Here is a 144,179-nt window from a genome sequence, read left to right as displayed (position 1 = left end):
CATTTTATAGTTCAATTAATTAATTCAGAAATAAATATTAACAATATGTGCTAATAAAACAATCACAGCATAGCTTCAAATATTCGACTCAATCGGTACTTTTCTATCCGTCTGTATTTTCTACGATAATTGTCACAAAATTTATCCAATTTTTATGAAACTTGATATGTTTCTTTCGCAACTTGTAGAAATAATCCTTTTGTTTGGGGCTGCTACTTATCAAGTATAGATGTGTAATAAAACCCACACTATGTTGCAAGTTTGCACATATAAATTCAAAACAATTTTGCAGTTCACTTTGTTAAAATTAATCGATTATGAGATGCACACGTTACAGCTTTTTTGCTGCGTTGCTATCATTCCTACAGGTTAGTTAAACTGTCCACGTAGCAAAATGATAAAGCTATTTTTCCCTTAATTAAAAATAATCATTGATAGTTTTCTTAAGAAAAAGGCAAATTTATCTCCTTCTGATTTTAACTAGAACTTTAACACTAAGCTTAAATATATATATTTGACTTTGCCACAATATGTTGTATACTCCTATTAAGGATTTAACAGTCTCTCCACTGCTTGAAATGAAGTCAGATCATAATGCATTTTAAATTTGCATCTAAATTTGACTCTCTCTCTCTCTCTCTCTCTCTCTCTCTATATATATATATATATATATATATATATATATATATATATATATACTGTATATATATATATATATATATATATATATATATATATATATATATATATATATATATATATATATATATATACTGTATATGTATGTGTATGTGAGTGTGTGTTCCACGATTATTTTAATATAGTAAGTTACTGAATATTGATTGGATACATTTTTCAGAGGATTACTAATATTTCTGACGCAAAGTTAGATGAATCTGTAGTATCAGTTGAGTATCATTGATATGGGCTGAAATCAATTGAATATGAACAACCTAACAACTTTGATTGCTATAATTTTGTTAGTTCAGCAAGTGAAGTATATTATGTTAAATTAAATTAGCTGTGGAAGGGTACTAAATTCAACAAAGAAAAAAAAGGGAAAGTAATGAATATAGAAATATATATATAATATAAATAATGAATAATGAATTAAAATAATGAAATACTTTCATGAATCTAAATAATATATCCTGCACATTCAAGATAAACTTGCACTCGCAAGTTGTGGTCTATATATCACTTCGGCTTTAATTCATCTTAATATAATCCCTGAATTTGAATATACTAGACTTTCGGAAAAATAAATGAAATATTCATTTCTAATACCTCACAACTATTCAATTTAGGCTAAGAGAGACGCATGATTAAGGTAAGTAAATGATGATGAAATAATCGGAGGAATTATAATGTGGGAGGAAATGGAAGTAACCCGATAAAACTCACGGACATGGTGTTGTACACAACATAGTACTTGTCAGGAATTGAACAAGTGACCCCACATACCAGAGGTAAGCGCTATACCACTGAACCACCAAGCTCCCATAATTAACATTTTCCGGCGGATTATAAATACGGAGGTCACTTATAAAAATTACTTCATTTAATCGTTCTTGCTTTCAATAATACCTTAATGTATTCTAGAAGTTTGTTTTCTTGTCACACGAACAAATAATTGGTAATATATTGTAGAAAAGTGCAGATTGGTAATGCGCCATAAAAATGATTATTCAGGTGAAAATCATGCGGTCATTATAACAACTGATGCATATGTTCCTGCTCATGGCAAGTTACATATCGTGTGTACTCGCGATAGCGCGGTAGTGTATACGTAGGGAGTAGGCACGATTGCAACAGTGAGTGCGGAAAACTAGAAATGTCCTTACAGTCACAATTCATATTTGAATTTACCAAACATTTATTATTTCTCACTCGTATTCACATTGCGACATACGTGATAAATGCATGCAGAACGTCACTATCAGAAATTAATGCGATTTATTTGCAACACTTATTGTATCTAATACGTTCTTTTAGTAGGTTACATTCATAAAAATGTACATGGAATTATTATCTGAACTTAGAAATGTCTACCAAAAGTTATTTACCACCCCGAAATCTGGTAACTGTAATTTACGATTAAGCATCATTATGGAAACTTATTAATCATTATGCTAATATTTATTATTTTAATGATTTTCTACGATCTTCTTTTGATAGAACATGCTGTATTTTGTTGGATTGTAGATGCACTCCTATTGCTTGAGAATTAAATTAGTGCGATGAAAGAGGGACCAGACTTCAACAACAACTAGCATCGTTGGTAAGAATAGTTCGCTCAACAGTATTCATTTCTGAGGTTATAGGTATTTGATAGCTTCAAGCATAATGCATTACTCATACACGCTGACAAAACTAATAAATTACTTAAACATATTCATGTTTGCTGGCTGTGATTAACAAAACACAAGCTCCAAAAATGGAGATTCAAGAATCAAACCTATCGTAATTTGAAAATAAACCTACTCTTGAGGAAAAAAAAAAAAAATTGTGAGTGGACTTAGTAAAAAAGAAAATCTTAATTAGCTTACATCCTAAATTGTTGAGCTAAACCTCTAATTTATGAGTATCTCTATTTTAACATCACATGCAGACCATACTTATATTCATATGGAATATAGAACCTTGGATATCGTTCATATAAAGTACATGTTTGATCTCATTTGATTAATTGTACTTTGTCACACTTGTTTAATCTTCAAGACTTCATGGCTGCATAACTGATGTTCGGTCGTTTAGAGGAGCTGATTGCGATACTGTTCACTACCTGGTAGCAGAGATGGTAAGAGAGAGATTATCGTTGAATAAAGGAAATATTCAATGTCTGAAAACGAAGAGAATTAATTTAAATAACTTACAAGAGAGTCAGGCAAGAGAGAAATACCAGATTGAAGTTTCTAATAGATTCTGGTTTAGAAGATTCGGAGTGCACTAGTGTTGAATATACTTGGATTGAAATTAGAGATAGCATTAACATTTCAGCAAAAGAAAAATTGGGACACGCGGAAATAAGTAGGAACAAAGTATGGATCGACCAGATATGCACTAAACTAGCAGAGAAGAAAAAACAGGCAAAAATATGCTGGCTACAAAATCCGAATGAAATGATCACACAAAATTTCGTACACATCAGGCGGAAACTTCCAAAACTTTTAGAACAAAGAAACGTGATTGAAAGCTAAAATTAAGGAACTTAAAGATAATAGTTTAAACGAAAGCATTCGGGACATGCATAAGGGAATTAACAAATTTAAGAAAGGCTATCAACCTCATGCTTATATATAAAGGAAAGCTGACAGAGCAGTTCTCACTGATACAAATAGCATCTTAAGTAAATGGAAATATTCCTTTGAAGAATTGATTAACACGCAGCCAAAAACTAATGTGCGTGGAGAAAGGGAAATAAACACAGCAGAAACGTATATTCTAGAACCAAATATAATAGAAGTAGAAATTGCTATAAAGAAATTAAAGAAACACAAATCTCCGGGTGTAGACGAAATTCCAGCTGAGTTAATTTTAGTTGGGAGCGAAAAAATGTAGAACGAGAAACACAAACTCATTTTCCTTATTTATAACAATGAAGAATTGCCACAAGAGTGGAAAGAATCACTCATTGTTTCAATTCACAGGAAAGGTGACAAACTGACTGTAATAATTATTGAGGCATTGCTCTTCTGTCAACAGCCTACAAAATTATTTCAAACATTCTGTTAGCAAGATTGACCTGCTATGAAAATGAAATTATTGGAGATTATCAGTGCGTATTTAAACGAAAGCGATCAACTATCTACCAAATGATTACTATTCGACAAATACTCGAAAAGAAGTGTGAATACAATATCCCGGTACATCAAATGTTTATTGATTTTAGAAAGGATTACGACTCGGTTAGAAGAGAAACTTTGTACAACATTCTTACATAATTTGAAATACCGAAACAGCTAAGTAGATTAATTAAGGTATGTTTAAATGAATCCCAAAGTTAAGTCCGGGTAGGAGCATTTCTGTCCATGAGCTTTCACGTCAAGAATAGCACGAGACAAGAAGATGAGTTGCCGTCATTATTTTTCAACTTGGTGCTGGAATATGCTATAAAAAAAACCTCAAAGACAGCAACCTGAGCCTAGAGTTAAATGGTATACACCAGGTTATGGCGTATGCTGATGATGTAAATTTAATAGGGGATGATAGCAGAACAATAAAAAGAAATGCAGAGGTCTTGTTAAATGCCTGCAGGGAGATAGGCTTAATGCAGAGAAAACTAAATACATAGAAGGGCGTCGGAATCGTAATACGGGAAATTATGGATGCGTTAGCGTATCAAATAATACTTTTGATAAAGTGGATACTTTCAAATATTTAGGATCAATATTAACAAACGAAAACCATATTCAGGAAGAAATTAAATGTCGACTAAAAGCAGGGAATTAGTGTTTTTTTCTCAGTTCGAAATCTCTTGTCGTCGCAAATTCTGTCGAGGAATTTGAAGATTAAAATTTATAAAGCGATAATTATGTGTGTTGCTCTGAAGGGTTGAGAAACATCGTCGCCTACTCTGAGGGAAGAACACAGACTTAAAGTATTTGAGAACATGATCCTGAGACGAATATTCGGACCCAAGAGAAACGGTAATGGGGAATGGCGGAAACTTCTATAACGAAGAAACTACATAGTTTATACGGTCTATCAAACATTGTTAGGGTCATGAAGTCGAGGAGGCTCAGGTGGGCAGGTCATGTAGCCAGAATGGAAGAAATTAGGAATGTTTTCAAAGTCTTAACTGGAAGACCATTTGGAAAACGACCATTAGGAAGATTTATATGCAGATGAGAGGACAATATTAAGATGGATCTCGCTGAAATAGGAATACATAATAAAAACTGGATCCAGTTGGCTAAGGATAAAAATCAGTGGAGAGCTTCTGTGAACACGGCATTGAACATTCGTGTTCCATAGGCCATAGAGATAGTTAGTTAGTTTTTAGACTTGATGAGTCGATACAACCGGCGAGATGCACCTCGGTATAAAATGTCTACGAAAAATTTTACCTTCTTCATTAAATAATTCGTGTTTTCTTTGAAATTACTTGCTACCTAGTCATTTTGTACCGGGATATTTCTTGTAGGATATACTTCTTCCTGGTTATTCAGGGACTAGTTTTTAAAACGATATCCGAACCACTGCTGGGAATGTTACACTAGTCTGTATTATATCAGCAGAAGGGGATGAACTTCTAACAACACGAGTAGAATACACGTGACTTAGCTACTTTGCCATAAAGAGATCCGTAATTATGCATCTACGTAAATCATTATAACTTGAATCGCTTTTTTGTTTGTTTGTTTGTTTTACACTATCTGAGTACCTCAACAGTTTTATTTAATGCCAAAATATTTGTTTCTCCCTTAGGTTGATATATATTCAAACTGTAATAAAATGATCAAATCCTGTAGAGCAAGCAAACAAAGAACATATCAAATCAAGAGATTAGATACTTCTTTTTTATTATTGTAGGAGGAAATTTCTAGAAAGGAAATCAACCAAATCAGCCATAAAGAAAAAAAAACTAGCAACATGCCAAGTATTTTATAATACGCCAGTAAAAGATTCACTAAACCATAAAGCATTCAAATTATGGCTCAGTAGAAACGCATTAGAGGTATTCACCATCTTCTGTACAATATCGAATAATCAATACAGGCACCCGTTGCTATTAGAGAAGGAAAAAAAACACACAAGAGAACAAGATACGTTATGCTCCAGCGTCCACGATCATCAGGTAAACTGAATGATTTGCAGCATCGTACAAAGCCCCATGATTCTCCTAAATATATCTATTCATATTTGCAGTACCACTGGTAATTACAGTACTTTTTAACTAATTTATTGTCAGTGGTATTTCTTGCGATATATATATATATATATTTAAATATTTGTTGAATTATTCTTTTGTTTTGCTTTTAACACTAACATGAAAAATGTAATAGACAAACAGTCTGATTAATTGCATCGAAAACATAAAATGCAAATCCGATTATGTTTTTTCAACGCTATTCAATAAATACTTTATGATGTTTTAATGGTGATGACTTATTAATTTACACATTTGCCTTACGTATTAAAATCTTTACTAACTGTATGTATATTGTAATTCCCGAGCCAAACATTTTGATCTTGCATAAAATGTTGCACTGGCATTTTATGTTTACGTTCTTTAGCGTCCACCATAGTGGACTTTATGTGAACATTTTTACCTAAGGTTACTGTGGAGGTGATGGCAAATATGTTGCTAATTTGTTCATTCAAATAAATCTATATCTATATATATATATACCTATATCTATCTATCTATCTATCTATCTATATACACTGGAAATCAAACTATGCTGATATTGGAAAAAAGCTATCATTTCTTATATATCCAACCTCCACTTTCTAATGTTAGTGGCTGTACATAGAGGAAAGGGGAATGCATATGAATCGCTTTGTTGAAATGAAAATGAAATGAAATCTTTAAATTTTACATCCCATTGTTATGCCGGCTAGGATAAAGGAGACGGTGGGGATGATAAATGAATGAAATGGTGGAATAAAGAAAATGGGATGAAATGCGAGAACCCCGAAAAGTCTCATACACACGGTATTTGTCCACCACAAAGTCCAATTTTGTGAGTTGCGATCGAACTACTGATCCCATGCACCATAAGTGATCGCTCTACCACTGAGCCACCGCGGCCCCGAATCAATTTGTTGTGTGGAGCTTTGCTTACCTTGTGGCGTCATACTCATTCAGTAAAGTTGGCCTGTATCTAGATCTTTGTTTGACGTTCCTGTTTTGATGTTTCTGGTTTTGACCGTTATGTCCATGTTTGTGGGCGTTGTGACTCTGTTTTTGGTCAATTGACTATTGAAATTTGGCGTTCTGACCATCTGGAAATGTGTAACCTACTGCAGTTTTCATTATTACTAAGTTTCAAACTCAATACACCGAAGTTATTACGTGTTCACAAAATGAAATTATCAATGCAAAACAGTTAATGAAGAATTATGTTACTGTAATATCCTCCACACAATTTGTGATTGTTTGTCCAATATAATGCTATGAATACTGGCCGAAAAATGCGGGGATGTATGGTAGTGCAGAATATTCTACATGCATTTCTCTACCTTATAATTTGTGCACACTGAAAGGGGAAATAGTATTACTTCACCTCCACATTTACACTGGGCAGAATGAAAATCAATGATACTTGGTCGTAGTTCAGAATGGATGTCACGTATTGCGTAAGTCGCACTGGGTCCATACTGTACATTTTAAAACTCAATTCAAGACTTACGTATAATTACTATCATTTTCGTCGTAAATACAATTTCAGCAATTCTTGGTAACTCGTCATGCGTAGTTTACCGCTGTTATGAACATTTTTTTAATTATATACTAACATATATTACCCGCTTCGTCGGGTTGAAATGAAAATTTAAATGCACAACTCCGTATCTCGTGTGTTTAGTACCCTTGAAATATTCTGTTTACATTTTTAATGGCATGAATTTAAACAGCATCGGAAAGACCATTGACCATCGCGGTGACCCCTAAAACCGTGGGTTCGACACAAATATTGGCAATTTTCGATCATATATATATATATATATATATATATATATATATATATATATATATATATAAGGTAAACGTGCCTGAATTCGACAGGCACCCGAATTCGACATACCTGTGCTTAAATGTTGTGAAATAAGCGTAAGATGTCATCCCTGCGATCGTGAATAGATGTGGCAACATTATGGGAGTGTCTTTTCTCGTGTCAAAAGTGCGGTTACAATAGATGAGTCATACGCATGGAGAAAAGAAGTATATTGGTGTGTGTGTGATACACTCTTCGAGAAAAAACACATAGTCTTAAGAAAATCATAAGACGGCAGGTTATTTTCGTAGGACTTTTATTAAAGTTAGGTTTGCTTCAAGCAAATAGTGGTACTTTAATGTTGTAAAGGAGTTTCAATCAGTGCGTTTTGTTTTCTTCTGTGAGGACAAAGGTTGTGATGTAACATGAACGGGGGATTGTCGAAAACACGAGCCTTTATTTGTAACGTGAACCGGATTTCGACAAGGTTGTCGAATTCATGCTCAGTAGTGCAAATATAATTTTAACTTAATATCTAAACGTACAAGTTTGTTCAAAGTCTTTCATAAAGCTATTTGTTGCATAATTCTCCGATAGTTGTAACCTCAGTTCGATATGGAAGGTCGAAATCAGGTTCCTGCATGTCGAATTGAGGATAATCGAAGTAACTACTCAGTTCAGAAAATTTAAGTTGTGTTATTTTGCCAGTCTGATAATTTCTGCATAATAATAAAACAATATTTGAAACTGAGAAGAGATTACTACTACTAATAATGCCGACTTAATGTTTTACATGGATATAATTGAAGGTGTCGAATTCAGATACCGCAACTGTCGAAACCAGGTGAAGTGTGTCGAATTCGGGTTCCATTGGCGAGTTCCAGTTTCATAAAAAAAAATTAACATTAGCATTTGAGCCTTGAAGTGACTTTCAGTATTACTAGAGACTGTACATTTCAAGGAAAAAAATGGGCCAACACCGACCAATATTATGGCCACAATAGGCAATTGATTTTGAAAAACTTCCTTAACCTGTCGAAATCCGGTGCGTTTACTATATATATATATATATATATATATATATATATATATATATATATATATATATATATATATATATATATATATATATATATATATATATATATATAATATACATTTCCCCCTCCCCATGTTGAGGCCATGGCATTGAAAGTGACACTGTTCATCTAAGCTACACACACACACACACACACAAAAAACTACAAATTCGACACTGAAAGTGGCCATTTTCGATCATTTTTATATATTTCTGTCTCCCCTTCTCCCGTGTGGCGGACTGATTTTGGACTTAAACCGGATCGGAAATATCACTGTTCAGCTGAATGATCCAGAAAACTATGGATTACACATTAATATTGGTCATTTTCGATTATTATACTGTATATAGCTCACCCTCGTCCGTGCTGCGTCACACGGCTTCAAAATTGTTAATTTTAATCTCAGCTACTTCTAAAACTATGGATTCGACACTAATATAAGTCACTTTTGATTATTTTAAATGTTTATTCCACTCCCCTAGGTTGTACCCTCTCCTTCCCCAACTATCAGGGCTGAACTTGGATTAAAACAGCATCAGAAGTGTCACGGTTTATCTCATCGACCCCGAAACCTATGGATTCAATACTAATATCGGTCGTTTTTTTTATAGTTTTAAATTTATCTCCCCTCCCCTCCCCTCCCTTGGCTTGTCAAAGTGAAACGATAAAAAACACCCAAGGCCAGGCTCTCATATATGTTGAAAATTTGATCGAGATTGGTTGGGTGGTTCAAAGGTTATTAGGTTTTAATAGTTTTTATTTATACGTTCCCCTTTCCGCCCCTCACCAAGGATTTACCGTTAAAGTGAAATTACAAGAATGTTTCCAGATCCAAACCTCACTCATCTTGAAAATTTAGTTGAGATCGGTCGGATAGTTGAAGAGTTATTAAGCTACAAAAATAGTAACTTTCAATCTTATATAAATTGATTTTATATATCTCCCCCTCCTTTTCCTCCCCTACGTTGTTCAGTCAAATGTAAATCAAAAACAATCCCAGGCCTCATCCGTGTTGAAAACTCGATCAAGATCGGTCAAGTGGTTCAGAAGTTATTAAGTTTTATTTATTTTTGTACTCATCCCCCTCCCCTAAGTTCTACTATCAAAGTGATTAGCCTAAAACCAGCCCAGCCTCGAACCTCATCCATGTTACAAATTCGATTGAGATCAGTGGGGCGGTTCAAGAGATTTGGAGTCAGAAACATAGTGATTTTCAATTTTTTGTATATAAATTATTACAAATGTAAATTAAAACATGATCTCGTTACGCAAATAAAGAAGTTCACGCGAATATTGGTATGAATAATAATAATAATAATAATAATAATAATAATAATAATAATAATAATAATAATAATAATAATAATAATAATAATAATAATAATAATAGTAGTAGTAGTAGTAGTAGTAATAATAATAATAAGCTACATATCTTGTTTGAAATGTATAAGTAAGTTTACAAAATCTGTCAAATTCACTTAACATTGGGTCATGAAAACACGTTACTTTGAATGGAATTTTAATGAAATATGAAAATCTCTCGAATTCACTTCAGACATAGTGTAATATTTTATTTTCAGTGATAATTTTCATGCGCACATCAATACGTAATCAATCAACCATACGTTCCTAAACTAACGCAATAAAACTTTGCAGTGTGGGTGGTGTATGTGCAGTTGATTTAAATCAATTTGGTTTTAATTTCTAATTAGTAAGCCGATTCCAATTCAATTTTCCTTAATGCATGCCCTCGAATCTTAGCCTTGTTGTAAAATCATCACGACTTGATTTATAAAATATATTAATAGGACTGGAGGAAAATATATTAACATAATAAAAACTTCTTTTATGTTCAGGTAGGTTATGATTTCGAAAATACTCATTTAAAGAACGATGTTGAAGACACAAGTATCAAAATATGTAGGGATGCGCATAAGTCCAGTCGAGTCGAGATTTAAGCCTGTCTCGACTCGTCTCGAGAAAACGTCTTATTGATTCTCGTCTCGATTTGAAAATATGTTTCTATCTCGACTCGACTGGAATTCAAGACGAGGCGTCTCGAAGTTCGAGTCGAGACAAAATATACGAGTTAAAATATATGCAAACATCAGCCAGAACATTATGACTACCTAGTTGTCAGTATGTCTACCTTTCGCACGGATAACAACGACGACGTGTCTTTGCATGGACGCAATGATTCTTTGTAGGTCGCTGGAGAGAATTTGCATCACGTGTGCACACTGGTCATCTAATTCCCGTAAATTCCGGGGAGGGAGGCGATGCGATCTGACGTCACGTTCAATCGCATCCCAGATGAGTTCAATTGGGTTCAAATCCGGCGAGTTTACATTATATACTAGGCGCTCGTGGAAGGAGGATGGCAAGGTCACTACGATATATTCAAACCCCATTAAAATCATAGCAGCAGGTATGAATGTAGTTCTAAAAAAATCACATTTTCAAAAATGAAACACGTAAAAATTATAGATAGTCAAGCAACCATTTCACAAGTTGTATCACAGAGCAAGAACTGGAGTACCTGTCCCTCAACTAAGTGAGCTCTTATGCAAACATACATTGCAATATAACACAATAGATTGTGGGATATAGTTGTATCCTTTTTGCAACTATTTTAGCTACAGGTCGTGAAACACCTTTCTTACTAAATGATAACCACATGTATCAGTATTGTTTCCAAATGACACAAATTTGTATTAGTACGATACAACTGTTAGCCGCTAACGTGATGCTTTTATATTCCTTAGTAAATGTATATAGTAATATTTGTTAACTTGAAAATCACCCGTTGCCTTTATGTTATTGTAAACCATTATTAATATTTGGCACAAAGTAAAAAAAAAAAAAAAAAAAAAAAAAAAAAAAAAAAAAAACTTCAAGCACAAATAGTGATCTCCTAGAAAAAAAAAATCCAACTCTTCAATGTGACTGATGAATGTTTGTATTTTGTACAGGTAAGTGTGCGTTATCTGCTTACACACATCCTTTTTAAGGTCACTATAACGTATAGGTCTCTTTCTATAGATTTCAGAAAATTTTTCAATAATTGAAGACTTTGGGACAAAACCCCGTCAGGTCCTAAAAGTGAAAGTGTAAATGAGATAGCTTCACAATGGTTTATCGTCATCCGATTTTCTTCAAACTTGGCACATATATACTAGACTGAAAATGAATCGACACGTATTTTTTGTTGTTTTTGTTTCTTTCGGAAAATAGGTTTAAGGGGCAAAGTGCCCCTTTTCAGAAAATGGTTCTCGTGATTAAAAGGCCACTTTAAACAAATGAAAATCTTCCGCTGCAAAGATGACTTCAAAATAAAAAAAATATACGGGTTTTGTCGCTTTTGCGAGAAAAGGGTTGCAGAGGCAATGCCCCATTCGAAATGACAAAGGGCCTCGCACAATCCTTACGGAAATTGGATTTCAATGGTATTGCTTCAAACCGTGATATGTTGTAGATATGATGTTCCTAAGAAAAAGTCTCAACGTGCACAACCACAAATCACTGACCGTTGGGCCACTACAGGACACATTTTTTGAAAACACCCGAAGATAACGACACTCTGGATTTCGGTAAAAGTGACAGAAACGTTGATATGTTGTAGATATTGTGAGCCCGAGAAAAAGTTTCAGTAAGCACGACCACCAATCATTGACCGTTTGGCCACTACAGGGCCACATTTTTGAAAACAGCAGAAGGCAACGTTATTCTGGATTTCGGTGGAATTGCTTGAAACCGTGATATGTTTTAGATATTGCGATCCTGAGAAAAAGTATCATGGTCACAACCACCTATCAGTGACCATTTGGCAATTACGGAGCCACATTAAAAAAAAAAAAAAAAACAGCAGAAGGTGAGGATACTCTGGAATTTTGGTAGAATTGTATGAAACCCTGAAAATTCACATCCCACAACCCGGAAAGGGATGGGAAGGGTAACGGTGAGCATCATTTAAGCATAGCCCATATTCACATGCTCATCTCACGGGATAAAACAAAGCCCTGGAAAGCCCTAGATCATTTTTCTCAGGATCACGACATCTGCAACATATCACACTTTCACTCATTTATATCGAGATAAAAAAAAATCGTTATACCCGGCTGTTTTTTTTTAATGAACCTGTAGTGGCCAAATAGGGTTGCCAACTGGCCGGTTTTTGACCAACCTGGCCGGGAATATTGCTGTTATTTTGACTAAAGCCGGTGATTGGTACACTCCGCATCAAAAAAATTGCGACAGCTAACGCCCTGCAGTTAGGCCACCCAATACACACATTTTATCCCATAATCATGTCAGGTAAAGATACCCCCTCTCTCTCCTCCTTTCTTCTCTCCTATATTAAAATTAGCTAACAATATGAGCGCAGATCTTATTTCAAAATACAAATGAAATCTTTAAATTTTACGTCCCACGGTTATGTGAGCTACATACGTCCCAAGGTTATGTGAGGAGCTACATACTTTTGATTACATGGTGTATATAAGTGTTAACTCAATCATTACTAGCGTGAGTTGCAGCATTGAGTGCGTCTTCACGAATTGATTTACTCCTGAGCTTTACTTGGCGAAGGTAGATTGTATGTACCTCCTCTGCAGAGCTGTACATATTTTTTTTTATTATCAAAATTATTTATACTATAATCACGTTTTCGGGATTAAACAACAATAGAAAATAAAATGTCAGATTTGGTTTCAGAACGTCCACGAATATACATTTTTTTAAAAGCCACTCTACATTTGATTTCCCATGTCACAGCCTCCTCTCAGACATCACTATCAGTGTGTATATTTCAGTGATCAGATCAGCCGTTTTGTAATTAACTGACTTCAAGTTCGCCCAATATTTGTCCACATAGTCTTTGAATGATAGTGTAGAGGTTTCAAATTGCATCAAATTCGAGGAGTGTTTGTATTCGCATTAATGTGAACTGCATTTAAGCGCACACTTGTGCTTCAAGCTAATACTCTAATACCTCAGCTCACTTTCCCTAGATGTTCTTGTGTAAACACTTGAGAGGTGCATGTTGATAATAGAAACAAATAAGTTTATATAAACAAAACTTCTATAATTATAGCTTTGTAATTTAGTTGAATTCATAGTGTTATGCCGCGCAAGGTTCAATAACACTCAGTGAGGCCATTTGTGTTTGTATTGATAGATAATGCACATGCTACTTTGTTGTTGGATGTACATATGACGAAAATAAATAATTTGTTAAATTAAATCAGTCAGTGAATCTATACAATGAACCTAAATATGTATTAGTAACTATACATATTGGAAATTCACTTCCGTAAGTTGTATATATCTGTATTGATGTGGCATGCTCCCTTCAAACATTTTATTGGAATAAAAAAAAAACCTGCGGTTTTGAATTATTATTGGAATTCGATTCCGCGAAAACCATTGTGATTCTTTTCAGAGCAAACCCACGAAACCATATTCCACAAAAAATATTGTATCACGTAATCATTGCTGTTAGTCATGTGCGACACAAAACTCTTCATACTTTGGTGTTCCACTCAATTTTGATTTGAAGAGTTTTTTTTTTATTATTATTATTTTTGCTTTTTTTCTATTTTTACATGTATTTATTTCTAGTTTCTAATCTGTTTGTTTTCTCTGTTCAACGTGCATATAAACATATGAGTATTGATACTTGTTGTGGACAGTATATTACATGACGTTTGTTTTCTCGATGTTCTGACATTTCTTCCTATAATGTGTCATCATTCTGCATTAACATCTGTCTCATTCAGTCCAATAGAATAACAGTGTTATCCAAAAAAAATAGAAAACAAATGATTTCTTATTTCACAAAGAAGTAAATGATAACACTTCTTCAGAATATTGTCTCCTATTCAAGCTGATCTAATCTCAATTCTCACAAGTGACTATTGCTTATTCAAACTAAATACACTGACGGAAATGGAAACCCAACATCAAGAAGGAGTTATGCTAGGTGAATGAAACTTACACGGACTAATCATGCATATGTGTTGTTACATTGATTCAAGTTTTACGTACAGAACTTACAGAATGCAGGTGCACCGCCAGACGAAGGTGAACGATATTCGTCTTTAGTATCCAGTGTAGTTACCGCCTCGTTATATGCAGGCATCCACACGAGGAGACAATCGATTGTAGAGGTGTCGGATATCATCTTGTGGGATAGCATTGCACGCCTGATGCACCTGTAAGGCCAGATCGGCGATGGTCGTTGCTGGTTGAGGATGGGTTTGGAAACGTCGTCGCATACGTCCCACGCATGTTCTATTAAATACAAATGTGAAGATCTTGCCTGCCAAGATAGCACGTTAACATCTTGAAGAGCACGTAGAGTTGCAGCTGTGGTATGGGAATGTGCGTTATCTTGTTGAAACATACCACCTTCCACATCGTTCATGAACAGGTTCGATCATCAGTGTAATGTAGACGTGCGCTGTCACGGTGTTAGGAATAATCACTAGTGGGGTTATATGGTCATACGAAATCCCTCCCCATGCCATAATGCCCGGAGTCGGGTCGGTATGACGACGACTAATGCAACTTGTCAACAAACGTTCATCAGGCCACCTCCTGGCTGGTGTACGTCCATCACTCGTACCGAGGCAGAAACAGCTCTCGTCCGTGAATACCACAGAGTTACATTCTTCCCTCCAATGGACTCTCTCGCTACACCATTGTCGACGCTTTTGACGGTGGGTAGGAGTAAGCGGCAGACACTCCACAGGACATCAAGAGAAGAGAGCACACTGCACTAGACAATTCACAACAGTTCTTGTACTGACGCCAGGTGTCGCTGCAGTTCGAATTTCGGCTGTAGATGCCCTCCGATCCGCCAGGATCATCCTGCGAGTACGTCGATCCTCTCTTTCTCCAGTGGACCGGGAAGGCCAGGAACCCGGTCTTCTGGAAGTAGTGCCTTCCCGAGACAAATGTTGCCAACCGTGGAAACGTCTCGACCGATTCTTGCTGCAATGTCACGAAATGAAAATCCAACCTTTCGCAGCCCTACCACGCGGCCCCGTTCGAACTACGTTAACTGCCGATACAGTTCGTTGTTGTTCTTCGACGCGTTCTGTATACTCGTAGCACGCGTTAACGTAGACTAGCACAATGACACTACTGCTTCTCACCAGCGCGGCATGTGTCTAATGGCTCCACTCATTCCGCGTTTACATGGCAGTACAAGCGCGTCCTTGGAGTTGTAACCTTGTGACTTCTATCACTGAAATAAAACATGCAGGTGAATATTCTGGATAAATTTGATTCATGTAGTTTAAATATATCTTGGTGTTGGGATTTTAATTTTCGTCAGTGGACACATACATAATTAATGCATACAATATTGCAATTTACAAATTAATACATAAAAGATGATTAAATTGTGTACGACAGTGCAAACACAGGGAAATTGTTTGGCACACACTGTAATACCGTCATATTAGAAGTGTTACCAATTCAAACTAAAATTGAATTTTAATAGTTCTTTCTCAGATGACTTAGAAAATATTTCAATTTCACTTCCTACAATGTCCATAATATTTAATTTGTTACTCAGTGCTACAAACTAAGGACTATAATATTGCAAACATTACAGTCTTGGGGGCCTCTACAATACCAATAATGCAAATAAGACGGATGCATAGGACGGATGGCAATAATGTGCATTCACTTTACATTGTCGAATACTATGATCATTATTAACCCAGTAAAATAAACCTGAAGGTGTAAATTTGGAATAACAAGGCTGAAAGTTTCAGCATCAATTATACTGTCTTTGCACATAAACATACTAAAAGATCCAAGGAATTCAGTTTAACGAAACGGAAACATGAAGTTATAAAGATGGCTGCCAGCCGAACTCGTTTCTCAAATTTCAAATTATTATAAGTCATTTTAAGATAAGAACTTTGCTTTGCGCCACCTATGATACATTGGGTATTGTTTTCTAAGACAAAATGCTTTTATTTGTTGCCACCGTTTCGAAATATCAACCATGAAGTGAAAAACTGAATGGCTCACTCCATATTCTGATTTTTTTATGTTTAAGATCAAATATCTTCGTAACCGATAAGAATACGAAAAAAAATGAACCTAAAACAATCGTTATTGTGTACTTCAAGAGCTTTCCAAATAGTATCATTGATGCCTTTTTATGTAAAACAACGTAGCTAATATATGTTATATATTGGTGTATGTAATCCATAATTTTCCATGACAAAAGCATCAGATTTAATAATTTACGAATTCGAGGAATTTGCAGCAAAATTCTGAATATGTTCTATAATATAGTTATAATTATGAGAATATTTTATGGTTACAGCTTCGTTGCAGTAAAAATGACAGGTTAACCCATATAAACCCAGGGGTCGAAAACAGCCACTTACCTATTTTGTTATTGCTAAAGCTTATATATTTGCCCCCCGGGTCGTTTTCGACACAGTACCATTATTAGCCAATGGGAGATCTGCAAAAGAAATGACACTAAATTCACCAAGAGTAAATCGGAAATTGTTTAGTTTCCAAAATAAATCAAAATACAAAACAAAAAAGATAAGGGCATATATGGGTTAATTACAACTGTAATGCAGTAATGAAAGCCTCCACCTTCAGAAGACACTGTAGTTTAACCATCCATTACTAGACAGGTGAAAATTCGCTCAGAGTTTGCTTTAGTAGCGTGCTACTATCGGGTATCATCACCTAGTTTCTTGTAACCCCTGGTATTCTCCTTTCTTTCCTTGCAGTATGTGGCCAAGTGTTGAGAATAGTGTTTTGACATTTAATTCAGTGTCAGATAGAGGCGAGAGGGTGATTTTTCACCCAGTCTAGTAGCATAAATACAAGGGTGTGTCCAAAAGTTCCAGGACTGAATTTGTAAAATGAAAGTTTTTTTCCTTTGAAGTTAAATTCCTCAATCACCTTCAGAGTACTCACATTTTGCATTAATGCAGCTGCCCAGCGTTTCTGCCATGGGTGGAAGCATTTGTGGAAGCATTTTTTTTTTTGAATAGTGTCAAGTATCTGCTGCGGTTCTTCTTAAATTTCTGAAATGGTGTCGAATCTTCGCCCCTTTACCCGAAGCTTCAGCTTGGGGAAAAGAAAAAAAGTCACAGGGGGCAAGGTCAGGTGGGTATGGTGTATGGGGAACCACTGTCATATTGTTCTTAGCCAGAAACTGTGCTACTTTAGAGGAACGGTGTGCAGGTACATTGTCGTGGTAGAGAATGAGGTTACCTTTATGCCATTTCTGTGGCCTTTTGAAAAGCACATTTTCGTGCAACTTTCTTAGGACATTACAGTAGAAGTTTGCATTGGCAGTGCTTCCTTGTGGGGCAAATTGCCGGTGTGCGATCCCCTCTTGGTCAAAGAAACAAGTAAGCATCGTCTTCAATTTGCTTCTTTCCATGCGTGCTTTGTTGGGTCTTGGAGACCAATGAAACTTCCACTGAGAAGACTGCAGTTTAGTTTATGGGTCCTAAGCATAAACGATGCTCTCGTCGCCTGTAATGACGTTGACAAGAAGCGTCGGATCGTTTTTCACAGCTTCATCAGTTCCTCACTTATCTGTACTCGACAGTCTTCTTGATCCTGGGTCAACACACTCGGCACGAACTTCGCTTCAATGCGATGCATGTTCAACTGTTCAGTGAGAATTCACTGACAAGTTCCATATCCCATTCCAACCTCTGCACAAATATCGTGTACGGTACGTCGACGATCCTTGTTCACAGCAGCCCTCACTTCTTCAACTTTTAAGGGTTTTTTTTTTTTGCCGTGCACGGTCTACCCGATCGATCATCATCAGCAGTCGATGTTCTGCCTTTCTTGAAACGTCCAAGCCACTCAAATGCTCGGCTACGGCACATGCACGAATCACCAAAAGCGTGTTCCAACATTTCATAAGTTTCGCTTCCCATTTTATCCAATGGCACACAGAGGTTGATGCACACCCTTTGTTCTTCAACTTCCGCCATACCGCAGAGATAAGAAAAAAGCGCAGACGGCTAATGCAACAAACACACTAAAACACGTGCAACAGTCAAACGCTTCTACTTCAAACCACGCTACTCGGCACACTGGCTCACAAAACACCACCGCATCACATCGTAGCGGGAAACTCGTGAACTGCAAGCGGTTTGCATGTTATGAGCACTGTCCTGGAATTTTGTATACACCCTTGTACACTCCTCATCAAAAAATAGGGACATTAACGCCGTGCAGCTAGGCCACCCAATATACATCTTATTATCCCATAATCGTGTCTGGTAAAGAGACTCACTCGCTCTCCTCTTTTCTTCTCTCCATAACTAAAATTAGCTAACAACATGAACGCAATTCAAATTTCAAACTACGCATGCATTAGTATCGATGAAATGAAATAACAAAACCGAGACGAAACAAGATTCATAAGTTGATTTAGGGAGAAACTGAAACACACACTGAAAAAATGAAACCAATAGATGTATATTACACAGAGGTTCAGAAATGAGCCAGAAAGAGAGAGAGAGAGAGAGGGGGGGGGGAAGGCGAGAGAAGAAGAAAAATAAATGGAGAACAAATAAAAATGTGGAGTTCTAAACTTTGTAAGAAAATAACCTAACATTATAAAGTTCCGTTACCAGAAATCCAACAGTAATATAGAAATAACGTTTGTTTTTATATTTTTTTCAGGAAATAATGTTTGTTTTTCGTAAGAATCGTACAGAGTAGATTTCACAGCAGTTCGAATCTTGAGACAAACTATTTCAGTTCAATGTCTTCTGATTATGCTTTCTAGGCTGAGATAAAGAGGTGGTTAAGGTAAGCGAATGGTGATGGAATAACTGGTGGAATGAGAATGTGGGAAGAAACAGGAGTGTCCGTGAAAACCGGTTGACACATTGTTGACTACCACAAGCTTACAGTGGGCGGAATTGCACGAGATCTAAACACTCTAGCACAGAACCACCATATCCCCTCCACACAAACGTTCGAATATCAAATTCATTATTTACTAAAAAACTTGTTCATTCTTTTCGATGATTCACCTTTCAAAACACAGCATAAAACTGAAATCACTGAATTACATGCTATGACTGTCTGAGTAAGAAAATAAATACGAGGAGCACGGGAAAAGGCGTAACCTGTTTTCATGTACAATAAATTAAAAGCTGAAGATGCACGTCTCATATAACCTTGCTGCTTAGAGAATCGCTTAACTAAAATCCACCACCACAACTAATATTCGCCGTCCCAGATATTCTCTCTTAACATGAATGCGTCTTCTCACACATGCAAATTCCACTCCCTCGAGCAGATAATAATTAGTGATCTCTGTACGTGACTAGATCTAACAAGGATTTACCTGTGTACAAAGTTTACTAGCTTTAGGTCACTCCTTCTTATGAGAAAATATAATGACAATCACACGTATGTACAGAAACACACATTGTTTTATATATGTGTAGATAATTTCAGCTGTATAAAACCAGAGTGAACTGACTACATCTTCGCTTATATCTGAGTATAAGCATGCCATAATTTGATTTATAGGTGCTCCACAAAAAAAAAAAAAAAAAAAAAAAAAACTATGCCACAATAAAGTAAGAAAATGACACAACAGTCACTTTAAGTCCATTTCCCAGTGGTAGCTGTTCGAAAAAAAAATATCACTGTTTCTCTGAAAGCTAATTTCCCACAACACGAAAACGTGGTTAGTTCACTCTGGTTTCAGACAACACACTTGAATGTGACATTCCCAATGTTGTAAAGCCTTCAACGTTGGTACTTTTTATGCAGAAAGTTACCGTACGTATTCTTGTAAAGAATCGGACAATGCTCGTAGACCAATTTCATGCAACATAAATAAATGTGACTCAGACTCAGGTTCTTTCTGCAATCATCGTTTCATATATATTCGCTTTCATGAACTTATTACGATAAATACAGAACCTGAAAGAGGGAAGAGAACATTTTTGTATCGCTGGATGAAGAGACACGATACTTGGTATATAGGGACAATTGACATATTGGATACGATCACACAATTGACTTGCATAAATTCCACCAGTAAAATGCTAAGAGAATTGAGATAAACTTTACAAATATTACTTTTATTTTTTATCTGAAATATGCGGAACGAAATCACTAAACTTACATGCATTTTATTTATTTATTTATTTATTTTTTTTTAATGTACGTATTATTTGAAAATGCGCCTCAAGACGGGGAATAAAGTTCTTACAATGAAAATGTTAGTCGAAGAGAGGCAAGTATGTCCCTTAGACAGAAGAGAGTGGGATTGGGAGAGTTCTTGAGAATCATTGAGTTTTCCGAGACATATGTTTGAAAATGTTTCATTATGTCCCTTCATCTTCTGTGTTACGAGGCTACTAACATGTACTTCAATTAATCTGCACTAAGGTACAAGGGTTTTCGTTACACTAAACTCTCATCATTAACTCTTAACGTTCTGTTCACACTCGCATGACTCAGAACATGTTTTATTATTATTATTTTGTGCATGCTGGACTGCACTTAAGAATATCATAACGAAGTAGTCAGTTCATTAAATCTTCAACACTTTTTAGATACTTTTTTAAATATTTTTTTGTAAAGTCCGTTTGCGGACACTATTTGCAAGTTTGTTTGCTTTTGAGAATGAGTGCACTCGTATGTTCCTGGCATACCTTCTGTACATTTACCATATCAGTCTGTACGGTTCGTTGTGTGAGGTTAATATATATATATATATATATATATATATATATATATATATATATAAAGAACATCTTTACGACCAGATATGGTAACAAAAAATGTGTAGGGTTCGAAAATTAATCAGATTGTTCAGAGATGACAGATAAAGCATCCAAAATGTGTAGATTACCCTTTTTTTCTTCTTGGCTGGGAGGAATTAGATCTTCTATCACACAGTGCAATGCAGACCTTACACTTAGGGACACTTAGGGTCTTAAATGTTTTTCGCCACCTGAAGACATCCTGGCTATTCCTGGGCGGCAACCGCTTAGGCGCAGAAGAAGTGAAAACGACAAAGAATAACTAGTTGTCATCACAGGTGGCTGAATTCAATGATGAGAATATTCCAAAAAGGCTTGTTCATTACAATAAATATTTGAAACCACAACGGATTAATACTATCACAATCCGCCTTGTAATAAAAAGATCATCGGTTCGATTCATAGGGTTTACAACAGCTTCAAAGCCAACGGTAGGTCATGACCTTATTCGTAGTGGTATCAAAACTGAGAAAGGTAATAAGACTATAACAGAATGAGTGTAGTAAGAAATCTACCTCTATCTAGGGCAGGGTCAAAAACGGTTAAAAAATGCAACAAGCTTTATTTCGAACACGACAAACCGCAGATCTGGCTGTCTATAACCATATACATAGAAGAATTCATGCATAGGCCTAAGTTATAAAATGCATCTGTCAGTAATGTGCGGCCAGTGTGCAAGCGATTCCGTAGAAGGCGTAAGAGGTATTCCCAGTCATTCTCGGACGTAATCGTTTGTCCTAAGTATGCAAAATCTCAATAAAATACGTTAATGAGAAGGCGATCTAGAGGCCAGATGGGGCTTAATGTGTCAACTGTATAATAATAATGTATAACAATAGTAATATACTGTGTAACAATAAAACAACAAACAACAGTAATGAAATGAGGATATCCTGCATATGTAAGTGATAAAATTATGTGCACCTCTAAAGAAGTTGTTCAAAACGCCGCGGCCTTCCCTCGACGTCAATATAGACATTACAACGGTGACGCAGCGAGTCACCAATACGTTAATGTATGTAGTGCCTCTCTAATGCTATGGCTAGGGGCAACAATTATTGCAACTAGCTCATTTTCAGACCGCACAGGTGTTTAGTATACCAGGAATTTAATAGCCTCTTAGAAAAAAGTTTAATGGATTTAGATCCGGTGAATAAGGGGGCCATCTCACGGGACCGCCTCTAACTATCCATTTCTCAGAATCCATCCCCGTCCTATCAATGCACATAATCCAGGTACTCCCGCACGTGATGTAAGAAATGTGACGGCGCTTCTTCATGTTGGAACCAAATGCGCTGCCGATGTTCTAGAGGAATCTCCTTCAAGAGTTCTGGTAAAACGTTTGCCAAGAAATAACGATAAAACTGTCCATTTAATCGAACTGATAAAATATATGAACCAATGTGGTAGTCTCCCAAAATAAAACCAACAATCACTGTAAGTGTGCATGGTGGCCAATATGTATTACGGCGTGTGGATTTCCCTCGTCTAAACCATGACTATTCGGACTATTCAACACAATATATTTTGTAAAGGGCATTTCATCACTAAAGAGTGCCTGCGTTGGGAATATTGGATTATGCTCCCGATTTCCGTATGTTGGTTGCTGCACTTGTTATGGTTTTATAACATTTCTCAGTACCGAATCCACTACAAATAAGGCCATGACCTACCGTTGGCTTCGAGCCCTAGCAACCGAATCTTCTTCATTCTGTTCAAAATATCAATGGTCTGTCAACAGCTTTGTATTACTTGCTACTAATCATTTGTCATGAATTGAATTTGTATTCCAAACGAAAAACCCGGGACCACCACTTCCTGTGAGCACTCTCATGCGCCGCCGTTGAAAAATTCAGTATTTTGCATTTTTGATAGATCAGATTACAAGTCTAAGACAATAACATGCCGCTTCAGATAAGTACCTACTACCTACTACTACTACTTTTAGTAACTCACCTCCAAAATTTATTTTCCTACGGATTTAGATAGCCCTAGCTTTGAAACTATGCACTCCTGACCAAGCTCTGAAGGTTCATATGAACTTTCTTCCTTATCTTAGTGCGAGGAATAACTTGCTTTAGTTTTTTTGGTCGTGAAGCACACGGGTTCGATCTCCGGTGGGAGCTCATGTGGTACTGATTCAATGTTAATCAGTGGGTCCGTCTCATATAGCCTCGCTGCTCAAAGGCACGTTACACTCAAAATCAACTATATATATATCTATATATATATCTATATATATATATATATATATGTATATTTATTTATTTATTTATTTATATATATATTCGATACTTGTTGTCAAACTATTATTGTTGCTATATAATTCTTACAGACATATACAATAGAAGTGATAAGCAACAATAATATGAAGAAAAATGTGTATTACAAACCAGAAATTACCTGCAGGATTATATTTTAAGAGGGTGTGATAAGAGGAATTTGCCATTATATGAAATATTTTGAGAATGTCTGGTTTAGAGAATCGCTGATTTGGTAGTCATACTATGCGAATCAAAGGTGAGTAGCCTCAAAACAACAGTAACCGCATTGCTTGAACAAGTTCAGGGTTCTAGTGGCGTAGGAATGTGTATTTCACCATTATTCAGTACTCTGTTAATGTAAATTGATTCAGTATTTTAAAATGTGTTACAGAAATATGTGATGATGTTAGATAACGTTTTCTAGCAAGAAGCGCGAGAAAGAACGTAATTTTCTTACTTATTTGTAATTACTGAATTATTCACCATGTAAATTCTCATCTTAGCGCATCTGTTATCTTTTCCATCTGGAGTGGCATCTCTCCTTCTATTGACATGGTTTGAAACCTGGTCCACCACCTGACGGCCGTTCTTTTACCAGGTGACGCCAACAGTGTTCACTTCGTATTGATGTTACCATGGACAATGCGGCGCCTGGTCCAGATGGATAAGTCCTCCCGATTATGGAAACAGCTGAAGCAAGGAAGAGTTTTGAACAAGGCTTAGAACGACGAAAATAGAGACGCCTCTTCCCACTACGCGAAAACCCTTCTTCTTATTGGTAGAAAAGCTTTCTAGATATTGGGAATTGGAGTCTCAACCACTCACCTTCCCCTTCTTGCCTCTCATTCATCTCAAGGGCCTCCAGGTCGATTGCCGCATGGAATCATCTGTCAAAGCAGCAGCACAGCGATTCTCTGTGATGACACTGAAGAGGGAAGATGAACTAGATGCCAACCTTCAAAATTATGAAATGGCAAGAAAAGAACGCGAGGATTCCTACGGAGAAGATAAAAAATATATATATTTGTCGAAGATAGAAGTCTTAGAAACTTCACACAAGATTTGAAATGAAACTGGATTTCCTTAATGCGATTTCTGACACAAGATTTTCGCCTCATATGCAGAGAGGACTAACTCATCGCAGATTTATAAAAGTTGTTCAGCTCCATTTAAGTTTTATAGAAATGAAATTCAAGGTTTTCTTCTATGGTTCTTTGCTGTTTGATTCGTCGTAAATACGAAGTAACAAATTGTCCGATTATTCAATATTACTATATTGGTTAGTAATGTATTAAGTATAAACGCAGTCGAAGAGGTAAAAAAAAAAAAAAAAACACACACATACACATACGTATATATATATATATATATATATATATATATATATATATATATATATATATATATATATATATATATATATATATATATATATATATATATATATAATGCTATTACACAGAATAAAATATTAAAATGACAATTCATCATAAACAAGCTTGCAACTAACCTCAGCTCAACTAATAGAGTCTTTAAAATGCATGCGGTCTGGATCCAATTGCACCTAGAGTATGTTGGTGTTATAATTCAGATCTTATTTTTTTATTTATTTATTTTTACTTCTGATCGCTGGAAGGGATCATTGAACTTCAAACCATATTTTTTGGGGGGGAGATTTTTCCTCAAAGTAGCATAGCAAAGAATATTAACTTATTATTTTTTTAGCACATTCGAATTATTTAAATACGTTGCGCCTGTGCGTTTAAAATGAGGTAAATATAATAGTATACCGCACTTATGTGTTAAAAGTTATTTTTAAAAAAATCCATTGGTGGTTGTTTTCGTATCACTTGTGAAAATTATTTTAATAATGTGTCGCCATGTAAACTCAATAAAACTTTTCCCTACTCTAACTAATAAATATAATCGTGTGCTAATAGGCGCAATATGTTGCGTTACCTTCAATTAGTATCGTTCGTATATTGCACTATAGCTTGAATGATTTTGCCATGCTGTAAGCTTTTAATGCAATATTTCTTTAATAAAGCTGAACAAAATTGCGTGAGTTGTTTTTGAGAAAATTGTTCTTGAAAATTCTTGTCCAAGAGTAATCTACCTCTTGTAACTGTTTTCTTTATGAACAATAATTTATTTTGTAATGTAGGTCTGTTCATTTACTTAATATGAAGAAAATTATCTGTCATTTCTGAGAAAATCCCGAAAAAAACTCACTCAGTAGAATAAACTATCCTGTGAATTCTCCAATGAAAATTGTTTATGCCATGTAGTAAGTTTTTTAACAGATGTATTTATGAAATATAATCATAAGTGCTGAGTCTTTTTTTTATTTATTATTATTATTATTATTATTATTATTATTATTATTATTATTATTATTATTATTATTATTATTATTATTATTATTATTATTATTATTATTATTATTTTGAGAAAATCGTTCGGGAAACTCAGGTCAAGAGTAAGCTACCATTATGATTTTTTCCATAAAAAAATAATTTGTAGGTGTACTAGCGGAATATGAAAAAAAAATGCCTTTTTTTAATGGTCCGAAAGAAGCTCGCCTCAAGAGTAAACTATCCTTCCTGATTTTTTTTTCCATGGAAATTACTGATACAATAATATAGAGTTCTTAATGAAATATTGACTTATGGAAAATGAACAAAACATTAGAATCGTTCTCGAGAAATTATTATTATTATTATTATTATTATTATTATTATTATTATTATTATTATTATTATTATTATTATTATTATTATTATTATTATTATTATTATGCCATTCAGTATTTTTTCTGGGGAAGGAAAAAATTTAGAAACCACGTGGAGAATCGTAAATTTCGATCTCGATATTCTGAACAGATTGACCTTTAGGCGAATGTACACTCATGTCCAAAATGATTATCTCACATCTATACCTGTCTTTTTGCAATAATATAATTTGATAATGATTTAGCAGGGTACTTTTAATACTGATACTATGTGTATAATCGGGAAATATATATTTGTGGTAAATTGCATAGTAAAAGAATTATAAATTCGAAAATTAGAATGAGTAAAACAAAATGTTGCTAAATGGACAAGAAAGTTTTGTTTTCGTTTGATTGTTCTTATTTACTGATCTTTTAATATAAAATTTACCACATACATGTCTTTGTCGATTACACACATACTAACATTGTAAGAAATCGGGAACGAACTCGTTATCAAATTATATTCCGACAACAACATATTTATAGACATGCAGCAATAATTTTGGACATGAGTGCACATCAGAACAAAACGGACGGTTAGACATAGAAAAAAAAAACAATTTGTTGGCATGTAGGGAATACGAAACGTCTAAACCCTTTAAGATCTTAAACCCATTTTTTTTCATAATCCCCACATTTTTTTTTCTTTCTTATCGCCGCTCGAAAATAATAATAAGATACTTGCGGCAAATGAGGTCCACCTAAGAAAAATTGCTTCCTTACGAAAATCCTTATAATGTAATAGACATAAATTAACATGTATTCTATTTGTCAATGTTTTATCTATCTTATGGTATATTTACTTTAACTTAAACATTGAACTAACTATATGAAAAACGTATTCAACGAGAAACATACAATTGAGCCTTATTACCCGCACGGTAGGTAAATATTCGAAAAGTAAAATTTTACTATCTAAGAGACCACTGGAACTCGGTTAACACCTAATATTTTACAGCACTTTAAATACTAATAATAGAAGGATATTTAGTAACAATATGGATATGAAGTAATAAGGATATAGGTAATCTTTCATGAGTTATGCAGTCGTTAGTTAAGTCGTGGCAACTAACTGAATAAGCTTGGACATATAATAAACAAGTCACCATTGGAAACAAATTTCACACTAACTTTCAAGAATGCTTACACTTCATAGCACTTGCAGCAAATGAATTCCTAATCATCGGCGTCGACCAAGGCAATGCATTCGTCATATACCCATACACCGCACCATTTACAGTTTTGCATATCATCCATCCATTTTGAAAATGAAATGAAATTTTTGAGGTTTACGTCCCACGGTTATGCCGGTTAGGCTAAAGGAGACGGTGATGATGAGTAATGAATGAAAATGGTGGAATGAAGAAAGTGGGAGGAAACGGGAGAACGCCGAGAAAACCCACGCACACGGTGTTTGTCCACCACAAAGTTCACTTGGCGGGGGCTTGGATCGAACCCGGAACCCCAAGCACCAGAGGTGAACGCTCTACCACTGAGCCACCGCGGCCCGCATCCATCCATTTTTTGGCGTATAATGAACGATACTACGGTACCTCGAATGCTCAGAACCATACGAATATGTGCCTAGAATGTACTCGAAAACAGATGTATGAGCCATTCGCATGCATTATAATTAGAGATTTACATTATGACAGACACCAATGTAGAACACGAACCTGCAAACAACTGTGAACAACTAGGCCCAAACATGATAGACTGTCCTACTACAGAGGCTGGAATTGACCAAGAAAGAATAATAAACTAACGCACATTGAAGTTGCCAGTTTATAAATATTTAACAAAGTATACGTGTTTTGTAGGGTAATAAGGGCCAGAAGATTTTTGATATGCCTTATTTATCGACCATGTACTCGCCATTCTATAAATCATTATTTACAAACACGTTTCGGACTAAAACAAAGTAACTACTATCCCAAATACTAAATACTATGATCATCACAAGCATACAAAATATTTCGCGTTAGCTTTATTCTACACAGAAAGATGAATTTATTTTGCCTCCGTATATTACATCAACACATGAAAACTGACCTCTAGATGATTCAATACTGCAAGCGTTTTGTCTAAGTAGGGAGAGGAAGACGAGCTCTCGCAAGCAGGCATTGTCTGAGTAATCGCTACTTGCAACATTGTCAGATTTCGTTTGCAGTGCTTCTAACATAGGACAAGTTGTACTGGGCCTTATTTCCATCTGGGTCTTATTTGCCTCAGGTATCTTAAAATAAACTGTAATATGTAACTAGCTGCAAACGTCTTCTTTTTTTCGAATCGATTCATCATCTTAATAAGATACACTATATCTATCTGTGACACTCTACTGAATGTGGAAGTGGTAAGCATGTAATAATACTTCTGGTTTAAATATAAAGGTAATCAATCAAATTTGGTCGCTTTTTCACCTACCATCTTAGAACATCGATATATCACCGAAGACGTACCTGGAAGATCAAAATAGTCCCCATCAGCATCGACAAACTTCTACGAACGTTCTGGAAGTCCAAGGATTCCATCATGGTAGAATATGGTGCTCCGTGAAGCGAAGACAGTATCAAGTGCATTTTGAACCTCTACTGGGGATTTGAACTGGCGACCTCTATGGTGATTGTCAAAGGAATAGAACAGGTGAAAATCGGATGGTCCAATGTCCAGGGAGTGCGGCGGATCCAATAGTGTTTCCCTTCCAAAATGTAGAATGGTGTCCCGGGACCATAGCCACGTGGGGCTCAGCGTCGCCTTGCAACAGGAGGATTCCTTTGCGATTCAGAAGTTCTGGCTCCAGAATTTTCAGTGTTCCTTGAACACGTGTCAACTGCTGACAGTACACACTCGCATTGATGTTCTGACCAGCTGGTAGCAGTTCATGATGTACGATGCCTCGAACAGTCCATCAAGCACATAGGAGGATCTTCTTCTAGAGCAGTGCTGGCTTTCGGCTGTTTTGGAACCGGTTTGTGGGATGCTAACCTATGATAACAGTACCGTGGAGCTTCGAGCAGGACCCACTTCTCATCACATGTCAACACCCTGTTTAGAAATGACTCCTTCCTCAGACGAAACAGCAAAGAAACACAGTTGTCTACTCGCCTTCCGTTCTGGCCCGGAGTCAAAACATGTGGGCCCGTCGACCCAAGTTGTATTGCTTCCCAAGTTGATGGAGGTGCTGCCGATTAGTTTCTTCACTCATACTGAATTGTAATCCCAGTTCCTCAGATGTCTGGTCACTGTTCGCTTGAATTGCTGCCTGAAGATATTCATTGTGTACATGTGTTGGTCTTCTGGCACATGGTGCGTCTTCGAGTGGTTTGTCACCGTCTTTAAACTTGTTAAACCACGGCTGCACTGTCCTCGTAATCGCCACATCGTAACCAAAGGCCTGGCATATCTCCTCACCCGCTGCAGTGATGTATGACCCCAGTTTGACTCATATTGCATAGACGCCTTTATGACACTCTGTAGATGTCCTATGTTCACTCTGTCCTTACGTAAGTTCACGGTGTAACTGAACTGCCACAACGAGGTAGTATGTTGGATATATCCACAACAACAACTGATCTTCGCCTGATCTCTATTCGTATTCAACTCACGCTGTGAGGGACAGTTGAACACTGACCTCCACAAAAAGCAGCATAACTTTCTTGGTTACCTTTATGTTTATACTCATAGAGCAAAAAACTGTAAACTGTACCAAGAAGTTGTTTCTCGGGATAATTATGCCGTCCAAAGAATAAATTCCATCTGCTCCTTTAAGAATCCTGTTCTAACAGAAAGTGGTAGAAATAAATAATTTACTATTATCAACACTAACCACACAATTGAAGAAAAACGACAATATATAGTGACAAACATTTTTCTTTAATAGATTCAGCGTTTTAAGAAATGATTTCATTTGCTCATGTATGAAGACCAAAAAACTGGTGGACATTTCCACCATTTCCGATGTAAATGTTCAACTTCACAAGGCAAATACGGTATGATATAATGAAGGATCGATATTTTGGAATTAATTAAGTGTTCCAAGCAAAAAACAATCATTTCAAACTTTATACTGTATGTCAATCAACATACATAAACAAACAAACACACACACACACACACACACACACACACACACACACACACACACATATATATATATATATATATATATATATATATATATATATATATATATATATATATATATATATATATATATATATATAGGGTACTATTCTACAGGTCAAAATAAAGCGAACATGTTATAGGATGGAATGCCCACCAGGACCTCCTTCACTCGCTAAGGGGAACCAAAATTTCACAATGTGGCAACATCGCATATTAACTTGAAACCATTAGCATCGCTTTATAAATCCATCAAACAGTTACATCGATTGCTAAGGTAATAAGTGGTGCTACTGTCAACGTCTGTTGACTTTAACTGTCATCTGGCAAAAATCGATGTAATTATTTGATGAGTTAGTAGATCTAATTGATTGTTCTTTATCTGCTATATTCCCACATATTGCAATTCGCGTCTCCGGACGTGGATCCGAAAGGTGGGTTTTCTAAAAATGACGCATATCGAGGAAGGCTTTCTGAAGTGGGAAATCTTTCTGGTTTCGGTAGTGTTAACTAATTGCAGTGATAAACGGTAATATATACCGAGAAGCAGATTTCGGAAAGGGATTACGTAACATAATAATAATTTCCATTTCCGACTTTTCTCCTTTATTCTAATCAGAAACAGTAGAAATCTACTATTGTTTCCTGTTCTTATATTGATTTCCATAGAGAGAAAACGGTAAACGGAGGGAACAAACAAGTTTCATATGGACTTAGTATCCTAGGAATGTATTTAATATCAGATTTATTCTTCTATTGAAACTGGAAATAGTAAGAAATAACATAACTTTCGTTTCCAAAAGCTATTGATTCATATAGAGTAATAATTGAAAATATAGCGAAAAACGCTTTTTGCTATGAATTTAACGTCAGATTGAATAGATTATGTGTTTCATATCATCCCTCAATTGCAGCCAGGAGTTTCAATATTGTAGATCCCTCTGTCAAAATGGAATTTGCATAGCTTGCAAGTCTACCATAGTTCTGCAGATGTGAAAATGGAACTTATTATTATCATTATTGAAATGAAATATTTCAGTTTAACGACTAACGATTACGGACTTTAGACTGAGAGAGAATATGATTAAAACAACTGAATGACTATGGAAGAATTTGGAGAATGCGAAAGTGGGAGGAAACGGAAGTATCCCGAGAAACCCACGGACATGATGTTTCCACCAGAAACTTACTTGGTCGGAAATTGAACGAAAGACTCCGGACATCAGACGTAAACACTCTATCATTGAGCCACAGTGATTATTATTATTATTATTATTATTATTATTATTATTATTAGTAGTAGTAGTAGTAGTAGTAGTAGTAGTAGTAGTAGTAGTAGTAGTAGTAGTAGTAGTAGTAGTAGTAGTAGTAGAAGTAGTAGTAGTAGCATTGCATTTCTTTTTTTTCCTCTTGAATATTATACTAGATAATTGCGTAGTAAATATTTTCAGAAAAGAATATCTTGGATAATGCATCAACTATTGGAGAGTCTCAGAAACGAATTACGCACCTGGGAAATCCAACATACCCCGCAATCGATCCCGAGATTTTCCCATCCCAGGATAGTAGTTTCATGGTATTGCATATTTATGGCAGTTTGAAAAAGAATGAGAGCGTCATTATTTGCCAATAAATACAAATTTTATGCGCAGTTACGTTCATAGGTAAGCTTTATTGTATGAGTAGAGAGAAAGGAATGTAAATCATATATGCAGTTATGTGAACGGAACATTATGAGATCGAATGTGTTTTAAAGGGATCTTAACGAAAATAGGTCAACCAAAATGGATTGAACGAACAGTGTTTTATTATAACCCAAATCAGTGATGTGCATGTTTAGATTACGGGATTTCCGATCAATTTGTACATCTTGCCATTAACTTCTAAAAGAATGCATGTTTTAAAAGAACATTTTCTAAAAATTGAGGTATAAACTGACAAAATAAGTAAGATAGGAACATTTTATGTGGAGTGATGCATACGAGGTTTATTCGGTAAATCTTCTCACTTCTAGTTTCTCCAAAAGTAGTTTCGGTTTCTAGCCATATCCATTCACAGCGTCACCAGAGAGAAATTACTAAGACCGTTTCGTGTCAGCATTGATGAAATTTATCTAATTGCATTACACTAGAGTGTTTGTTGAGATAATCGTAAGGAAATGATAAATTTCCATGTTCTAAGATATTGTAGATTAATAATTAGTTTTCTTTTCTACTTCAATCTGTAAAATTAAAAACGTAACCAGACGTAAAATATATGATTAACAATAGTAATCTGTATATATAAAATTGAAAATCACTATGTATGTGACTCTAAATCTCCTGAAACATCGACCGATCTCGTTCAAATTTGTAACATGTATATTGTTGCAGGCTGGGGTGGTTTTAGACTATTCACTTTGATGGTAGAACTGACGGATTGGGGAGGGGGTATAAAAATAAATAAAACTCAATAACTCCTGAGCCACTCGACCGATCTTGATCAAATTTTCATCGTAGATGAGGTTCAGGATTGGGATCGTTTTTGTGATTTAATTTCGATGGAGTACGGGAGGAAAAGGAGGTGGAGATATATAAAATCAATTTATTTAAAACTGAAAATGACTGTTTTCAGGCACGTAGCCAGGGGGGTCCGGGGGGTCCGGACCTCCCCCCCTTCGAGACCAGAAATGAAAAAAAAGTAGGGAAGTATTAAAAAAATAGGGAAGGATGAAATGAGAAAAAAGAAGGATAGCGTTAAAAAATAAAAAAAAATCAGGAAGCTTTTGGTTACTCTTTCTTATGAGGAAATTTGTATTACTTGCAATACATGGTTGCGAGGTGAGCGATATATCCTGGAAGAGTCAGGGAATTTGAAATTTCCAGAAAAGTTGCGGAATTCTCAGAATTTCTGCTACTAGTCAGGGAGATTTCAAGCTTCCGAAAGCATAGTGCCGTTCTGTAACAGTAGATTTTTTTTTTTTATCATAATTTTTCGTCATCGCATCCTTGCAATATGAAACATGTTATTTCAAAAGCAATTTTCTACTGCTCCTTTAACCTGTCATTTGAAACAGACAGTAGTTGACGGAATAATAAAAACAAAAATATATGTGGAAAGAAAGTTCTGTTAACATTTGATTCAACAGGAAAAGGAACGCAGATATTGCAAAATGTTTTACAAGACATTATTGAATATGTACTTTTTCTAATAATGAATATGTACTTTTTACAATAGTTGAGATCATAATGAAAGGAAAATTGTTATATTTGAATAAACAGAGGAAGGATGTAATCATTGTATAATCTTTTTCAATACTTTTTATTTTATTTTACTCGAGATTTATTTATAATTTATTAAAATACTTACCAACATATCCTCAAGTTGTAGTTTGTAAACCAATATATGTTGATCGTCAAGTAGTTTAGATTGATCGAGCTCCTGGGCCTTAAGAATTTTATGTCACGCTTCCTCCCCCCCCCCGTTACGAAATCCTGGCTAAGTGAACCAATATATGTTCCAGTAAAATTGTTTAGAATGATCGAGCCCCTGGTGTGATGACCACAGTATTTCATGTCACGGACCCCCCACCCCCTTCACGAAATCCTGGCTACGTGCCTGCTGTTTTTGTAACTTAATAACACTCGAACTAGTTGACCAATCTCAATCAAATTTCCAAGTCACATGAGGTTCGAATCTGGAAAAAGGTTTGTAATTTCACTTTAACGGTAGATCCTAGGGGAGGAGAACGTATAAATAATAATAATAATAAAAAAAAACAATAAAACCTAATAACTTTTGAACCACCCAACCAATCTCGATCAAATTTTCAACATATATGAGGGTTGGGCCTTGGATGTGTTTTTGTCGTTTCACTTTGACGAGCCAGCGCAGGGGAGAGGGAGATATATGTAAAAAAAAAATAATAAAAATGACTGCCTTTGTGACTTCATAACTTTTGAACCACTCGACCGATCTCAATCAAATTTTCAGCATGCATGAGTTTAGGGGCAGAGTTTACTTTAGACTATTCACTTTGACGATGCAACATAGAGGGGGGGATAGGGAGGGAAATTTAAAAGTGATCAAAAATGACCGATATTAGTGTTGAATCCATAATTTTCGGGTTCGATGAGAGAAACAGTGACACTTCTGATGATGTTTCAATCCAAGTTCAGTCTTGATCCCTAACAGCACAAGATGTGCTAGGTGTGTGCCATTTAGGTGTCCCAGCTACTTTTTAGGTACCCGCAACTTGCCACACATGATATTCATGTGCTAAGTATGAACTTCAGCTACCTACACTTTTAGGTACTTATTACACCTAATTGATATTTGTATATATGCACCACAAATATAGCATTTATATAACTGGCTCAGTTTCGCAATCTAACAGTCATTTGTTTTTATGTAGTCACTTGGGAAATATATATGTCATGTTCTAGGTACGTCCTTTAGGTGCATACTGTTTTAGATACCCTAAGAGCACGTGATGTGCTAGGCATGTGCCATTTAGGTGTTCTAAATTCATGTCCCACATTTGATGCATTTGTTGTTTTTTTTAAGCGATAGTGTACTAGAAGCAATAAAGGCTTCAACTTTATTAGATGACAATTGTCGCCGATCATTTGAAAGTGAATATGGAAGAACCACGAAATGAAGTAAATAGACATTCGTCATTTTGTTATAAAATTACATGGCGAGCAGATTTTATCTTTATCCCAAACGGTTATCGTCGAATATACGCAGTTAAATGAGCACTCTGATTAGCCAAATTCAAAAGACCTCAACAATTTATCCTTCTACAAGGGACGTTCTCTTCATCGCCTCCGGGGCCAAATGGGAAGAGCACGCGGATAGTGATCCAAAAGTTGATGGTTCGCACCCACCATGAGGTGCATTTTTTTCTTACTTGTTTAAAGTGTTTTCAGTCTCACCTTAATGTAAGTATATTACGCATATAGGCGATTTAACATATTTTGGGGGAGTAATTTAGTGGTTCATTGGCGCTTACGGCATGGGGAACATAACTAGAACATACTAGGCACGTTCCCCAAGTACATGTTAGGCATGTGCCTAGGGGCGTACATGGACTATGACTATCACTTGCCATCCATGTGATTTATCTCCCGGAGGTACGTAAGGCACATACTGGATAAATTCTCAAGTACCTGAGGGAACATGATAGGCATATGCCTGCTATGTAATTGTGTTACAGGGATAGTTGGGGAGGATACAACGTAGGAGAGGAGGGTAACATTTTAAAATGATCAATATTATTGTTGAATCCAGTTTTAGGAGTAGCTGATATTCACAGTGACAATTATGATGCCGTATACCGCAGAAAGGAAAATGGGGAGCTATATATGATTTAAAATGACCAATATTATTGTCTAATCCATAGTTTTCGGGATTATTCAGATGAACAGTGATATTTCTGATTGGGTTTAAATCCAAAATCAGCCCAGCTACTTGGGGAGGGGGAGAAAAATATATACACAAATATCGAAAATGACCACTATCAGTGTCGAATTTATAGTTTTTTGGGGGATCACTTAGATGAACGGCGATACTTTAGATCCCGTTTAAATAAAAATTCAAACCCACAACTTGGGAGAGGGAGGAAGATATATTTAAAAATCATCGAAAATGACCGATATTACTGCTGAGTCCACACTTTTTGGAGTCGCTGAGATGAACGGTGACACTTCCGATGCCATGCCCCGCAACATGGGGAGGGTAATATATATAAAACTACATGAGCTGACATAAATTATTGAGCACTTCCTGTAGGACTACAATGATAAAATTTGGCATAATTGTAGCTTTCCGGAACTAACCGACAGGAAAATTGCCATAAACGAATATTTTTTATTTTTTATTTTTAGGGAGTCTAAAGAGGGGATGAAGATTTTCCCCGTGTTATTTAAATGGGCCTTTTTTGGACCTATAATCTCTTGTTTTAGGTACTTCAAATTGGAATAAAAACTTGAAATTCTGTATGCTGGTACGATTTCGTTAGCTTTACCTAAGTAAATAATCAGAAATATAACTTTTCAACCGTAGAATGGCTTTATAGGAAACTGAAAAAAAAAATCTTCCCCATGTTATTTATATGGGACATGCTCTACACTCCGAAATGTTTAGGCACTTCCGGCAGTGTTAGAATGATGAAATTTGGCATGATTGGAGCCTTCCAGAATTAGTCGACAGAAAAATTGCCAAAAGTGAATATTTTAATTTTTGTAGGGGTCTAAAGGGGGATGAAGAAATTCCCATGCTATTTAAATGGACGTTTTCTTGGGATACAAAATCTTATCCTTTAGGTAGTTGCAATAAGAAACGATAAAATTATGGGTTCAAAAGGTGAGAGGCCGTAGGCCGAGCAAAGACAGTGTGTGGAGGCGAAGCTCCCGGATGGGCAAATTCAGGAAATATGAAGAGCAAGTTCGCAAAATTCACTGTTGATGCGAAAGACGATAAAAAGTGCGAGGCCGTAGGCCGAGCAGACACGGGGCTCTGGGGGCGGAGTCCCCAGCTAGCCGAAGGCTAGCACAATCACGAAAGAAAGTATTCTTCAGTTGACAAAATTTATTTTTCTAATAACTGAACAATAAATTAACCTATTAGAGTATCGACTTTGGCAAGTTGTCAAGTTATAACTATTTTAAGGGTAACAACAAAAAGATCCAAATTAATTCATTTGTTCCCGAGTTATTGGCAAAAGAAAATTTGTCAACTGTCAAATACTATTTTTTTTGTGTGTGTGTGTGTGTACCATTATAAACATGATCAATTAAATTTTACCAATGTGATTTGGTACAAACTGAAAAGTGCAAACTATGAACAAACGTTTTCAAGCGCATACTATCCAACAGATCTCAGCAGAGTAGTATCGAAACAACAGGACTGGAATCAGTGGAGTGTTGCCTATCACTACAAGAGCATGTTCTCTCTAATACGAGAAGCTAAACAGAAAAACGGTTTGTTACTTATACAATGAACCACAATTTAGTCACAAAATTACTCGATTATTAGTTTAATATACTTACTTTCATCACAATTTGTTATTCATAGTTACTATGTCTGAAATATTTACATTGAATATTTCAAATAAACGTGGAAAAAGTTCATCTGAGTCAGCACCAAATAAACAGATATAATGTTTCATAAAAATCCTGCAATTTCCAGGAAACACAGTTAAACGATTTATATCTATACAATTTGTCTATCCTCTTTCCTTGCTTGACTCAACCATGATCTCAACCATGAAGCATCAAAGGAAATAATACAGTGTGTTGGGTGCTACAAAATCGATGTTTTAATTAATCATTGGAAACTTGTTTAGCTACCACATTAGGTACATATGGAAACACATAAGTTGCGTTGAATTTATCCCCTTATTCTTGACCTATTTTCATTCCAGCCAATAATTTCCCTAAACCTAAAAAAATCACATAACATTTCATTAAATTCGTGAATTCTACACCACAAGTTACTGTAGAACGTGTTACTAACCGAAAACTATGTAAGTGCATGTCCAATTGGCTGATGGACCATTTGGCCATAGAAGCTAACTAATGCTTGCTCAATGTGTGTGTTCTAAAAGTATTTAAAAGAGAGTAATATTGAACAAAATATAATACATACTGTCAAGTAGTCAAATGATTAGCGCACATGAGTTTAATTCATATAGTCGGTGCCAGGATCGATTCAAAATAAAACAGAATTTTCCCGGTTAGAAGGTCAAATAATTTGATCTAAAGGCGTACTAAAATTAATATGCATTAAACTTGGAAAATCACCAGCTTGGAAAATCTCATCAATAAAGAATATACAAGGATTAAGTGATATACTGGTATATTCTATATATTTAACAACTTGAGTACTCTGTAATTTATCGAGGACAACTATAATATTCCTGAATCAGAACGACAGAGCTTTCTGTTGAAGCACACTTATTTTCGTAGTTACGCGGAGAGGAAATTTTAAGTATTAATTTGAAAAAAAAATAATGGATAGATAATTACAATTTTAAAATATGAACACATTTCAGTGTAAAGTAAAATATTAAAAAAAAATCAAACCTTTAGGCTTATTATTCAGCAGTCCTGTGAACACGTGTACATTTCCCAAATATGGGGAGATGATTCGGAGGTACTGAACCACTGTCGTATGTGTGTTCCTGCTAACGAAGCATACAATGTATAATAGTTCTTTGAAATAACTTAAACTTACAAGGGGGTATCAAAAAGTTCATGCATCACCTGGAAGAAATACACTGGAGAAGTCTGACACCATGTTAGTGTTAATCCTCTATGCAGTCACCGTGCCTCGCGACACGTTTTTGTCAGCGGTTCTTCACTTTCCGTAAGCCCGTTTTGTAAGTCTGCAGTCTGGCTTTGAAACCACAGTTCAACCTCAGAAATGGCGTCATCTCTACTGTCAACAAATTAAAACAAACTAAATGAAATTAACAGTAACACTTATAATGCCATTTAAATCCAAATTGAGCCCCACAAAAGTTGTGGGAGGGGAGGGGTATATATATATCAAAATTACTAATAGTGTCGAATTCATACTTTTCGCGGTCGCTGAGATGAATAATGACACTTCTGATGCCATGGCCCGCAACACGGGGAGGAGAGGGGATATACAAAAATAATCGAAAATGACCAATGTTAAGGGGCGCTTTAGTAATAGTAAACAGTGACTGACTAACGAAACATATTACATTTTTTTTCTTAATTTAACCCAGCAAGCAGGTAATTGATACTAGTATTTACGTAAAACATAGAATTGTTTATATATATATATATATAGATGTGTGTGGGTGTGTAGTGGCAGTATGTTGCAACGTCGTAGATGAAGAGCTACTGTGTAGATCAGTGGTTCTCAAACTTGTCATTACTGCGACCCACATTAAATAATAAAATGTATTTGTGGCCCACTTACTTTTATTCAAATTCAGATTGACATTTTAGGAAATGGTGGCGTATTTTAAAGCAGTTAAATTTTGCAAATGATATCTCTAATTCAGTAGGTAAGGAGGGAATCCATATACCATTTTTCTAATTGAACTCATGAAGGGGTATGACGTGGGTAATTGAAATCATGAAGGGGTATGACGTATGTAATTAAACTCATGAAAGAGTATGACGTGTGTAATTGAAATTATGATTGCGTACGGTGTATGTAATTGAAGTAATTAGTTTTTTGTAATTGAAGTTGTGAAAAGAGTATGACGTATGTAATTGAAGTGATAACGCGTGGCAGATGGTGCCGCTGGCGCCATTACTGTCTGACCGTAATGCGAGTTCCCTTTATACTTTTTCCGCCCGTCTACTTTGTATATTACCGACTGCCGCACTGTATTGAATGTTAGCTTTTCGCTGGCGCCATTATCGTCGCGAGTTTTTTGCCCGCCCGCTTTGTATATATGCCGCTCGGTAGCCACGTACGCTAATGGTATTTTTATTTATAGATACCGGCACAGTTTGTATATTTATTTATTATTGTGACTTAAGTAAGAAGAGAAAGTTTACGTACCTTTGATGACACGGCCGCTATTTTGTTGGCTATTTCCTGGTTGTTTGTTGTTGCAGTTGTATATAATTTATGTCCATATTGCAGTGTTGTCTGTAATGAGAATAATTACAGTGATTTTTTTTCCCCCCTAAATAATTACATTTTCCTTTCTTTAGGGATTTCTTTTTGTAATGTTGCAGCGAAAAAGGGTAACTAGATTTTCGATAATTTGTATGTAAGCTATTGAGTGTTTTCTTTTATGTACAGTGATTAGACTACGTATAGTTACCTATATTTTTTACGTAATGAGACCAAACCCTAATTATGAATTATACTTTTACTTTCTATTAGATTAATTATGAATTTACCTTGCACTTTTTTATTTATATAATTGAAAATGGTCAATATTAATTAACCTATAATACTTACCATATGTATATACTTACGTATGAAGAATTGAGCTTTACCACTTGTGGTTTTTGATGGACGGATTTGGTTTTCCAATATGGCGGCGTTGCGTGATCGTTGAATAGAGGTTTCTCCATAGTAGGAGTGTGAAATGCGAATACGCGCGTTTTGCTTGCATTTCCGTATAGATTGATGCTAATTAAATTTGTGACGAATTTGGATGGGCGAAGTTGCATAGTTTATTACATTATTACAATATATGTTTAATTTATATTAAATTTTGTTTTATCGTGTGTTTAATTATTATAAAATTGAAATAATAATAATAGATAACGATACATTTTGATAAAGAAAGCGGAACCCCACAGTACTACGATATGTACAACTGTGCTGCCATCTATTGGCAATAATTACAACTTTATTTAACAGGCATGTTATATGGGAGACTGATACAGAATGAAGGGGGAGATTTAAGGTGAACTACATGAGATTTAGATGTACAAGGAAGAGAACAGAATAAAATAAATAGAGAAAATATTATTGTTTATTGAATTGAAGCAACATTTAAGCGTAATATAGTAGTTTGCAATGAGGTTATTAAATTAGGTTTAACTGGATACGTATGCACTTTGTAGGGTTGTTTATTATTTATTTAGGATTTTTTTATTTAATAATATGGTTTGTAGAAGTATATTGAGTTACTATAAAATAGAACAAACTTATATTTTATTTGTATAGATGCACCTATGTTTATACAAGGGTGCAGTTTTAGTATTGGTTTGCGTTAGTGTATTTGAATGTGCGGAACGGCACATGATGGATTTGGAGCGGGCGGTGTATTACAACATTGTATCTGTTGGAGGATTTTGGTACTACGGTTTTGCATTGATGAATATATATATGTCGCATAGATTGACGAAATGCTGAAGATTGTTTTTTATGCTAATTGGCACTACGATTTCCATTTGAAAGAATTAGATAAATAATAGCTTGAAAATATTTAAAATGGATTACGGTATGAAGCATAATATTTAAGTATATTGTATTTGCTATGATTGAGAACCGGAAAATATATATGTAATTGCTACTATGGAATTAACAAGTATCAGAGATAAATACATTAGCTACCATTTATTGTGTGCTGGATTATAAGAATATACTACTTATAATGTTTGGTTTAAGTGCTGAGAAGTGTTATATGCTGATTGATTTTTTTGTGGGGAATTGATTTAATTTGAAGCAACAACAAATACATTTGACAAATATTTGATGTATTTGCAAGCATTGAAATGGGTATAAAATGTTTTATGTATGTAAAATATTTTTGTAAAATAGAATTGTTATACATGAATGTAGGCACCATAGCGTCTTATTACAGACCCTGCGATTTTTAGAAAAAATTAACGATAACACAAAGACGTTACGGAATACATGCTTTATGTTACATATGGAAACACGATAAGGACTATTTGATAAATTTTGCTATTTAGGAAATAATATTTTACAGAAGAAGGTGTTTTGGATATATTCTACAAGAGAAACAACCAATGTGCTGTAATTGTATGACAGAATAGGACAATATGAGTACCAGTTTGAATATTATGTGCATTTAATTGGTATGGAATTAGTTACAGTATTTTTTTTATTGAACCTAGGGTGATAATATAGAGCTAAAATCTTAGAGGTATGGTTGCGTGTCTTATTAGGATATATTTTTATAACTGTGCGTGTACTATACTTGTTTATTACAAAATTTGATACATTTTACTGAATTAAAATCGTGCCGCATTTTTAGCAGGTATAAGGTTTCTTACCATGGTGTTGATGAAGATAATGGAAAGATTGTATTTTTTCGTATTTTTTGGAATAATATTGTATACAAGAAGATGCTATTGGATATATTGTACAAGGAAAACAAATATTGTGCTGTAATTGTATGACAAAATAGGACAATGTGCCTTCCACTTTGAATATTATGCGCATTTAAATGGTATGGAATTAGTTGCAGTAATTTTTTTATTGAACTTAGGCGATAATATAGAGCTAAAATCTTGCAGGTAAGGTTTGGGCGTTTTACTAGGATATATTTTTTATAACTGTGCATATACTATACTTGTTTATTACAAATCTTTAATACATTTTACTGAATTAAAATTGTGCCGCATTTTCAGCAGGTATAAGGTTTCTTACCACGGTGCTGATTAAGATATTGGAAAGCTTGCATTTTTTCGTATTTTTTGGAATAATATTGTATACAAGAAGATGCTATGGGATATATTCTACAAGGAAAACAAATAATGTGCTGTAATTGTATGACAGAATAGGACAATATGCGTACCAGTTTGAATATTATGTGCATTTAAGCGGTATGGAATTAGTTGCAGTATTTTTTTATTGAACCTAGAGTGATAATATAGAGCTAAAATCTTACAGGTATGGCCGCGTGTCTTATTAGGATATATTTTTATAACTGTGCGTGTACTATACTTGTTTATTACAAAATTTGATACATTTTACTGAATTAAAATTGTGCCGCATTTTTAGCAGGTATAAGGTTTCTTACCATGGTGTTGATTAAGATAATGGAAAGATTGTATTTTTTCGTATTTTTTGGAATAATATTGTATACAAGAAGATGCTATTGGATATATCGTACAAGGAAAACAAATAATGTGATATAATTGTATGACAGAATACGACAATGTGCGTACCACTTTGAATATTATGTGTATTTAAGTGGTATGGAATTAGTTGCAGTAATTTTTATTGAGCTTAGGGTAATAATATAATATAGAGCTAAAATTTTACAGGTAAGGTTTGTATGGGTTATTAGGATATATTTTTTATGGTTGTACATGTACTATACTTGATTATTACAAATCTTTGATACATTTTACTGAATTAAAAAATTGTGCCGCATTTTGGCAGATATAAGGTTTTTTTTTACCATTTGTACGGTTTAAACAAGAGAATACATAGAGACTTTAGTATTTATAATTTATGTAATACGTTACTATATATTAATTATAGATATTATGTATGAAGTGTAATGATGAAGAGGTCTACAACGAAATAATATCAGGATTAGAACTTGTTGAACTGGTGAATAGAAAATGGTCAGATATATCTATGTATATATTACATGTATTATACTTATTTGGAAACACATACCGAATTGATTTAAATAATGCTGGCGCGTGTATTACAACGTGAAAGTATATAAGATTTACATCCTTTTATTAGGATATATGTGTACATATTTTAGTTTAATAATAATAATACAAACTGAATTATTTTTAGTTTTTATATGGCAAAGAGAAGAACCTTACGCATGCTTTAGTTGTGGAAAAACAGAAATGCACGATCGTAGGAAAACTTGCATCAGTATTTTGAACGGATTTACACAATATAGATTTTAATGTTGGACATACTTGGAGATACTTAAAATATGAGATCTATGAGAACGTACCGCGAAAAAATATTGTAGACAGAACTATTTTTTACTTATTTAAAATTGCTGTATAGTTACAAGAGAGAATTTCTGATACTATTTTTTTATTTTGCTTATGAATTACTAGATATAATATTTTAATTATTTGTGGTGAAACGATAGTAATAACGATTTTTTTATGTAAATATATGGAGCTATTTATTGTACAATATGAAATACATGGTTTGCAATATAGATACAATGCTTATTTTACTTACTTACAGAGAATATACATATGTATTTGGTTATAGTATTATGTTTATATAGAAATACTTTACACTAGAAATAAGCATTTAATTGAACCACCACATTTTTTATTTGGATTTAAATGAACATCGAATGTCTATATAGGTGTACAGAATGTAAGAATTTCGCATTGATTTTTTTTTACAGACATTTGGTTTTAGCCATATTATTTTATATAAAAACTATGAGTTACTCATTATTTCTATTATATATTAAACTAAACTAAATTAACGGATATATATAATTACGGATCACAATTATGCTATAAGAATTTGCGAAATTTATAAGATTTCGATAATAGCTGAAAATATTACAACTACTGGTGACAGTATTTTGTTTAATACACAATTATATATAGTGTACATGTAGCTGGCACACAATAACCGTAATATCTATGGATAATGAACTCTGGATATTTACAATGATATGATTTAGGCGATATTTTTTATTAACAACTATAAAATAATTGTTTAGATTTCAAAGCATCACATATTTTAGGCACATATATTTATGAAACTATAATTATGCCTTTAATTTGACTAGTAATATAATGAAGAAACCTTGAAATTATTTGAAGATGTCTATTAAACTAATATAACTTATTATATATAGAAATTTTATTTACTCAAAGTTTTATTTGATTAGACATATTGAAGATTTAATACTGACGTGTTACTTGGGTAACATTGCTCATTATTTGAAACCACACTTAACATTAATAACTATGAACATGATGCAAACATTGATTTTACTGTGAAATTGTGTATATATATTATTTTCTGGGAAGCCTATTACAGTACAACAGGTGATTTTACAATAGTTATTATTTTATGAACAGACTAACCCCTATTTATACATTTTCTGTTTTGTTAATATTACCTAAGCACTTTGACTTGTAAATACTTTGAGTACTGCCATGGGTTGTTTTTTGACACTTTTATACCTAGTTATGAGACATTGATAGCCAGTACCCACTACTGTTTGCATTATATTTTAGTTTACTAAGTAGGGTAAATTTTGGAATCACATTAATTTGATTATGGTAGGTAGTGGAGAGTTTTCCTGAATGATGTTATGAACCTTTGAGGATTTATACCACATAGAATTGACTAGTTAAACTTATTTTACCCACATTTTACATAAAAAAAAATGTATTGAGATATATTTTACCAACATACAATAAACAGAACTAATGAAGGTTGATTATGACTACGAACAAATACCCTTTAGTAACATGACAGTGTATTTCAGTACTTTTTGGTAAGGGCATTAAGTAAGAAATTAGACACAATAGCTCCTAATTGAAGAATGGAACACATGTTTGAATAGCGTCTTGCAGCGCAAGACATACTTCGGATACACTGTTTCAACAGTATATATTGTGGTGGTATAGAACATATTATGGATACACTGTTTAAACAATTTATACCTTGGGTGGTACAGGACATATTATGGATATACTGTTTAAGCAAATTATAGCGTTTGCAGCACAGAGCGTATTATTGATTTGATGTTTTATTACATTGCATATACCTGTTGATACTTCTATTATATAGCCATGTTACAAACTAAAAACAACCAATTTTGTGCAACATGATATAGGGAAAGTATACTTAGTTAGACAAGAGATGCATTTAGACAGTACATGAATTTACTTTATATAGGAAATTGGGAACTGCCATGGTTGGTGGATATGGATATAGAGTTATGACTCATTTTAGTAATAAAGATTTGTTATATTTAATGTTGAATATAGTATTTGGTAGTACAGATGCATATATTGCTAAAGCACACAGAACTTTTTTATTGAATATATATATATATACATACATAGTTTGATCATATTTTAATTATTAAACTATATTTACAACAGAGAATGCATTACAGAATGTGCGATAGATATATGAACACAACTTTAATTTATTATGATTAACAATAGTTTAAATTTATTTATTTTGGTTGCATGAAATTAACATTAACAAATTTTTTATCGACAAACGTATATAGATGCACCTTTGAAAAACTAATTTCGTTTATTTATTTATTTTGGTTGTATGAAATTAACATTAACAAATTTCTTATCGACAAACCTATATAGATGTACCTTTGAAAAACTAATTTCGTTTATTTATATAGGGAAATTTTATATATTTATGACTATTTGAAAACTTTGATACTATACAGAGCAGAATAATTGATTATTGTAGGACAGTTATTGTTTGATATCTGAATAGTATACCAGCACAGAAGGAATAAATCACTTTTACAAAAATATTTACTTGCAGATAGCTTCGTTAAGAATTAAAGATTGAATTTAATGTATCAGTACTAGAGTTGATCAATTAATAAAATTATTGAGTTCAGCGTTACAGGAACATGTTTAGGCGAAACGGAGGTGAATGATGATGGAATAAGTGTTGAAATGAAAAAAAAAATAAATAATCATAATATTGTCAGCTTCAAATTAACTTCGGAACTAACATTGAATTAGGGACCACATATGCAGCCGAATCGAGTGCTTACCAGCCAATTATAAGTAAGAATAGAGAGTTCCAACTGCTGAAAAGAATTTAGTGAGAAACTAGTGATAATAGTATTTATCATTTTTATTTGGATGGATATAAACTACATTGACGGTAATTTTAGATATTTCCCTCAAGATTTTGTTATTGTAATCAAAATGTTTTGACTATGGTGCATTTTTGACGATACAAATTGTTTAAATATTATGAAAATAAGAAACTTTATGAAATACTACTAAACACAAAATGCAGTAGTATTAGTACAACCAGTGTTACTATTTACGGAATGTCATATTGCGAATATGTATACATGGAACCAGACATTGGAGAGAACACAGTAAGCTTGTACCATAACATGTACTTTGAACATTTTTTTTTTTTTTGACAAACAAGCATTTTTTTTTATACATTGTTTTTCCTAGAAAAATCCAAGAACATAGCTTCCTGGCAATGGTAAAGTTTTCATTTAGATACTGCTAAGTCATTTTATAAACTCTGTTGACGGCATAATTTCCTTGGTTACTACCCATTAACTCTAACTTGTGAAAGAACTAATTGAACTGTCATTGAATGAAGTATAATTTCAATAACATAGGACATTTTAATAACTCAGCGTTTTGTATTATGATATTTGAACACTTTGTAGTTACCAGCATGCCTGTTCCCTGAAAACCTTTATTATACGTTTGAAGATTAGGTATGTGACGCATACAGTCCGAACTACTTTTGCAGGAAACAAGATATTGCAAATTCCTTTAGAACGATGTTTTATGAAGTGTCATTCTTTAACAGGAACTTTTCATGGAAGATACACATGTCTATAAATATGAGATATTTATACTATTTTATGACATCACAATTGTTTTACAATTTATCATTTCATTGATACTGTATATGATGGAAACCTTATGTGTTTTCACTTATTAATGTGATATTGAACAGAATCAGTCATTTATAATTACTGTTACTAAATTTATTAGGCAGTGTAATTGTATAGCGGAAACTTATCCACTTTATATGATAGACTGAGCTGTGGAATTAATTATAATAATTGGACTTTAAACTTAGAATGATTACGGTAGTATGATTATTATTTTAGACATATATATTAGCCATTGAATTTATAGAAAGGTTTGTGGTTATAGCTTATTGAGGATGACAACATTGCCACAATTACGAATTAATATATCAAGGATATTTAAACATCTTCATAAGTATGACAAGATTTATTAGTTTTACGATTATTAGCTGTGCACATTACTTGAATATTTATTCTTATTATACTTACCAGTATTGTATTACATATGCTTGAGTACTTTTATAATCATTTAAAACGATTTACCAGAATAACAACAGGTAAAATTGTATTTTGTTTGAAACAGTTATGATATTTGCTGCGATTATTGGAAATGGTATGCCATATGTTTGCTTGCATTGACACAAATCATAAGGGTTAATACTAAAGAGATTATAATTATGTTAGATAACTCATGCGTTTAGTTGAAATGAAGACAAAGATTGACATAGTAGGAAACATTATATAACAATTACCAGATTGAAGTAGTTTATTTATATATTTAAAGATTGGGTAATATAACATTTATAAACATATTATTTAGATTTGTGTGGGGGGGAGGCATTACACCTAATTATTGTTAGGTACTAAGTTTGCGAATGGTACTTTGATACATTTTGACAGTTAAACTTAGGACTTGACATCACGAAAGATATAGTAGAGAATTTTATTATTGATAGATGCAGCACATTATAATTAACAATAAACATTGATATTTTATGAAATATGGAAAGTTAATTGACATGCTAATGTGTTTGGGTTATAATAAGAATTATTTGATTTATAATACTACAGAACAATATATGATTGATATATTAGTGTTATTTATTTTGCAATAGATATAGCATATCATAGCTAGTATCAATAAATATATTATTTGAAATATGACAAGTACACATTATAATTACTAATTTAACTTCTATAATAAGATATGGTTTATGAATTCTTACAGATTAATATTTGATTACTACAGTACAATTATGTATTAACATTAATTATGAAGCATCACAACAAATGACAAATATTATCATATTCGAATTTTTAATTGTATGATTGGCAGATTGAAATGTTTAGCTACATAAAAGTTATTTGTATTACATATTAAATAAGAAGTAAACAATATTATACAAACTTAACACAAAAAAATGTAAAAACTGAAAATGAAAAAGTGCAAACTAAAATTAAAACTGCAACTTGAAAACAAAAAAAAATGTAGAACTGAAATAAAAATGCAGAAACAAAATTTAAAGTACAAGTAAAAAAAAAACAAAAAAAAGTGTAAAGTGAAAATGAAAAAGTGCAGAAGTAAAATTAAAAAAGTGCAACTTGAAACCAAAAAATGTAATACTGAAAATGAAAAGTGCAGAAGTAGAATTAAAAAAGTGCAACTTGAAACAAAGAAAAATGTAAAATTGAAAATGAAAAAAACACAAACTAAAATTTAAAGTGCAACTGGAAATACAAAAAATGTAAACTGAAAATGAAAAAACACAAACTAAAATTAAAAGTGCAACTTGAAAACAAAAAAAACTTCAACTTGAAAATGAAAAACTGCAAACGAATATTTAAAAGTGCAGCGTGAAACAAAAAAAAACAAAAAAAAATGTAAAACTCAAAATGAGAAACGCAAACTAAAATTACAAGTGCAACTTGAAAAAACAAAAATGTAGAATTGAAAATTAAAAAAATGCAGAAATAAATTAAAACTTTGAAAATCAAAAATGTAAAATCGGAAATAAAAAACTGAAACAATATTCAAAATGCACGTCTTGCAATATTGAATAATGATTCAATTTTTATTTTCGATTTTACATTTTTGATTTTCAAAGTTTTAATTTATTTCTGCATTTTTTTAATTTTCAATTCTACATTTTTGTTTTTTCAAGTTGCACTTGTAATTTTAGTTTGCGTTTCTCATTTTGAGTTTTACATTTTTTTTTTGTTTTTTTTGTTTCACGCTGCACTTTTAAATATTCGTTTGCAGTTTTTCATTTTCAAGTTGACGTTTTTTTTGTTTTCAAGTTGCACTTTTAATTTTAGTTTGTGTTTTTTCATTTTCAGTTTACATTTTTTGTATTTCCAGTTGCACTTTAAATTTTAGTTTGTGTTTTTTCATTTTCAATTTTACATTTTTCTTTGTTTCAAGTTGCACTTTTTTAATTCTACTTCTGCACTTTTCATTTTCAGTATTACATTTTTTGGTTTCAAGTTGCACTTTTTTAATTTTACTTCTGCACTTTTTCATTTTCACTTTACACTTTTTTTTGTTTTTTTTTACTTGTACTTTAAATTTTGTTTCTGCATTTTTATTTCAGTTCTACATTTTTTTTTGTTTTCAAGTTGCAGTTTTAATTTTAGTTTGCACTTTTTCATTTTCAGTTTTTACATTTTTTTTGTGTTAAGTTTGTATAATATTGTTTACTTCTTATTTAATATGTAATACAAATAACTTTTATGTAGCTAAACATTTCAATCTGCCAATCATACAATTAAAAATTCGAATATGATAATATTTGTCATTTGTTGTGATGCTTCATAATTAATGTTAATACATAATTGTACTGTAGTAATCAAATATTAATCTGTAAGAATTCATAAACCATATCTTATTATAGAAGTTAAATTAGTAATTATAATGTGTACTTGTCATATTTCAAATAATATATTTGTTGATACTAGCTATGATATGCTATATCTATTGCAAAATAAATAACACTAATATATCAATCATATATTGTTCTGTAGTATTATAAATCAAATAATTCTTATTATAACCCAAACACATTAGCATGTCAATTAACTTTCCATATTTCATAAAATATCAATGTTTATTGTTAATTATAATGTGCTGCATCTATCAATAATAAAATTCTCTACTATATCTTTCGTGATGTCAAGTCCTAAGTTTAACTGTCAAAATGTATCAAAGTACCATTCGCAAACTTAGTACCTAACAATAATTAGGTGTAATGCCTCCCCCCCACACAAATCTAAATAATATGTTTATAAATGTTATATTACCCAATCTTTAAATATATAAATAAACTACTTCAATCTGGTAATTGTTATATAATGTTTCCTACTATGTCAATCTTTGTCTTCATTTCAACTAAACGCATGAGTTATCTAACATAATTATAATCTCTTTAGTATTAACCCTTATGATTTGTGTCAATGCAAGCAAACATATGGCATACCATTTCCAATAATCGCAGCAAATATCATAACTGTTTCAAACAAAATACAATTTTACCTGTTGTTATTCTGGTAAATCGTTTTAAATGATTATAAAAGTACTCAAGCATATGTAATACAATACTGGTAAGTATAATAAGAATAAATATTCAAGTAATGTGCACAGCTAATAATCGTAAAACTAATAAATCTTGTCATACTTATGAAGATGTTTAAATATCCTTGATATATTAATTCGTAATTGTGGCAATGTTGTCATCCTCAATAAGCTATAACCACAAACCTTTCTATAAATTCAATGGCTAATATATATGTCTAAAATAATAATCATACTACCGTAATCATTCTAAGTTTAAAGTCCAATTATTATAATTAATTCCACAGCTCAGTCTATCATATAAAGTGGATAAGTTTCCGCTATACAATTACACTGCCTAATAAATTTAGTAACAGTAATTATAAATGACTGATTCTGTTCAATATCACATTAATAAGTGAAAACACATAAGGTTTCCATCATATACAGTATCAATGAAATGATAAATTGTAAAACAATTGTGATGTCATAAAATAGTATAAATATCTCATATTTATAGACATGTGTATCTTCCATGAAAAGTTCCTGTTAAAGAATGACACTTCATAAAACATCGTTCTAAAGGAATTTGCAATATCTTGTTTCCTGCAAAAGTAGTTCGGACTGTATGCGTCACATACCTAATCTTCAAACGTATAATAAAGGTTTTCAGGGAACAGGCATGCTGGTAACTACAAAGTGTTCAAATATCATAATACAAAACGCTGAGTTATTAAAATGTCCTATGTTATTGAAATTATACTTCATTCAATGACAGTTCAATTAGTTCTTTCACAAGTTAGAGTTAATGGGTAGTAACCAAGGAAATTATGCCGTCAACAGAGTTTATAAAATGACTTAGCAGTATCTAAATGAAAACTTTACCATTGCCAGGAAGCTATGTTCTTGGATTTTTCTAGGAAAAACAATGTATAAAAAAAAATAATGCTTGTTTGTCAAAAAAAAAATGTTCAAAGTACATGTTATGGTACAAGCTTACTGTGTTCTCTCCAATGTCTGGTTCCATGTATACATATTCGCAATATGACATTCCGTAAATAGTAACACTGGTTGTACTAATACTACTGCATTTTGTGTTTAGTAGTATTTCATAAAGTTTCTTATTTTCATAATATTTAAACAATTTGTATCGTCAAAAATGCACCATAGTCAAAACATTTTGATTACAATAACAAAATCTTGAGGGAAATATCTAAAATTACCGTCAATGTAGTTTATATCCATCCAAATAAAAATGATAAATACTATTATCACTAGTTTCTCACTAAATTCTTTTCAGCAGTTGGAACTCTCTATTCTTACTTATAATTGGCTGGTAAGCACTCGATTCGGCTGCATATGTGGTCCCTAATTCAATGTTAGTTCCGAAGTTAATTTGAAGCTGACAATATTATGATTATTTATTTTTTTTTTCATTTCAACACTTATTCCATCATCATTCACCTCCGTTTCGCCTAAACATGTTCCTGTAACGCTGAACTCAATAATTTTATTAATTGATCAACTCTAGTACTGATACATTAAATTCAATCTTTAATTCTTAACGAAGCTATCTGCAAGTAAATATTTTTGTAAAAGTGATTTATTCCTTCTGTGCTGGTATACTATTCAGATATCAAACAATAACTGTCCTACAATAATCAATTATTCTGCTCTGTATAGTATCAAAGTTTTCAAATAGTCATAAATATATAAAATTTCCCTATATAAATAAACGAAATTAGTTTTTCAAAGGTACATCTATATAGGTTTGTCGATAAGAAATTTGTTAATGTTAATTTCATACAACCAAAATAAATAAATAAACGAAATTAGTTTTTCAAAGGTGCATCTATATACGTTTGTCGATAAAAAATTTGTTAATGTTAATTTCATGCAACCAAAATAAATAAATTTAAACTATTGTTAATCATAATAAATTAAAGTTGTGTTCATATATCTATCGCACATTCTGTAATGCATTCTCTGTTGTAAATATAGTTTAATAATTAAAATATGATCAAACTATGTATGTATATATATATATATTCAATAAAAAAGTTCTGTGTGCTTTAGCAATATATGCATCTGTACTACCAAATACTATATTCAACATTAAATATAACAAATCTTTATTACTAAAATGAGTCATAACTCTATATCCATATCCACCAACCATGGCAGTTCCCAATTTCCTATATAAAGTAAATTCATGTACTGTCTAAATGCATCTCTTGTCTAACTAAGTATACTTTCCCTATATCATGTTGCACAAAATTGGTTGTTTTTAGTTTGTAACATGGCTATATAATAGAAGTATCAACAGGTATATGCAATGTAATAAAACATCAAATCAATAATACGCTCTGTGCTGCAAACGCTATAATTTGCTTAAACAGTATATCCATAATATGTCCTGTACCACCCAAGGTATAAATTGTTTAAACAGTGTATCCATAATATGTTCTATACCACCACAATATATACTGTTGAAACAGTGTATCCGAAGTATGTCTTGCGCTGCAAGACGCTATTCAAACATGTGTTCCATTCTTCAATTAGGAGCTATTGTGTCTAATTTCTTACTTAATGCCCTTACCAAAAAGTACTGAAATACACTGTCATGTTACTAAAGGGTATTTGTTCGTAGTCATAATCAACCTTCATTAGTTCTGTTTATTGTATGTTGGTAAAATATATCTCAATACATTTTTTTTTATGTAAAATGTGGGTAAAATAAGTTTAACTAGTCAATTCTATGTGGTATAAATCCTCAAAGGTTCATAACATCATTCAGGAAAACTCTCCACTACCTACCATAATCAAATTAATGTGATTCCAAAATTTACCCTACTTAGTAAACTAAAATATAATGCAAACAGTAGTGGGTACTGGCTATCAATGTCTCATAACTAGGTATAAAAGTGTCAAAAAACAACCCATGGCAGTACTCAAAGTATTTACAAGTCAAAGTGCTTAGGTAATATTAACAAAACAGAAAATGTATAAATAGGGGTTAGTCTGTTCATAAAATAATAACTATTGTAAAATCACCTGTTGTACTGTAATAGGCCTCCCAGAAAATAATATATATACACAATTTCACAGTAAAATCAATGTTTGCATCATGTTCATAGTTATTAATGTTAAGTGTGGTTTCAAATAATGAGCAATGTTACCCAAGTAACACGTCAGTATTAAATCTTCAATATGTCTAATCAAATAAAACTTTGAGTAAATAAAATTTCTATATATAATAAGTTATATTAGTTTAATAGACATCTTCAAATAATTTCAAGGTTTCTTCATTATATTACTAGTCAAATTAAAGGCATAATTATAGTTTCATAAATATATGTGCCTAAAATATGTGATGCTTTGAAATCTAAACAATTATTTTATAGTTGTTAATAAAAAATATCGCCTAAATCATATCATTGTAAATATCCAGAGTTCATTATCCATAGATATTACGGTTATTGTGTGCCAGCTACATGTACACTATATATAATTGTGTATTAAACAAAATACTGTCACCAGTAGTTGTAATATTTTCAGCTATTATCGAAATCTTATAAATTTCGCAAATTCTTATAGCATAATTGTGATCCGTAATTATATATATCCGTTAATTTAGTTTAGTTTAATATATAATAGAAATAATGAGTAACTCATAGTTTTTATATAAAATAATATGGCTAAAACCAAATGTCTGTAAAAAAAATCAATGCGAAATTCTTACATTCTGTACACCTATATAGACATTCGATGTTCATTTAAATCCAAATAAAAAATGTGGTGGTTCAATTAAATGCTTATTTCTAGTGTAAAGTATTTCTATATAAACATAATACTATAACCAAATACATATGTATATTCTCTGTAAGTAAGTAAAATAAGCATTGTATCTATATTGCAAACCATGTATTTCATATTGTACAATAAATAGCTCCATATATTTACATAAAAAATCGTTATTACTATCGTTTCACCACAAATAATTAAAATATTATATCTAGTAATTCATAAGCAAAATAAAAAAATAGTATCAGAAATTCTCTCTTGTAACTATACAGCAATTTTAAATAAGTAAAAAATAGTTCTGTCTACAATATTTTTTCGCGGTACGTTCTCATAGATCTCATATTTTAAGTATCTCCAAGTATGTCCAACATTAAAATCTATATTGTGTAAATCCGTTCAAAATACTGATGCAAGTTTTCCTACGATCGTGCATTTCTGTTTTTCCACAACTAAAGCATGCGTAAGGTTCTTCTCTTTGCCATATAAAAACTAAAAATAATTCAGTTTGTATTATTATTATTAAACTAAAATATGTACACATATATCCTAATAAAAGGATGTAAATCTTATATACTTTCACGTTGTAATACACGCGCCAGCATTATTTAAATCAATTCGGTATGTGTTTCCAAATAAGTATAATACATGTAATATATACATAGATATATCTGACCATTTTCTATTCACCAGTTCAACAAGTTCTAATCCTGATATTATTTCGTTGTAGACCTCTTCATCATTACACTTCATACATAATATCTATAATTAATATATAGTAACGTATTACATAAATTATAAATACTAAAGTCTCTATGTATTCTCTTGTTTAAACCGTACAAATGGTAAAAAAAAACCTTATATCTGCCAAAATGCGGCACAATTTTTTAATTCAGTAAAATGTATCAAAGATTTGTAATAATCAAGTATAGTACATGTACAACCATAAAAAATATATCCTAATAACCCATACAAACCTTACCTGTAAAATTTTAGCTCTATATTATATTATTACCCTAAGCTCAATAAAAATTACTGCAACTAATTCCATACCACTTAAATACACATAATATTCAAAGTGGTACGCACATTGTCGTATTCTGTCATACAATTATATCACATTATTTGTTTTCCTTGTACGATATATCCAATAGCATCTTCTTGTATACAATATTATTCCAAAAAAATACGAAAAAATACAATCTTTCCATTATCTTAATCAACACCATGGTAAGAAACCTTATACCTGCTAAAAATGCGGCACAATTTTAATTCAGTAAAATGTATCAAATTTTGTAATAAACAAGTATAGTACACGCACAGTTATAAAAATATATCCTAATAAGACACGCGGCCATACCTGTAAGATTTTAGCTCTATATTATCACTCTAGGTTCAATAAAAAAATACTGCAACTAATTCCATACCGCTTAAATGCACATAATATTCAAACTGGTACGCATATTGTCCTATTCTGTCATACAATTACAGCACATTATTTGTTTTCCTTGTAGAATATATCCCATAGCATCTTCTTGTATACAATATTATTCCAAAAAATACGAAAAAATGCAAGCTTTCCAATATCTTAATCAGCACCGTGGTAAGAAACCTTATACCTGCTGAAAATGCGGCACAATTTTAATTCAGTAAAATGTATTAAAGATTTGTAATAAACAAGTATAGTATATGCACAGTTATAAAAAATATATCCTAGTAAAACGCCCAAACCTTACCTGCAAGATTTTAGCTCTATATTATCGCCTAAGTTCAATAAAAAAATTACTGCAACTAATTCCATACCATTTAAATGCGCATAATATTCAAAGTGGAAGGCACATTGTCCTATTTTGTCATACAATTACAGCACAATATTTGTTTTCCTTGTACAATATATCCAATAGCATCTTCTTGTATACAATATTATTCCAAAAAATACGAAAAAATACAATCTTTCCATTATCTTCATCAACACCATGGTAAGAAACCTTATACCTGCTAAAAATGCGGCACGATTTTAATTCAGTAAAATGTATCAAATTTTGTAATAAACAAGTATAGTACACGCACAGTTATAAAAATATATCCTAATAAGACACGCAACCATACCTCTAAGATTTTAGCTCTATATTATCACCCTAGGTTCAATAAAAAAAATACTGTAACTAATTCCATACCAATTAAATGCACATAATATTCAAACTGGTACTCATATTGTCCTATTCTGTCATACAATTACAGCACATTGGTTGTTTCTCTTGTAGAATATATCCAAAACACCTTCTTCTGTAAAATATTATTTCCTAAATAGCAAAATTTATCAAATAGTCCTTATCGTGTTTCCATATGTAACATAAAGCATGTATTCCGTAACGTCTTTGTGTTATCGTTAATTTTTTCTAAAAATCGCAGGGTCTGTAATAAGACGCTATGGTGCCTACATTCATGTATAACAATTCTATTTTACAAAAATATTTTACATACATAAAACATTTTATACCCATTTCAATGCTTGCAAATACATCAAATATTTGTCAAATGTATTTGTTGTTGCTTCAAATTAAATCAATTCCCCACAAAAAAATCAATCAGCATATAACACTTCTCAGCACTTAAACCAAACATTATAAGTAGTATATTCTTATAATCCAGCACACAATAAATGGTAGCTAATGTATTTATCTCTGATACTTGTTAATTCCATAGTAGCAATTACATATATATTTTCCGGTTCTCAATCATAGCAAATACAATATACTTAAATATTATGCTTCATACCGTAATCCATTTTAAATATTTTCAAGCTATTATTTATCTAATTCTTTCAAATGGAAATCGTAGTGCCAATTAGCATAAAAAACAATCTTCAGCATTTCGTCAATCTATGCGACATATATATATTCATCAATGCAAAACCGTAGTACCAAAATCCTCCAACAGATACAATGTTGTAATACACCGCCCGCTCCAAATCCATCATGTGCCGTTCCGCACATTCAAATACACTAACGCAAACCAATACTAAAACTGCACCCTTGTATAAACATAGGTGCATCTATACAAATAAAATATAAGTTTGTTCTATTTTATAGTAACTCAATATACTTCTACAAACCATATTATTAAATAAAAAAATCCTAAATAAATAATAAACAACCCTACAAAGTGCATACGTATCCAGTTAAACCTAATTTAATAACCTCATTGCAAACTACTATATTACGCTTAAATGTTGCTTCAATTCAATAAACAATAATATTTTCTCTATTTATTTTATTCTGTTCTCTTCCTTGTACATCTAAATCTCATGTAGTTCACCTTAAATCTCCCCCTTCATTCTGTATCAGTCTCCCATATAACATGCCTGTTAAATAAAGTTGTAATTATTGCCAATAGATGGCAGCACAGTTGTACATATCGTAGTACTGTGGGGTTCCGCTTTCTTTATCAAAATGTATCGTTATCTATTATTATTATTTCAATTTTATAATAATTAAACACACGATAAAACAAAATTTAATATAAATTAAACATATATTGTAATAATGTAATAAACTATGCAACTTCGCCCATCCAAATTCGTCACAAATTTAATTAGCATCAATCTATACGGAAATGCAAGCAAAACGCGCGTATTCGCATTTCACACTCCTACTATGGAGAAACCTCTATTCAACGATCACGCAACGCCGCCATATTGGAAAACCAAATCCGTCCATCAAAAACCACAAGTGGTAAAGCTCAATTCTTCATACGTAAGTATATACATATGGTAAGTATTATAGGTTAATTAATATTGACCATTTTCAATTATATAAATAAAAAAAGTGCAAGGTAAATTCATAATTAATCTAATAGAAAGTAAAAGTATAATTCATAATTAGGGTTTGGTCTCATTACGTAAAAAATATAGGTAACTATACGTAGTCTAATCACTGTACATAAAAGAAAACACTCAATAGCTTACATACAAATTATCGAAAATCTAGTTACCCTTTTTCGCTGCAACATTACAAAAAGAAATCCCTAAAGAAAGGAAAATGTAATTATTTAGGGGGGAAAAAAAATCACTGTAATTATTCTCATTACAGACAACACTGCAATATGGACATAAATTATATACAACTGCAACAACAAACAACCAGGAAATAGCCAACAAAATAGCGGCCGTGTCATCAAAGGTACGTAAACTTTCTCTTCTTACTTAAGTCACAATAATAAATAAATATACAAACTGTGCCGGTATCTATAAATAAAAATACCATTAGCGTACGTGGCTACCGAGCGGCATATATACAAAGCGGGCGGGCAAAAAACTCGCGACGATAATGGCGCCAGCGAAAAGCTAACATTCAATACAGTGCGGCAGTCGGTAATATACAAAGTAGACGGGCGGAAAAAGTATAAAGGGAACTCGCATTACGGTCAGACAGTAATGGCGCCAGCGGCACCATCTGCCACGCGTTATCACTTCAATTACATACGTCATACTCTTTTCACAACTTCAATTACAAAAAACTAATTACTTCAATTACATACACCGTACGCAATCATAATTTCAATTACACACGTCATACTCTTTCATGAGTTTAATTACATACGTCATACCCCTTCATGATTTCAATTACCCACGTCATACCCCTTCATGAGTTCAATTAGAAAAATGGTATATGGATTCCCTCCTTACCTACTTAATTCCACTTCGTTCAATAACAGTCCGTAAGAGTGATTAACATGAAATCTCACCCCGAGCGACCACGAATGTTACAAAGTACAGATCGATGTTTAAATTTTAATAAATCCAAATTTATTTGGTTTCCTTTTTTATGTCTATTGTAAATAACTTGCTTTCAAAATAAATTGTAATGTAAATTTATGAATGTAGTGGTCCAGTCATTTAGAGCAGTGCTATTCAAACCCTTTCTTTTTTCGCGTACCCGTAGATAGTGATGGGCAGTGGGAATATTCCCGGTGGGAAGGAAAATATAAATTGGGAATATTTCCGTGTTTATTCCCTGAAATATAAATTCCCGGGAAGGAATTCATTTTCATTTATTTACTTTATTTTCTAAATTATAAGAACTGTATCACTAATTACTTTATTTTCATTTATTTTCGTTTACTGCTAGGATTTAAATAATTTGGAGGTTAAAATATTGAAATTCGTTGACTCTACTTCGTATAATAGTTAACAATATGATTTTTAAATTTTCATTTCCATTTGTACTAGAAAGTAGAAAAATACTAATTTTAAATGAAAAGCAACAAGTCAGTAAAGTAATCTAGAAATACTGTAGAGATAGTGGTTAAGTACTATCAATACACCCAGAATCATCGTTAGTAATATACGTTGTCTGTCTAATGTCTCTGATTCAGAGCTTCTGAATAGGTACTCAGTTTCCTTCTTGCATGTGAATCAACGCATGAAATTTCGAGATAGGGTTGGAAGAAAGGTCGTGTGGGGCAATGTTAAATGAAAGATTCTAAAGATAATTTAATATCTTGCAAATATTGTTGACGTAAATATGTATGCGCAAATGTTGATAAAATTTTGAGACATGTGTTTTCTGACAGTTAGCCAACTTAATTTGTTTATAACATTTAAAAATTTAATATATGTATAATATCAGTAGCAGGGTCAAGTTTACAAAGTACACTTACGTATAATTTTAAACTGTTTAGCGGTGTAAAAGTATGTGGGCTTTCTATACCAAATTATTTTCAACATGTTTACTCGGACAAAACATATTGTAAATAAATATGCATTTATGTGTATTATCTAGCTAAAAAAATAACATAATACCCTTCAGAATATACATTTTAAATAATACTTTGGAGACAACCGTAATAAATATACTGTGAGAAAAAATAATTTTATTTTTAAATTAATATATTAATAGAATGTAATTTTCTTTCGTTTGCACATAAATTCTCGGAATATTCCCATTTTGGGGAATCTTCCCGGAAATTTTCCCTGGAAATATCCCCGAAAAATATTTCCCGGGAATTTACCCATCACTACCCGTAGACACAGGTATCCATTTAATTGTGTACCCCTGAAGCTGTTTAAAAAAAAATAATAAATCGAAATGAACTTATTAAAATTAATACTCAGATTTTGTTGATTAAAAATAGGGACAAATAGGGACCGAATAAAAGGACAATCAGCATGCCAATCAAAAGGCTATTTAAGGGGGATAAACTGCACATCCGAAAAAAAATGGAAATTTCAAAATTATCTTCAACTACGATCATTCAATAAAAGTTGGAAATATGCTTATTTTAGGATTACGTACTTCCTTTGAATAGCACTAGTTTAGATAATATCAATCGGTGCCTATCGAGCAAATGTAATGCAAATTTCTTTTACAATAAGTATATCATATGAAACTACGCATGCGCAAAGAGGGTTAAGGTGTTTCCATACAAAGTTAACACAAAGATAATACTACTTCCGACGCAATGACCTGACAGTTTTTGGCTCACCCACTATCTTCCCATCCTATCCCAGCAACTCTACTGATTGTTTAACAGGTCAGTGCTCTGTGTGACCCCCCACTTTTCGCCTAATTAGCAAGCACTTACAATTTTAATTTTCTGAATAGTACTTCACAACATATGCTTCTACATAAAAAATCATAATTGAAAGGAAAACTTCCCGCGACACGCCTACAAACAGTCCGTGACCCACACTTTGAGAAACACTGGTGTAGATCTATCAATGTGTCAATAGTTACGTCGATTCTTTCCAGATTGCAGTTAAAGTCGGTATATATTGTACTAGCATAAAAATCGATGCAGCTGCTTGATTGATTCGTCAGCCAATGCTAGTGGTTCGATATTAATCCTTTAATTGGCAAGCATTGATAGCATTACCATTAAAATATTTAGTTTGTTTTAATAATTGAACTATGCCTTCTTGATCATAATGTCGTAATTTTTAAAGTATTTTTGTACTTTGATTGCAAAGTACAAGATGTTTATTTCAAAGCAACATTGCATTTATGCCTTGCTACTGAGCAGCATTGCCCTATTATGGTCAAATATCATAAGAATATTTTCAGTAATTAGCAGCAGTTTCATTGAAATATCTTCATACAGAGAAATAAACCACAAATAAAAATAAAACAATAAAAAGAACTTTCGCGGAGCGTAGGAGTAAAACATCTACAATACCAAATTTGACTGTCCCCTATTGACAAATATTAGAAATATCTAAACAAGTGACCTACAAATCATGTATTTGAATATTCTAGAAAGCAATAATGCTAATTAAATGATCACTGAAATTATAATTCGTGCGGATAACGCAATAGAATGCGATGTTGCTTGTAAGCAACAATGCCAAATAAAGGGATAATGCATGAGTTGCCAAATATTGAAATTTTTGATTGCTCATAGCGTCTAAAGAAGATCTCGGAGATCATACCATTATATGGTATTTTCCCTTTGCTATCAATCTTTTGTCCGTGGAAGCCATTTTTAGGAAACCCAATATAGACCTATAAAGGTAACCAAAAAAAAAAGTTAATTTTTCACCCACCATCTTCCAACATCGATATGGCACCTAAGATTTACCTGGAAGATCAAAAATAGCCCCAATGAGCATCGACGACCTGCAAACGTTCTGGAAGGCCATGGATTCTCTCGCGGTAGAACTTAATGGTCCGTGAAGCGAATAAGGTATCAAGTGCATTTTTCACATCTACCAGGGATTTGAACTGGCATCCTCTGAGGTGATTGTCCAAGGAATTGAAAAGGTGATAATTGGACTGTGCAATATCCGGGGAGTATGGCAGATGCCAGAGATGGCGTGGGTCTATGAAAACTTGACTCACGATCAGCCGTGGTCCACTCTGACCCATGACCCAGCATGACCTACCACTCCCGTGACCCACTTTGACCCACTTACCCACCATGAAACACTTTCACCCACTATAACCTACGCTGACCCACTAAAATTCATCGTCATCAACTCTGACACATGATTCACGGCCTCTACTGACTAAAGAGCTCACACTTGTAATAAAACCAGGCTGTGGAATTCTAACTAATCGGAGTTTGAATTTCTACGATCGATTGCTCAAGCACCGTTCTGTTACAATAATGGTGGATCTGACCTTTACGATATAAAATGGTGAAGTGTTTGTCATGGGCCAAATTACTATGAATTTCAATTAAATTATCATGGTGTGATTATTTCCTTGTTGATTTATCGATATTTTTCAGTGGAAAAAAAATAATATGAAATCTGAAAGTCTGAAAAGCTATAAGTAGACCAAAGCAAAGGAAAGAAAAAGGGTAAAATTTTCCATATAATTGTGCGTGCAGTCCAAACTTAAAATGCCCATGTAATTAATCTTACAGTACAAATTTTATGTCAATTTTCCTCAGAATTTTATGGGTTAGTTGTTCTATGCTCTAAGCGTCCCGCATAATAAACGTAAGCTTCAGCAATTATTATAGTAGAAAGCAGTGGTTATATGAAGCGAAACACTGTATTTTTGTTTCATAATTAATAATTGTTTCTGATTTCTTTTTCTCAACTAATATCGATTGTTTTCGATTATTTTAAGAAAATAAACCACTACCAATTTGTCATACATATAAAATACACCCATCCAAAAAGGAGAATTAAACAAAATGCTAGGACACACACTGTTTATTTTTAGTAAAGAGTTAATATACTGAATTTCAACTCCGTAATTTTAAAGGCTTGCGTGATACTCATTTTTTCTTCACAAAAACTCGGTTCCCCACTGCTCCTTTTAGGGTGTGTATTATAATGAATGTGATACGATAACATTCCAGCTTGGATTGAGGCCTAACTATATACCAAAAGTCATCTCATTTGACTTTGCAATTTGACCATGATGATCAGGTACAAACAGTTACATTCATTTATTTATATATTTAATACTTTACGTATTGCAGTCATTCACAAATGTGTTTTCTAGTAGTTAACACCTCTAAAAGCTTACACACTGTCAGCCTCGAAAGCCAAGTAAAGTATAAGTTCTATCTATTATTACAGTTACAAATATCAATATCCAAAAGTGCCGGAAGTTCTTTTATTTTTAGATATACTCACCTCAGGTAAGTATACAAAAAAGAAGAATGAGAATAAGAAAAGATGGGAAATGGAGGCCTTGGAAGTAAAACGTAGACAAATTTACTAGTGTTCAGAAGATGCTGTCTACAATGCAGTGAGCAGAGTGAGTCGGTGGGTCATAGTGGGTTGTAGCGGGTCACGGTGAGTGGTGAGTCGTATTGGGTCACGTAGGTTGACATACGACCCACTGATCCACTTTTAAAATTTTACCCAATGACTCACCGACATACTGACCAACTCCACCTCTGGCGGATGCAATAAAATTGTGGATCCAATACGTAGAATAGTGTCCTAGATCATCCTAGCCACGTGAGGCTTATCGTTGTTCTATAACAGGAGTGCTGGCCCCAGAGTTTCGAGTCTTTCTTAAACAAGGCTCAACTGTTAACAGTACACAGTCGCATTGATGCTCTACCAGCTGGTAGCATTTTCCAATGCATTATGCCGCGAACAGTCCTCCAAACACACAGAATGACCTTCTTCTGGTGCAGATGACCTTCTTCTGGTGCAGATGACCTTCTTCTGGCTTCCGCCTGTTTTTGGAACCGGTTTGTGGGATGCTAACCAATGATGACGGCCCCGCACAGTGATCGGAAACTTGAAAAAAAAAAACAAAAAAAAACGTCAAAAATAGCTTATTCTAATACAATGGAACTCGACGGACGTCTGTCTGTCGTTTTATACGCATGTTTTCCTTTCTAATTCGATTGAAATTACTGCGAAAGTGATGCGAAGAACCCCTGCTGCAATACGTGCAGTTATATATACAGGGTGGTCCAAAAGTGTGGAACCCCCTCTCATAAATGTCAAATACTGCAAATATAACCAGAGGAATAATGTAGGGGAGTAATACAAGTGAGGAGAGATTGGGGATGATACAGAACAATGAAAGCCACCATCTTGAAATCAACTATCGTGAATCAAACATACAGTTTATAAATTAGAAACATAACATGTTGACCCCTTATGCAAATTGGACATCGCTAGCTAGTACTAAGTTATGACAGGTATTAATATACATCAAAGAAGCGGTTACAGGTTCAATGTGTTCTGCCTCTAATTGTACGTGCATCTAATAAAAAAAAAACTTCTATTGTTTGCTTCATATTTTACTGAATTTTCGGCATTTTTATTTGTTCATGTTTACAGGCATTTTATGGACAGTGAAAATATTCCTATGCCATGAAACTCTGGGTTTGGAAGCAGGAGAGATAGTTATAATCAAATATCAACACCGATTTCATAGGTGGCGAAGTTGACACAATCGATTTTGACTGTTTTTTTTTTTTTTTTTTTTTTTTAGTTTCCGACCACTGTGTGCCGTGGAGCTTCGTACAGAACCCACTTCTCATCACATGTCAACACCCTGTCCAGAAATGGCGCCTTATTCAGACGAAACTGCAAAGAAACACAGGTGTCTCCTCGCGTGCCTTCTGGCCAGCTGTCAAATAATATGGGGATCATCGACTCAACTTGTCGCGCTTCCCAAGCCAATACAGGTGACGCCGAATGTTTTTTTCCGATCACACTGAGTTGTAGCCGAATATTCATAACGAATATTGTGGTATTAGAATTTTCATGTAACAGAATAATATATATATATATATATATATATATATATATATATATATATATATATATATATATATATATATATATAATTTTAGGAACATTAGCGTGGAGAAAGACCTGTTTGTATTTATTGATTAAATCATATACATTTTATACAATTACTAAAGTTTTAAATTGTGGGTTTGCATGATTATTCTTGTTCATTTATTCGTAATCATTTTGTTGCGTTTCGAGTTAATTTCGCTTTGTTACTTGTAACTCATCATATTAAATGGGAAGCCTGTTGTAATTATTTTTTTTTTCATTTATTTTCAGGTAAGTTATCAATTCAAGAAGTATGCACATCATTTTTTTTTTCTTGGGATGAAACATTTCCGAAGTAGTAAGTAAAAATATTTTAGATATTGATTCCTTATATAATAATAATAATAATAATAATAATAATAATAATAATAATAATAATAATAATAATAATAATAATAATAATAATAATAATAATAATACACAGTTTAGTGTATTGTACTGTTACTTGTATTAAGCTAAATCTTTGCTGCCACTCAAGATAGTATACTCGAAAAACAAATTTCTACATTTTCATCATTCGACTCTAATGCAGCGTATGCAGAATGCAGATGCATTACATTTTAATCTTGAAAATGTACAATTCCAAGCATTTTCAATTCACACGATTGACTCGTATGAATGCCTTTTTCCTTAAAATAGTTATAGAGTGAGGCAAATGTCTGAATAAACCCCTATAAAATTCAATAGTGTGATAAATCATAATGTCGTTTGGTATGAGATGCCTGTAGATGGAAGCGCAACTTACAGGAACAATGGCAACAGCGGAGGCCATCTTGAAATCTGCCATCTTGGATTTGAAGTACTTTAAAAAAAATGAATCGGGTCACGCCGCATACAATTTTACACTGCCTTTTTCTGAAGAATATTCCTGTGCAATCCGTTTTGCGATATATTTATTTATGTAGGAGTTATGACCTGTTTCTGATACTTGTCAAAGTCTCTACTTTTGATTCACCCTGTAAAATAATTGTATTTCCAATTTAGATTTCATGACCTTGTTTTTAGCCGCATTTGTTGACATTCCAGTTTCAATTAGTATACATTGTTTAAAGCAAATTTAATTCAAGGAAGGAATATGTAATTAATATAGCATGAAAGGTATCGAGTGATTGTGCTGCTGAATAAGGTATGTACAATGTACATCAACACCTCGAAACTGCTTAACTTTATGACGTATTTCAGTCTAATTTCAGTTTATTTTTCTTTCTTTTTTTTTTTCAAACTATCTCGAATAACGTGTAAGCTACTGTGAAATAGCCGAAGAGTGCTTCAAACCAAATAAACGAGCGAGTGCCCAAAACATTGGTTACAGCTGACAGCTGTCAAAGGTCTAAGCGAAAGTGCAGTAATTGTTTTTCAAGAACTGTCATTTGTTAGCGTATTGTCTTTCTCGGAAATACTTTCTCGTAATTTACGTATTTTTTTTTCTCTCTCTCTCTGAACTAGAAACTATTTTCTTTTTTTTAATCTTAAAAATATAACAAAAAGCACGAATTTTTAGGATAAACAGAAGATAGTGTAAATTATGTTTGGTTTATTTTCGGGAAATAAAGAGTTTCCTTTAATACTTTCTTACCTTTTCCATTCGCAGAACAAGTGATTTATGTTATGTGTGAAATCGAAAATGAAGATAAGACTGCCAGTCCAATTTTGAAATAAATTTGCTATTTAAACTAACATATCAATACATTGCATTATTATTATTATTATTATTATTATTATTATTATTATTATTATTATTATTATTATTATTATTATTATTATTATTATTATTATTATTATTATTTTTAGTGATATGATTTGTCTGGTGCTTTTCTCTCTTCTGTGTATATAAACGGTGAAAACTTACAAATGGAAAGAGTGACGTCACATTTTAGTCAATTTTGATCAGCTTACAAGTCGAACCTAAGCCTAAAATAAAAACATAATAAATCAATGAATACATATACGAAAATAGAATTAACTTTAGACAAATATATACATTTTCAATTTTATTTCCCTCTATTTTAACTGGTTGTTTTGGGTTTTATGTACTCGTAGATAGAGCAAATATGTTTCTAATTGTTGTTTTTTTCTAATTTTAATTACTATCAAGTTTCTAATTGTTATATTCTCTTTCCGGGATTTCTATGTTCAATTTCTCTTCAACTCACACAACTGTGAACTCGTTTTCATTGTCTACAATTGTATACGACTTCTAGAAAAGAGAGCAAAAGTATAGTATAATGATAGCAAACTAAAACAAAAGAAAAACAGTATATGTGATTTATATACATCTTGTTTCTGGTTTTCTTGTTAGCTCATAACTTCTCCTCTACGTAACATAGAATAACTCAAACTATTCCTTCTTCTTCAAGGAGTGATCTTTGCTAGGCGACAGTCACTGAAACACGGACGTTGCCAGAAATTTCTGCATGGGAGTTTTACTTGTTCTGTCATAATTTATTTCCTACGCAACACAATAATACAATACATGTATCAAATTGTTTGCATACTTCCAACGAATGTCTCAAAGTAAGTGTTAGTCAATAAGACAAGGACTTTGCCAGAAACTTTTGAAGAAGTGTTACTTACTTGCAGAGGTGGTTCGTGGATAAATAAATAGGTGAAGCACAGAAGAACGGGTCGTAATGTTCAGTGACTATGAATCTGGCTCTCTCTCCCCCTCTTGGAGGATTTCCGCCCGACTTTCAGGCTTCTAGTAATCTATGAAACCAATCTCTTGGGGGGGATAACATCAATATCTGCCGCGTTGTAGATGTGTTATTGGCGTCACTGGTAATGTTATATCTGTAGAAGACGAAGTGATATATTTTCTGATATTTTGTTACAAAAATAACATTACTTTTAAGATAACGACCATCGGGATAGACTTTATTTTCTTCCAACGTTGAATCACTCTTGCTCCCTTCCTTACCTACAAAAAAATCTAAATCCTATACGAAAAATAGAGGAAACATGTATACTAAACACATGTATACGCCAGTTTCTTTTTTTTTAAAGGTTCCGGGGAACGCACTTGTATTCAGAGGGGCACTTCTGGTACTATTTATTATTATATTACCAACGTATTATTTTGGTCTCCTCCGGGAGACACTCCCAGAGCTCCGTGGGACAGTGCCCCCAAAAACGTCTGGAAAACACACTGTGTATACAAACTATAATACTACCGCATAGTACCAAGATTTCTTAAAAGTTCTATCCTTCTTACCATCTCCCAGAATCAATGATAAATCAGGGGTCCATTGTTATGAATAGCCCTTTGAGCCACTTCACTTCGCCTAGAAAATTGTTTAATAACGAAAGGATGATATTACACGAACTAATGTCATCCATCGTGTATACATTAATTCGCCACAAGACCAACGTTCTAACCCCAGATCAACATTGTCGTATCACACTGTCACAAACTCACAAAAATACTCCGCACATAAATATTCTACAAACGCACAATATTGCTTGAAAACAACTCACAAAAAATACCACACAGTTAGTATCTTACCACGCACAATATAGCTTGAAAACAAAATTAAACATGCATCCGTAGATTTTCGCACTCTTACTACAGAAATGTGTTTCACAACATTGCCATAACTGTTATTTTTTTTTCGACGTTTTTAACATATTTACTAGAAATTAATATATTTTGAAACAGTATATTAAAAATTCCCTTCAAAGGATATATTATACTACCTATGTAAAACGTTCTAAACGTTTAAATGTTGTTAATAGGAAGGAAGTAGCATATAATCAACGTTTACCCTTAAATCTATTCAATTTGCTGTACCTAATGTCCTTGTATGGGGAACAGCAAAGAGTATGACAAGCATCACTCTCTGGTTCAAGCATGCGCAGTGCGCGTAGGCAGGCCTATTTTCAACTGGCATCCCTTGAAACACAGAACAGTGGAGTAATTCCTAAGCCAAGACTATTGGTCTTTGGTTATTCTTTCACCCCTTTCAGAGTACAAGAGGGATGTTCGTTGTCAACAGTGCTTTGTTGATGAGGAGGCCATGTCTGTTTCAGGCCTCAATACAGGATTGGATTTTTTTTACAATTGAAATTATCATGCCAAAGAATATAAATTTTCTTTTTTTTCTTCTTGTTTAAATTACTATTAAATTCTGTAATATTTTACACACATTTTCTATACTTGAGTAAATGAATTTTAAGAATTCTGTTTTGTATTATACATTAAATAAGTTTTATTTCAAAAGTTGCACAGAAATGTTGACTTAATTTGAAATTTATTGCAAAAGTCCATTTAGTTTTACTCAAAAACATAGGTGAGGCCAGGTCTCACCTGCCTCACCTGACGAACCGCTAATGCTTACTTGTTGTTTTCTAACTTCTGTTCCACGCACACAAAAATGACCGGTGACAAATTGTTCAATAATTTTACAGAGTTCTTAACTAGATAATATAGTGTACGTGACATGATTAGGCAGATAATTTTGCAAACGCATTACTTAGTTATTTATTTTCATTTACGTTTTAATCTACGAAATTCACAAACAATTTGAAATTTAAAGTAAGAGATGCAAAAGTATTTTACGGGTAGTTATCAAAATAATTGACAGTATTGAAAAAAAAATACACCTCTCCTGCTTAATACTGCATGGAGCTTCCGTTAGTCTGCAGAGTAGCTCTAATTTCTTCCGTAGAATAGAAGATCATAATTCCTGAATTGCTTATAGAGGAATATTGTACTATTGCTCATGCAATTCAGCGCTCAACTTCATCAACAGGGACAATATTTGTTCTAGAGTCTGAGCTCCAAAACTGACCTCGGAGTTCAAACATGTTAAGGTCTTATGGTTGGAGTTACATTTTATTGCAATTTTCTTCAAATAGATATTAACAAATCCAGCAATGTGAATTGACCGGATGCATTATCATCTTTGAAAGTTAGGTCATTGACTAGAAATACCGGAATAATGGAATGCACGTGATCACCCAAAAGGTTTAACTATTTACTAACACTAATATTATTTACTCTTGAGACGAATATTCGGAAACAAGAGGAAAGGGAACGGGGAATGTCGGAAACTTCATAACGAGGAATTGCATAATTTATACGGTTTACCAAACATTGTTAGGGTTATCAAGTCTAGGAGCCTCAGGTGGACACGTCATGTAGTCAGGATGGAAGAAATTAGGAATACTTTCAAAGTCTTAACTTGAAGACCAATCGAAAAACGACCATGAAGAAGACCTAGGCGCAGATCGGAAGACAATATTAAGATGGATAGGAATACAAAATAGAAACTGGATCCAGTTGGCTAAGGATATAAGTCAGTGGAGATGCTTTGTGAACGTGGCATTGAACCTCCGGGTTCCATAGGCCATAGTGCAGTTAGTTAGTTAGATAACACTATTTTGTAACACATGATTCACAGAATACCATAAATTGCAGTCCACAGCTCCACAGAGCCTTCGCCATGTTTTATTGTAATGAGAGTTTCCTGTATGTTATGAGCACAAGCTTTGTTGAGCGTCCGAAATCAAACATACCTGTTGTTGGAAAGAAAGTTAAATCATGCTACGGTTATTAATCACCAACAGCTTACTTTGCACATTCTTGGCATAATTTTCTTTGCAATAAACCGTTGGTGGTTGTGATCAAATGTTTGAAAATTGTAACTTGATCGTACATAATCAAAGTATGCAGTTCATGATTGCATAATTATTATTACGGAAATAGGCTCTTCCAGGTTCTGATTTCAAATAAAATTATTATTATTATTATTATTATTATTATTATTATTATTATTATTATTATTATTATTATTATTATTATTATTATTATTATTATTATTATTATTATTTTATCTCACAATTATCTTCCTTAGAATAAAGAAACTGATGATTAATCAAAATGAATTATCGTCAAGTTAATTTTTTGGTCTGCCATCGGGCAGGAAAGAGAGAGAGATAGCAAATGAAGTTACTAATGATGGGCGGTATTTAAAAAGAAAGTCGTACGTGAAGATGAAGAGGTAAGCGGAAGACCGTGCAACATGTAAACTTCTCAACTGCGGCAGGTGAACTGCCAATAATGGCAATATACCTATGATCATGACGATGATATTGACCAGAAAACAAGCTCGAGGTCAGGTACACTATAGCCATGGTGATGATTTAATCTTCAGGTTTGCACCATTCGTTCTACGGCCTTTGGCGACGATTTTACTCGACGTTCAGTAATCTTTATAACAGAGGTTTCTTTTCCGTCCACTATTAGTCTACAGTGATGCGGTTTTGTTAAGAATTATGTAGGCTGTCATCACATTAGACACTGTCTCTCACGGTACAGCTAACACTGGCCACCTTAGACACACTGACGCCAAGTTACCGTGTACCAATCATTTGGCCTCCTCGAGACTCATGAAGTTCTTCGATTTTACGTCATTACATTCTGTCCGTTTTGTCCGTCCTTATCTGACGTACTACAGGCTGATAGCCTTATAGTAATCACCTAGAGCAGCAGCAAGCGCATCGAGGCATTACACAAACATCATCTTTTGTAGCACCTGATATAAGTTACATGATGTAAACTACTAGTGTTTCCCTTAGTTTGATAGCCATTTGTATTTCGAAATATATTTCTTGGGTATTTACGTTAGTCAACTGAGACATACGGTTTTTTGGACTTGCCGTTTTTAATCTGAGTTAACAGAAAGTTCCAGAAATGTGCTGAACTCATAATCGCACATAGTGGTAGTTTAAATAAAGAGGAGGGCTGTCCTCTCAATTGGTCTAACCTATGCTGAAAGTAAGTTGCAAGGCTAATGATGTAGGCGGAAATTCTATATCATTAGAGAAGAAACCTTTTTCGCAACAATTTTGATATTCTGTAGCATTAATTACACTGCCCAACAAATAAAAACTTTTTGTATATATCTCCGCGATCAATATAGGCGATTCTTAATGAAACGGTCACGCTGATTTCAAAAATCATCATAAGAATACCCTGTCACGTCTGGTTCAAAAGATATCAACAGGTTTATTATCCGAATGATATACAATACAACCTCGATTACACAGAGAAAAATGCATAATCCAGTCGGCATGTAAATGCTGTTTTTACCAGGTTACGTGCGTCACCACATTAAGTAATGCTGTTTCATCTGTAGTACGTTCTACACCACCGTCCAGCGAAAATTTTGTATTGTAGGACCACCATTTCAAATCTAGAATTAACGCCATATCCATTCCAATGGTGGTAACTTACATATATAATATTGTTATCACCCTTCTACGAATGTCCCCTCCTTTTTTTTTCTAAATCTGTGACTCCCTACTTTACGAAAGTAAAAGTTTTTAACACGAAATCAATCATGTGAATAAAATTATCCAATCACAGCGAGTCTAGTTCGACGCCGAAATCCAGACTTAACAAGGTGTTCCCACCTGCTCTACTTTTATACATGAAATTACATTACTTAAGGAGCGCACCCGCGTAAATACGATGTATCCACACGGAAATTCTAGTCCTATTTTTCTCAGTGTATCCGACACAGTTTTTGGGATATTTCTCAGCCCCTATTAAACCGATTTCCAGCAAAGTTGGAGGGTAATCTTGGTATGTCCCTCAAAATTTGAGACACATTGGTTGAACAGGGACTGAGAAATAGCCTGGAAACTGTGTCTGATAATCGTGGTCTTACTGTATTATACGTACATTAAAATGTTTCGGTACAAATTGTTACATGGTCCCACCTATGAGGTTTTAACATATGCAACTCTATTTTTGAATCAGCTTACTGATGTAAATTGATATGCATCCAATCATGCGTAACAATGGCGTAGAGAAGAATTGAAAAACTTTGGGGTTCCAAAGATATTTATAAAAGGCCTTTGAAATGTCTATCCAAACTTTTGGTGATGATTTCATCATTAAGCGTTCTCCTTTGTCAGGCTGTAAGCCTATCTACACCATTGATACCTTACATCGCAACGGAATATGCCTCTTGCCTTTCTTTCAAACGCTTGTGTTTGTGTATTTTATTCCAACACCATTGAACACCGGAACCGATGACATAGTATTACCATTATGGAGCAATACGGCTTTCAAACTAAATTTTGAGGAACCGATAAACAATCATCACTCATCTGGATTGATAAAATACCTATTTTATCCATCAAACCAGTACAGAAACACATATTCTATTCCATAGCAAAATATTGTGCAAAGGGTTGGTGTCTGTGTCGAAACTCAGGAATTTTTGTACCAGGAGCAAGTAATTTTTAATGCTGTAGTCTGGAACCTAAAAGTTCCGATGCAACATTCAACAATTTTTTGTCCCGTGCTAAATCATTTAGTGCTGTTGTACTAAATGTATATCACTGTCAGTATGTATTGGTATATAGTCCGGATCTTTTGCCGTAGAAACCACTGGCTCTGGTGAAATGCCAGGTTAATTCCAGCCATCTTCTTCCATTGTCCATGTGCCAGGGGGTGCATGCATTGGTAAATTGTCAGTGTGATGCATATGCTTTAAAGGCACTTAAACGATACACGTGCGAGGAGATCTTGTCAACAACACACTGCCACGCGTTAGAGATAGTAATGCTCACGTGTCGAGACATGTCTCGAATTTCGACTCGAATTCGAGTCGAAACACACTTTGTCAAGACGAGTCGAGGCAAACATATTTCTCGACTCGAATTTTCGAGTCGAGACACGAGTCGAGTCGCAACTGCTAGTGAAAATATCTACTCGACTCGAATGTCTCGAATATATTTCTATAATTTTTTATATTAATTTGAAACGAGTATTGACTTAGAAACAGGGTTGAACCCAATTCCAGCATATATTACTTTAGAAATTTACAGAACGCATAAACTTAATAGTTAATCTTTCGAGATCAAGATTTCATTTTCAGCTCAATTCAGTTAATTAAAACTAACAATTAATGTCGTGATATTTGATTGTACTTCAAATATAATAATAATAATAATAATAATAATAATAATAATAATAATAATAATAATAATAATAATAATAATAATAATAATAATAATTGATTATCTAGTTTGTATAAAATTATTGCGATAAAGTGAACTTCATAAATTCTCTGAATGAGCAATTGGCAGTCTACAGCAATTTAGCTTAGTTATAATTATTGTGTTTTCGTTTCCATAAACGCAATAGGGCTACATAACTTCTGAATTATTCGCTTACCCAAATATTTTGAGGCTTTAATGTATTGCAGCATATCACGAGTTACGAATGATATATAATGTAGCATTTGTTTTACATCACATATTACGATACGAGGTTATTTTACATAGTATATTACAAAATAAATGGATTGATTGGATGCCAAAAACTCATACAGATAGATACCTTTCACTTCTATAGATAGGTATTATTTAAAAGGATTTGTGTAAACACTAAATTATAAAACAATAAACTACATACATTAGTTATGGTTTTGGTTCCCAACATAAAATAAATATGAATTGCTCATGATATATTGAACTTCAACTTTCACTCCTGGAAAATTTTGTTTTTGAGTTAGGCTAATTGGTATCGAAGCAGTTCACTGTAAGATCAATACACTTCTCACTTTACTCTAGTAACATAGTTGTTCAGGAGCCTGGGATTTCCATCCTCTCAAATGAAAGCTGAACGATTGCTTGATACATGCTGAGTATATAGGAGTAATAGTGTATTAAGTTTTCAAGCTTTGGTGCGTATCCGTATTTACACACTGACTTAACTTTATTAACTTAACTTTTAATATGAACTTTTGTATCCTTATTAACTTTTAATATGAATTTATTTAGTTTCCTTTTCTTAGTGATTTAACACCGATTTCTCCCTGTTATCATGGAGGCGTTCATTCACTAGACATTAATTAAATTGAAGGCTTATTCTTTTAGGATGTGAAACATATTGACACCCATGGCCATAATCAGGTTTGAAGATTTGGTCGGACAGACATCATTTTGGGTCAGACTCTTAAGTATTATTTTAATAAACAATACTGAACAAACTACACAATTGTGTTTAGGATTACAGAAAACGATCGCGAATTATATTCACACACAATAATTATTATATTATATTTATTTATCTGGCTATTGAATCTTTAAATTGCAGTATTAAACAAAAATAATAATTGTTTGTATAATATTCAAGAGTTTTCTCGTCATGATTAGTTTTGTAAATAATTTAATTACACTTATTTGGTGTTTATTTTTAAATAATAAGTCCTAATACAATTTCGTAAAGTTGTAGTTCTTCCTTAGTTTGTATCACTTTACGCCATGACAATCCAAAAGGTGTAGTATCAGTGCAGTATCGGTGCAGTACCAGTTTCTCACGTTTTTCAAAATTTTCCAAAAGCCAAAGAATAATCTTTAATTTCCGACATTTTAGTCGTGACAAATTACTATTTCATAATGTAGTCAATGATTATAATTACTGGGCAGTTGGGCGTCTAAACTAATGGCATCATAATGAAGTCGAAACCATAATTTTAGTGGACAATAAGAAATATTTAACCAGTGCTTTTACAATAAATATTTTTTTATAAGTATTGAAGAATAGTGGTAAGAGTTTTAATAATTGCTCTTTCATTTATGAGATGTGAGTATTTTGAAAAGAAAAAGAATAGGTTGGCGGAACCACGAAAGACTCGTAAAATAAACTTTCTTATAAATACATATGTACCGTTCTCACCTTTTATAATGCTTATGCTTACGTTCTCCATAAAAAAAATCTAGGTTAGTGATATATTACATAATATCATGAAGTGGATTCCAATTTAATTAAACGCAAAATATAATACAATAATCTACAATGTTGCCTCAAGTGAGTCGAAGGATTTCTAAGCATTAATGCGAAACCGGACTCTGCCGTCACGGTCGATTTGCAGAGCTTGAGACGAAAGCAAATTGCGGATCCAATGAAGTAAATGAGAATTACATATGCAAGATGAATAAATTAGTCTGTGCCAACTTTGTCTTTTTTATATATTATATCAATGATAATGATATAGTCTTGTGAGTGCAGTCCATGATATCAATAGTATATAATAGTAAAAATCACTTGCATAATCTTCATGTCTAAATATTTTGAATTTCAAGAATGAATTATAAATGATAAAATTATTACTTTCCCAAGAACCTAACTCTTTCGTTTTGCCGCAGGATCTGGTGCTCACTATTTCTAGATAACTAGCGAGTGCAAGCCTCACTGAGGATCGAGCCCAAGCCCTTAGTAAGCTCTACTCCAGTGATGTTAATGAGCGCAAGATCCAGCTAAAGAGAATTTCACGGTGAATCTTAAGCTCAAGCTCGAACTAGTGCGAACCTTGACTAGTATCATCATCATTGAGATTAGCGAACGCGAGCTTCATTCAAGATAGAGAGCATGAACCCTAGTGAGTCCCGGTTGCAAAATGGCAATTTTTGCTTCTTTCTTTCTTTATTTCTTTGTTTTTCTCCTACTCGAATGCGTAAAGTTTATGAAGTGCACAAGTGCTTTGCAGAAAGACCTTAATCAGCATGTGCTTGAATTATCCACATGAATTGCTTAGATATTTAATGACTTACGTTTGCATTTTAACAATTCAGGTTGTAATTAATACTGGGCAGATGAGCACGCATATTTTTTGGGGGGAGGGCGCATTTCTGATACGAAATTAATTCTTCGTAAACAAGTACAACTTACAGTGTCTGAAGCAGCTTGAGTTGGATTGAATGAAAAAGTGAACATGTATTCAAACTGTGTAATGTATTGTTAATTATCAAAACTGGAAAAAATAGGGAAAAAAATGGAAGAACGACTGATGAACACCAAACATCAAAATTTCACAGGGCATAAAATATTTGTTGACGTCAAAGCCGCACACCTCTAAAACAAAAAAAAAAAAAATGACTCATCAACTATCCGTTGTCTTTTCGAAGTATGTTGCGTCTTGTCATAACTTGTGAAATTTCATGCAAGTTAATCAGAATGTTGAAAATTTCCTACATTTTAAATGTCTGTATTATACACCGATCAGCCAGAACAGTATGGCCACCTACCTACTATCGATATAAACTCGTCCAAGCGATATCAACGTCACCTGCTCAGGAATGCCTGCTAGTCAGACATACGTACGGTACATGTAGTATCAGTGAGAGTGCTGGCCGTGTGTAGAATGGGGAAGGCGCGCGATCTATCTACGTTTGACCGAGGGCAGGTTGTAATAGTCCGGAGACACGACACGAGAATTTCGAAAACTGCAGAACTTGTCGGGTGTTCGAGAAGTGATATAGTGAGTGTCTTCAACAAGTGGTAAAACCAAAAGGAAACGACTTCCAAACGTCGAGGAGTTGGGCGGCCTCCACCTCATTACAGATTCGGACGTCGTAGGCTGGGCAGACTGGTAAAACAAGACGGGTAGCGAACTGCGGAGGAACTAACATCAGACTTTAATTCTGGGCAAAGTACAATTGTGTCTGAACACACAGTGAACCGAACATTCCTAACGATGGGCCTCCGCAGCCGACGACCCATCCATGTGCGAATGTTAACATCACGACATCGACAGCTACGACTGAAATGAACACGACCATCGCTTCTGGACCTTGGCACAGTAGCAAATCGTTGCATTGTCAGATGAATCCCGATACCTTCTTCATCATGACGATGAGAGGGTACAAATCTATCGTGTTCCAAGCGAACAGCTCCTTGATACCTGTACTGCAGGACGAAGACAAGCTGGCGGCGGCTTAATTATACTCTAGGGAACATTCACGTGAGCATCCATGTGTCTAGTCGAGCTCGAACAAGGCACCATGACGGCCGAGGCGTATTGCACACTGCTTGCAGACTACGTACACCTCTTCATGACGACCATGTCTCCCTACGGTAGTGGCATGTTTCGACAAGATAATGCACCATGCCACAAGGCCAGGAGTGTGATGGAGTGGTTGAAAAAATACAGGGGTGAGTTCCAAGTGACGTGCTGGCTCCTCAACTCGCCGGATCTGAACCCAATCGAACGCATATGAGATGTGATTGAACGTGACGTTAGAACGCATCGCTCCCCTCCCCGGAATTTAGGGGAATTAGGTAACCTCTGTGTGTACATGTAGAGCCAACTCTCCCCAGTGACCTACCAAGGATCATTGCGTCCATGCCAAGACGCGGTGCCATTGTTACCCGTGCCAGAGGTGGACGTACCGACAATAAAGTAGGAAGTCATAATGTTCTGAGTGATGTGTGCACATACGTTAACCCGTACATTTTGTCTCGACTCGAATTTCGAGACATCTCGTCTCGAATTCGAGTCGAGTCGAGACAGAAACTGTCGAGTCTCAGACAAAACATATTTTTGGATAGAGACACGAGTCGAGACAACATTTTCTCGAGACGAGTCGAGAAAGGCCTAAATCTCGACTCGACTCGACTCGTGCGCATCCCTAGTTAGAGAGACCTTCTCAACAACTCTGAATTTTGACATCGCACACAGGTATCTATTTTTCTTTGTAAGAGAATAAGAACGCAATAAGACGATGGGACGTAGGTTTTCTCACTTTCAATTTTCGGTGGCTATAAGCACGAAAATGCATACTGATATGCTCCACCAGTGACCAAATAAATTGATTTTTTTATACTTAAAGGATTTACGATTAATGTTTCCAATTTATGGATTTGGTCGCTAAATCTACCAATTTGATTATATATTTTAAAAACAAGATTTGTTTCGATTACCGTTGTTAAACTATTGATTTAGTGACTTTCGAAATGTCTTACAGCGAATGAACTAGCATTATTTCTATTATGATTAAGGTTTCTAGAGACTTTTCGCAGTACGTTTAGCTACATTATTGTTAACGTTGTTGGCAACACTGCTTGTAATTGTTATCTATTTGAAAAAGAAAGATATAAGAGGTCTTTGGGAGGCACAATGTCCTTATGGCAAAGTATTTTAAACTTCCACTTTTCTTCGATTCTTGACGGTTAACTGGGCTTACTTTGCTTCCTTCATTTCAATAAATTACATGTATGAGCGAAATATATATTATGCTATATCTCAGAACTGTGACGTGATGTGCAAAAGTTGTTATCGTTTTTGTTTTCTACGCACCAGAAGCATTCAGAATCACCTATTATTTTCCCAGAGGTAAAAATTATGTTGGGCAGTGTTATCACAATTTTCATATTTATGTCAGATTTATTTTTTTTAACGTAGTACAAGTATTTGTTTTAATTATGGAGCCTGTAAACAGTATATTTTTGATAGTAAGGTGTATATCTAATACAAAATTTATGATATACCTTGATTAGGTGCACATTCCAAGTAATATATTCACAGAAATATATACATTAATGCAACATTTTAAACACTTCCTCTAATGCCATCCTTTGGTTAAAGGATAACACGCAGCAAGACATAGCCTATTCTTCTTTTAAGTTTGTTATCCTCTCAGTAGTAGTCATATTATACTTGGAAAATAATCTCTCGGTAACAACACTCGAGACTCGCAACGATATTGAACGTAACGAGCTAACAGCAAAAGATCTGTGGTTAACTTTTAAACTGTTTAACAATGATACAATGCCAACTTCCTTATCCTCACTGTTGAGAACTTCAGTAACCTTACTTTTAAATTCATGGTAACCAACCAACAGATCATGAACACTTTTACCACAAAACACAGTCAAAGATTTAAAGACAAAGCTCAGTTTTGTTTATGTCTGCTTTTTTCGACGTGAAACAGATTCTGGCTCAAATAACTCGCAGAGCTTTTTTTGTAAATACAATGTTTTTTTTTCTTTTTTTTTTAAGTTCCGCCTATTGAAAATGAGCTTTTTTTCTTTTTAGTTATTTATAGCAATAATTAACAATAATTTCACTTTTCGTTTTTTATTCGCATTTATTGCAAGTAATGCCGAATTTCACAAAAAAAAAAGAAAGGAAAAAAAAGCGATAATATAAACGTGATTCTGGCTCTAAAACGATAAGTTTGAGGTTTCCTTAAACGTATACGCACTTGTGTTACGTTTTGCCCATATCGAATTAACGAAAAAGTTTCGTTTCTATATATCAAAGTGAATATTTCACCAAATTTTGCCTCTTTAAGTCAGTGATAGCGATAACCTACTACGAGAACAGTTTCTGATATTAACAGTAATAATAAATAAATAAATATTATTATATATGACGTTTCGTTACCTCTAAATATTTCGAATCACAAGAATGAATTAGAAATAGCTAGGTATGCAATAATTGCAAATTTGGAGGAAAGCGACCCACCTTTATTGATTATTCATAGTGCACTAGTCCTTTTCGGGAACGAACACGACATGCAGATAGTTGAATTTGGAATGCCAGCGAAATGCATAATGGTTAAAAAAAATGTGTTCGTAGAACAAAACGAAAAGGGTTCGTCCTATTTTCAATGAACTTTTTTAAAAAAGTTCGTTACTGAATTATCCATGCTTGTGTGTCTGTCTGTCTGTCTGTTATTTGCGATACTTTCAATTTTGAACCCTGTATTCGATACAGTATCATAAAGTATATGAGAAAGCGGTTCCATTTTTCGCGTCACTCTTACCACTCTCGAGATAATGGCCAAAAAATGGCAGATTTTCAGAGATTTAAGAAGCCATATCTCGGGAATTGTAAGCCATAGAGAGATGATATTGATGTTAATCAATACCTAAGAAAATGGTAAATATTTTGGTACGAAATAGTAACCGGTGGCCACTGTCTAGCTGACCTCTGTTTTGATCAGTGTCCAGTTGGCTAGGGGCCACCAATTAATATCGGTACCAAAATGTTTACTATCCTTTTAGGTATTGATTAACACCATTATTATCTCCCAATGACTTACCGTTCCCATTATACTGGCCAAAAAGTAGTTCCGATTTCGGGAGATTCGCGAACCATATCTCGCGAATCGTAAGTCACAGATAGATCATATTGGTGTTGATCAATACCTAATACGGTGGTAAATATTATGATACCAAATGACAACCATTGGCAATTGATCAACTGGCTACTGGCCAACTGGCCATCGTTCTACAGATATTGGCCAAAGAGTTCGAATTTCGGGAGATTTAAGTACCCATACACTGAGAAAAAATGTAGGTGGCGTACTTAAAAAGATAGGTTGCATGCGTAATTCATGTAGTTTTACAGACGTATAACTGTACAGCAGACGTATAACTGAAAAGCATGTTTTATAACACTTTCAGTATAAGTGTTCCATCTTTACATATTTTCCATATGAAACAATGTAGGCGGTAAGGATCTCATATACAAATGGACGTACATAACATATAGCTGACGAAGGTAACATAAGTATATGCGTGTGATATACGGAAAACTGTTAGATATCAGACATCCTGCAACTGCATGATGTAACATCAAAAGGCAGTGTCTATTTAGCATACGAATAATGAATGCTCCGTACTGATTTCTATAATAAGGAAGAGGATACTGTATACTTGTACAATATACCGCTGTCCGGAGAACGGATTTTTCTCTGTGTATGTCGGGAACTGTAAGTCATAGAGATATGATAATTTGCGATTTTTTGTGAGAAGCAGCGTAAGGTGAGGATAAAAAGTTACTTTTACATGTAGAAACAATCACAGTTATCCTTCCCGCTCCATCTTTCCATTCATTTTTTAAGTTCATTCTGTCAATGCTCTTGCAGCATGTTCAACTGGTTAATACTGAAAATTCTATTTTCCATTGTTAGAATGAGAGCTACCAAAGCTTTTCCAAGGTTAAGTCTATACTTATTGTGCCCACGATTATACCCTTTAGGCTAAAGAAGACGATGATTAAGGCAAGTAACAATGATGAAAGAAGTGGTGGAATGCGAGTGTGGGAGGGAACGGATGTAATCCCGAGAAAACCCACGGACACGAAGTTGTCCACCACATACTTACTTCTTCGGGGGTCAAACCAGAAACTCCGCCCACCAGAGCTAAATGCTCTACCACTGAGCCACCGTGCCCCCATCATGGTTAAAGCCTCTAATCGGTTCAATTTAACTTTTCTATTAGTTTGCCCATAACTTCGGTTATACAAATATTAATACTTATCTGGACACAATTACATTATTTTTTTTGAACAAAATAAATAATGATAAACGTCAAAGCGCATTCATGTTCACTATCTTCATTATTTATTTTCAAATAATTAAGTTGTAACAATAAGTATAAATAGCAAACAAGTCACCACAATATTACTGTGAAATACGTAAATATTAATGTTCAAATCTAAATATTATGCAATAATTAACTTTAATGGAAGCATTTTAGTTATTAATTTGCAATTAAATCTTCACAATAATTATGAGCTTTCAAATAGCCTGAACGCTAGTGATATTTATTTGCCTCAAGAAGTCACGAAGACAGCAGCTGACTATTTACTATTATTATTTATTTTGACGCACTGATATGTTTGTCTTTTATAAATAGGATGCTAGAAAGAAAACAATGTCATATTATTATCTTCATATTTTCGTAAGTTTAAAGTATAATTGCTTTTGTATTGACGTTTTTTTCCTCAGTTTTTCGCCTAAAGGACAAAGAACAAACACTAGCAAAATGTATCGTGAGAGGCAAAATACACTTCGACAAAATATTATTGAGTTGAGTTTTATATGTCTTAAAAACTACGGTGAATAAGTAATAGAGCGTCCACCTCTGGTACGTGGTTTCTCTTGTTCGATTTCAACTTGTATCAAGTAGTCTTGTTGGAAAAAAAATCCGTGTGCGTGGATTTTCCTGGCGTTCTCCCGTTTCCTCTCATTTTTTTCATTCATTCTATCACTTTATTAATAATCATTGTCATCGTCTGCTTTAGTCTACACAGTGTAAGCGTAAAACCTAAAACTGAAAGAGTATATATATATATATATATATATATATATATATATATATATATATATATATATATGTGTGTGTGTGTGTGTGTGTGTGTGTGTGTATTTACGTCTCTCTTCAGTACATACGATAAATAACCACAAATTTTGTTTGCATCGAGGGAAGTACAACCAGAAATCGAACGCGGAGTCGCGCAGCAATCATGTCAAAGGAACGACAAGTACACTGCATTTCGGAGTGGTTACGGAGGTCAGACTTAGATGAATTGCTTTTAAAGTTTGCAAATTGGAAGAAATCAGTTTCAACATAGCATATATATCTATTATAACAAATGACTAAACAAATAGCATATGCATATATAACAATAACTAACAAACCGATTCTTTTAAGTAATTGTTCAATTTAACCAAGGTTTAAATGTCGAAAGCTGAAAGCACATTGATTTGATAATTTAGAGCACTTCTCATTGATTTGATAATTTAGAGTAAATTTAAATTTCAAATTTTGACTGAAAAGGTTAATCCGAATTATATTACAATGCCAAATATTACAAATAACATCTAATTTAAATGTAGTACAGGGTCATATTCCGTGTGGGCGACCAATACTCACCAAGATGATTAATCCTAAACCACACAAAAACAATAAAGGGTTTACATATAAAGAGTGAATATTAATCACAGACTAGGATGTAATCCTGGTTCCTAATCCAAACCCACTCAAATTATAGTTTTCACTATTTCATCTTCACGACACAAACCTGAAACAATTTCAATCACACAACCACAATATATGTTAACTGTTCAAAATTACCTTGTCGAATTACAAGGTTCGATTGGTAAATCCAATCAACATAAGTTCATAGGTTGCAGCACTTTAGGTTGTATAAGCAATGCTCATCATCAATGTTTCCATTTATATCTGAATCGCAACTACTTTTTTTAAAGTATACTGCAGCGCGTATAAAAAAAATGCACATCTCAGCTTCTTGGCCACGAATTTGCACACTAAGCTTTAACATAAGCATTCCAAAAATTAAATAAAGTGAAATCTTTCAATATAACTACTTTAACGTCTCACGATTACCGTGGCCAGATGTCCTACTTTTGGCCGGACAATCCGGCTTCTGGAGGTCCTGTCCCATGTCCTTCTTAGCAGTCGAGTCGGACGCCCATTTGTCCTGTTTTTCTGTTGTCTCATTACAAATGTTTAACTTCCCACCATTCTGATACCCAGTTGGCTCCACTCTCAGACATTTCACAATTTCCAAATTATTAATAGTACATGTCTGTAAGATGTAAAATAAGAAAAGTTCAGAGTTCCTAAATTTGGCAGGAACACTTTCAGATTGGCAACACTGGCCAGGTCATATCAATTATAAATATGTATCTGCTTCGTAAGCTTTCAATTGTTTTAGAGAAGAGGTGTGACCGCGTCATATGCGCCTTGGTCCGCGTATGGATTAACAGCAAAAGATCTGCAGAAAGTGAGAAAGAGTTATGTCTGTGTGTTGTTCGTGGTTTTATTAAGGATATGCCGAAGCGAAAATCAGTATTTTCTTGTGCGTGGAAGGAAGAATTCAGTGCGTGAAAAAGTACAAAATGTTTGAATTACACATTTTGTACGTATTGCAGAAGTGATATGAATGTGTCGAACCGCGAGAAAGGTGGCATTAACAAACACATGGAAACAAATAAACATAAAGCTAATGCGAGAGATGTGGCTTTATGTTCAAATTTGGATTTTTTTCCTAGTAGTTTGTGGTCTCCTCATAATGATAATGTGATTGCATCGGAGTTGACTTTGGTTTATCATTCTGTGAAATATTATCACTTTTATAGAATAATTGATTGTACTGTTACACTTAACCGTGTTCTTTTCAGCGATTTGGAAATTGTTAATGATGTTACATGCGGTAAAATTTAAAAACAAAGAAAGAAGAAAAGAAAAAAAGTCACTTCGTGATAATATATGAGCACCTCTTTCAATACCAGTGCATACGGATTATTCGAAAGAAAAGTACAATAATTTTTCTATCAGCACAGACACTTCAAACTACGAATCAGTGAAGTGTTCTTCACTAGTTTTGCGATATTTTTATTTTGAAAAAGGAATCGAATATTATCTGCTACACTTTTATGAAGATTCGCATAACACGTCTGCCGCGATTGCAGCAAACATTATAGACAGAGTAACTAGTTCAGGCTTAAACGTTGATAATGTGTCTACGTACACGGGTGATAATGCTAATGTAAACTATATAATCCGAAACAGTGTTCACGAAAAAAAAATAAATAAATAAAATAAATCCACACAGAGTGGTAAATAATCGTTATTCTCACGTTTCGCATAATTATGTTCGTTTTGCAACGTTAAAACTCAATGTTGGCGTGGAAACGGTTGTTCTGAAAGTTTATGCTTATTTTAGCATTCATGCTGTAAGAGTAGAAAAGTTAAATAAATATGTGACTTTGCAAATGTGAGTACCAAAACATTTTGCGTCGTACAGTCACACGTTGGTGAGTCACGATTATATCGTTAAGCCAAAAGAAAAGATTGATTAAGGCAAGTGGATGATGATGGAAGAATTGCTGGAACGAAATTGTGGAAGAAAACGGGAGAAAAACAACGGAAACGAAATTATCCACTACAAACTTACTTGTGATCGAACAGGGGACAACACACACCAGAGGTAGGCACTCTACCACTGAGCCTATGTCTTTCTATAAACATTTCAATAATATTCTAAGTTTTTTCTTATATAAAACATGTTCCTTGGTTTTAATATTATTTATTATCCACGCAGACACAGATAAATGAATATGGGATGATCGTTTTCTATTTAGCTTAATGTATATTTTAGCTTATGTCTTGCGGTTCTTAGTTGTAGTTGTTTCAGCCGAGGGCGAGAAACACCATAATGATGAACGGAACTTAGGAAGAAGGGGAGAATGAAATGTAGAATAACTAGGAGGGGAAAAAATCCCAAGTACGAATATTCGAGTCGTTTCTCTTGCTAGTCGCCGAGGCGCCTGGATGGAACCATGCATTGAAATGTGAGCCACAGAACGCCCGAGAGAGAGAAAGAAATAAATTGAGCTTTTCAATGCAATAACTGTCAGCGCTTGTTCAGTGAGGAGAGGATGCGCATTACACGAGGCGTGGAACGGGACGTGTCCACACATACACTGATATGCCCAAGGGAATCTGCCTCAACTCAGTGAAAACATAAGGGGAGGGAAGCAAGAAAAAGACAAAAAAGGAACAGAAGCTCACTCCGAATGAAAAGGGATGAGAAAACAGCGCATACCAAAAGATTAGACTAATGCAAGCCAAAACCATAGAACGTAAATTGCAAATTCGACGATGTATTCAAGATTCACGAAGCTGGCTATGGATTGATAGAACATTAATTTATTCCTTCTATTTATTATTTTTTATTTTTTTTCCGACTTGTTTTATCTTCTGTTTACCATTATCAATTATGAAGACTGTAGGATTTAATGAAATGCTGCTTGCGAAGGAAGTAGAAAATGGGTTTAAAAATTAATTTTAAAAAAAAATGGTCTATTAAAAAACGTATCTCGTTTCCAAATCATGTTCATCTCAAATATTTGAATTAAAAAAAGAAATGACAATAAAGAATTCACTTGTTGAATTAAACATTCGTTATAGCGTTATGGTATTTGAAAAAGCGACCAGAATTTCACAAGAGTTGTTAATTTATTCCTTACTAGATTACCTCAATGGGAAATGGTGAAATTATTATTAGAACAAAAAACTGATATTACAATGTACATAGTTGGATGATGTTATCAAAGTATATAGTGTTGCTGCTAACGTGATAAAAGAAACCCTTATATGAACTATACTTTACTTCCGAAATGTTCTGTAATGTGTGCAACGCTCTTTTACGTACCGTCTCAAAGATCTAATGCTCTGTTGTGGAAACATTGTTGCATGGTAGCAGATGACATTCATTCTATTTCGTCTTTGTCCCTGTTTATAAAAAAGGAAACTGCTTCTTGATCGGAAATAGGTGGTTTATCATTTGAAATGGTAACTCGGCGTCTGAGCAAAATGTGTTAGCACGGGAGACGTTTTATGTGACCATTTCCAGATTCTAAGTTAGTTACTACTTTGCAATGCCTTTCACAGCAGCTAAACACAGTAGAAAAAGTAATAATAAAACATAGGCTACTAACATTGATACAAGCATTCCATCATTTAACACGTATACACTACTGTCAATCTACACTGTTTCTGTTAGAAAACAATTATAGTTAATAATAATAATAATAATAATAATAATAATAATAATAATAATAATAATAATAATAATAATAATAAGAAGAAGAAGAAGAAGAAGAAGAAGAAGAAGAAGAAGAAAGAAAAGGTCCCAAAATCTGTTGAAACCTTTATTTTCCATCCGTAAACTTAATATTGGAATGCGAGTGTCCATATTGTTAGTTCGATATTAAAAAAAAAAGTAACTGGAAACAACCTACGCCGCCTTCTGAGTGAATTATGATCTTCTTGCATAGTATTTACTTCCAGCGGGGGCCGGCGAGGACAGCGTATATGCTTAGCAGAATAGTATACATATATTAAGAATTATTTTTGAAACAAATTGCTATTTGAAAACTAGTGTCTCAGTGAACTTACAAATATAACACACACAACAAATAAAAAGAGCAAAAACTCTAATAGTAATAGGCAGAATCATTGAAACGAAGTAGTGTGTTTGTGAGTATGGGTGTACACGGCAAGCCAGTACAATGTAATCAACTTTCCCTTTTATTGTAATATATAATTTCAGTGACTTCCGTTTGAAATAACTATGAGAAGACCATGATTTGCAATTATGTATCAAAGAAGCCAACTAACACTTAATATTCAAACCAACGAAACATGCTGTTGCATGACTAAAGGGTAAGGGTGCTGCTGCATATATATATATACAGGGTGGTAAGAAACTATTTAAACACAATTCTTGAGCTGATTCCTGACACCGAAACAAGCAAAAAAAAAAAAGAAAAAAAAAGTACTCTGGAACTCTGATCAGTGAGGGATAGTTTCTGTGATATAAGGTGCCGAAAGCGTGGGTAAAATGAAATTTAGAGGGCTGTATTTCAAAATCAACGCAACGTAGAAAGTACGGTTTAGAACAAGACACTCGAAGTCATACCTGCTCGCTTGAAAAATGTATGCTTCAAACCTCCGCAAGATGTGTGTGAGGGATTCTCCAAAGGTGCGTAGAGATTACTTGCCAGGTTATAGAGGATCCCTCACTGACCAAAGTTCCACAGGACATATTTTGCTTGTTTCGGTGTCAGCAATCAGCTCCCGAAGTTTGTTGAAAAAGCTTCTTATCACTATGTATATATAGTCCCGCAACGGCCAATGCTAATTATGGTTGTACACTGAAGTGCCAAAAGTAATGTGGTATGTATGGAATAGTGTGTGGGACATCCTTGCGCATGAGGAAGTTGACGCGACAAGTCGCTGGTAGTCAACTGGAGGAATGTGCAGCCACGTAGCCTTGATTGGCATCCACAATTCGGTGGTTGTTGCATGAGGATGATACTAGGATGCGTTTGATGGTGACCCGTATGCGCTAGATAAGGTTAATATCCGGAGATCTAAGGGACAAATCATGTATCGTAAGTAGATAGAATGTTCATCAAACCAGTTGCGCACCATTGCAGTCAGGTGACATCTTTCATTGTCATCCTGGATTTGTTTTAGCAGAATATTATCAGTTAATAATGAGCTAGATGGTCATCAAACAGTTGAACATAGCGATGACCGGTCATGCCTGGCTCTAGTTGACCATATGAACCAGACCATTCCAAATAAACACGCTAGAAGCCAATACAGAGCCACCAGCAGTTTGGAGAGTGCTTGTTCACAGTTTTGGTCCCTGATATTGCGGGGTCTGCTCCATACTCAGACCCTACAATCCGTGTGTCCCATTTGGAAACGTGACTCGTTTGTCCACCTTACATGTTGCTAGTCATCTAAGACCCAATCCAGGTATACCTGTGTCATCATGAGTCGCTACTGTTAATTATTAGTGGTTACTAGCGACACTTGTGTTGGTTTGCAGCTGTGATAACCTATGAATATAAATGGCGCTGCACTCATCACTGAAACATGTTGTAGGGATGTTCTTCATTGATTGATGCTATTAGCTGACGCACTCTTGCTTGCTTGTTTATCCGGATAAGTCTACCCAGACGTCACAGGTTGTGACAATTCAACACACGTGAACAGCATTTGCATATTTCTTGATAGGTCTTAATGCATATATTAATTAATTCACTGTCTATTTTTGACACTGATACACCAAGAAAAGTTTAATGTCCGGACGACTTTCGAAATTGCATACCTCATTCGTCTAGCCCCACTATTATGTCATGCTTAAACTCCGAAAATTTCCCTCAGGTTGTCATCACTACAGTACATGACGTCTAATTGCACTCGCAAAAGTCCAAGTGACAACGCTGAAACCGCTTCATGCCGTTCCGCCGGTTTAACGCGATTTTCTTGCGCCGTCAAAAAGTTTGATACTGGTATCTCATGACTAGACTTCGGATTTTTGCATATTTACAAGTTTTTTTTTTTTTTCGACGTGATATTGGTATGCTCTTTAAACAGAAATTAGTTTCAGGCGTGTTGGGGTAAAAGAGCAGTTTTATAGTGCGCATATTTGCATATTTCGAAGGTTAGTGCATGTTTATGTCATTACTGCATATAAACGCATATTTAAACAAATGATCAACTTGATATATATATATATATATATATATATATATATATATATATATATATATATATATATATATATATATTACCGTCCAACAACTTTCCTAGTAAATGGAATTTCAAGTTTCTAATATAAATAGACTGAAGATCTTTAAATGGTTCATTGTTGTCGGTTTAGAATATCTTCCAAAGTCAAGTGAAAGGAGAATAACAAAAGGGTGAGTGGTTCACTCTCCCGGCAATGATGCATGACTGTCACCTTTTTGGAAGAAGATACAAATAACTGTTTCATATCACCTACAACAAAATTTCCACGTCACCCATCTCGGAAGTTAGAGTGGCTACTGTTGTGTGTATGTGTGCATGTGGATTTGGAATTGTGTGGTCCTGTGGCAGTATAAGAATACGAAAAGAAAAATCTGAGTCCATTTAGTTGCAGCGCGACATCTTCAAATTTGAATTTTAACTGGCTCAAAATTTTGTCATTTTTTCCCATTTTTGTTCACCCAAGAACAAATCATACAATTCAAATTAAAAAGGAGGGTCATTCCAAAAGTTTGGCCACTTCGATAACCTGTAGTGCAACATCTTCAAATTCGAATTTTAACTGACTCAGAATTTTGTCCAATGTTTGTCCATGTTTGTCGACCCAAGAAAAATATTGGTACCATTCAAATTAACAAAGGAGGGCCATTTGAAAATTTGGCGATATCGATCACCTGTACTGCGACACCTTTAGACCTTCAAACTTGAATTTTAACTAGCTCAGAATCTTATCCGACTTTTGTCCACCTACGAAAAAATATATCATTCAAATAAACTAGGGAGAGCCATTTCAAAATTTCGGCCACTTCTATCACCTGTAGAATTGTGTCGAATTTTTTAACATTTTTGTACCACAAAGAATAAATTCTGTATCATTGAAATGAACCAGGGACGCTCATTTAAAAATTTGGCCACTTCGATCTCCTGTAACGAGACATTTTCAAATTCGAATTTCAACTATCTTGTTGGTGCAAAAATCTACAGACAGTAGGGAAAATTCTAAGCTATTTAGAATTCGAATTTAAAGGTGTCACACTACTGGTGAGCGAAGGGGCCAAAATTTTGAAATGGCCGTCTTTTGTTAATTTGAAAAGTACAAATTATGTAATGGCACAAAAATGTGCGGAAATTGAACAAAATTCTCAGCTAATTAAAATTCGAATTTGAAGATGTCTCACTACAGGTAATCAAAGTGGCCAATGTTTGAAATGACCCTCCCTCGCTTATTTTAATGGTACATGTTTTTCTTGGGTGGAGAAAAATGAACAAAAATTGGACAAAATTCTGAGCTAGTTAAAATTCGAATTTGAAGATGTCGCACTACAGGTGATCAAAATGGCCCTCCCTCATTTATTTGAATGGTGCATTTTTTTCTTGAGTGGAGAAAAAAATGGACAAAATTCTGAGCTATTTAAATTCGAATTTGAAGATGTCGCACTACTGGTGATTGAAGTGGCCGAAATTTTGAAATGGTTTCTTCCCTCCCTTGTTTATTTGAATGGTACGTTCTTTTCTTGGGTTTTAAAAAGTGGACACAAATTGGACAATATTCTGACTATGTTCAAATTCGAATTTGAAGATGTCGCACTACAAGTGATCGAAATGGCCCTCCCTCGTTTGTTTGAATGGTACGATTTTTTTTATTGGGTGGTTCAAAGTGGACAGACAAAATTCTGAACTGGTTAAAATTCGAATTTGAAGATATCGCACTACAGGTGACCGAAATAGTCCTCTTTCGTTTATTTGAATAATACAATTTTTTCTTGGGTGAAGAAAAGTGGACATAATTCTGAGCTAGTTAAAGTTCGAATTTGAAGATGACGCAATACAGGTGACCGAAGTGTCCAAATTTTAAAATTATCCTCTCTTGTTTATTTGAATGGTACAAAATTTGTTCTTGAGTGGACAAAAATTGACACAAATTGGACAAAATTCTGAGCTAGTTAAAATTCAAATTTGAAGATGTCCCACTATAGGTGATTGAAGTGGCCGAAATTTTGTTAATTTGGATGGTACAATTGTTTTTCGTTGGACAAAAATTGGACAAAGATATCGCACTACAATTAAATGGGCTCGACAAATTTTCTAGAACTTGTCTTCTGAAACATTGGATTGAAGTTGAGAGACGTTAACAATTCAAAAGAAAATATAATTTGCAAACTGTGTGCTAAACAAGTAATATTTTCAAAGTAAGTAAGCTTGTTTTCAGAAGAGGACATTTCTATTTTGTTCGACAGTAAAAGCTCAAGCTTTATCAGTGCTCCATTTTTTATGCTTTCTTATATTTCCATAGCAGTTTCAAGCTGGCAATTAGTTTATACAACTATGAAACAACTAAGAAGTGGCTTTTTTGCATACTCGACAGAGTTTATCCCAAAGAAACCGTTTAAAAATTTATTTCGGGATGAAATGAACAACCCTTTTGAAAATGAGCTCTAAATTAATTAAAATATTTGCTTTACAAAATATAAAACTTGTCACAGCTCTTCTTTCTAAGATAAGGAGATAAGTTCCCAAGTTTTCCTTTAAAGAGTTCACGAGAGTATTTAAATAAAAGGTTGTATTGCTTTGATACGCACCTCGGTCTCTCGAAACGTAACTTTCCTACTAAGCATTTTGTTATGTTTTCGATTACGTTACCTTCTTCTCATTCATGCTCCATGTCTCGCTCAAATCACTTTATTCCATTTAAAGTATAGATATTATACATTGAAAATTATTGTTGTTTGAAACGGACAATGTTACACTAGAAGAAAATATTCTAGGATTTACGCATAATTGGATACAAAAAGTAATTTTAAGTGGATTCATTTTCTTTTGAACAAGAATATAAGGTTGTGAATACAGTAAAAACTGCCTTCAACAGGCCCCTGATTAAACGGAGTTTATTTTAAACGGAAATATTTCACGGCACCATAGGCCCGCAACTAGAGGGGGGCTAGGGCTAAACTTTTCGTGGCCCCTCCAGACCTCAATACAAAATGTTATCATTTATACAAAACAAAAAAATAGATATTTGTAAGAGATGTTTAATGATTTGATCCCCCTAACTTATTCATGGCCCTACCAAACGTCTGTGGCTGGTTTTGGGCCTTGCCCCATGAATTTAAAGGTAAAAAGGATGGTTAACTTCTCTTGATTAGGTGAAACCTGTGTTGAGAACAACGAATGTTAAAATATACTTTTTAACGGAAATTTTCAAGTTCCGGAATGCAGCGTTTAGAACATTTTTAAACATTCTGTGAGAGGTTAGGTATATGAACTACGTTGTCTGTAAAGGTCTTCGTTTACTTGTTACTCTACGTTTTTAACCTTTAGGATGGTTAACCTGTAAGGCTCTAGATACCGTGCGATTTTTTTGAACGAAGTGCAATTTACATAGTAATTTCTAAATACCAATAACTCGTTTTCTAGTTGGTCTAGAGACATGGAACAAGGAGCATAATATATAAAATAGATCAAAAGGGAGCCAAAAGTAAAGGTAGGGGCGCTGAAAAGGGCCTAGCATCTACTTTTTGTCTTGGCCTTTGAAACCGTATGTGTGCTTTTTTGGTCCACTGTAAGTTTTATGTGTTAATTCTTAACATATATAAATACTGTAATTGAATACGGTAGACCTATGCACAACATTTTACTTTATTTCACTATATCCATTATATGTATGTACCTCGTTTATTTTTTTCATAGATCTATCTAAGTTAACTTTAAACCTTTAACGGAGATTTTCGTTTACTTTCATTATTCAGGTTTTAATATATGTTTATGCCAGACAAGTTTTCTCTAAGTATATTTATTCTTTATTTACAGAAAATTGGCGCATTATCTTTTATTTGAAAATTAATATATACAAGTAAATGCATTTTTTATTTCACATACTGACTGTGAGCTGTTTGAACTCGAAGAAACCAAATGTATTCAAGAAGCCTTGTACGCCTTCGGAGCTAAAAACATTAAAAGCGACCTTGCGTTTATCAATACTCATTTCAGTTCAATTTCAAAGTTCATAACGAGAGTACAAGAGCGATGATTAGGACTTTGTAGCTCATTTGGGCTGTTTGATTCAATGACGAAACCAACGCCACCAAGACCAATCGGACAAGTATTTCTTCGAAACACAATCACTAGACGCGAAAAATCCAGGCATAAAATTCCTGTCTAATGTAAATAATGTGTTCCTGGGGACAACGACGCACGAATTTCAGATTTATTGGCAAGTAACATTGATTCTTTGAAGTACTGTCCCTTAACGGCCCCTGACACGGAAGGAACATTTTCGATGCACAGTAATGTTCTGACTGATAAATGAAGGTTTTGCCAGAAAACACCGAAAACTACATAGTTGTGTATTGTAGCATCAATGCACCATAGTTATACCAGGGGCGGATCCAGGACCGAATTCGGGGTACCGGTGGGTTCTCATACTGCTACTTTTAAGGGCTCCAAACTTTGGGATGATTTTTATTTATATGTATACAATAGGAAAGTTTCCTCTTCTGGAGGGGCGATCGCCCGCCCTGGATCCGTTTCTGAGTTATACACCAAGTATATGTAATTCAAGTAATGCAACTTGCTTTCTCTAAATATAATAAAATTCCACACTTAACTTTAGCTTTTGATTGGTCCATATGCACAATTTTTAGTGCATATTTACATATTTTCAGTGCATATTTTCGTGATTTTTAACGCATATTTGCATGCATATTTTGCCGTTTTTAGCGCATATCGATCCGAATTCTACTCATGATTTTCTGCACTTCTGCCACTATTGCAGAGTATACGTGAAGTTAAGAAAGGTGTCTAAAATTAAGCCTTTCTATTATGCAGTGCATCATATTTCAATGTTGATGTTTTTTCATGGTCGAACAATCATTAACATTCCAGAAAATATTATTATTTTAAAGCATCGATTTGCTGTCATTATTATAAATTAACTACGTGTGTTATGATCATTGATCTCTTATCCTAATGAGCAATATCATATATAAAGTTATTCGTTACTTGTTCATTGCTACATAAAATGTCATGATTTAAAAATATTATTCAGTACAAATGGTCAGATAGAGTGTAGTCAGCATATTGAGTTATCACTGATATTTGAGCTGCTTTTGGCAAGTTAGATATAGGTGGCTCTTCGTAGCCATGTACATATGTAATGAGAACGTTTTCTTTACACTCGGTTCCGATATTGACTGTTTTATTATTATTATTATTATTATTATTATTATTATTATTATTATTATTATTATTATTATTATTATTTGATTGGGACACAACCCCAATTTGGGTTCCGATCCCACTTCCAGCGTAATGTCATATATTGTACAGCCTCAGTTTTCAAAAAGGAAGTTACATAGGAATGAAAATAGAAGGTTTGGGATTGCTCCAGGAAACAGTGTTGTTGTCTGTGTGAGCATGCAAACGGATTTAGGAAACAGTTGTCTAGTTCTTTGAGCCGCACGCGTACTGTACTCAGTTCTATTCAACATTTTTCACACGTTACATGGCAGCATATCTCTCAACGGTTATGTCAAATTTAGTTGGACTCGAACCATCTAACTAACGAACATTGATTTGACAAAATTAAACGTCTCTGTGATTCTACTACGCAATATCGTAGTATTTATTCGTGCTAGAAGTACAGTTATATTACTCTCCCGTATCTTGGGGTTTTGCTGATTAAACAAATCATTTGTTCTGACTTGAGATCAGATATCTGCATAGCTCAACTTTATGCCAATTAAGGTTATATTTCATTGCATATTTCTTGTTGGTTTCTTTATTATGCTGAAATTATCTGCACAATAAGTAGACGTACTTGTTTGTGCGTCTAGCATTCTTACATCAAGGAGTGTAGATAATGAGTTGGGTTGTATTGATTTTGAGTTTAACTTCCCTTACAGCAGCGAGGCCACATGAGACGTGGACCTACTGATTAACGTGGAATCCCAACCACGAGCTCCTGCCTGGAATCGAACCCGAGTCTCCCACGCCAAAGGCGCGTACGCTAACCGCGTAACCACGAAGGAGCTCCGTAAATAATACGATAATTAAATTTGACCAAAAGTGTAGTTTTCTGGACAGAGACAATGAGACTCAAGAATGCATTACATAATAGGGCAGAAGTTGTAAATATGCATAATGCATAGTGTACATAAGAGACGGAAGCGTAAGAGGAATACGAAAGAGTCTATAAAACAAAGAAAAACTATCATAGAAAATACAAAGTGGGATTACAGAAGTCGATTGCAGTTAAACAACAATGATAACGTATTTAAGACGAAATTATCGTGGTCTAACAGCAAAGATAGTTGACTACTACTCTGAAGGTATATTATTTGAATTCACTCTAAGATTTTTTTTTTTAATTCACAAGGCCAAACGTGTTATTATTTTACTCTAAAGTAAAGTAGAAATGCGATTGTTGTTGACGATATAAGCTTGCCAATGAAAACTAGGTTTCTATGATCGTAGAAACAGAACCATCTATTTAGGGTAGGAATGAGGAACCTGCATCTTTATGAGCCTGTTGTGAAAAATTTCTAATTATGTAAAGCATATGAAATATACTAAAAATATACGTCCGGAAAATAAATGAATGGTATATTTTGTTACTTTTCTTAATGTTTTAATAAAAACAGTGCTATACATTTTAACGTAAATTTAACGCTAATAACTGTAAACCAACTGCAGCAATTATGTGTGCTTAAAATTATAATATGCGATTTTCTTGGAAAATGAACATTACTAGTATGAACTTCAATAACCATAATAATAATAATAATAATAATAATAATAATAATAATAATAATAATAATAATAATAATAATAATAATAATAATAATAATAAATATGTTTCCATCTCTGATTTAGGGAATAACCAGTTAAGAATGCTTCAAGAGCATTGCCAGAACGAACTTAGAAATAATGTAGAGATGGAGCGGGGAGGATTATTGTCATTGTTCTTAGATATAAAAGTAAATTGCTTACAGTTCTCGAGATATGGCCGCTTAAATATCTAGAAATTCGATTTTTTTTGGCCAATATCACGGGAACGGTAAGTCATAGAAAGATGATATTAACGTTAATCAATCCCTAATAGAATGTAAAACATTTTCTTACCGATATTAATTCATGGCCACTATTTCATACCAAAATATTTTCCATCCTCTTAAGTATTGATCAACATCAATACAATCTCTCTACAACTTATGGTTACCGAGATATGGCTCCTTAAATATCTAGAAACTGGCCACTTTTAGCCAATATCATGGAGACGGTAAGTTATAGAGAGATGATATTGGTGTTAATCAATACTTAAGATTGTGGTAAACATTTTTGGTACCGATATTAATTGGTGGCCACTGGCCAAGTGGCCATTGGCCAAAACAGTGACCAGTTGGACAGTGGTCATCCGTTATTATTTGGTATCAAAATATTTACCATCCTTTTGGATATTGATCGACACCAATACAATATCTCTATGACTTACGCTTCCCGAGATATGGCCCCTTAAATCTCTGGAAATCGACCATTTTGGCCAATATCGGGAACAGTAATAGTGACGCGAAGAATTTAATAACTTTCTCCGATAGTTTTTGATGGTTTATCGAATGAAGGGTTCAAAGTTGAAAATAAATCGCAAATAGCAGACGGACAGACAGACATACACATATACAGATAATTCAGTAACAAACTTTTTTAAGTTCGTTGAAAATAACGTAGATTTCATATTTATTGCCGTATTTTTACTAATCTCGGTTAACACTTTACGAATGCAGGGGTGCCCACAGAGGGGGGTATGACGCAAACTGCGTCATTGAAATATTTCGGAGGGTTAAAAATCTATATAAATATGTTTGAGGGGTTGTAAAAATTAATCGAAAAGAAGATTTTTTCATGGAAGAACACCTACGGTTAGACAATTGGGGGGTGCGTCATGGACATAAGGGGGGTGAGCACCACTGACGAATGTATACCATTACTAGATTGTTAGGTGAAAACGTTTACTTACGTGTGAAAGTAAAGCTATAAAACAAAACCCATCTTGGGATCAAACTTTGAATAATGACAGAACTTTATTTAAAGTTTGATCCCAAGATGGGTTTTGTGCCTCCTATAAAAGCCTATGATTGTTAGTCAGGCTTAGAAACGTTAAAATTTTGTCATATAGTAAGGAAAAACATAAACCCATATCTGTGTGAATGGTCCGATCGGGATCAAATTTCGCGTGATGGTAGATCTTAAACTGCTGTGTAAGCGTATTAAATATGTTGTGTATGCTTATGATTCCTGAGTTGTAAGAGGTAGAATTCTACTGCATAATTTCGAAAGCAAAAATCCTTATATCAAATTCATCCGATCGGAAACAAACTTGGCATGGCGGTAGAACTTCGCTTACTGTATGAGCATAAGCGTGCAAAATAGTATGTTGAGCACGCTTACCGTTCCGAGTTGTGGGCTGTCAAATCTTGCGTCATATTTTCAAAAACAAAAGCTCGTATATATGTTAATAATCCTATCGAGATTAAATTTCGCATGATGATAGACCTTGGCCTGATCAGTCTAGGGAAGTAACGTAACGCAAGTAACGCGTTACATTTTTTTTCCAAAATGACTGTAACGGTAACGCGTTACAAATTTTTAAGTAACGTACCTAGTTTGCGTTACTTTTTTCACGTTACATTTCGGATGAGTAACTACAATATATGTATATTTTTTTTCGGCAACAAATGTTTATTTCCTGCAACTGAATTTCTCAGAATGAAACAATCGATAGGGGCAAGAGTTTTTCGCAGTTTGAAATTAAACATTTCGCATTTGAAATTAAAACTTTCGTATTTTGTCGCATTTTGAATATATATAAAATTTCTTATTTTGTCGCTAAGTAAATTATTTTACAAGCTCTAATATACAAACTCTAATATAAATTATACAAACTTCAATATAAGTTATTCAAACTCTAATATAGGCTCAATATAAGTAATAAACAATAATACTACTTAGGACTTAATGTTGCACTTCAGCTTTTCTATGGGTATATTGCAAAAGGAAAACGTTGCTTGGAAAACTGTACTTTTTATTTTATACTTTAACAACTGAAATTGACGTTTTAAAAAATTCGCAATTAGTCGCGTTTTGTGGCATTTTTCGCTCACAATATCAGTTATCGCATTTTGTCGCGACTTCAAAATACCTATTCCTTTACTCAATCTGATGTATTTCGCTGAAAAGCCAACTCTCGGCTTTGTTGGAAAACTTTCGCGATTTCGCAACTTGCGAAAAACTCCTGCACCTAACAATCGAGCATGAACTAGGTATGTCAGTGACCCACAGTCACCAACACACAGAGAAACAGATAAGTTCGTAGTGCCATTTGCTGTTTTTGGAAGATGAGGACAGCCTTAGGGAAATCACGTGTACTGATTGCAAGCACCTGGAAGATTTTGTCGTAGATTTTGACAGCTCCAAATCAATACATTCAGTGAGTGAACTAGGAGTGCAGTGATACCGGTACTCTATTTTACTTTGATTGGTGTTGTTTGTATAAAGATGGAGAACGAAAATATTTTACCGTTCGAACATTTGAAATAATATTTTTTTCTTAAGAGCTGAGAATGATTGTACATAATTTAAAAGTAGTGTCTGAAGTGCCCCGACGGAAAATATTTATCATCAACTAAGGTACCATAATTAACGATATACAGTAAGGGGTGAACATGAATAAACTGTGTTCTGATGAGCAGGCCTACTTTATTACTAGAAAATAGTTTGCTGATGGTATGTAATATTGGAGTTCTTTCAGATCAGTTTGCTTATCCTAAAGTCCCGTTGATTTTAGAGTTTGAAACTAGCTTTAAAAAGCATGTATCAATTTTAGAATTACTGGCAAGTTTTGATTAACCCCCAGTTCATGTGTTCTCATTTTGTTAGTGTAGTGTAAAGTTTCTCTATAGTCTGTATTTTTAATTTTACATAACAACATTGTTATTATATAATTAGTTTAGCAGAATAATAATAAGCAACCATTTTTTCTAACCCAAGCTAAAACTCGACTCGACTCGAATTCAAGTCAAGTTTTGAGTCAAGTCAATGGTAATATTGTCTAGTCGAGTTCCGAGTCGATTCAGTTTTTCGCGTCAAGTTTCAAGCCCAGTCGAGTTTGGTAAATGACTCGTTCGTTTTAACTCGTCTTGAAATCATGGCCTGATTACATTGGAAAGCGAAAGCCATTAGAAATGTAAGATAAACAGTAATATGGAATACTTTTAGTGTTGCTCACGAGAGGGGACACTGCTCGCATCTCACCTCGTCTCGATAGCGAAACCACAAGAGATTTTTTAGTAACAAGCTCAGCTCGTCTCGGCTCAGCTGAGAAGATGACTCGAGCCGGCTCGATTGGGGTGAAACATTGGCTCGAACTAGCTTGGTAGGGATGAGCCATTTGCTCGGTTCTCGGTTCGGGTCGATAGTGAATGAGCTGTGAGCCGAGCTGCTCGAGTCGTTGACAATTCTAAACCCGGGCCGAGCAGTTTTGAAGATATTTGGCCAGTGCCCTATAACTTTTAACAGTGTTTGGCTCGAGCCCGAATACTCAATCTAGACCCTCAACCCAAATTCAGAAGCTCGTTAACAATCCTTGATTCCTAGACTTCACGACTACCGAGGTTGGCAATCAACTAGTTCTTTAGTATTCAAATACAAACCGCCTATCTTTCGTGTTTATATAGTGTTGTTATAATTGATAATAATAAGTTGTAGTGGTAGTAGTGTCATTGATAATAATTGTATTTTCTATGTAATATACTCGAAGAATGTATTCGAAACTACACACCGGATTTGGCTCGAATTAGCTGGGTTCGATTCGAAACTCGACCCCAATTCGAGTCGAGTTGGAGGAAATTTTTCCAGCCGAGTTCTCGGGTTGAGCACAAAGATGTATGTTTCTAGTCGAATCGAGTTTCAAAGAAGCTCGCTTGAACTCGCTTGTGCCCATCCCTACGAGTAACGCAGTATGGCATTTTATGAATGTTACATTATATGAACATGTTCATATATCAAGTAAAAATGTTTCCTTGAATTTACATAAAGCGATTCAGAACGTGCAATAATAATAATAATAATAATAATAATAATAATAATAATAATAATAATAATAATAATAATAATAATAATAATAATAATAATAATAATAGCGGTAGTAATAGTAGTACGGAGAATTGAAGTTATATTTTTTTCACATATTTAAAGTTTCAGACCTAACGCGTTACTTTCGAAGTAAAGTAACAGTTACTTTTTGGGGGGGGCAAGTAACGCGTTACTAACGCATTACATTTTAAGAGAAAGTAAGGTAACTTGTAATGCGTTACATTTTTACAAGTAACTTACCCAACACTGGGCCTGATATATAAAAGTATCATATTGTGCAAGCTATTAGTTCCCGAGTTTATTCCTATTCTTTTTTGCGATACACCTCATGATATTACATTTGTTTCTAAGCTCACGAGTATTTCTGAGAAAACATCGAAATTTCTCAGGCAGAAGTATCGAAAGCAGTATCCTTGAAAGGGTGCAGTCATCATGAGGTTTCTGCTATTATGTGTGTCAATAGCCTTCAGAACTTTTTTTTTCTGTGGTAGGAAAGCTAAACTACACCACGATAATTCCCAACGGTGTGCTCATGTTAGATCAGCAGACTACTGACAACTACTTTCTTTAGATTCATGATTCTGAACGGTCACCTAGACTCACAGTAGTAGTGGTCCCCGTATGGCGAACTGAGTCAGCAAAAATTTTTGTGACGTCATAGGTCAAAGGTCACTGACCTTGGCCCGGGGTCAATGACCTAGTGGTACATATGACCACCCCCTCTAAAATTTGGCAGGGGTACCATGGCCCACCCCCTAAATTTTGGCAGGGGTACATAGGACCACCCCCTGAGTTTATTCGGGTACTCCCACTTTCCCATTCCACTAATTCCTTCATAGCCTAAATATTTCGTACTAAAAATAAAACAGTGTATTCGTGATCCGCCCACAAATATGAAATAAAAATGATTTTTGAATATTGTGTGAAAAATAAAATCTCATTAAACTTACCTCAAATTCAATGAACAAAAAGTCGGTGCAGTAAAACTTAAATGAAGACACTTTTAAAAGTAGACCTTCTCACTTGATAGTTGAGAGCGGTGTAGGATTTGAAAAATGAAATTTAGATTTTTATTTAGGTCGCTGTGAAAACGATGTCATCATCAACCAATCAGAAACGAAGAAATTCATAAAATGATGTCACAACGAACCAATCAAAACGCTGCTTTTCGTCATGAATCACGAACCAAAACGATGTGTAACAATCGATCGTGACGTCATTCAAGTTTCTCAATAGTTACAACATCTAGTATCGCAGTTTTGATCATGACATCATCCGAATGCTTTCTGCCAGGATCATGTCACTACCTGTCGTAAATTGTGACGACATTTCATTTTCCTCATATTCCGTAAGAAAATGTCAATGTTTACTTTTTTTATGAATCATTCTGACACGTTCGTAGTAAAACTAAAGTAATACGATACAACATCCGCTAACGTTTGCATTTTCAATCATATGTGCTTCTATGTCAACACACAAAGAAGTCTATCACCATTTTATTTTAATCAACGAACGGAAGCGTTACACTGCCAGATTTATTTTCTTAAAGTATAAGTGTATCATTTTCAAGAACCATGGTTCGAAACCACCAAGCACGATTAAAACCGAATTCATTCATAGCTAAGCTGTTAGGATACACGTCTTTGGTTTGAAAGACCTGAGTTCGATTCCGGGAGAAACATTTCTTAGGATTTTTCTTAAACTTGGTTTAAATTTCTAGTTCGAAAATTTTAAAAGTTTAGTTCGATAAAAAGTATGATTTGAAAATTTTTAGATGTGAGATGGGATTAGGAGTCCAGGACATTGGTACATTTAAACTTTGTAGGATAATTTGAGAATTGTCAAATGAAATTGAGTCATTGGTATTGATTATTACAGCCAAATATAAACGTAAGCAATATGATGTACCACGTGATTGACCTTGATGAGGTAGTGTACAGGGATACATAGCTAACCTTATTGAATCTTATGACTCATAGTCTTAAGGGAATACATGCTATAACACTGGCAAAGTTATTGTAGATGCAATTTGATTGGTTGATCACTATCTTTCGTGCAATCTGATTGGCTGATCACTATATTTCGTGCAATCTGATTGGTTGCTGATTTTCAAATCTTTGCTGCATTCAGTTTTAAGTTTTGTTTAACATTTAAAAATCTTGGTTTCGTTCAACATTTTGCACTCATTGATAAATATGATCAAAACCGTTTATTTGTTAATTGAATAGTTAAAAACCGGATAAAGTTTGACGGTTAACCGTGAAACGTATTTTTTTAGTTTGAAATTTTTTTGTTTGAAAGTTTTTGTTTGAAAACTCTTGTTTCAAATTTGTTTGATTTTTTTTTTGTTTCAGAATTTTGTTTGAAATTTGTTTCAAAATTTTTTGTTTGAAATGTTTTTCTGGTTGAAAATTTTTAATTTTTTGTTGCAAAATTTTGTTTGAAAATTTTTTGTTTAAAATTTTTGTTCGAATTTTTTGTTTTGAAATTTTTCGTTTCCATTTTTTTTGTTTATTTTTTTTTGTTTCGAATTTTTTTTTTTTCAAAATTTTGTTTGAAAATTTTTTCGTTTCAAAATTTTGTTTGAATTTTTCGTTTCCAAATTTTTCCGTTTCAAAAATTTTGTTTCAAACTTTGGTTTGACATTTTTAAAAGTTTGTGCACTTATTAGTAAAGAACTGGAACTGTTTAGAACTAAAACCTCTGGCAACATTGTGGTGCAATAGTACACGTCCGAACATGATAATGCAACGTCATCAGTTTTGCATCATATATAAGTATCGTTCGAGGTAGTATTCATAATAACATCATCATGGCTACTTGTCTGCAATTTCTAAACACACAGGATGTGATGAAATCATTTACCAAGATTACTGATTTACAACAAAATATACCTTATAGAATCTTAACTAGCCAAACAATCCCTACAAAGTTTGGATTAAGAATCGTAGTGAAGCTTGAAAATGATAAGAATATAATTTTACCAGCAAGATATTTACCCATGGAAGCATCAAAACAAGAAGAACTGCTGCGTTTCTTAAATACTGGATCTGTATCTTTATGTTACAAAGGATTCTTGGGTCGAAGTCATCAATTTGAATTTAGTACACAGCCGGTTTCGTCAGCAATTGTGATGAAATCATGAATTCAAACGTCAGCACATTTCTTTGACGTCAGACATAGTTGTATGAATTTGGCTAGTCAGCATGACGTCAGCAACTGTGATGTAATCATGAATTCAAACATCAGCACATTCCTTTCCAATGACGTCAGCCGTAGTTCTATAAATCAACCAATACACTGTCATCCCACGAAATCATTTGAGCAAGTGCTTTTCAGGAGGAAAGATGTGTACTTCTAACGATAAAGAGTTCATCTTCGCAAGCTATTATCCAATAAATATATTTCAAACAAAACATGTGATGATTGGTATCAGTGCTAGAACATTTGAACCAGTGATTCGATTGGGCAAAGCAGAACAAATTGGTGTACAACTGACCTGTGAAGAATGGCAAATATTATGTTCACGAATCGACGAAATGAACGATTATTTTCATGATGAGCTAAATGTGACCATAGTCAAATCATTAGGCTCAAATCATGAAGTGGTGATGCGTACAGTCCTCGAAGAGAAGATGGTGCTGTTACGTAAAAAGAGTACATTCCATGTCCCTCGCAACATGGTGTATCTAACGCAAACGGAATGGAACAAATTCATCAGCGTATTTCAGTGTGTTAAACATGCAGTGGAAGTGTGCAACAAAACAAGTATATTCCTGAAAAAGTACTATTTTGAAAAGTGTGTTATGCATATTGTGCAACATGTATCTAGATATTGTGATGGTTGTCAACATCGTTCGTGGGTGCATACCTGTATTGATAAACAGTTTATTTGTGATCAAATGGACATTGAGTTTCCACCAACTGATATTGCAATAGACCTTAAAAGATTTCAATTGGAATTAAAATTATATGCTAAAGACAAACTAGTGCAAGAAGTTCAAAATACATTGTATCGACAATATCCAGAACCACTATCTGGTATGGATGTATGTGGAGTGTAATAAAATGATCCATTTCAATGAATTGTTTTTTTTTTTTTTTCATTTCAAGTACAACCCCATGTTCAGACGTGTACTATTGCACCACAGTGTTGCCAGAGGTTTTAGTTCTAAACAGTTCCGGTTCTTTACTAATGAGTGCACAAACTTTTAAAAAATGTCAAACCAAAGTTTGAAACAAAATTTTTGAAACGAAAAAATTTGGAAACGAAAAATTCAAACAAAATTTTGAAAAAAATTCGAAACAAAAAAAAATTAAACAAAAAAAATTGGAAACGAAAAATTTCAAAACAAAAATTTCGAACAAAAAATTTTAAACAAAAAATTTTCAAACAAAATTTTGCAACAAAAAATTAAAAAAAAATCAAACAAAAATTTCAAATAAAAAATTTTGAAACAAATTTCAAACAAAATTCTGAAACAAAAAAATCAAACAAATTTGAAACAAGAGATTTCAAACAAAAACTTTCAAACAAAAAATTTTCAAACTAAAAAAATACGTTTCACGGTTAACCGTTAAACTTTATCCGGTTTTTAACTATTCGATTAACAAATAAACGGTTTTGGTCATATTTATCAATGAGTGCAAAATGTTGAACGAAACCAAGATTTTTAAATGTTAAACAAAACTTAAAACTGAATGCAGCAAAGATTTGAAAATCAGCAACCAATCAGATTGCACGAAATATAGTGATCAGCCAATCAGATTGCACGAAAGATAGTGATCAGCCAATCAAATTGCATCTACAATAACTTTGCCAGTGTTATAGCATGTATTCCCTTAAGACTATGAGTCATAAGATTCAATAAGGTTAGCTATGTATCCCTGTACACTACCTCATCAAGGTCAATCACGTGGTACATCGTATTGCTTACGTTTATATTTGGCTGTAATAATCAATACCAATGACTCAATTTCATTTGACAATTCTCAAATTATCCTACAAAGTTTAAATGTACCAATGTCCTGGACTCCTAATCCCATCATATGTCAATAACTGATCACGTGATCATACTAATATTTCACAATGATTTACCGAATGAATGAGATACTATCCAATTTTAAGAACAATTACCAATTATTGGTATGACAATAAGAAATGTACCCCTCCCAAAATTTAAGATTGGTACACAAATACACCTGTGTCTTATGAAAAAGTAATAAATCCTGTAGTTATTCAATAATAAAGCCGGTCAATAACCTTTAAATTTTGAATATTTGGCCATAAGAGGAATACCAACATCTACAATGGTCCTAGAAAACGTTTACCGAATTATGTTATATGATAATTCCCAAATTTAAAAGAGAACATAAACATATAAAGGTAATAAACCATATAACGTGCTAAATACTTATCAAAGAGGTCAATAACCTCCGAAATTTTATTTTCGGTAGTTCTTTACCCATGAAAGGGAACGATGTGGACCATCCAAATTTATAGTGGTACATATTGAAGACCTGTACGAAGATACCAAATGCTTATATTAAACAATTTCTAAAACTGAGTGGATGAGTCAAGATACCCCTCCCAAATTTTAAAGGGTGCATCAATGTACTCATGTCTTATGATATGAAATGAACCTATATACATGACCATATAAACATATACGGTAATAAGACCGCATCAAACGGGATAAATTGGGCCAAAAACCAAACACGTGATACAACATATTGCTTATGTTTATATTTTGGCATTTTTTTTTACTCATGAAAGGAAACAAGGTGGACCACCCAAATTTATCATGATACATATTAAGGTCATGTACTATGATAGCGAATGCTTAAATTTAAAAATTTCCAAAATTTAAGGGATTGGCTATGGTACACCTCCCAAAAATTTAAACGGGTGCATCAATGTACCTATGTCTTATGATAGAAAATGGACCCTATACAAGACCATATAATCATATTAGGTAATAGGACCTCATCCAAGGGAATAAATTAGGTCAAAAACGAAACACGTGGTTGTACTAAAATTTGGCAATTTCGTACCCATGAAAGGGAACGAGATGGACCACCAAAATTTATAGTAATATATATATATTAGGGTCTTATATTATTATACCAAATGTTTAAATTGGGCAATTTCCAAAATAAAGAGGTGGGTCAAGGTACCCCTCCCAAATTTTTAAAGGGTGCATCAATATACACATGTCTTATAATAGTGAATGGACCAATATACATAACCATATAATCATATAAGGTAATAGGACCTCATCCAAGGGGATAAATTGAGCCAAAACAAACACGTGGTTGTACTAAAATTTGGCAATTTCGTACCCCTAAAAGGGAACGAGGTGAAACACCCAAATTTATCATAATACATGTTAGGGTCCAGTACTATAATACCAAATATATAAAATGAGCAATTTCTAAAATTAAGGGGTGGGCCAAGGTACCCCTCACAAATTTTAAAAGGAGTGCACAAATGTACCTATGTCTTATGATAGGGAATAAACCCCTATACATAACCATATAACCATATAAGGTAATAGGACCTCATCCAAAGGGATAAATTAGGTCAAAACCAAACACGTGGTACAACGTATTGCTTACGTTTATATTTTGGCAATTTCGTACCCCTAAAAGGGAACGAGGTAAACCACTCAAATTTATTATAATAATACATGTTAGGGTCCAGTACTATAATACCACATATATAAAATGAGCAATTTCTAAAATTTAAGGGGTGGGTCAAAGTACCCCTCCCAAATTTTTAAAGGAGTGCACAAACGTACCTATGTCTTATGATAGGGAATAGACCCCTATACATAACCATATAACCATATAAGGTAATAGAACCTCATCCAAGAGGATAAATTGGGCCAAAACAAACACGTGGTTGTACTAAAATTTGGCAATTTGGTACCCCTAAAAGGGAACGAGGTGAAACACCCAAACTTATCATAATACATGTTAGGGTCCAGTACTATAATACCAAATATATAAAATGAGCAATTTCTAAAATTTAAGGGGTGGGCCAAAGTACCCCTCCCAAATTTTTAAAGGAGTGCACAAATGTACCTTTGTCTTATGATAGGGAATAGACCCCTATACATAACCATATAACCATATAAGGTAATAGAACCTCATCCAAGAGGATAAATTGGGCCAAAAGACCAAACACGTGGTACAACGTATTGCTTACGTTTATATTTTGACAATTTGGTACCCCTAAAACGGAACGAGGTGGACCACCCAAATTTATCATGATACATATTAGGGTCCTGTACTATAATACCAAATGTTTAAATTGGGCAATTTCCAAAATTTAAGGGTTGGGCCAAAGTACCCCTCCCAAATTTTTAAAGGAGTGCACAAATATACCCATATCTTATGAAAGGTAATGGACCCCTATACATGACCATATAACTATATAGGATAATAACACCTCATCAAAGGGGATAAAATCGACCAAAAACCAAACACGTGGTATAACGTATTGCTTACGTTTATATTTTGGCAATTTTGTACCCCTAGAAGGAAACAAGGTGGACCGCCCAAATTTATCATGATACATATTAGGGTCCTGTACTATAATACCCAATGTTTAAATTGGGCAATTTCCAAAATTTAAGGGGTGGGCCAAGGTACCCCTCCCAAATTTTTCAAGGGGTGAATTAATATACCCATATGTTATGAAAGGTAATAGACCCCTGTATACGTCCATATAACTACGCGTATATAGGGTAATAATACCTCATCAAATGGGATAAATTAGGTCAAGAACCCCCGAAATTTGATTTTTTGGCAATTTTTTACCCATGAAAGGGAACGACATAGACACCCAATACTGATAGAGGTACATACTATGGTCCTAGGCTACCACACCAAATTTTTAGATTTGGCAATTTCCAAAATTTAAACATTGGGTGTCCTATGTACCCCTATGGTGTACATGGGTGGTCCTATGTACCCCTGCCAAAATTTAGGGGTTGGGCCATGGTACCCCTGCCAAAATTTAGAGGGGGTGGTCCTATGTACCCCTAGGTCATTGACCCTGGGCCAAGGTCATTGACCTTTCACCCCGGTCATAAAAGAGAGTGAGGATGAGTCATTCGCGCCAACGGGGGTCCCTACTACTCTCACTAACGTTCCGTGGCACTTCAATTGATAGTTACTGAAACAAATGTGTTTCTGGTATGTAGGGGAAAAACAACAATTATCCAATACGAACGCTTGCAAATTGGCATCAGACAGCGAAACAACGCTATGTGTAATACACGCATTTATTGTGCGAATAATAGAATGACGAAGGCGTTCTGTCCAGAGAGAGTTTTGAGCTTGTAAATTTGGAACCATTACTTTAACACGAAATCACTTGTGTACTTACCGGGTATCGAACCCGATACCCATTGGAAAATGAATAATGTGGAACAATACAGCTTGTATATTACGTATTCTGATTTAGCGTTAGATATGACTGCCTCACTACCTTAATCTACGATTTCACTTTTAATGTTATCACTCTGAATCTAGCACGTCTTTGCCGTTTCGTTAAATTCCTACAGTTTAAGAATTCTTCCTAGCACCTAATTGAAGAGCAGAGAGAAACTAATTTCAGGTTCAGGTTCGGGTTCAGTTACTTTGATTATTTATTGAAATCTGGTAAAACTAAAGTTGAATAGAATTAAGTTTATTCATTAAGGACTCGCTATCACGCGATGATACATTAGTGAAAGTAGTTACAGAGAAACTATTTCAGATCTTGTTTCAGTAACTCCATTTATTGGGAGGTTTCAGTTTTTGCGACCCTAATGCTTACATAAATAAAGTAACAGCGTTAAAACAGTGAGGAAGGGCTTAGGTTGTCCGAATTAAATAGTTCTTCCGCTTTTGTACAGTGATCGTGCTAATGCGTTCAAAACTCGTAGGGGCCTTGATTTTAACGCAGTGGTTCGGAGCTCTCTTTGCCAGAATCCGTAGGAGACGTTCTCACAAACTCACAGATTCATTTAAAGAGTCAATATTGCAATTAAGTGATTAGGATGAGAGGAGATTAGTAGTAATACCAGATGACTAAATACAATTCACATATAAAATCTAGTAGAGCGAAATATGGAATTAGCATTGACTGCACCAAAAATTTAAATCTGGAAGATTGCAGAAGGCGAATATGTTTAAAGAAATATATCACCTGAGCTGATCGAGGATTTTATTTTCTAAGAAAAATATTGTTAATTCAGCTTTGCCGTGCTTTTACATTATCAATAGTTATTCTTCAATTTAAAAATTTTACTTTACATGTCGTTTTCCTGAGTTCTGTTTCAAGTTAGTGCCGGTGCTGGCCAGTGTCGCGTGTGTATTATATGTGCCCTCATTTTGACTGTAGGGTGGTATTACCTTCTTAAAATAGTTAATTTCTTTTGATCACGTGATCTGGTTCATGGTCGTTTAGTCACCATTTTAGATTCAGGATGGTGGATCATGACGTTTTAAACGGTCATAACTCTGCCATTTATAGACCGATTTTGACCATCTTTTTCTTTTCGTTTGGAAAGAGAAAATTACATTCTCAATGAACGCCAAGTTGGCGCCAAATTACTATTTTTTTTGTTTTTTGTCTAACAAACAAGGGTTTTCAAGTGTCATACTCCGATTTGCTTGAAACTCCTGGAGTGATTAAAAAAAATGAAAAGTAGGACATGCACTTTTTGTATATCGGCCAACGTGGGGGATGAAGGGGGTAAACACCATCCTAAAGTGCGAACATTTGGCAACATGACACATTTTAGCGAAGCCACAACTAGCAACGCACAGTTGGAATTCGCTTGAAACTCCTGCAGTAAATAAATGAATCACAAGTAGGAAATACGCGTCTTTTTATTGACCAACGTGGGGGATGAAGGGGTAAGCACTTTGATTTGAATGAGGATGTCATGACACCAAATGATATCACCGACTCTAGAGAAGTGGATGAAACTTACGAGGAATATGTGCGAAGGAGAGCATCGGAGACTTGCGGTGTTAGAAGTTGTAAGTCTGTGGAGTTGGAAAACAAGATGAACGCATTTGAATTATGGACGAGTGAAAAAAAAAACATATTGTGTTCATGTCCGTTATGCGACACTACAAGAAAGTAACGTTTCGAAAACAATCGTACCGTTGAGAAAAGCAAGTCTCTTCAGGTGGAACACACAAAGAAAATTGCGTGAGATGTCGCTCGCTGTGTTTCAGAAATTTTAAACCGCCGTCGATGCACGTTTACCGCTGCATGACGTATATCTGAAGCGGCTAGCTCTTTGGGCAAGTCAGGAGCATAACCTCAATTCATTTACAGCCTCAGAAACATGATTGTGAGTATTTAAGCGGGAGCTCAATATTTTTTTCACGTAAAGTGACCAAACTTATAGCTGTTTCCAACATTATCCAATGTTTATCTCTATCGGGTTAACTTGTTATGGTATTCTTAAGAGGTGTAGTGTTGTGTATGTTCGCAGTTTAGTGGAGTCTGTATCCCTTTCATCCCCACTTTGGCCGTTATAAAGAAACATGAATGTCCTACTTTTAATTCCTTTATTCACTCCAGGAGTTTCAGCAAATTCGCATTTTGCGTTGCTAGTTAAGGCCTTACTAAAATGTGTCACATTGTCCTATGTTTGCACTTTATGAGGTGCTTACTCCCTTCATCCCCACGTTGGCCGATATAGAAAAACACGTATGTCCTACTTCTGATTCCTTAATTAGCTCCACGAGTTTCAAACAAATTCTCAGTGTGCGCTGCTAGTTATCTCTTTGAAGGGAGGTGGTTACTTACGCTAACCACCTTTTCTATTGAACGTCTTACTTCCTTGTGTGGGTGGTTTTCAAGACTAAACATTTGTAAAGTTCCTTTGTAGCTCCCTAAATGGCATCGCGAAGTGTTGTGGTGAAAGTAACGTTTTGGCGGGAAAATACACATTTTGCATTCAAGTAGATGTTGGTAATTTTCATTCTGTTTCGGGTGGCCATAATAATTCTACTATTTTGCAATTATAGTATTATAGAAGTGTTTAGTTCTTTGATCAGTTGTCTCTCGTGATAGTAAGAGTTACATTCTTACCATCAGAATTGTAATCTAATTGTTTTATGTGTTTTGACTCTATCTCAAAGTTGGTGGTTAGGACAGGTAACCACCGCGCTTTTGAGCAGTGACTGTTGTAGAGAAAAACATGGCGCGCAATATTCTCACAGTGAAAGAAATAGAAGACATCGTTTTAGCGGACATACACTCTGATCTTGAAAGTGATGTAGGTAACTGTGTAAGGGATTCTGATCAATCCTAACGAGGATGGATTTATTGACGACAATGATACTGGTTGGGAAAATGAAAGTAGGCCTAGTCCTAGTTCTGACAAAAATTTGTTTTCTGTGCCCGTGTCATCAGCCCACAACCAAGTACCGGTTGTTTCGCCACAGACACCTAACTAAAGTAAAGTCAATCTGTTGAACCAATTCCAGGCTTCCTAGGAACGGGTGGAGTATCGGAGCACCTCAAAGGCATGGATAATTTGAAACCATATTTACTATTCCGTATGCTGTTCACAGACAAGTTGGTAAGTCATATTGCATTCCATACTATTTTTTTTATGCAACTCAGAAAATAAAACTCTTTACACCAGTGGATGAGGAAGAAGTAAGAGTTTTCCTAGGAATAAACCTACACATGGGAATCAAACAGCTGCCAAGCTATACATATTCTGGTCATCTTCTCCTGACTTGCATGATTCATATATTGCCCCTCTGATGCCAGTGAAAAGGTTCAGTTTTTTGTTGAGTCATATCAATTTGAATGATAATAATCTTATGCTAAGAAAGGGTCAGCCAGACTTTGATAAGTTATATAAATTAAGACCATTACTTCACACATTAGAAAATTCTTTCAAAAAGTACTGTTTACCTCATCAAAATGTACCTGTTAACGAGTCAATGGTGAAATTCAAAGGCAGGTGTTCGCAAAAACAATATATGAAGGACAAGCCAATAAAGAGAGGCTATAAAATATGAATTTGTGTGATCAATCCTCTTACAACCTAAAGTTTCAAATCTTCTGAGGAAAATTTGAATCCAAAAAGGAAATGGGTATTGGAGCAAGAGTTGTCTTAGACTCGACATCGGAACTAGGTGGGATAATCACATTGTATGCACGGACAAATTTCTCTATTCTGTCGATTTGTGTATATTGCTGAAAGGACAAAGTATATTCGCAGTGTCAACAAATGACACATAGAAAGAAGTTGTCAAAACTAAAGGACGAAAGATCCATGGAAAGAGGAGAGTTTGATGCTTGGGTGTGTAGTGAAGGGATACATGTGTACAGGTGGGAAGATAAGAGAGGTGTAAATCTTATGTCAACTGTTCATGATCCTTCAGAATTCATCAGTGTTATACGAAAGCAAAAGGATGGAAGCAAATTAAATGAATATTGTCTCAAAGTTCTGCATGACTATAATAAGAATATGAATTTTGTTGACAATTTTGATCGTCTGAAAGGAGACTATGAAATAGATTGGAAATGCAAAAAGTGATGGTGCATATTGTTTTTTTTTTATTATATTGTTTTTTGGACTGTTGCGTTGTAAATGCATTTATTATGCATAATGAGCTTGACATGGTACAGTATTCCAATAAAGATTTTCGCCGTCGTGTGTATCAATCTGTATTGGCGAATGCGATAGTGGTTAGTAGTCCCAAAAGAAATAGTCCAAGAGTGCAAATAACATTTATTCCAATCAAGAAACATAAGCCAGTAGTTGATGCCGCAATCCGTCTTCAAGAAAATAAGCATCAGTCACGGAAGGGAACATCACGACGATGTGCACTCTGCAGCACCAAGAACAAGCCAGTGATAACAGTCTGGGAATGCGGCACATGCAAAGTTGCATTTTGCTTAAAAAAGAAGGAAAAAAAACGTTTCAATGAGTACCATGGACAGTGAAGTCCTATGTGGGCGGTGGTCAGTTTCACCGGAAGTGATAACTTTTCTCACGAGCCTTAGACAAAACATGTGCGATTGTCGCAAATTATGTCGTTGTTAACATCTGACAATATAATAAAGCATAAGTTTTGAAGAAAACAAGTTACTTTCCTTTTCTGACCCTTAAAGAGTTATGGCCTTGCTAAAATGTGTAATATTGCCCTATGTTCGCACTTTAGGAGAGTGTTTACCCCCTTCAACTTCACGTTGGAAAAACACATATGTCCTACTTTTGATTATTTTATTCACTCCAGGAGTTTCAAGTAATCGGAGTGTGGTACTTGAAAACCCTTGCTTGTAAGTATATCTCTGTACCGAGTGGTCCGAATTTACAGCCTGGTTGCACATTTTTATCCCTTGTAAAGTAGACCTAAATCTCATAGTTCTAAATTATAGTGCAATTTGAAAAATTGAACAATGGCGTATTTTCAGGTACAAGTTAAAAAAAAATGAAATAGCATTTTTTTCTTTTTACAAATAGAAGAAGTATGTACTTCTAAACAAATACGTCATAGTGGATAATACTGCTAAAAATTAATGACATATTGCCAAAAAATAAAACGAATATTGCAAACCTTTAGTAGTCGAGATAAAGACTAATATATATATATATATATATATATATATATATATATATATATATATATATATATATATATATATATATATATATATATATATAATGGTTTCTACATTGGTCCATACTAGTACTTTTACATTTACGAAAGTCACAGCACAATATTTTCAATTTTGTATAGGGATATACATTTTCTCTAAAGCACATCTGCCAATTACATTACTTAGGAAAATTTTCAGGTTCCGGTGGGTCATCTGTCACCTGCGCAACTAAAATACCGTCTTCGTTTATGTAACCATAGTCGAACGGATTGAGTTTCTCAGACTGTTCCAAAGCATGAATCCATTTATAGCATTTTGAGGTATGGGCCTAATCTTGAAACTTTCGTAATGCTTAAAATACTTTCTACAGATTTTTTTTTTTTTTTTTTTGGACGAGAAATGGATTTCTGACAAAAAAGGAAAAATCACAGCAGGTTCGTGAATTAAAAGAAAAGCTGCAAACACCGCCCAATTCCGAAAATCCTCAATCATCTGGTAAAGCAAGATTTATAGACCTTATGGCAGTTGCAAAAAAAAAAAAAAAAAAAAAGTTTCAACAAAATCCTTAAACTTGAAGACATATGAAGAGTTTGTAAGCAGCATTTGTAAAGCTATCTGCCAAGCTTCTCACACAAGTAAGTGCGTCAACATTGTTTTAGGCATTTATAAGAAGAAAATTGTACAAGCGCTTGAAAGGTCCAAGCGATCACGGAAACAACCTCTAGAATATGGAGCCCCAAATGACAGCGCACCGCTTCTTGTAGATACTGACGTTTACTGCGCCTCATCTAGAAACAAAGAATTGTTGCAGTCATACTTTGCTGATTGGATATCCCGGGAAAAAAAATTATGTTACTTCATCTATTCCGATTTATCTTGCTGGTGTAGTAAAACATGGTCAGCCAAGATGTGTTTCTACAAAGAAAGGGATGGATGAGAATGAACTTAGTTTGGAATCTGATCTGAAAAAGCAGATGAGAGGATACTAGCCCATATTTCTCACATGACACGGACTTCAAAAATAGGCAATATGGTTATTTGTTCTACTGATACCGTTTTTTTTTTCTTGACGCTCTATATCACTACCTACATAAGTGGAAAAGTTTAGGACTGCAAGAAGTTTGGATTTCCTTTGGAGTAGGAAAATCATCGAGGTGCATTCCACTTTACTCATTTGAAAGCAGAGTGCCGCTTGCTGTTTTAACAGCTTTAACAACTATTCATTCAATAACCGGCTGCGACACTACAAGCAGCAGAATCATGTGCGGAAAACCTCTTGTTAGATTTTGGCAAAGAGTCACTAAATGAGAACATGAAGCATAAGGAAATATGAATGAGGAAAAAAAGCATAAGAAGTTTTGGTTCGTGCACTTGCCTCACGTTTAGGTATATACTATAGATAAATTACGTTTCCATCAGTTCCATAAAAAAATGAAAATTTGCCCCTCCTTCAAGGTTTATCAGTATTCAAATAAAAAATAAGCTACTTGGAATGCTACAAATGGATTCATGCTTTGGTACAGTCTGAGAAACTCAATCCGTTCGACTATGGTTACATAAACGAAGACGGTATTTTAATTTCCCAGGTGGCAGATGACCCATCGGAGCCTAAAAATTTTCCTAAACAATGTAATTGCCAGATGTGCTTTAGAAAAACTGTATGTTCCTATACAAAATTGGAAATATTGTGCTGTGACTTTTGTAAATGTAAACGTAGTAGTATGGACCAATGCAGAAACCATTGTAAATAATGTTTAAGTATTTTAGAAGTGCATACTTCTATTTGTAAAAATATGTTTTGCTCTTTGAATCCGCTTTTTTTAAAACTTGCATCTAAAATGTGTATTTGTTCCATTTTTCTTTAAATTACACTATAATTTGGAACTATGATATTTACTTTACAAAGGAGTGAAATGAGCAACCATGCTGTAAATTCGGATCATTGGGTACAAAGATATACTTTGGTAAAAATCGAGTAATTTAATGTCCATTTTTATATGTGGCAACCAAACGATTATGATCTGGATCATGGGAATGTTTTTATACTCTTATCGGTGTTTAACAAACCCCACAAGACTTAGGAAACTTAAAACTTCGCACGTAAGGCTGGCTAGCGCTTCCAGCACAGATATCTTGCTGGAAGGTAAAAGCGGCAGAAAAGCTGTTTTTGTAATAACAATTAAAATCATACATACTATTAGTTTCCTTTAATATATAACCTAGTTTTAAAATAAATGCAACATGTTGTATACCGTTTAAAAGTTTATTAAAATTTGCTTCATTTTTGTGTCTTATTAAAATGTTGAATTAATAGCCATTTTCGAAAAAAAAATACGAAACATAGAATAAAATTTTATTTTCAATTCTACTGTTTCCAATCTTTCGGGGAAACGGTACAGATTTTGCGAAAAATGCAAGAATTTCAAAACTGTAGATTATAATTTTCTCGTTCCAAAGGAAAAAATAAGATGATCAAAATCGGTCCATAAATGGCCAGGTTAAAAGCGTTTTTTAAGGTCATGATCTGCCATCTTGAATCAAATATGACGAATAAACGACCACGAACCAGATCACGTGACCAAGAAAAATTAAATATTTTAAGAGCGTAATAACACCCAACAGTCAAAATGAGGGAACGTATAACTGCACACGCGACATGGGCTAGCACCTAGACTAACTTTTCAGTTGTTTTCTTCAATGTTCGCTGAGAAAGACGTATGTGTAGCTTTATATACTAAACCTATTTTATTAACGAGATGACATACAAACTTGTTTATAACTGAATTACCAAGACAATGACATTTATATCAGTTTCAAATGTTATTTTACATCTTTGTCTTTTTTTTCATTGTACCAAGGATGCGAGAACTGTGTTACTGTTGCTCCTTTCTTTGGAAATGCTCATTTACGTACGAAAAACGATGGTGAAAAACCAGTACATCGGAAGAGAGGTATAATTTCAAAATACGGTATCACTACTTATTTCAACGAATGCTACTTTTTTCTATACTTAATAACATTTCAAAATGCGTTATTGCACTTAACGCATTTACATTTTTTTCTTGCAATTGCGAAGGATGGCTTGGGGATCGAATCTGGTATGATTGGTTTACTGTTTTCAAAGATCCTCAAACTTGAACTTAAAAAAATAATCAGTTCGGTATAACCTAACCAATGCTATCAAGCGTTTAGGAATAGCCTGTACAAACATGTAAGAGAAAAGAAGAGAAGATAAAATACTGCCGGTTAAAATTTATTCATGGTCTCAGAACATAATTTGTAAGTTTCCTTGCTTTGATCCGACAAAACGTCATAGTTCAATTTTAACCGCCGAACATTTTTTTTTTTTTTTTGCAATGCGGATTACCAATAGGACATTTTGTGCCCACCTGTTAACGTTAAATATATCTCGCAAAAAAAAAAATAACTATTATAAATTCTCACAAAAATCTACAGGCACTGAAGTGCATACTACACAAATTGAGACTACCAGATATGTATATGCGTTATGCTGGCATCTAACAGTTGCAATTCTAAGTATTAGTGTCATCTCCTACCAACGGGGGAGGGGGATACTTGGTGCCCACCAACTTAAAATAGCAAATTTACGAGACATTCTAACATGGAACTCTCAAAATGAACAGTACACGGAATGTCTAGCCGCGATCCACAATTAGTTAGGGTACGAATTTTCATAAATATCCAGCTGTCACGGTTCGCGTACCTCCCTTGTTAGTAACATTACACGTTTAATGTTACACGAAAATGCAAGTGAGGAAAACAATTAATAGTGTTCCTGCCAAATGTAATTTCATTGAATATGTAATTGTCCAAATATTTAACTAATGTTCATAAGAGAAGAAAAATAAATTATATCATATTGTACTACTTTGTTTTTTATCGTATATCATCTTCGTCATAGGTATTCTGCCATTATTGGCAAGTCACTTGCTGCAGCTGAGAAGCTACCATACTCTGCGGTCTTCCGCTAACCCTTTCGTCTTCATATATGATTACTCTGTTTCGGTATCGTCCATTAATTGAGGAGTTCGATGCAATAAGGGCGTAAGTCTGAAACATGCAGTTGGAGAAAAAACGATGTAGAAAATTTAAGTAGTGTTTTCTTCTCTAACATAAAAAAAATGTAATATGCAGCATTTTATTCCGATATTGAATTGAAATGTTACCATGAGGATAAACAAGCATGGCAAAAGCCACAAATGCGTTTGATGGAAAAAGGGTGAAAACTCGCTTACGTCCTTATTACATCAAACACCTCAACTGTAGTTTATTTCACCCTCTCCCTCCCTTTCCTACCACCATACCCTCTGAAACGTCCCTGGTGGTACAGCCCCTTCTTAGTCAATGCTCAACCAGTTTCCCTTCCTCTCCTCAATAATATCCAAAATTGTTCTTTTCTCCCCCACAATTTCTAACAAGCTCTCATTCGTTTTCTACTCGACCCAACTATTATCTTCATTTTCGCCACACCCACATTTATAAAGCTTCGAGTCTTTTTTATTCATCATTTTTTTGCGTAACGTCCATGTTTCTGACGCATACAGCACAATATTCCACACGAAGCGCTTTATGAGTTTTTTTTTTCTAAACTGTTTGTTCAAGGTCCCACACAATACTATTTTCTTCCTCCTAAAGGCCTCCTCCGTCATTCCTATTATTGCTTTTAGTCTCACACAATTCATATAATCATTAACAATACTACTCAGATATTGAAAACTTGTTACCTATTCTATGTTCTCCACTGTTACTTCTATATTTGACACAGACCCCTTCGATCCGATCGCCACGCCTTGTTTTGTCTTCCTAACAATTATAACATTATAAACTGACACGTGTGAGTAAAACAACATATCTCCATTTCTCTTCATCGTAAGGAATTTAAACTTTGGACGAGATCTTTAAAGTATTTTTTTTTTGTTCATAGTATACAACAAATACTTTCATTATTCACCTGGTATATTGCTTTCACTTCGTTTACATCTGATATATCCATGTTAAACATATTATTTCAGGAACATTATTAGTCATCTAGGCATACAATTTATCCAATCCCATTATCGTATTTAACTCTTTTAGTTTCTGCATTTTCGGTACAGATTTATTTATACAGAAATGAATAAGTGTTGCAGTGATAGATACTCGAAAAAGAAAAAAAAAGAACAAAGTAAACAATGAATAACTTGCGGAAACAACATCAGGCTATATATTTATTTCACTTCTTGTGCGACAGACATACGAAGTTGCGGACGATTTAACACTTCTTGGCACATTTCATCTAATTTTACGTGAACGGGAAAATAAAGTACGAGATTGTTTCTCTTAAATTCCCGACGGTACATTTACAACTCATGTGCAATATTTACAGTGAAACAAGAAAGAAGAATGTGGCACAACTGTAGAACTAGTAGTTTTCTCCATTTGTTTCGTTCCGCACCATTAACTTAGCATCAACAGTCATTACATTGCATTATATATATATATATATATATATATATATATATATATATATATATATATATATATATATATATATAATGACTATACATAGGTGGTTTTAGTTCTATCGCTTATCAACGTGAAGTTACACATTCTTTTTGCTCGTTCGGAAGCATCTTCATTAACGGCTGTAGTTATCAGCTTGTCACTTTCTTTAGCACATTCCTGCAGAGAGATGTGTTATATTTTCTCGTGATGAACATACTAATATTTTAGTTAGTACTTTATTAAAACATATGCTCAAATAATTTGTATAACTAACTTTAAACAAAATCACGAATTTAAAAAAAAAAAATGAATAATATAGTCAGGATATCGTAGTAGGTAAGTTCGTTCCTGGTAAGGGACAGAAAATTGTTTTATTCTGCTCTCGTTTTGATTTGGCTCTGAGGTTCTCTCAACTTATTTAAAATGAGTACCCGGGGCAAGCTGGTGGAGTAAAAGAGACAGGAGTGTGGCAGTGATAAGTATATATGAGCACCGAAGTCAAAAAATTGTTGATCCTTTACTTTCACATAATAATTCTTGGATCTTCGTGGCCTTCTCCGGAAGAAGGGAGGCGATCTTTACTTTACTAATTTGAATAGTATTCTAACATGGTTACATTACTTCAATCAGGTGGTTTCTCCCTTCTCGTTAACTGTTTATCTTTTTTCCGTTTATTGCGGTAGACCCTGGTTGGTTTTCCAGTTTGAAGACAGCTGATTTGAATCTTATATTAAGCTATTGATCCAGTCCTCATATAGCTTTAGTGTTTTGATGAGACGTCAAATTTCATACAATAAATCACGTATTTGAAAAATATTAAACGCAATTCCAAACACTCCCAGAATCTGTTAATTGAATCGGCCAGTGTGCGAACCGTGTAAGATCAACTTTTATTTAGCATCAAAATTAGACGTTGAGCTCATATATAAAAATTATAATTATCATCTGACCCAAACCGGAGTGGCGGTCCGGCACCAGTGTTTGTGATACTGGTGAGCACATACTTCGCTCTCTTAAAGTTCCCTTTTACTCGTTTCCGTACCACTAAATATATTAATATACCGGTATACATCGTTTTAAAGCTAAAACGGCGATCTGTAACTTTTATTTGAAACGTTTCTACAAATTATCGAATACACAAAAATTAAAATATAAAAGAACGGAAAAAAGTACACGTAAAAGTGTAAAATTTTACACATTTCTATGAATAACTCTTAAAGTATTAGACCTAGCGAAAATTGTTAAGCATAACGTTTTATAGATTGTGGTTCAAGGAAAAATACTGTAAAAAGAGTTTCAAGATCGGATTAATAATAACGGAGATAGGAGCGATAATCGAAAACTTGCAATTTGGGCATTAAAGGGGGCTGGAGGGAAATACAAGAGGGAGGGGTGGGGACTTTTGATAAAATACACCTCTAGTTGGGTCCTAACAACTGGAAAAAATTCAGCTTGCCTCGAACTTTTCCCGACAATCATTGATTTATTTCTTTTCATTTCCTGGGCTAAAGACAATAATTTCTCCTAAAATAGAATATTGTTCACCTATCTGAACAATATCAGGTCCTACAAACATATTTCGGGTAAACTCAGTTCTAAACTTATAACTTGCAATAGTACGTACGGTTTAGAGTGCATCGCGCAAGTACAATGACAAAACACGAACTGTCACAAGCACTAAATATTAAACTACCTGACATTCGTCATAAAATCAGTGAACTCAAATATATGTCTAAATTCACACATGATCAACTCAGGTCCGAAACGCTCTTCTCAGAATTGTATTTCCGAATTTCACCCAGACAAACAAGTAACACGTTCCTTTTTTTCATATAATACCACCTAGACTTTCCATAGATCAACGTTCTTTGTCTTTCAGGCTTCCTAATCAATACAACGAAATGACACATACATCCTAGATTAATTTAATTCTGAAGCTGCATACAACTCTGTACTACGACCTCATTTTAGCAATGAACTTTATTCAGCTACTGTCAACATTTTTTTGTTATTACTTAATGTTATTATTATTATTATTATTATTATTATTATTATTATTATTATTATTATTTCTTAGATTTGCTATATATTGCTGTGTAAATTGACGTTCAGCTGTATCTTGAATTATGTTCTTAAATTAATAAATAAATCAAATGAAATATTTTAGACATTCCCTTTAAAACCATTACGAGATTTTTTTTAATGCCGAAAAACTTATTCCTTTATTTTTTTTTAAATTAAGAGTTTATATATCGAGTTTCATACGCTTAACTTTGCAAATTCTTACTTTGGGCCTTCTCTCAATGAAAAGGAGAAATTTGAATACCATTAAAATTTTATTTTTTTTCCTGAAGACCGGGATTTTTGAAAATCCTGAAAGTGTTTTTTTTTTTTTTTTTTTTTTTTTTTAAGAATTGAAAGGTACATACTGAATTTCACAACCCTAGATTATCAGAATCTTTACATACTGCATTTTGTAAATTAATAATCTAAAATTTAAATGTTACAGATTTTTTTTTAATTTTTTTTATTTTTATTTTTATTTTATTTTGTTATTTTTTGTTGAGACTTGGAGTCTCAGAAATGTTCAAACACGTGTCTAGTTATTTTTTATCAAAGGCTTAGGTGTCATGTTTCATCTTTCCAAACGCGGGGATTCGTGAAATGAGATTTTTGTTGCAAGTGTATCAACTTTTCCATTGCTCTGAACACGCGTTTCAAAAATCTCTCTCATCCCTTACTTCCGTGACGAAAGGAGTATTCCACCCACATTTAGCGTTCCTAGGTACAGTAATAAGGACTAGGCTTTGATGAGCGAGTATGTATTAGTGAAGAATAAAATGCATAGTATATTTAATAGATTAAAACGAATTTACTACAAAAACGAAATGAAAACGTGTTTAACCTTGTTAAACATCATGAATATTTATTTATGACAAAAGTATCTACTTGGACTAATTGTAGAATATAGGACTTAGATTTCTGGGCTTTCGGCGTCTGGTCATTTAGCCCGTCACGTTTGAGGGTTGATGTCCCTCGGCAAGCACACTATCCGGGGAAAAGGAAGGAAGCGGCCTGGGACCTATATTGTAGGGAACACCCCAGCATTTGCCTGGTGTGAATGAGGAGAACCCAAAAAACCTCATTCAGGGTGGCTGGCCTGAAAAAGCGTTTTACACTTTTCCGACCGAGTGTCCCCACCGGGAAAGGACTAATTGCAGTTGAAAATCATCTGTAGCAATGCTAAGCGCTTAGACGCGAAGGACCTCTGTATTGTTTTATTGAGTACATGAATTACAATATTTGGCATCCGTATAGACATGACTGTAGTTTAAGACATGCTGCTGGTATTATTACGTGCAATTAAAGTGCGTAAATAAAGGAAACAAAGTAAGGTCAGTGAAGACGAAATTTTCTTGATTTTTTTTTTCAGGTACAGTATAGTATTATACTAATTAGAACAGATATTAGACATTGTGCCACACTGGATAGGTAAGTAAATAGCTCAGTTGTCAAAGAACTAGCAAAATAATTTCTACCAATTGTTCCGTATTACACATATTACACTACTTCTACGAATCTACAATTCACCTGTTGAAAATTTTATAAAATTAGACCAGAACTTATGGTTATCTGAATAATCTTAATTCGAAAACAAGTTTATATAATGAGTTTAGACAACATTATTCAGACTATAACGTTACTTACACGACTAAAATTATCTCATTATGTTGTTATGTTTGTTGAAGTATTTTTAGCGATCCTTTAAAACGTACAAAATTCAATGTGAGATTTAGTTCACGCTTCATTACATTTTTTACTTAATCTCTCATTTATAAATTCGCCAGTCTTTTGTTCATTATTCTAAAAATGATCCTGTGTTTTCTAATATATAGTTCGTTGCATAATAAGATCATAAGATTAATTTAAACTGTTTGTTGAAATCAGAAGTGGAATCTATTTTCAATTAACTGAGATAGGATTGTTTTGACGAAATAGTTTAGGAGTCAATTCAAAGACAATGATTTTCTGGTTAAAGAGAGTAAAGACTCCAAAGGAACTAACAGCCAAAATGGAGTTTAGTTTTCAACAACACAATGGAGCAGTTAGATACGCGTCACTGCTCTCCGTCCCATTGTTCCGTCTGAGCGGAGGAACCCATTGTATGAAGTTGAACTTCATCAAGGTTTCAAGCGCACTGTTTTTCATATATCAGACCGACTTCTTCCGTTGATTTGGGTATGTGGCCTGGAAAATTGTGGCTTGTATGTTCTCATCATTTTCGAAAATTACTCTTGTCTTCTCCGAAGCTCTTTCCTCTTTCAGTTTCTTTCTTAAGGAATATTTAGGAGGAGTAATACATCAAGCTTGTATCATAGATCTAATGAGGAAATTTATAGAATTTATCTATAATATAATGCAACACAATGCAATGATTTGCATTGTGTAATATAATACTGTACCGGCTTATTCAAGAAAAAAAAAGAGCAAATTTAAAATATTTACTTCTAATGAGCGACAAAAGATGGACATATACGACACCACACTGAATTGGAGAGCGTTCAAAGTTCTAAATTTCCACCTATTATTTCTATTTGTGCTTTAATTCAAGAAAATAGAGATAATACAACAGAAGTAGCTTTTTGTGCAGCAGTACGCATATAGTAAATCAATTGTTGCTTTGAACTTATCTCTATCCAGTGATATATCGTATATATCTCTCTCTCCCTTTATCTCAATTGTCGTTCATTAAAAATATGTATTTAAAATATATTCCTTGTTTTGTAATAACAATGTATTAAACACATAAGAATGTATAGCTTAACAGTGACAAGAACGCAGAGAGAGAGAGAGAGAGAGAGAGGGAGAGAGATAAATACCTTATAATTTATCCGCTCATATTGTCGTCCTCGTTCATAAAAAATGTTGTGTAAATACTCTAAATCAGTGTTATTCAACCGGGGTACGTGTACCCTTGGGGGTACGGGATGATGTTTCTGAGGATACGTAATGCTGCTTCTGCGGGTCTGCTGAAAATGTCTGTTGACAGTTGACTGTAAATAAAATTCGATAACTTGTCAATTTGTGACTTTTGTATGTATGCTCGTAAAGAGTACAATGAAATTAGTGACAGTGCTATATCACAACTTCTTCCAATTCCATCAAAATATTTATGTGAACAGGGTTGCTTTGCGTTAACACCAATAAAAACGACACACATAAATTGCATGAATCCAGAATCAACTCTGATTCTTGCACTCTAGAAGATTCGACAAAGAATCTAGGAGTTGGCGCCCCGGAAAGAAGCTCAATCATCTCATTAACAAGTTAGTTTTAAAGTTTAGTTTCTGAATTTGTAACATTGTCCTCAGTGTACGAATTATCAGGAAGGATGAGAGGAAAATTTTCCTCAGTAGAACTGGATGTGTCCCATATGTCTTGAAATTTCCCATGTTATTTTTTTTTCTGAGGTGTATTTTTATCCCTCTGTAAATAGTCTTTTTGATTGACTCGCAGTCCTTTAGTTGGGACTCTATTTGCCTCAGACTCGTAGCCAGCCTAAAAAAATATAGGAGGGGCGTAGAAGTTATGGGGGCCCGAACCAACCATATTATATCATCTCATCATATCGTATTGTGGTTCATTTGCAAGCCTACCATGAAAATTTTAGGGGGCCAGTAAAAATTTAGGGAGCCGGCCCTCCCTAGCCTCACGTGGATGCGGTTCTGATTTTTGCCCCCTTTTTAATCAACAGAATATGCGTCTTAAGTTTAATTTCGATTTAATTTATTTTAAACACCTTCAGGGGTACACAATTAGATGGCAAACTGTGTAGGGGTACGCGAGAAAAAAAAAAGTTGAATAGCACTGTTCTAAATAACTGTCCGACCAATCAGAAATAATATGTTGACACTTTTCCATCAAATTTTGACGAATTGAATACAAACATTTGCTTAATATTTCAACAGTGTTCTTACTAAAAGATGAAATAATTTGTAATTCTACTACATGAATATCGTATTTATCCTTTCCAGTGGTAGAATGCAATGCAACATAGTCACAATTCACTTATTTGTATGCCACTGAAGTACATTAACTTCAAACTATGACTTTGGATTTATTAATGGTAAAATACCTAAATATGCTAACAACTATTATTTCGTATTGGAAATTATATATTCTCTACCCTTGAGCAATATCATTAAAAAAAAAGTCACGACAACATTCTTGATGTAGGGAAATACCACTAAATTTACCAATAGGTAATGAACACGATGGGTAAAAGTCACGAAGCCTTAAAAAAAAGGAAAAAAACTGAGAAGCACATTGCAATAAATAGCATAATGAACTTAATTTTAGAAAATACAGAAAAAAATAAATCTCTTATTACGGAAACGTAGGAACACCATAACCATATGGAACGATATAACACATTTGGATTTATCAGTTGTAGATCAGAGGGAAAGCCATAATATAACAATCCTTGAAGTTAAATGAAAGCGAACTGAAATAGCTGAAGAAATTAAAGCTCAGCGTAAATCGGTATTCAAAAATTACTGAAGTCAGATTTAATTAAATTACACAAGGACAAAACTAATCTCAAACTTTTCTCCATCACGTGATTTTAAATATTTGGATGCTATAAGATAAAACTGAAACCTAAAAAAGGTGGGTTAAAGTAGAAATATTTCAGCATATACATGAGCCATGTACTGAAATATCAAGTTCGCACATATTGCATAATTTACACAATTTGATAGCTAAGGAATACACATTTGATACCTCCAAATCTAACGCTTTTGTACTTACATGTATAATGCAGCCAATAAAGGAATTCATATGTAACAGACTCCTTTTTTTTCTGATGCTGAAAGTGATGTAAATAAAACTGAATACAGATACAAACAAAATATCAACAGAAACAAACGTATTAAGTTTAGCTCTGAACATGCATGTTACCTTAAATGATAGTACTAAAAGGGTCAGTACAGTATACAGTACCACATATAGATTAGATTCTGTACAGTTTATATATTTCTAATGGAGAAAAGTGCACATGGTTTTCAGTGGATGATATATGATCTAGTATGATATTCGTGTAACGAATACATAGGGTGTCCCGTGGTGAAGGGCAATACTGAGGGAAATGGCAGTACAGGTGATTCTAACCCCCCCCCCCCAAATCTTATGAACGTGGGTCTTATTATCAACGGTTTAACAGCTTGTGGAAGCTTGTGAACCATTTTTGACTTGTGTTGATTCTTGACCACCCTGTAATAGGAAATTTTGGAATTAGTGTTGCTATCCAATTCCCTTAAATAATCTGAAATAATATTATCTTTTCAAGTCTTTCTCAGTAACTTTCCTTCCAGATATTCCATTGTCATATTATGCATATCATTGGAAAGGAGATCATATCACCTAGCAAATCACTTCTGTAGAATAGCTACAGGGGGACCAATAAACATCATAAAGCCAAAAATGGTTCATAATCTGTAGCTCCCAAACCATTGAAAATAGGACCTATATTCAAATGTTTTCTTTTATTGCTTAGAATCGCCAATGCTATCATTTCTTGAAAGTACTTGAAAGTAAAACGAATCAAGTATATATTTTATAAATTAAATTATACAAGTAATTTCCACCATGCTCACCCTGGAATTATTATTTAAATAATTATTATTTTTAATAATTAATTAAATAATAATTATTTATACAAGTAATCCTTTTGTACTTAAACAATCTTAGGAGATTGCAAACGAAGGACGAAACATATTAGCTTTACTGTTCATATTTTGCTCTGTATAACTTAACGAACTTAATATGAATGCAACATATTTTGGTACGCAGATCTTTGGTTCATAAATTATTGGGCTTCAACTTTGGGATTTGATTTAGTGTAAAGTGGTTTGCTATCAACGACACTAATCATATCTTGACGAAATTTGGTATGGTACCAAATCCCATCCTATCTGGCTTATTACGTGCATGAAGAATTATGGTATGCAAGTTATTGGTTTTTGAGTTATTGGCTATCAAATTTGAGTTTGGATTTAATGAAATGAAGACATTTCACTAAATTACGATCAATAAAGCATATCCGATTTTGTCTAAGCTTGGCAGTAAAGGGTAACCCTAGGAAGACCAACGGTGGGACCTCTGAGGTCCACCGCATAAGGACATTATTTCTCACATAAAATAATTTATCTTGTCTGATATCAACTTGGGATGTCTAAGACATCATATATTTTTATTCTCTAACATTACGAGGTTTTTATGTACAGTGGTGTCAACTATATGTGTGTAATTGTTTAAGTTACAATTTTTTGTTTATGTCAGTAACTATGACCTATTTATTTTAATTGTTTGTGTAGCAAATTTATATCAAACGGATCAATAGCGACTTAGTACAGTGTAGTATGTATACAAAGGCGGCTTCTAAAAGCATTTTGGTGGTGGTGTAGTAAAGTGGGATAGAATGGGGAAGAGTACATCTCAGTATCCAAATGAATTCAGGATTAATATTTTATAATTTCATCCCGGTTATTTTTGGGGTGGCGAAATTCTTTCAAATTTTGTTTTCGCGAAAAGATAGACAGTGAGAGGGTCGTTCATTGAACACTATAGGAAAAATGAAATGAAATTTTGAAGTTTTACGTCCCATGGTTATGCCGGTTAGGCTAAAGGAGACGGTTGGTTATGAGAAATGGATGAAATGGTCGAATGAAGAAAGTGGGAGGAAACGGGAGAAACCCGAAAAAAACAACAAGAACGGTGTGTGTCTACCACAAAGTCCACACGGCGCGAGCTGTGATCGAACCAGGGACCCCAAGCACCGGAGGTGAACGCTCTACAACTGAGCTAGCGCCCCCTTGCACACTATAGGGGATGTCACCAGAGATGCAGTGTTGCCAACTCAACATAAAGTTACATGTCATATTTATTTAAAAGTTATTTAAGTTCTTTCTCAATTGAACTTTGCCGCCAAGTGAACTTTGTGGTGGACAAACACCGTGCTCGTGGGTTTTCTCGGGGTTCTCCCGTTTCCTCCCACTTTCTTCATTCCACCATTTTCACTCATCTCTCATAATCACCGTCTCCTTTAGCCTAACCGGCATAACCGTGGGACGTAAAACTTAAAGATTTCATTTCATTTTTCAATTGAACTTTGGGAAAAAGCACTATTTGTCGTTGTTCCAATGCTGCTGCAGATTCTCACATACAGTCACAGTCACAGAATACCGAACTGACAATTTCCTATGAAATAAGCGTTCTCAGTCAGTATTGCAGGCTGCTGCTTGTAGATTCTATGATTAAACATATTTGATAATACCAGAGGTGCAGCAGTATAGTTCTTTCCAATCACTATTGAAACTTGATTCTCTTTCTTTGTTTATATATATTTAGGTGCCAAAAATAATCTAAAAAAAAAAATACATATACTAAATTTTAATAGTAAAGTGCAGTTGTCAACACTGCGCCAGAATATTAACTCAGGGTGCCTCTGCATGTTGTAATACCAAAATTGTTTCAAAGGAAAATAAAATAAATAGCCAAAACACTGGAATATAGCAGTTAGCGTATGCTGTGAATAGCCCCTGAGTACTACCACGGGGGGGAGGGTCCTCTGAGGCCTAGAGCACTTTCTTTATTTATAAATAGAAGAAAACAAAACACTAAAAACTTAGCAAGTACGTTTTATGATGAATGGGGTCAAGCTTGGCAATATTTTTTTCTGATTTTTTGTGCAATTTGAAATGTTACAAAATGTAACAAAAATAATTTATGGGCCTTCAATCCCCCCCTGGTGTTCTTAGGGTTAACGATCTCTGCAAGCATTCGAGCATCATATGAAATGTTATGGCGGACAAATCTTTAGTTTCAGATTTACTGGGCATAGAAGTCGGGTTTTATCTCGGTAAAATCGACTTTTACTTAAACTGATTCCTGAAATTCATTCGAACTAAAAAAAAAAAAAAAAAGGTAATGTACCACCATGAGCTTAATACGCATATGAAATATTTTGTTGTGCAAGAATTTTATCCTCGAGTTATTTGTCATCGGATTTCGAGTTTGTAGTTACTTCAGTACAAACCCCAAGTTTCATACCGGTAGTTAATAACACAAGAACCAAATGAATACACACCAGGGCATTTCAAACGCATATTAAGTTTGTTAAGATCTAGCAACCAAGATCTAGAGCTGAGTGACACTCACTGTTTTATGATTTATTTTGACGATATAAATCTGATAGAAAGAAATGTAAGAGTTTTATTAAATTCTTGTAGTGACATAAATTTAGAACTAAATACAGAGAGAAAGTTCATCGTGACCGTAATATTGCAAATGAGGACACGTTAGAATTCCAATTAATACTTTCTACAAAGTGGATACTTTCAAATAACTAAGATCAACATTAGCAATACAAATCCATATTCGTAAAATAAATAAATGTTGACCGAAAACAGGGAATTTGTGTTTTATTCAGTCCTAAATATTTCGCTTTCGCGACTCCTATCGAATAATTTGAAGCTTAAAAATATATTTAAAAAAAAAAAAAAAACTATAATTATACATGTTGTACTGTAGGGTCGAGAAACATGGTCACTTATTTTAAAGGAACATCGCAAACTGAAAGTAGTTGAAAATAAAATTCTAAGATCAATATTCTAACTCAAGGCGGACGGCAATGAAGAATGGCGGAAATATCATAACGAGGAATTGAATATTTATACAACTTACATAACTGTGAGGGTGATTAAGTCTAGGAGGCTCAGGTGAGCAGATCATGAATTCAGAATGGAAGAAGATAGAAAAGCTTTCAAACTTTTAACTGGAAATTTAATAGCATAAAGACCTTTAGAGAGATCTAAGCGCAGATAAGAGGACAATACTAAGATGTCTCTCACAGAAATAGAAACACAAAGTTGAAATTGGATTAAATTGGTTAAGGGCAGAATTCAATGAAGAGCTTTTGTAAATGCGCCCACTGCCTCCGTGTTCCATAATTAGTTAAATTCTACCAACACTTCAAGTTTTGCTGAGTGGAGACCTTTAGTTCTCGAGTTATTGGCAACCAAATTTCCGCCTTGAACTTAACAAACCTGTTAGGGCAAGAAAGTAGAGTGCATATGTACAGTCCGCAGAAAAAAAAAATGCAACATAAGCGTAACAGTGCAGGGAATCAACATAACGTCTAAGTGGAACGTATTACGTCAGCAGAAATCTTGGTGTCCTCCTCTAAACACTTATTTTGGAGCAAAACACCTCATTGTTTCACGATAAACTTACATGCTCATGTTGCAGTTTTTTTTTTCCTGCAGACTGTAAAATCATGATTTGCTAAAGATCGATAAGGTGCATTTTTTCACTATAAGGAAGTATACTTGTTAAAAATTTGAATCAGAAACCTACTTCCATCCCTTAAATATGTGTAATTAAAAAAAAAAAAACGCGTTTAAAGAAAACTTACGTTGTTCAAAAACTCATTATGTAAGATGTGGCTCTAATTATCACTGTACACATCGTATTTGATGTTAGAAACAGTTACAGCAGTGCTATTCGAACATGCATCGTTTTAATTCCTGAGCAATAATCATTTTTCAGCCTCTTTCTAATATTCCCAATATACAAGTTACTTCTGCTATATTATTTATTTATTTCGAATAATTATTTATGAGTATGTTTTCTAAGAAATCATTTGGTGAAATAAAAATTCATATCTAGATTATCATTTTAGAGAGTAGAAAACCCCTTACCTGAGTTGTTGAAACACACTGAATCCTCATCATAAACGAGGCTGGTAGTAACCGCACGACAAATTACACTAATTGCATCATTAATTAAAGGCCACAATGGTTTATAGTGCAGTGATCATTTACTCTGGCAGAAGCTCAATACAGCTAGGAAATTCCTAAACTGATTATGAAACAGGCAACTTCGAAGCATGGAGGAGCTTTATATGTTAGAGTAGGTAATACGTTATTAACTGTCACATTGAGATATTGCTTCGAGTTAGTGTGTGTATCTTTCAATTAAGTGCTTCACTCGTAAACACTGTGTATTCACACATAATAATTCATACCTAATAGTGACTATTAACCCCTTCTCTGAAAAAAAAAAAAAAAAAAACAACTTTACTGTCTTGAGTGCAAAATAAGCTGAACATCATCAAGATTTAGTTTACAAGAAGTGATGCGCCAACGTTTACGTATGCATCTCTAATTTTCATTGTTCTTTGTAAAGAATAAAAATGAAATGCTTGCATAAATAACGATGTAGAAACATTATATTCTGCTACAAAATAGCCAATATTAGTTCTTTGATCAAATTATTATTATTATTATTATTATTATTATTATTATTATTATTATTATTATTAATTATTATTATTATTAACCATATTTTCAATCATGCTCCACTTCTCTGTGGCTTTCAGTTGTTCCTTACTTGTGACGTTTACGAACAGTACCCAAGTCAGCCCATAGATGTTCAATCGGGCTGCAATCTGGCGATTGTGGAGGTGAATGCAGTTGCTTGGAAACATTGTATAATAACCACTTTTGAACTCTTCTGGCTTTATGCTTCGGGTCGTTACCTTGCTGGAAAACAAACGAGGTCCAAGTTGTAATTTATCTGCACTGGCGTGAAGATTTGCTTTTAAAATGTTTAAATAAAATGTTTATCCATCGTATCCTCAATGAACTGCAACTTCCCTACTCAAGCTGCACACATGCATTCGTAGCAAATACACTACTTCACAGTTGGACATAAGTTCTTAGGATTCATGTGAGTATTGGGTTTCCTCCACGCTCTAACTCGTCCATCCGATCTGGAGACTATGAATTTATTTGCATTGCTGAATAACACTGAATTCCAGTAGGCTATTGGCTTGTCTACATCTTTGCTTACAAACTTACTACGTTTCTTTCTTCTTATCGGACTCACAAAGAACTTTTCCTAGCGACACAATCATTATATCCCGCTTTTCTGATAACCTGTGAACGCTTTTAGGCATAACTTTCACACCATAATCATTTTTTTTCCATCATGCTAGGATGTTTCGGAGCACTCGTTCGTGGTTCACTCCTGATCGTTCGTAGAATAGCTTCTTGATTATATATTTCCAATTTTGTTGGACGGCTGCTACGCTTTCGATCTTCATAACATTTTGTTTACTTATACCTCTTTATCTCAGACTACGCATCAGATTGTGTTTCCGTAACGTATGTCACTAGTTGTCAAAGAAATTGTCCTTCTTCATGTAACTTCGTGAATTCGCCTCGGTAGTTCCGTTTTATTCTGTACAACTGCTTTCCTGGTTACATCTATGTTGCTCGTTCTGACTGACACACTGCTACTGCCACACAGGACTGAAGTCCCATAGCGCCATTCGTTCACACAGTAACGTCGAAAGCACAAGGTTTGCTAATATTCCTGTTGTGTACTGAAACCTTTTTGACCTTCATTTCGCTGTTTGTACAGTTATTATCCTTTAACGTCTCAATGGTCAAACGCGTCAGCACAGTATTTGTACATTTTCCAATTTGGTATCCTCGACTACAAATAGCGCCACTCTGCATTAATACCTCCCATACTTTTCACATCATATAGTTTTGCTTTGGCTGTTACGTGCTGTACATATACTTTTGTGACTAACTGTACTTCGAATTTTCAAGGGAAAAAGACAATGCACAAATTCCTACTTATTTAGGCCATCGGTTAATAGGGTCACACAATAAGTAAAATTTTGAGACAATTATTCACTGCACAGTTCCGTCTTTTTATTTTTCCTGCCTTGCTGTATTGCATTGCTTTAAGAAGTTAATAACTAATAATTCCATTCCCAAAGTCAAATTCAAGCAAGTGTTCTAAATGCCTTTTATTCGGACCAATACGTGGTCCAGGCACAGACAATTACAACACTACATAATACAATAAATGATTTTCCTATAAATGATATAACATATTTCAATATATGCACCATTTGTAGATAGACGACGAACCCATACTACTTCTCACCACATGCTTTTTAGCGTTTCCACTGTAACATCATCAATAGCAGTGTTGGGCAAAATCAATTGAAATCAATTGCAATTGATCAATCAATTGAAAGTAATTGCTTTGAAAATCAATTGCAATTGATTTCAATTGCAATTGATTTCAATTTGTAATTGACAATTAATTTCAATTGCAATTGAATTCAATCATAAAATTTGCAATTAAATTTTCGTCAATTGTTAATTGTTAATTGGTCACCAGGCAATTGAAACTTTTAATTGTTAATTGTCAATTGCAAAGGGTGCAATTGAAACATTCAATTGTTAATTGCAATTGACAATTGAAACTTGTAATTGTTAATTGTAATTGTTAATTGCAATTGAAATCAGCAATTAAAACTGAAGATAAGAAGATGTGTGTATATTGTATTGTCCACTTGTTACTGTTTTACATATTTCAAATAAGGTACTTATAACAAATGCTGGATACCTGGATACCTACCATCCCTTTCCCCCCCCCTGGGAAGAAAGCCGTGAAACTAAGTATTTTTTAAATATATTATGTTTATGGTTCTATCCCCCTCGAAAGAACTCTATATGCCCGTCATGCATACAATAGGAATGAGCACGAGCGAGTTCGAGCGAGTTTTCTTTAAAACTCGACTCGACTCGAAGCAGACATCTTTGAGTTCAACTCGAGATCTTGGCTCGAAAAATTTCCCCCAACTCGACTCGAATTCGGATCGAGTTTCCAGTCGAGTCGAGCCAATTCGAGCTAAATCCTTTGTGTAGTTTCAAGTACTACTATCTTCAAGTATCCTACATAGACAATATAATGATCAATGATACTACTACTACTACTACTATAACTAATTATTATTATAACACCGTGTACCTGTATAAACATTGAATATAGGCGGTTTGTATCGGAATACTAAAAATTAGTTAACTGTCGTTCTCGGTAGTCAAGAAATCTTCAGGAGGCAAGGACATCGGTCACGAGGTTCTTGGCTTGAGTTCAGGAGGAGCAAGTATTCGGACTCGAGCCAAAAATTGTTAGAAGTTATGGGACTCCAGCCAAACAAGTTTAAAACTGCTCGACCCGGGTTTAGGGTTGTCAACGACTCAAGCGGCTCGCTCACAGCTCATTCACTTATCGAGCCGAACCGAGAAGAGAGCCGAGCCAACAGCTCATCCAACCGAGCCAGCTCGAGCCGAAAGTTCACACGAGCCGAACCGAACCGAGCTGATTGCTTACCCCAACCGAGCTGGTTCGAGCCATTGGCTCAGTTAAGCTAACTCGAACCCAGCCTATGTACTCGTTTCAACGGAGCTGGTTCGAGCCATTGGCTCCAATCGAGCCGAGTCGATGACTCGCCTTTACCGAGCCGGTTCAAGCCATTGGCTCAATTGAGCCCAGTCGATGGGTAATCCCAACCAAGCCAGCTCAAGCTGTACGCTCAGTTGAACCGAGCCGGGCTGGTTGACATCACTATTCCGGTTGGGCTTCTACTTTGGCTAAAAAATTGGACCGTGCAGTTCTCAGCTTTGATGGTAAGAACTACAAAAAATTATATGAAATCTTTAGTTTTACGTCCCACGATTATGCCGGTTAGGCTAAAGGAGACGGTGATGATGGGAAATGAATGAAATGAAGAAAGTGGGAGGAAACGGGAGAACTCCGAGAAAATCCACGAGCACGGTGTTTGTCCACCACAAAGTCCAAACTGCGCGAGCTGGGATCGAACCAGGAACCTCAAGCACCGGAGGTGAACGTTCCACCACTGACCCACCGCGCCCCCTGGTAAGAACTACAGTATATACTTATATTGGTGTTCACGGCGTCATTAACTTGTTCCACCACCAACGAATATCGAGGTACTTTGTTTTGCATCTTTTGTGCGTGTTTTGTGTCGCTTTGTGCGCCTATTCCCACATTTTGTGCATCACCGGAAGTGGGTCAAAATGGGCCTACAAATATGACGGAACAAATTATTGCTCTTCCGCCACCAATGAATTTCGAGGTCGTTTCCTTCACATCGTTTTGTGCGTCTACTTCCGTTTTGTGCGTCACCAGAAGTGGGTCAAAATGGGCTTCCAAGATGGGACGAAAATGACCAAGAGTTCCGCTACTATCGAATTTCGAGGTCGTTTCCTTAACATCGTTTTGTGCGTCTACTTCCGTTTTGTGCGTCACCAGAAGTGGGTCAAAATGGGCTTCCAAGATGGGACGAAAATGACCAAGAGTTCCGCTACTATGGAATTTCGAGGTCGTTAATTTCACACCGCGTACCCTTTTGTGCGCCTATTTCGACGTTTTGTGCGTCACTGGAAGACGGTCAAAATGGGCCTCGAAGGTGGGACGAAAATGACCCACTTCTCCGCCACTACCGAATTTCGAGATCCTTCCTTTTGCATCGATTACTGAATTTTAGTGCTGTTTCGTGCCCCCATTTCCACGTTTTGTGTGTCACCAGAAGTGGGTCAAAATGGGCTTCCAAGATGGGACGAAAATGACCCACTGTTCCGCCACTATCGATTTTCGAGGTCGTTAATTTCACACCGCGTACCCTTTTGTGCGCCTATTTCGACGTTTTGTGCGTCACTGGAAGACGGTCAAAATAGGCATCGAAGGTGGGACGAAAATGACCCACTTCGCCACTACCAAATTTCGAAGTCCTTCCTTTTGCATCGACTACTGAATCTTCGTGCTGTTTCGTGCCCGCATTTCCACGTTTTGCGCGTCACCAGAAGTGTGTCAAAATGGGCCTTCAAAGTGTGACCAAAATGACCCATTGTTCCGACACTATCGAATTTCTAGGTCGTTTCTTTTGCATCGTTTAGTGCCTACTTTTTAAAAAAGTTTTCTGTACTTACTTCCTCGTCTTGTGCGTCACCGGAAGTGAGTTAAACAGGCCTTTAAAGTGGGAGTTAAATGGCTCACTGTTCCGCCACTATCGAATTTCGGGGTCGGTTCTTTCGCATCGTTTAGTGCCTGTTTTGTACGTTTTGTGCGTCACCAGAAGTGTGTCAAAATGGGCTCTCAAAGTGTGATGAAAATGACCCACTTCTCAGTCACTACCGAATTTCGTGGTCCTTCCTTTCGTATCGACTAGTATATGTTTCGAGCGGTTTCGTGCCCTTATTTCAGTGGGTCAAAATGGGCTTCCAAGATGGGACGAAAATGACCAAGAGTTCCGCTACTATCGAATTTCGAGGTCGTTAATTTCACACCGAGTACCCTTTTGTGCGCCTATTTCGACGTTTTGCGCGTCACCAGAAGTGTGTCAAAATGGACCTCCAAAGTGTGACGAAAATGACTCACTCCTCCGCCACTACCGAATTTCGAGGTCCTTCCTTTCGTATTGACTAGTGCCTGTTTTGTTACGTTTTGTGCCCCTATTTCCACGTTTTGTTCGTCACTAGAAGTGTGTCAAGATGAGCCTCCAAGGTGTGACGAAAATGACCCACTGTTCCGACACTATCGAATTTCTAGATCGTTACTTTCGCATCGTTTAGAGCCTTTTTTTAAAGTTTTCTGCGCCTATTTCTCGTCTTGCGCATCACCCGAGGTGAGTTAAACGGGGCTTTAAAGTGGGAGTTAAATGGCTCACTGTTCCGCCACTATCGAATTTCGAGGTTGATTCTTTCGCATCGTTTAGTGTGTATTTTGTACCGTTCTGTTCGCCTACTTCCACGTTTTGAGCATCACCAGAAATGCGTCAAAATGGTTCATCAATGTGTGAGGAAATAGAGCCATTGTTCCGCCACTATCGAATTTGGAGGTCGTTTCTTTCGCATCGTATAGTGCCTGCTTTGTACTGTTTTGTGCTCCTATTTCCACTTTAGTGCGACAACGAAAATGGGTCAAAATGGCCTACAAGTATAGCGGAATAACTTAATGCTGTTCCGTCACCATCGAATGTCGAGGTCGTTTTCTTCACTTTTTTTTTTTTTTTTTTTTTTGCATGATTTGTGTCGCTTTGTGCATCAGTGGGAGAGGGTCAAAATGGACCTTGAAAGTGGAATGGATATGTCTTTTTCTGCCATATTTGTAGGTCGTCTTTGACCCACTTTCGTTGGCCTACAAAACGTGAAAATATGCGCAGAAACGGTAAAAACATGCACTAAACAATGCGAAAAAGCGACCTTGAAATTCGATACTGGTGGGAGAGTGGATCATTTTTCTTCCCACATTGAATGCCCATTTTGACCTACTACCATTGATTCGCAAAACGTGGAAATAGGTTTACAAAACGGTAGAAAACACGCACAAGATGATATGAAGGAAACGACCTCGAAATCGTTCCTGACGGAACAGCATTAACTTGTTTCAATATATTTGTAGGATAACATTGACCCATTTCCGGTGACGCAGAAAACGAGGAAATAGGCGCACAAAACGACTCAAAAAATTTCCATGTAATTAAGCTAAATTTCCATTTAAGTTTGTAAGCTTAATTATATGGAAAATTTTATACATTTTTCCTTTACGTTGGTCTACTTTACGTTGATTTGGGACTTTTAAATTTTATTCAGTTTTCCACTGAAAAGTATCTATAATTCAACAAGGAAATAATTATTAATTATAATTATTATCTATATAATTGAATTCGTTGTAATTTGTTCCATAACAAACACTTTACCATTTCGTACTAGCTGTTATGCCCGTTCTTCGCATGGATCAGATAAAATATCAATGTAAACGAACTGAACAACGGGAGAACAATTAAGAAACATTTCTAAAATTGGATATATTTTGTGTGAATATATCCAACAACGTACATGTGTTTTCATTGGGAAGGCCGATGGGGGCTGAATTTGAACGTATACACTATCGGGGGTGTCACTATACGTCTGAGCAACCCCAATAAATATGGATTCGACACAAATTCTACTACTTTTACATGTCCCGGTGAACCACCCCTCAGACCCCCTTGGTTCGTATTGTGAAAAAATTTCCTCTGGCCCCCACCAACCCCCAACCAATACCGCGAAAACTATGAATGTGACACTAGCATCTGCCATTTTCTACTACTTTTTACATATGCCGGTAAAAGTCCCTATAATCCTCTGGTTCCAATTAAAAAAAAAAAAACAATGCCTCTGGCCCACAGCCGATGGGGTCTGTATTTGGAAGTCAACGCATTTTAAGTATCACCATTCATCTCAGCGACAGCGAAAATTATGGATTTGACACTAATATCGGTCACTTTCCATTATTTTTACATGTCTCGCAATTCCCCACCCCCGGTGACTCCCGGCCCGCATACAATGGTGGCTAAATTTGAAAATCATCGCTAATGAAAGTATCACCATTGATCTCAGCCACCGCGAAAACTACGGATTTGACATCGGTCATTGTGGATTATTTCTACATGTCTCGTGATCCCCTTTATAATGCCCCCCTTTCTTAGCTGATGGGGGCTAAATATGAAAGTAAACGCGGTCTTGAGTTTCACCATTGAGCTCAGCTATCCCGAAAACTTTGGATTTGACATTAATATCGGTCATTTTCGATTATTTTTACATGTCTCGGAATTCCCCCCTCTGGTGACCCAAGGCCCGCATACAACGGTGGATGAATTTGAAAGTCATCGCTAATGGTAGTGTAGCCATTGATATTAGCAACCGCGAAAACTATGGATTTGACACTAATATCGGTCATTTTGGATTACTTTTACGTTTCGGTATCCCCAACCCCCGTTGACCCACAGCCCGCAGCCGAACACGGTGAATTTGGAAGTTAATGCGATCGGAGTTTCACCATGGATCTCAGCGACAGCGAAAACTATGAAATCGACACTGATATCGTTCTACTTTTACATGTCCCGGTAAACGCCCCCCTGAGACCCCCTGGTTCGAATTTTGTTGAAAACGCTTTGCCTTGGTGTGGGACCTGGACCAGGGTATCTTTGACCAAAATTTGGTAACTCTCGGTCGACTTTTCTGGTCCCCAGGCCGGTACCGGTAAGCGTCCCCTGGAGACCCCCAGGTAAGGAATTTAAAAAAAGCTCTTCGTCTTGGTCTGGGGCCTAGACCAAGCTACCCGTGACCAAATTTTGAAAAGTTTCGGTCCACTCGTATCGTCCACAGGCCGCACAAAGATAGACAGACAGACACACGAACAAACTCTATTTTATTTATATTAGAAAGGTCAGATCCGCCGTTATTGTATTAGTGCGGTGCTTGAGCGATTGATCGTAGAAATTCAAACTCCGATGAGTGATAATTTTATAGGCTTGTTTTATTACAAGTTTAAACTCTTAAGTCAGTAGAGAAGAAGTCGTGAATCATGGGTCAGAGTAGATGACAATGGGTTTTGGTGGGTCTGTGGGTCACAGTGGGTAAGAGTGGTTTATGGTGGGTGGTGGGTCACAGTGGGTCACGGTGGGTCGTGGGTCACGACGGGTGGTGAGTCAATTGGTCGTGGCTAAAGTTTTCATTGCCCCACGCCCTCTCTGAACTACAGTGTTGAAAATTAATCAGTGATAATCAATTGCAATTGATCAATCAATTGAAAGTAATTGCTGTGGAAATCAATTGCAATTGAATCAATTGCCAATTAATTTCAATTGCAATTGAATTACAGAATTCAATTGCAATTACTTTCCACTGCAATTACTTTCAATCAATTGATCAATTGCAATTGATTCTCCTTTTTCAATGGCCAACTGCAATTAACAATTAACCATTACTTATTTCAATTGTTAATTGCAATTAACAATTAAATTTACAGATTAATTGTTAATTGTTAATTCAATTGAAATTTGCCCAACACTGATCAATAGTAGCACGAATACAATCGCATAGATCAAGCAGATCACGACATGAAGTTTGGTAAACCTACATATATTTTTCCACAAATCCCTTACTTTTTTTTTTTTGTGGAGTGCGTGGGGCTTTGTTGTTAATACGTACACATTTCTTCAGCACTGGCATCTGCAAGAGTACACTTGTATGGTGAGCCGACAACGAACTTCCAGTTTCATGAAGGCTTTTTTTTTTTTTTTTTTTTGATGAAGTTGAACATAAGTGCGTTGTTTCTAACTTGTAGACAACACTGAATAAGGAAACGACGTTGCATGAATCTTACAGATTTAAGCTGGGCGAAGGTTAGCATGCAGTCACATAACACATTCTACTGTACAGAGTACAGTCTACATTGCTATTGACGCCTTCCGCTACTGATGCACTTCGTACACTTTTCAGTATTGCGCAGTGTGATTCCAATCACCCACAACTAAAATAATAATAATAATAATAATAATAATAATAATAATAATAATAATAATAATAATAATAATAATAATAATAATAATAATAAATAAGTAAAGTTGAGTTTCTCTACTTGTAGAACTAAACTTTGTAGCAATAAACTAAATAGATTGGAAGGCATGTATTGTTATTTTATTGGATGTTTAAGCTGGAGACTCTCTATGGATATGAACGTAGTGATCAAGGACGTGATCTGGTGTAGAGGGCTACCGGTACTACCTACTCTTCATTTTTTGCATTCTGATCACATAACCAGTGATTTATTAGCATCAATTCCCATGCTTCTATAAACTTTGATGTAATTCAAACCATATCTGAAATAAGATCATTGATATATTGTTGTCTTGAAGGACTGCCTCTTTTTGAGGAAACATCATCCATGCCATAAGATGCACTGGACCGCCTTAGTTGCACAAATAATCACTGACAGTAATTCATTTATTGATAGTAATATCAGAAAGAGTTTAATAATACAGAATTGCACCCCACACAATAAGAAAGCTGCTGTAATGCTTAAGGATAGGTAGCAGGAAATTAGAAACTTTCGTCTCTTTGAAAACCTGCCAAACGTGAACTGTATCGGTTGTTGGAAACAAGGAGAAAGTCAATTCATCAGACCATATTACTACCTTCGAGTCATTGGCAGTCCATATTATGTTTTCTATACTTTTCGTTTACGCTACTAGCGTTTTGAAGACACAAACTGATCACGGATAGACCGGAGCTATTTGAGTATAGTAAGGAAAAACTCAAAATTAAAAAAAAAAAGACACACTTTAGAGTTTAAATAATTAGGCCATAATCTAAGTACATTATTATATTACAACATATTAAAGAATAAAGAACCTGTTAAATCACAGAAATTCAAATAAAAATAAAAATAAAAATAAAGTAAAATAAAAGTGGCAGAACTCGGAACTAGTAGAAATCACGGGGCTATTTGGGTTTCTCATTGTGCTATTTGGGTATTTCACTGTATCAACATTGTTTACAATAATTACTTTAGTGTTCAAATATATTCTTAAATTATATTCCTTTCTATATAATTTTTAAAAAAAACATAACTTTATAGTAAAATAAAATAAGTGTAGCAATTAATTAGGAAAGGTTTTTCAGGATAAGCTAAAACTCATTCAGCTTTGTAGTAATGCAAGACTTTTAATTTTTTTTTATGTGCTAAATAATACCTTACAAGTATAGATTCATCCTAGAATGATTTGAATTATTCTCTTTGAAGTAAACACTTGTAAAAACAAACGAGAAAAAAAGGAACTCCTGACAGAATAACATAAAAAGAAACTTCGGATAGTTTTACATTTTCTGCATTAATTGTCAGTAAATAAAAAGAATACACAATAATGAAAACTATAGTTCAAATCTAACTTTTAAAATAAAAAAAATAGCTTACAATAAGATTTATGTTCAAATCACATTAACGAGTAGTCTTGTCAATCAAAATAAAATGTATATAGCAAAATAAAAACCAAAACTTGTGCTGGAGAAAGCAAAGTACATGAACATTAATTTTCAAGCAAACTTATCCCTAATTTATTGAACTTCTGAAGTACAAGATAAATGAAAGTTATCAAAAAATGTGTAACCTAGAGGCACTTGCTAGACACAAACTGTTTTATCCCATAAGGTCCAACACACATCTCATGGTACCACTGTTTACAATGTTGGCAGCGAATCCATTCTTTTCTGCTCACTGGTTCTTTAGAGTAATATTTCACCTTACAAAATCCAAATGGTACATTGGTTTAGGATTCACTATAATCATTATCATCATCACGTGCAGCATAGGAAACACTTGAAGGTACAGACCTATTTATTTATTTATTTATTTTTATTCTTTTCGTCTTCGAGCAGGCTTTACCAGATCCCTCAATTGATAACTTCCGTTTCGAGCGAAGCTGTTGGACATTTTCGGGAGAAGTAAGTAGACCTGCACTTTGCTTCTTCTTCGTGGAGACACGTTTGACATTTTATGTAAGAGTGAGAAGAATTTGCACTGTACAACATATGTTGAAGTTGGTGTTCCATCATATGCTGTATATTCAATGTACTCTTAAATGTTTTTACCAAATTGAATTTTTTAAATTCGATTATCACTTGAACTTTCGAATCTGATGGGTCGATATCATGAAAATAGACTGCT

The sequence above is a fragment of the Thermobia domestica genome, chromosome 6 (genome assembly GCF_964235325.1).
Source record: "Thermobia domestica chromosome 6, izTheDome1.hap1.1, whole genome shotgun sequence".
NCBI classification, from domain to species: Eukaryota; Metazoa; Arthropoda; class Insecta; order Zygentoma; family Lepismatidae; genus Thermobia; species Thermobia domestica.
Note: the sequence above shows the minus strand (reverse complement) of the source record.